At 40.9% G+C, this 123,995-nt stretch overlaps 1 protein-coding gene across 2 annotated transcripts; it reads left to right on the top strand.

The window, feature by feature from the left end:
• Window positions 1–5,057: 5,057 nt before the first annotated feature.
• Window positions 5,058–94,546, top strand: CDK15 (cyclin dependent kinase 15). Of its 2 annotated transcripts, none has more exons than XM_068543825.1 (13): window positions 5,058–5,180; window positions 5,906–6,055; window positions 6,261–6,355; window positions 12,400–12,479; window positions 28,281–28,375; window positions 29,130–29,192; window positions 40,751–40,874; window positions 42,476–42,596; window positions 55,591–55,684; window positions 62,776–62,839; window positions 77,807–77,855; window positions 84,464–84,603; window positions 94,455–94,546. In XM_068543825.1, exons 1-13 carry the CDS (start codon window positions 5,058–5,060, stop codon window positions 94,544–94,546), a joined length of 1,290 nt encoding a protein of 429 aa, XP_068399926.1. The 2 variants fall into 2 exon arrangements, with proteins under 2 accessions (XP_068399926.1, XP_068399925.1); XM_068543824.1 differs by having other exon boundaries at window positions 94,437–94,546.
• Window positions 94,547–123,995: the final 29,449 nt, after the last annotated feature.

Here is a 123,995-nt window from a genome sequence, read left to right as displayed (position 1 = left end):
CTCAAACCTCCCCCTCCAAGCCCACCCATCTAGGTCATCACAGAGCACCAAGCTGAGCTCCCTGTGCTATACAGCAGGTTCCCACTAGCTATCTATTTTACATATGGTAGTGTATATATGTCAGTCCTAATCTCCCAATTCGTCCCACCCTCCCCTTCCCCCCCCATGTCCACACATCCGTTCTCTACGTCTGCGTCTCTATTCCTGTCCTGCACATACGTTCACCTGTACCTTTTTTCTAGATTCCACATATCTGTGTTAATATACGATATTTGTTTTTCTCTTTCTGACTTATTTCACTCTGTATGACAGACTCTAGGTCCATCCACATCTCTACAAATGACCTAATTTCGTTCCTTTTTATGACTGAGTAATATTCCATAGTATATTTACACCACATCTTCTTTATCCATTCCTCTATCAACATGTAGTTTGCTTCCATGTCCTGGCTATTGTAAACAGAGCTGCAATGAACACTGGGGTACATGACTCTTCTTGAATTATGGTTTCCTCAGGGTGTATGCCCAATAGGGGGATTGCTGGGTCATATGGTAGTTCTATTTTTAGTTTTTTAATGAACGACCATACTGTTCTCCTTAGTGGCTGTATCAATTTACAGTCCCACGAACAGAGCAAGAGGTTTCCCTTTTCTTCACACCCTCTCCAGCATTTATTGTTTGTAGATTTTTTGATGATGGCCATTCTGACTGGTGTGAGGTAATACCTCATTGCAGTTTTGATTTGCATTTCTCTAATAATTAGTGACATTAAGCATCTTTTCATGTGCCTCTTGGCCATCTGTATGTCTTCTTTGGTGAAATGTCTATTTAGGTCTTCTGCCCATTTTTGGATTGGGTTGTTTGTTTTTTGATATTGAGCTCCATGAGCTGTTTGTTTATTTTGGAGATTAATCCTTTTTCAGTTGCTTCATTTGCAAATATTTTCTCCCATTCTGAGGGTTGTCCTTTCATCTTGTTTATGGTTTCCTTTGCTGTGCAAAGGCTTTTAAGTTTCATTAGGTCCCATTTGTTTATTTTTGTTTTTATTTTCATTACTCTAGGAGGTGGGTCAAAAAGATCTTGCTGTGATTTGTGTCAGAGTGTTTTTCCTATGTTGTCCTCTAAGAGTTTTGCAGTGTCCGGTCATACATTTAGCTCTTTAATCCATTTTGAGTTTATTTTTGTGTATGGTGTTAGGGAGAGTTCTAATTTCATTCTTTTACATGTAGTTGCCCAGTTTTCCCAACACCACTTATTGAAGAGACTGTCTTTTCCCCATTGTATATTCTTGCCTCCTTTATCATAGATTAGGTGACCACATGTGCATGGATTTATCTCTGGGCTTTCTATCCTGTACCATTGATCTATATTTCTGTTTTTGTGCCAGTATCATACTGTCTTGAGTACAGCTTTGTAGTATAGTCTGAAGTCGGGGAGCCTGATTTCTCCAACTCTGTTTTTCTTTCTCAAAATTGCTTTTGCTATTCGGGGTCTTTTATGTTTCCATACAAATTGTGAAATTTTTTGTTCTAATTCTGAGAAAAATGCCATTGGTAATTTGATAGGGATTGCATTGAATCTGTGGATTGCTTTGGGTAGTATAGTCATTTTCACAATATTGATTCTTCCAATCCAAGACCATGGTATATCTCTCCATCTGTTTGTATCATCTTTGATTTCTTTCATCAATGTCTTATAGTTTTCTGAGTACAGGTCTTTTACCTCCTTAGGTAGGTTTATTCCTAGGTATTTTATTCTTTTTCTTGCAATGGTGAATGGGATTGTTTCCTTAATTTCTCTTTCTGATCTTTCAATGTTAATGTATATGAATGCAAGGGATTTCTGTGCATTAATTTTGTATTCTGCCACTTTACCAAATTCATTGATTAGCTCTAATAGTTTTCTGGTGGCATCTTTAGGATTTTCTATGTATAGTATCATATCATCTGCAAATAGTGACAGTTTTACTTCTTCTTTTCCAGTTTGTGTTCCTTTTATTTCTTTTTCTTCTCTGATTGCCATGGCTAGGATTTCCAAAACTATGTTGATTAAGAGTGGCAAGAGTGGACATCCTTGTCTTGTTCCTGATCTTAGAGGAAATGCTTTCAGTTTTTCACCATTGAGAATGATGTTTTCTGTGGGTTTGTCATATATGGCCTTTATTATGTTGAGGTAGGTTCCCTCTGTGCCCACTTTCTGGAGAGTTTTTTTTATCATAAATGGGTGTTGAATTTTGTCAAAAGCTTTTTCTGCATCTATTGAGATGATCATATTGTTTTATTCTTCAATTTGTTAATATGGTGTATCACATTGATCAATTTGTGTATGTTGAAGAATCTTTGCATTCCTGGGATAAATCCCACTTGATCATGGTGTATGATCCTTTTAATGTGTTGTTGGATTCTGTTTGCTAGAATTTTATTGAGGATTTCTGCGTCTATGTTCATCAGTGGTATTAGTCTGTAATTTTCTTTTTTTGTGACATCTTTGTCTGTTTTTCACTTAAAAGTATATTTTGATGATCACTGCATGTCATTATATAGAGTTTATTTTTTTTACAGCTGCACTCCATTGGATGTATGTGGATTATTTTTAATGTTTCTGACACAGACTTCACATTATTTCTCATGTTAATATCTGTTGAATGTTTATGATAATCTACATATTCTAGAAAGGTTATAATTAGACCAAAATTCCTAATAATCTGGCTAAACCAAATAAAGACAGAATGCAAGATTAGAGAAAGTGCAAACTCTCAACTAAACATAGCTGTTTGAATACACACCAATTGAGAAAGGAAAAAAGACTCCATAATTGTAGGGTGGGAGAATCTAGCCTGAAATTATTAATAACCTATAATTTTACTGCTAATTAAAAAAAAATGGCTCTCATTTGTCAACACAGATTCCCTGGAAACAGAACCTCAAGCAAAAGCTTACATGCAAACACTTCATTTTGAGGGGGAGGGGTCATTGCAATCCCAGGGAAGTAGAAGTGAGAGGGAAAGGGAAGTAACGGAGGGAAGAAAGGAGGGCATAAATGGAGCATGTTTCTGAGCTGGCTTCAGCTCCACAGCAAACATCGCTGGTTTCATAGTGGAAGTCCTTCCATGGGACTTCCTGCATTCCTCGATTGTGTCACCTGGCCCTTGCAGGTAGTTGCTAGAGAAGCCAGAGCCTCTGTTGGTCCATTCAGACTGGTGGCCAGACACAGGGGTCTCTTCTTGTCAGCTTCTGGTGTGAGGGATCTTTGGTCTATGAGTAAGAGTGGCCATGCTTCAAGACAGCATAGTGGGTTTCTCCCACTAAGAAGCCAACCAGGCCCTGAAGTAGGTCCGGCCAACCTGGAGTGGCACATGAACTGGGTCCGATTCACAGTTCAAAATGAAATCATCGAAGTCTTCTGTCCTTATTCAGAAATCTTTGGTAACAAAAATTGTTTATCACATAGAGCTAGAAAATATCTTGTCATCTAATATTTTTCCTTGACTTTAAACAAGACCATAAATTATTTTATTTTTGAAAATTCTTAAGGGTATTTCACAATTTCCCTCAGTAGCCCATTCTAGTATCTAAACATACCGTTTTAAACTTTAAAAAAATCAAATTATTCTATTTTAGCAACTTGAGACTTAGGTCAATTACCCCTAGGCTAATAAAAATGCTAATCTTTTAAAAATTCTGAAACTTACAATAATTAGAGGGTGATAAAGAATAACTGTCTCAAACCTGGTCTGAGATATAACTTTTGTATAACAAAATTCACAATCTTTTAGGAAGAAATCAGCATTTCTGATAAAATGTATTATAATCAAATTATGTTCAATTCTAATGGAATTAAACATTTTGAGAAACTAGCTTCTCTCTCTCTGTTGATTATCAGGCAAAAGTTTAATCGTTTAACAAAAAATTCTTTTTCTGTATTAGTGTAACTAGTCTGTTTGTTGTTGCTGTTGCATTTACTAAATGTCTCTAATTGGAATGAATCTTTGAATTGACTTGTTTTAGGTCTCTTGTGGCAATTTTGAAATGAAACTTCATATACGCTCATAATTAAATTATCTGAAAGGCTTTTCTTGTAAGGTTCAGATATCAAATATATATAAATATTGTTGTGATAATAGACGTGACTTATTTTTTCCTTAATGATTGTGTGTGTGTGTGTTTATGTGTCTTATTTTCCGTCTCACTCTAATTAGCACATTATAGTGACAGTGACCTTAGGAGTCTATGAGAGAGAAAAGTTCTGTTCAAAGACTGCAAACTAGCTTGAGGTAGTTCCTTGACATGTCATGGTATTAATATAGTAAACGTTAATTACATTTATGTGGAAGGAAGGAGGCAGGGAGAGGGGAGGAGAGAGGGAGAGAAGGAGCTATTTCATGCAAACTTCTCTCCACCATTGTGTAACATTGTTACCTGTTAAGAACAACACAGGTGCTCACTAGATAGTTTTTGAATTGGTCAATGAATGAGTACCCCTTGGGACTCTTAGTTACACTATTGCTCAAAGGCAAAGAGATGGAGTAGATATCTTCAGCTTTCTTCCTGTTTTAGGGTTCTGTGGTTTCTTTGACTACTAAAAGTTGGCTAGGTTGCAAATTTATTTTGAAGTCTTAAAAACAAAATACTTTCAGATGAAGGGCAGGGAGAAAATACTCCTCAACATATCCGCTTTAGCACCAGGAAAGCCTAATAAATATTATCAATAATATGGATAAGCAATGTAAATTCATAAAAACTGTGTATACCAGTAGCACTAACTTGTGACTGGAATAAGAACTTTAATTGTGCCAAATTTTATTCTTTCCAATACTAGCTGTCCTGGTTTCAGTTGTGCACATATGAATGCAGGCGGCCGCCTCTCTGATGTGTAGTTTCTTGCACTGATGAAGAAAAAACTGCTGAAGTCATGAGGCTGCTCCAAGCAGAGCCCTCATGTGAGTCATATGAAGGCTCCAGCATTGCTGACCTCTGGCAAAAAGGGAGTGAACAAGGACAGGAGAGGCAGAGGGAGAGAGGTTCAAGTGCCGGGCTTTCTCCTTGAACCTGGAAGATTATGGGTCAAGAGCTGTGTGCAAAGACTCTGCAGCCTGGATGCAGCTGCCGTTGCTGTTGGGAGGGAGGCGATGCACACAGCCATCAGAGGAGCGCTCCGGTGATGATGGAGGCTGCGATCAAGGTACTTGTGTTCCGGGAACAGCATCCGCCTCCATCCATAAACCGAGGAGTTCAGAGGCTCCCTTTCTGTAGCAGGGCCTGGTTTTCCTGCGCTAGGTCTAAAGCAATAAAAAGAAAATTCTATTAAAGTCACAGAGAATTTGTGACTGTTGTTATCAAATTTGGAGCTTTTCTTTTAAGCCAAAAGGGAAAAATAATCCTATGCTTTGGGCTGCATGAAACTCACTTGACTTGAAGTCGAGAAAGTTGTTCTCTTGAAATAGCTGAAGTACTAAATTAGAGAGCTGAACCTCAAAAAGCAAGCTGCAGTATCGGTACCCTACGGATTAAAAATTTCAGTAATTAGTTCATGTTTATTAGCAATGTTATACTAGAAAATTTTTCCCCTAAGAAGAGAAATTAAGGGGACATGGAAAAAAAAAAAAAAAGTCTAGGTTTAACAGAGAAAAATTTGAAACCATCAAAGAAATTTAGGTTAACCTAAGTGTTTAAAGATATATTTTTAGGTGAAGAGAAAATGCTGTGTTTCAGCAGTTGATATCATTATTTTATTTATTTATTTTTTTTAAGGAACTGATGTTCAGGAAAGGTGCCTTTTGGGCGTGTAGGACGCTTGGAAAACATTTGAAGAGTTAACATCAGGCAAATAAAGAAAAAGTGGTTTATGCTAGCCGTTGAGTCTTGACTTTGCATAAATTTTATTCCTGCACTTTCCTTTTTCTCTAGCTAACAGACCTAAAAGAAGCATCATGTTCCATGACTTCATTTCACCCCAGGGGACTTCAGGCTGTCCGTGCCCGGAAGTTCAAGAGTAAAAGGCCACGGAGTAACAGCGATTCTTTTCAGGAAGAGGATCTGAGTCAGGGTTTTCAGTGGGTGAGTGAGCAGCTGATGTTGATCAAGAATTTCACGTGTGCTTGTCTAGAGAGGCTGGGCCTTATTTCCAGGGCAATTACTGAGCAGACCTTCCCAAGTACATTCTGCAATGCTGTCTAATTTCTCTGGGGGAAAAAAAAGGCAACACTAAAAAAATGCTCTTTTCTTTCCCCCCCTCTCACTCCTCCTCATTCCCCTTATGCAGAGGGAGAGCCTCCCCTTTGGGGCAGCCTCATCTTACTTGAACTTGGAGAAGCTGGGTGAAGGTTCTTACGCTACAGTTTACAAGGGGATTAGCCGGTGAGTGACTCATTAGCTGGGAGAGACTAGAGATGAGGATCTCACCCCCAGGATTTGACATTATGAAGCCAGCTGACACAGGACAGAAGTTCAGGACCTATGCAAGACCCCACAGTCAATAGGGAAAGACATGATTATTGAAGTAGGCTTGAAAGAAAACAAACTTCCCCTGCCCCAGTTAAAATCAGCCCACTAATTTATCAGCTTTTCCTTTTTTTGATTCAATTCAAATTAAACTTTCTCAACTAGTGACCCAAAGAACAATTACTGCTCTTCACCTGGTGGGAAGTACAGTTGATAAGGTGTCTCTACAGATATTTTCATATCCCCCGCCATTCAGCCCAAAACACAATGACAGAGGTTTGCAATGGCGGCCTTGAGTTTTCTCCTTCCTTCTTCCACTTGGCCTTTGTAGAAGAAACTGAAGTTGGTTTCTACAAAGTATGACATAGTACGCAAAGAATGATTAATCCTGGGTATTCTACACTTGCAAACTACACAAAATGGCTGGAGAATAAAAAGATTGTTAATCCAGAAAGCAAGTGCCCATTTTGGCTAATAAAAACTTTGTTAAACGTATTTGAAAGATTCACGAACTCCACAGCTTTTAGTCAAGGTGGGATAGTCAGAAGGTCTGATTTCTTTAATTTATGGTGCTCCAATGGAGAAAAATAATGGCTCAAAGTAGTTAAATGTTAATTTTAAAAATTTAATATAAATACTACAAGACTATTATTTATCTTAGGACTTGTGTTATAATTTTTACTTGTTAAGGAGGATTTTGGAGGAGATACCATTTTAAATATATTATGTAGAAACAGGATTTAATTCACTTCCATAAACTATCTTAGGTACTAAGAATATAAAAGATTTCCTTCAAGGGATTCAGCCTAGTAATAGAATGAAAAATACATTACAAATATATACCCTGTCCAAGTGCACAGAGATATATGTAACAGTGTATTAATTGCAGCAAGATTTATAATAGAAAAAGTAAAAACCTGGTTACAAATATCCGTTAATGGAGGACTGGCTAAATTATCACTATATAATGAAATAGTATGCAACCATCTAGAGTATAAGATGTATGAAAAGATGCCCAATATTTTATGAGAAACAAGCAAGATACAGAACAATATATGATCTCATTTAGAAAAAAAGCACTGTTCAGGTATAAATTTGTATGTTCCTAGAGGAATCTGGAAAAATATACAAGGGATTATTAAAAGCAGCTACTTATAGTGGTTGAAACTGGAATGGAGAAAGGTCACTCAAACTTTTCACTTTATTCCTTACCACAAAAGCATTACATTTATAATTTTAAAACATATAGAGATAGATGTCAAAAAGGCATTTGATAAATTCAACATCAATTTCTAGTTTTTAAAACTCTGAGCAAAATAGGATTAGAATGATAATTACTCATTATGTTGTAGAATAATTTCAAATCAATAGCCTACATACTTTTTCTTTGTTAAATACTAGAGACATCACCATTAAGTTAGAGGTAGGGCAAGACTGCCCACTATTCTCTATTGTTAAAGATTATCATAAGCATTCTAGCCAATGCAACGAGGAGAAAAAGACTGAAAATAATTTTTGTGGATTATAGAATTGTCTACCTAAAAAAACCCAAGAGAATCATCTAAGAAACTATTAGAAGTAGTGAGATAGAACAATAAGGTGATCAGTTACAAAATCAAAATATACTTATCAAAAGTTGTCTTATGTATTAGCAATAACCATTTAATAGAAAATATTGTAGGGGAAATTATTCTCAAAAAGCAACAACAAAAAAATCATTACAGTCAAAAATGGGCAGGATTGGGACTTCCCTGGTGGCGCAGTAGTTGGGAATCCACCTGCCAATGCAGGAGACACGGGTTCGATCCCTGGTCCGGGAAGATCCCACATGCCGTGGAGCAAGTAAGTTTGTGTGCCACAGCTGCTGAGCCTGCGCTCTGGAGCACGCGAACCACGGCCACTGAGCCCGTGTGCCACAACTACTGAAGCACACGCGCCTAGAGCCCGTGCTCCGCAACAAGAGAAGCCATCGCAATGAGAAGCCCATGCACTGCAGCTAAGAGTGGCCCCCGCTCAACGCAACTGGAGAAAGCCCACGCGCAGCAGCGAAGACCCAACGCAGCCAAAAACTTAAAAAAAAAAAAAAAAAGGGCAGGATTTATATAAAGATTTAGTAAGGGACATAAAAGACTTGAAGAAAAAGCCAGCCAGAAAGGCATTCATTCATTCTACTCATATTTATGAAGCACCTATTCTGTGCCAGGCACTATTTTAGCCAATAGGGACTCATTGGAAAACAAAAGAGACAAAAATCCCTGCTCTTATGGAGTGTATGTTCTAGTGGGGGTGAGAGAGGCAATAAACAAATGAACTCTTTGACTGAGTTTGTCAAAGAGTAAAAACGCTTTGGAAAAGAATAAAACAGGGAAGAGGAATAGGGACTGCCAGAGTGGGGTGGTGAATTACTATTTTAAATAGTGAGAGAGGAGGCCTCACTGAGAAAGAAACACTTGAACAGAGACTGACAAAGGTGAGGCGTGAGCTGTGTGAGTGTATAGTGGAAGAGAGCTTCAGGCAGAGGGAACAGCAAGTAGCAAATCCCTGAGGCAGGAGCAGGCCTGGCACTGGACTGGGAGAATGGAAGGATGTGAGGACAGGGAGGAGGTGCAGATGCAGTAGGGCCTTATATAGGGTCTCGTAGATCATTTCAGGGACCCTTGTAAGGATATTTGGATTAGAATATCTAGTAGTACAAAGATGTCAATGATTCTGTAATTTAGAGTTTTAATGTATTCTAAATATGTTCAAAAGCTACAATAATTAAAATAGTGTAGCACAAGCATAAGACAGATTGAAGAAATATGATTTGTAAAAGTCTAGAACAGTCACAAATCCAAGTATTAGTAACATCTAATATACAATCATGGTGGCATGTCGAATCAGCAGGGAAAATAATTAAATAAATAAGCAGTCCAATAAATGGAGTTGGGACGATTGTTAGCAATTTGGAAAAGGTAAATATACAATATAAATTCCCAGTGGATTAAAGAGTTAAATGAAAAAGGAAACATACAAGAGCTAGAAGAATAAACAGGGGAAGTCTATGTAACTTTTGGACTGGAAAGGTCTGTCTATATGTAACACTTAAGTCAGAACCTGTAAGGGAAGATTGGACATGTCCGTGGTGCCCCATCTATCCAAGTACATTCTAGGGACCCCCCCCAATTCTGAGACACCTTAATAGAAGTTTCACTGAAACCATTACCATTGTCCATTTGACACGGGTAACCCTAGGACAAAATAAAATGTGATCCTTTATTATAGGTGCTCTCAGCATCTTTAAAATGTTGATGTATACCATGACTCTCTAAAAAAGATGAAGAAAAATTTTAAAGTATAAAGCATTTTCTAAACATATTTGAACAGAAAAATTTAGGGTAGGGGATAGGGAGAATTTCACAGAGCTATGTTCTGGGTAAAACATTTTGGAAAATACTGAGCATCATAAAAATTTTTAAGTTTAAAATTTCAAAGACATGATAAGGCAAACAAAAGAAATTGGTGAAAAGTATATGCAAAATATTTCAATAAAAAATGGGCAAACAGGTAAACCAAAAAAGAACAGAAAAGACCAATAACCTTATGAAAATTCAGTTCCACAGTTATTTAAAGGAATAGAAATTAAAATGTGATAATCCTTTTTACCTATTAAATAGGCCAAAAAATGAAGATAAAAACATGCCCGCCAAAAAGAAGCCCCACATTTATGGGGATATGTCAAAGATACCTAGGAGCCAACTGAAAAAGCTCCCAAAGAGCAAAGGTGGAAAAATTTGAGCAACAAAATAAATAAAATAGTATTTATTGGGTTGTAACCCAAAGTATAAAGTGACTATGAGTCCATAGCGCTGTAAATAAGTGGTTCAGTTAATAAATGGGAGAGAAGAGACAAATTTCCAGAAAATTTATGCAGATAACCCACCCTCAAGGTGGTGGAGTGTAACTTTCCAGTGCTTAAGTGTGGGCTACTCATAGTGACGTTCTCCCAAAGTTCAGTATGGAAAGGGGTGGGGGGAGAATAACTTTACAGTGAAGAAACCTGACAAGTATTACCTGAGCCAGGTGATTAAGACCACATCAAAAGCCATAAATTTTGATGACAGTATGTACCTTTAATATGATGTGATGAAACCAAAACCCATAACTGTGGTCTAATCATAAGAAAAACATCCGAAAAATTGCAATAGAGAGGTATCCTACAAAATACTTGACCAGTACTCCTCGGAACCTTTAATGTCATCAAAAACAAGGAATGTCTGGGAAACTGTCACAGCCAAGAGGAGCCTAAAGAGACATGACAACTAAATGCAATGTGGTGTCCTAGAAGAGATCCTGGAATAGAAAAGGGACATCAGGTAAAAACTAAAGAAATCCTGGTAATCATATTGCAATATGTAAATGTATCAAATCAGTTTTTTCTCTAATGTTGAATATTTCAGCTATTTCTATTTTTTTCTATTGTAACTAACACAGTGAATGATATCTTTCATGCATTTGGAATTATTAAAATCTTTGCTAAGTAACTATTGAGAAAAATTCCTGAGTGTGGTAGTTTTATGGTTTTTCACACATATGATCATGTTGCATTCCCCCAAATTTTACCAATTTACAATGCAACCCACAACAAGCAATACAATTTTACTGCAAAAAAAAAAAAAAAACCTAAGGAATTCCTAATAAACTAAGGGCTTTGGCTAATAATAATGTATCAATGTTGGCTCATTAATTTTAACAAATGTATCATACTGATATAAGATGTTAACAACAGAGGAAACTGGATGTGAGGTATATGAGAATTTTCCGTACTATCTTCTCAACTTTTCTGTAAATCTAAAACTGTTCTAAAATATGAAATCTTACAGCAACAACAACAACGAAAAACAAACAATGCTGCCCGCTGTTGGCGAGGGGGTGCTAGAATGGCCAGGCTCATGACCAGTTAGTGGTGTGATCACTCTGCGGCACAATTTGGGAACATGTGTTCAAAACAATAAAAATTTGTACACTGCATACTCTTTGATTTAGCAATTCCACCACGACCCTAAGAAAATAACAGAGGCTGTATGAAAAGATTTATCTACAAATATGAACAAATGTGATCATCCAGGTATTTTTATAATAGCCAAAAGTTAGAAACAATGTTAAAATATTTGGAATTGGCAAAATACATTGTACATATTTATATGATGAAATGTTACTATTAAATGTCAAATAATACAAGAATGACTAACAGAAAAAGTTAAATGGAGGAAAAACAGGTTCCTAATAATACGATGTGAATCCCACTGTATTAAAAACAATATAGTTATACTTACATTAAAATCTTCTCTGTTCTCTGGCATTTAGCTTACATCAGCAAACAGAACAATGAATAAGGGGAGAGTAAGAGATGAAGAGAGAGAGAATGGTGGGACTGGGCAGGTCAGGTAGCACCTAGGAGGCAATTGTAAGAATCTGGCTTTTATTCAGAATGAAATGTGGAGATGACGGTGGGTTTTGAGCACAGAAGTGACTTGTTTTGACTTTCACTTTAAAAAAGATGCCCTGGGCTACTGTTGGAAGTAGAGGGTAGGGGTACAAACATATAAGCAGAAAGACTGTTAGGAGGTGATTACAATAATTCAGATGAAAAATAAGAATGGCTCAAATAAGTGCACAAAGGGAAATAAAAGAAACAATATATATCAAAATATGAAGATGGCTTTGTTGGGTTATTTTTTTCTGTGCTTTCCCATAGTCTCCATATTTTCTGTAATAAATATATATCACTTGGGTAAAGAGAAAACGATGGCTTGATATATACATATGACTTTTAAAACTTTTTTATTCTGAGAAAATTGTACATTTCATATACTGGAATAAATTTTGAAGGAAAGCTACTTTTGTTAAACCATCCTTAGTATAAATTGCTGCTATGGGCCAGGTCAACAAATGTGTGCCCTTTCCCCCGACTCTTCTAGGATAAATGGACAACTAGTGGCTTTAAAAGTCATCAGCATGAATGCAGAGGAAGGAGTCCCATTTACAGCCATCCGGGAAGGTAAGAACAGTAGAGTGGACCCAAGAGATATTTTAAGTTTTTGATTTGATAAAAATGCATTGAGCCTATCCATTTAGCATCTAGCTTTTTATATTTATAGAAGTAATGTTATAATTGCAATTTTATTCTTCACACCGGTTTTCCAAATCATTTTATTACTTATTCCTGAGGAAATTAGAATTCAAAACTATTATATTAGTTGATCCAAACTATGAACTCAGTGAGTATTTACTAAATATCTTCTGCGAGTTTGGTCCCATGCTAAGTGCTAAGGCTGTATCTATATAACCCTAGAAAAAGCCATACAAAAGAGAAAGTAAATAATATATTCACACAAATTCTCAGTAAACAGTTTGCCTGAAAATAAGTTGTTGAGATAGCATTTGAAAAACTCCTTGGGAAAACGTGTGTTTTTAGTGTTATGCCTGTATTTTCTCTGAACCCTGGACAGTAGAGCAAGTGGGTGAGAAGTCTGGTGGCATCAGATAGACTTGAGCTTGAATCTTAGATATACCAATTACTAGTGGTGTGACTGTGGGTAGATTACTTTTCCTATTTAAGACTCAGTTTATTGCAGAAAGAGGATAATAGTACCTATTTCATTGAGTTGTTATGAGGCTTAAATGAGAATATACATATAAAACACTAGTCACAGAGTTTATCTTCAGAGTTCAAGAAATGTTGGCTATTATTATTATTCCATTTTTGTTACTTTCCCTTAGTGATGTCTTGTTCACTATCAAGATAACTAACAATTTATAATTTAAAAATCAAGAAGCCAGTATAGTGAAAATAAATCATTAAAATGCAATTTATTAACCTTTAGACATAAGCCATTTGAAATAAAATGATGACAGGATTGCTATTCATTTCATCAAAAACCCAGAGAAATGGCTTCTCCCTGGTCTTTCTTTCTTCCCTTTTAACTACTTCATCTTCCCTTCTTTATGGAGCACATCCTATATGCAAAGCATGCTGCTGGGTGTTGTGAAGAATGAGAAGAAAAAGCCTGATCTTTGCTCTCTATCTTTTCAGTTGTAACAGAGCAGATGATTCAAGTTGCAACCAGTGTTATGATGGAGGTAACAAAGACCTTGTAAACTGAGATGAGAACAACTCAGTCTCAATGTGGCTAATAGAGTCAATAGATTTTGAACTGAGCTTGGAGGATGGGTCATGCAAATAGGCATGGAAAAAGGAATTCAGAAAATGAGTTTATAACTGAATTTGATGCCATTTTCAAAAGTCTTCCAGAGCCCCTGGGAAATACATCATTTTGAATTTCAGCAGAAGGGCCAAATGGCTATCAGGTTAGGCGGGGATTCAGCCTGGTAGGATCAGGTGCATTCTGGAGGAAAGTGTGGCCTTAAGTGTTTAATATAATGGAAGCTGTACTTACTGATGTATGTATTAGTGGTCCCCCTGAAAGGATGATCAGATTTAGAAAGAGATGTGTGGATAGGCTAAAGAGTATTTCTGAGCATAATAGACATCCCCAGGTCACCAGCATAAGGGGAGGGTCTCTAGGCCCAGGTTCACCCTGTTCTCATGGTGTTTCCTTTGTGAGCTGAGCTTGCCCGTTGCTTCAGGCCTGCCTCGCTCAGATTTTGCCCACAGCCAACTTTTTCGGGATGACATTTGACTTTAACAGTGAAAACGTTTGCCGGTTTTGCTAACAGATGGTTCTTAGCATGGTTCAGAAAAGCTGGATGTGTATTGCTCTGTGTGCGAAATGTTTCTTTTATTGCATATTTACCGAGGAATTGCCTCTCCATCACAGGTGTTTGCAATTACATTTAGTATTCAACTGTGGACTTTCTTGGTTTGTTTTATGGACTTACCTTACTGAATGCTTTGCTTGTTTAATATGAAAAACCACAAAAGGATTTTTTTGACACATTGGAGGTTGTTAGGCATCCAGTTTCCAACAATGGATGTTTCTTTTTCCACCAGTGTAAAAGCTGGGAGCCCTTCATAGAGGAGCCCTCTCCCCTCAAGAAGACATGAGGCCTCATTTGAAAACTTTGGCACTGTCCCATTTTTCCTGTAAGAACTTTAAGGATGTGAGACCAGGGAGACAGGAGGTTAAATGAGAAGGGCTGAAAGGCAAAATAAGAACAGCTGGAGTTCATTAGTTAAAATCCAGGGTCACTAGCTAAAAAGGCAACTGAAAGCCATGTGCAGAAAAACTAAATGAGCAATACAGACTTCTCTAAAAAACCTTGAAGTAGGAAATACTTTTCCTGAACAGTTTAGCTGCTCTAATGGTATATCAGCCAAGGATTTATTGAGTAGGATTTTACTACACGTACAGTCTCTCTACATATAGGTAGAAAACATGCAGCAGTTTATTAATCTGGTCATTTGGAATACTATTTGACTGTAACATGTAATGTTATGAAATTGGCAAAAGTATGAACAGCACTAAGGATATTTTTCATGTGTTACCTCTTTCAATCTTCTTAATAACCTTTGGAGACAGAGATTATTACGATTCCAGTACAGAGCTATGATTCAAACCAAATCTCTCTGATTCAAAAATCCATACAATCTCTTAGCATTCATTCCATGAGTATTTATTGAGCACCTATTTTGGCCAGGTACTCTGATGGCTGCTAGATACACAGCAGCAGACACAATAGGCGTGTTCCCTACCCTTATTCCTCTGCTAATTAAAAAGATTAGCCACCTTCATAGCAACTTAGAGAATCTTTCATAACTAGCTCTATAATTATATATATTTTTTCAAGTTTGCAAACATTTTCTTTTTTTTCTTTTTTTTTTTATACATCTTTATTGGAGTATAATTGCTTCACAATGCTGTGTTAGTTTCTGTTGTACAACAAAGTGAATCAGCCATATACATACATATACCCCCATATTCCCTCCCTCTTGAGCCTCCCTCCCACCCTCCCTATCCCACCCCTCTAGGTGGTCACAAAGCACAGAGCTGATCTCCCTGTGTTATGCGACTGCTTCCCACTAGCTACCTATTTTACATTTGGTAGTGTATATATGTCAGATGCTACTCTCACTTCGCCCCAGCTTCCACCTCCCACCAACACCCCACATGTCCTCAAGTCCATTCTCTATGTTTACATCTTTATTCCTGCCTTGCCACTAGGTTTATCAGTACCATTTTTTTTAGATTCCATATATGTGTGTTAGCATACAGTATTTGTTTCTCTCTTTCTGACTTACTTCACTCTGTATGACAGACTCTAGGTCCACCCACCTCACTATAAATAACTCAATTTCGTTTCTTTTTATGGCTAATATTCCATTGTATATATGTGCTACATCACATATACCGAAACGTTTCGATGGCCATTTAGGTTGCTTCCACGTCCTGGCTATTGTAAATAGTGCTGCAATGAACACTGTGGTACATGTCTCTTTTTGAATTATGGTTTTCTCAGGGTATATGTCCAGCAGCGGGATTGCTGGGTCATATGGTAGTTCTATTTTTAGTTTTTTAATGAACGACCATACTGTTCTCCCTACTGACTGAATAAATTTACATTCCCACCAACAGTGCAAGAGGGTTCCCTTTCCACCAAACCCTCTCCAGCATTTTTTGTTTGTAGATTTTTTGATGATGGCCATTCTGACCGGTGTCAGGTGATACCTCATTGCAATTTTGATTTGCATTTCTCTAATAATTAGTGACATTGAGCATCTTTTCATGTGCCTCTTGGCCATCTGTATGTCTTCTTTGGTGAAATGTCTATTTAGGTCTTCTGCCCATTTTTTAATTGGGTTGTTTGTTTTTTTGATATTGAGCTCCATGAGCTGTTTGTATATTTTGGAGATTAATCCTTTGTCAGTTGCTTCATTTGCAAGTATTTTCTCCCATTCTGAGGGTTGTCCTTTCATCTTGTTTATGGTATCCTTTGCTGTGCAAAAGCTTTTAAGCTTCATTAGGTCCCATTTGTTTATTTTTGGTTTTATTTTCATTAGTCTAGGAGGTGGGTCAAAGAAGATCTTGCTGTGGTTTATGTCAAAGAGTGTTTTTCATATGTTTTCCTCTAAGAGTTTTATAGTGTCCGGTCTTACATTTAGGTCTTTAATCCATTTTGAGTTTATTTTTGTGTATGGTGTTAGGGAGTGTTCTAATTTCATTCTTTTACATGTAACTGTCCAGTTTTCCCAGCACCACTTACTGAAGAGGCTGTCTTTTCTCCATTGTCTGTTCTTGCCTCCTTTGTCTTAAATTAAGTGACCGTATGTGCGTGGGTTTATCTCTGGGCTTTCTCTCCTGTACCATTGATCTATATTTCTGTCTTTGTGCCAGTACCATAGTATCTTGATTACTGTAGCTTTGTAGTATAATTTGAAGTTGGTGAGCCTGATTCCTCCAGCTCCGTTTTTTTTTTCTCTCAAGATTGCTTTTGCTATTTGCAGTCTTTTGTGCTTCCATACAAATTGTAAAATTTTTTGTTCTAATTCTGTGACGAATGCCATTGGTAGTTTGATAGGGATTGCATTGAATCTGTAGATTGCTTTGGGTAGTATAGTCATTTTCACAATATTGATTCTTCCAATCCAAGAACACTGTATATTTCTCCAACTGTTTATATCATCTTTGATAGTTTTCTGAGTACAAGTCTTTCGCCCCTTAGTTAGTGTTTTATAGTTTTCTGAGTACAAGTCTTTCGCCTCCTTAGTTAGGTTTATTCCTAGGTATTTTATTCTTTTTGTTGTGATGGTAAATGGGATTGTTTCCTTAATTTCTCTTTCTGATTTTTCGTTGTTAGTGTATAGGAATGCCAGAGATTTCTGTGCATTAATTTTGTATCCTGCAATGTTACCAAATTCATTGATTAGTTCTAGTAGTTTTCTGGTGGCATCTTTAGGATTTTCTATGTATAGTTTCATGTCATCTGCAAACAGTGACAGTTTTACTTCTTCTTTTCCAATTTGCATTCCTTTTATTTCTTTTTCTTCTCTGATTGCCATGGCTAGGACTTCCAAAACTATGTTGAATAATAGTGGCGAGAGTGGACATTCTTGTCTTGTTCCTGATCTTAGGGGAAATGCTTTCAGTTTTTCACCATTGAGAATGATGTTTTCTGTGGGTTTGTCATATATGGCCTTTGTTATGTTGAGGTAGTTTCCCTCTATGCCCACTTTCTGGAGAGTTTTTATCATAAATTGGTGTAGAATTTTGTCAAAAGCTTTTTCTGCATCTATTGAGATGATCATATGGTTTTTATTCCTTAATTTGCTAATATGGTGTATCACATTGATTTGCGTATATTGAAGAATCCTTGCATTCCTGGGATAAATCCCACTTGATCATGGTGTATGATCATTTTAATATGTTGTTGGATTCTGTTTGCTAGTATTTTGTTGAGGATTTTTGCATCTATGTTCATCAGTGATATTGGTCTATAATTTTCTTTTTTTGTGTGATATCTTTTTCTGGTTTTGGTATCAGGGTGATGGTGGCTTCATAGAACGAATTTGGGAGTGTTCCTCCATCTGCAATTTTTTGGAAGAGTTTGAGAAGGATCGGTGTTAGCTCTTCTCTAAATGTCTGATAGAATTTGCCTGTGAAGCCATCTGGTCCTGGACTTTTGTTTGTTGGAAGATTTTTAATTACAGTTTCAATTTCATTATTTGCGATAGGTCTGTTTATATTTTATAATTCTTCCTGGTTCAGTCTTGGAAAATTGTACCTTTCCAAGAATTTGTCCATTTCTTTGTGGTTGTCCATTTTATTGGCATATAGTTGTTTGTAGTAGTCTCTTATAATCCTTTGTATTTCTGTGGTGTCAGTTGTGATTTCTCCTGTTTCATTTCTAATTTTATTGATATGCGTCATCTCCCGTTTATTCTTGATTAGTCTGGCTAAGGGTTTATCAATTTTGTTTGTCTTCTCAACCAACTTTTAGTTTTATTGATCTTTGCTATTGTTTTCTTTGTTTCTATTTCATTTATTTCTGCTCTGATATTTATGATTTCTTTCCTTCTACTGACTTTGGGTTTTCTTTGTTCTTCTTTCTTTAGTTGCTTTAGGTGTAGGGTTAGATTGTTTATTTGAGATTTTTCTTGTTTCTAAGGTAGGATTGAATTGCTATAAACTTCCCTCTTAGAACTGCTTTTACTGTGTCCCATAGGTTTTGGGTCGTTGTGTTTTCGTTGTCATTTGTTTCTATGTATTTTTTAATTTCTTCTTTTATTTCCTCAGTGATCTCTGGTTATTTAGTAGTGCACTGTTTAGCCTCCATGTATTTGTGTTTTTTACAGTTTTTTTTCCTGTAATTGATTTCCAACCTCATAGCATTGTGGTCAGAAAAGGTGCTTGATATGATTTCAGTTTTCTTAAATTTTCCATGGCTTGATTTGTGACCCAAGATGTGATCTCTCCTGGAAAATATTCCATGTGCACTTGAGAAGAAAGTGTGTTCTGCCACTTTCAGGTGGAATGTTCTATAAATATCAATTAAATCTATCTGGTCTATTGTGTCATTTGAAGCTTGTGTTTCCTTATTTATTTTCTGGTTTGATGACCTGTCCACTGGTGTAAGTGGGGTGTTAAAGTCCCCTACTATTATTGTGTTTCCCCTTTCATGGTTGTTAGCATTTGCCTTATTTATTGAGGTGCTCCTATGTTGGGTGAATAAACATTTATATTTATTATATTTTCTTCTTGGATTGATCCCTTGATTGTTATGTAGAGTCCTTCCTTATCTCTTGTAACAGTCTTTATTTTAAAGTCTATTTTATCTGATATGAGTATTGCTGCTCCAGCTTTCTTTTGATTTCCATTTGCATGGAATATATTTTTCCGTCCCTTCACTTTCAGTCTGTATGTGTCCCTAGGTCTGAAGTGGGTCTCTTGTAGACAGCGTATATATGGGTCTTGTTTTTGTATCCATTCAGCCAGCCTGTGTCTTTTGGTTGGGGCATTTAATCCATTTACATTCAACGTCATTTTTGATATGTGCGTTCCTATTGCCATTTTCTTAATTGTTTTGGGTTTGTTTTTGTGGGTCTTTTTCTTCTCTTGTGTTTCCCCCCTAGAGAAGTTCCTTTAGCATTTGTTGTAAAGCTGGTTTGGTGGTGCTGAATTCTCTGAGCTTTTGCTTGTCTGAAAAGCTTTTGATTTCTCCTTCGAATCTGAATGAGATCCTTGCTGGGTAGAGTAATCTTGATTGTTCATTTTTCTCTTTCATCACTTTAAGTATATCCTGCCACGCCCTTCTGGCCTGCAGAGTTTCTGCTGAAAAATCAGCTGATAACCTTATGGGGATTCCTTTGTATGTTATTTGTTGTTTTACCCTTGCTTCTTTTAATATTTTTTTGTTGAATTTAATTTTTGATAGTTTGATTAATATGTGTCTTGGTGTGTTTCTCCTAGGGTTTATCCTGTATGGGACTCTCTGTGCTTCCTGGACTTGGGTGACTATTTCCTTTCCCATGTTAGGGAACTTTTCCATAATCTCTTCAAATATTTTCTCAGATCCTTTATTTTTCTCTGGGACCCCTATAATTTGAATGTTGGTGCATTTAGTGTTTTCCCAGAGGTCTCTGGGATTGTCTTCAATTCCTTTCATTCTTTTTTCTTTATCCTGCTCCTCGGCAGTTGTTTCCACCATTCTGTCTTCCAGCTCACTTATTCGTTCTTCTGCCTCAGTTATTCTGTTATTGATTCCTTCTAGTGTATTTTTCATTTCAGTTATTGTATTGTTCGTCTCTGTTTGTTTGTTCTTTAGTTCTTCTAGATCTTTGTTAAACATTTCTTGTATTTTCTCAATCTGTGACTCCATTCTATTCCCAAGATTCTGGATCATCTTTACTATCATTACTCTGGATTCTTTTTCAGGTAGATTGCCTATTTCCTCTTCATTTATTTGGTCTTGTAGGTTTTTACCTTGCTCCTTCACCTGTGACGTATTTTTTTTCTGTCTTTTTGTTGTTGTTGTTGTTGGGTGGGATTGTGTTCCTGTCTTACTGGTTGTTTGGCCTGAGGCTTCCAACACTGGAGTTTGTAGGCTGTTGGGTAGAGCTGGGTCTTGGTGCTGAGATGAGGACCTCCGGGAGACCTCACTCCGATGAATATTCCCTGGGGTCTGAGGTTCTCTGTTAGTCCAGTAGTTTGGACTCGGAGCTCCTCGGAGCTCTGCAGGAGCTTTGGCCTGACTGAAGCTTGTGAACCAAGACCCCGCAAGCCGCATGGGGTGACAAAAAAAAAAAAGAAAAAAGAAAAGAAAAAACAGAAAAAAGGAGAACAATAACAAAGAGTAAAGAATAAACTTAGACTAGGAAACTAACAGATATGTTAGAAAGAATATAAAAATAAAAATATAGATGAAGGTAAAACAGAACCACAATTGTAAAAAAGAGGAGTAGGAAAAAAGAAAAAAAAAAAGGTGGAAAAGGCCTTGGCTGTGGAGGACGAGGCCTAGGCAGGGGCGGGGTTTGGGCAGTGGGCAGGGCCTATGCTTAGGACCCAAAGGGCTGGAAAAGGCCCTGCGGGGCGGGGGCAGAGGTGAGGCTTAGGCTCAACAGAAGGGGCCCAGGCGTGCCTCTGGTCTCAGAGTGTGGGGGACCCGGCCTGGGAGCCCAGCAGGCTTCCTGGGCCCGAGTGGATGGGGCAAGCACCCTCTGCTCCTCTCCTGCTCCTCTGGTCCTGGAGGGCCCCTCCCACCTGCCTCTCCTGTTCTCCCCTGCCCTCCCTCCTATGCCCCCAGGACCACTGTGGCCTGGAGGGGGCCTCTGAGAGCATAGGACCTGGCCTGAGAGCCAGGCAGGCTCCCAGGCCTTTTGGGCAGGGGAAATGCTCATCACACTCCCCACCCTGATCCAAGATCCCGAGGGTCCCTCCAGGCGTGGGAACCCCTCCCCGCTTCCAGCCACCCGTCAGGGGCGCCAGTCCTGTCTGGCCCCCACTTCTCCTCCCTTCTCGGTTCCCCCATGTCCTACCAGTTTGCTTGAGGGTTCCTCCCATCTCCTTGGGCATCGAGGTCCCCCACCAGCATCTGGCAGGCTCCCTAGTTGTGGGGAGACACGAACTCCATGTCTTCCCATGCTGCCATCCTGACTCTGCCCCCCATAATTATATTTTAAATGTTTATTTTTGCAACTAGGAGATAACACTTTCATTTGAACAGACAAATATTAAAAGTTTTTATATAAGAACAAGTTCCCTAGTTTTATTAACTTATGTATAAATGTCTTAATAATGTGCATTATTTTAAATATGTTTCTATAAAAATAGAAACTTGGTTTAAAAAGAACTTCCAGGACTTTCAGCCTGTTAGCAGCATTAGTGAGGAAGCAATCATAGAACTAATCTTTTCTGAAGGCTAGGCACATGACATAATCTTCCCCCCAACTCAATCTTTTTTTGAAACTTTACATCAACTCTAGTTGGTAAAGTGTTATTTTTGTCATAGTGATGAAGGAATATGAACTTCAGAGAGGTTAGGTAACACATCTGAGGTCACAGAGCTAGTAATCAGAGTCATTACTTATTCAAATCCATTCTATTATATTCAAAATATCCTTTCTACTTTATTATGATAAATTTAGAAATCCTTAACTCAAGCATTTTTCCTTTTGCAACAGTTAAAATAGAAATAGAAATCTATTTTTATGATACATTTTGTATAAGTGTTAAGCAAAATACAGGAGGGACATTTTAAAGAAAATAACATACAATATTGTATATTTGTCAATTCTGATTCTTTCATCCACTCTACAGCACTGTAATTACAAGTCTTTAAGTTAGAAAACTGTTTCAGCTGAGAATCTTTTAAGATCATTCTCTAGTAGAAAACATTACAAAGTAATTATTCCCAGTCCATATATGAGAAAACTGAGCCAAAAATAGAAAGAGGCACCTCTGTGAGGTCATACAGTGAGGTCGAGGATAGCAATTACAAGCACTGAGTTGCTGGTTACCACATATAGATTACGATAGGCCTGTTTGTCAAGAAGTCCTCCGTTAAATGCAATCAAATCACGTCAGGGACATAACACATTTATATGTGCATAGTTGTATTTTTTTTTTTTTTTGGCTGTGTTGGGTCTTCGTTTCTGTGCGAGGGCTCTCTCCAGCTGTGGCAAGCGGGGGCCACTCTTCATCGCGGTGCGCAGGCCTCTCACCATCGCGGCCTCTCCTGTTGCGAAGCACAGGCTCCAGACGCGCAGGCTCAGCAATTGTGGCTCACGGGCCTAGCCGCTCCGCGGCACGTGGGATCCTCCCAGACCAGGGCTCAAACCCGCGCCCCCTGCACCGGCAGGCAGACTCTCAACCACTGCACCACCAGGGAAGCCCCCATAGTTGTATTTTTATAAAACAAAATAATGCCGTGTGATTGGGATAACAATTCCAAAGAAGTCAGATGATAACTATTGTCTAACATTCGTCTTCATATTTTTCTAAATTTATGTAGGTGATTTCTTGGAATGCATGATTCAGCTCATTGACTTGATGTGTGACACTCAGGCCAGAGAAAACATGGCATCAGGAACTACAAATTCTTTTCAATTCAATGCCCAGTGTGGGTTGGGCCTGAGAATTGGCTCCATTATTGACTCCTACATAAACTCATGACAACTGTCCGGTCTTCATTAATTCACAAGCACTTACTGAGCACCACAAGCCAGGCGTATGCTAGGTGCTCAAGGAGTTCAGAGCCTAGGAGGGCTTTGACTACCAGGCACTCACTCTATATAGCTGTGCCCCAGGACTTTGAGAATCAGCCTTGTTCTTTGTCATTGTCATCTTTACATTTTCTTCTAAAGTAGAACAGAGAGTAACATCAAACATCCTGACCCATTTCACTTGCAAAGCTTCAATTTTTCTAAAACTTCACTAAACCACAAACCCCAGTGAAATTAACAAAACAAAGAAATTAAATATTCTTATATCATTGCAAGATGAAAATGATAATTTTTTTCTAAATTATTTCTCTCTTACATATGTGAGAATCAGGTTAAATTTCATTAGCTGGAATTTCATTGGTATTTAGTTGGTCATATTAAACACCTTTTGGGACACTTAAAGAAAGAAATACTTTACATTTTTTAAATGAGCTGACTAACGTTTCATCATGGGTCATTTTTTCTGATTTTGGGATTATGTTGTTTTCTTCAGGTTTTCTCTTTGGCTTTCTTTTTTTTTTTTTAAGGAATTCCTTTATTTTTATTATTTATTTATTTATTTATTTATTTTTGGCTGTGTTGGGTCTTCATTTCTGTGCAAGGGCTTTCTCTAGTTTTGGCAAGCGGGGGCCACTCTTCATCGCGGTGCGCGGGCCTCTCACTGTCGCGGCCTCTCTTGTTGCGGAGCACAAGCTCCGGATGCACAGGCTCAGTAGTTGTGGCTCACGGGCCTAGTTGCTCCGTGGCATGTGGGATCTTCCCAGACCAGGGCTCGAACCCATGTCCCCTGCATTGGCAGGCAGATTCTCAACCACTGCGCCACCAGGGAAGCCCCTCTTTGGCTTTCTGAGTGTTCTCATGATCATACCAAGTTAGTATATGTAAAATTCTTAGACCAGTGCCTGGCATGTGGTAAATGCTCAATGAGTGTTAGCCATCATCACCATTATAAAATTATTTTAGAAGCACTTAAAGTAATTCTATTGTGATTCCATTTTTCTGGAGCTTTAAAGACTCCCTTGTTTATCTTTGTGTCTTTACTTTGAAGAAGAACAAAAATAAGTATATCTAGACTATGTGAATTATAAAAACAATAATTTTACAGGAATCAGAATGCTCTGATTTTAGTATTTTTCCTCTTCTCAGTTGGCTTTTGCATCCCTCAGCTAATTATCCTGTAGAACACACCATATTCTGCTGTGAAGTTTACGAGGTAGCCTTGAAATTAGAAGAAAAGACCTTTCCTTCCTGGGTTTAAGACCCACACATCTGAGGTGGTAGGCATCTTATATATCTCTGGTGGATGGACCAAACAATATACCCATATCATGAGAAAACTGCTTTAAACATCATCTACTCTTTCACGTAAATTCCCTATTATTACTCATCAAAAGTCACAGTTTCTGTATAAGTATTTCAGTGGTTCTGGGGTGTTAAAAAAAAAAAAGCAGTAGTAGACATGCCATAACACACACGACATTTATAACTAAAATAAACATGGAATAAAAGCATCTTCAACAGAAACACTCTATGCCAATCAATAGTATGTATAGAAATATTAGGTAATTAGTGACCACTAATTCAATAGCAAATATTTACCGAGTGCTTATAATATCCCAGACGTTGTTGTAGCCACTGCCAATACAGCAATAAGCAAAATAGACAAAAGTGCCTGCTCTCATTGGAGTTTATATTCTGAAAGGTGGAGACAGACAACAAACATATTTGACATATTTGTCAGGGGTGATAAGTGCTCTGGAGAAGGATACAGCAGGGCACAGGGATAGAGGATACCTGAGGGTGGGTCAGGGGCGGGGGCTCGGACTTATATATATAATATGAGCGGAGACCTGAAGGAAGCGAGGAAAGAAGCATGCTGAGCTGAGACAAGAAGGTTACTGGCAGGTACAAGGGCAAGTGTAAGACCTGGGGTGTAAATGTGTTTGGAAGCATCCAAGGAACAGCCTTGGATGTCCACAGTGGCCAGAGCCAAGTGAATGAGGATGGAGTGAGGAGAGGAGGGCAGGGCAGTACCGAGGGTGGACAGACGTTGTATGTCCCTTCCATCTCACTCTGAGTGAGATGAGACACCACGGGAGGGTTTGGAGCCAGGAGGACATGTCCTGACTTCCATTTGAGAAGGGTCACAGTGGCTGGGTTCTGTGGAGAAGAGACTGTCAGAAGGAAGGGAGGAAGCAGGGAGACTAGTTAGGAGACATTTGCAGTAATTCAGGCACCATATGATGGTGGCCTGGCCCTGGATGGGAGCAGAGGAGATGGTAAGAAGGGAGGAACTCTGGACATGTTTTGAAGGTATTGCCAGAAGATTTGCTGATGTTTTGGATGAGGGTGTGAGAAAGTGTTGAGAGGAGTACTTACTAGAGTGGGGAATCCTCATCATGTGGATTAATGGCTTCAAAAGATTTCTGAAAAATTGTGAAGATAAGACTAATAATGCAAATGTAAGAGAACAACAGAGAAATGGCAAAAGTGACACTTTTCCTACTCCTATAAAACAAATGATCGAGAAAACTATATGAAGTAAAGATTTATACCCAATGTTGTCATTAGCAGTGAGCCTCATCCTAAGTAGATATTGTTCCTTGAGCTTTTTACCAAATGACAGTGTGAGGCCATTGTGATTAACAAAACATACCATCATGGTTAAAAATAAGCATCAGGAGTTTTAATAATATCATATTTAAGCAAGACTAAAATTGTATTAAAATAAAATTAAAATGTCAATAATATTCTTAGCAATTTCAGCTTTACCATATCCTTTTAAAATCTAATTTTGTTATATGCTTTGTAGTGTGTGTGTGTGTGTGTGTGTGTGTGTGTGTGTGGAGAGAGATGAGAGAGAGGGAGGGAGGGAGGGGGAGAGAGAGAAAGAAAGAGAGAGAGAAGTTCATGAACATAATTTATAAATAAAAATATACATAAAATACAAGCATTCTCAACTGATTGTCCGAAGTCAGTGTTGTAGATATGGATGGTGTTGAAAACTCTAGCAGAAACATGACATAAGCAAAATTTTAAGATGTTAATCTGGGAGTGGAGGTTTAGAGGGGTTCAAAGTGATAGGGAGGCTTAGAAGCTGATGGCTGGGATATTCTAATTTGCAGCAGGGGTGATGCTTTATATTAATGCATGGGATCTGATTCCATCCACATGTCAACCCTGTGAAGTCAGGTCAGGAAATGCATTATCTCCTTTTCACAAGGAGTGAATGGAGACTTGGGTTGGGATTCTTTCCTGAGCTCGCTCGGGTAGAAAGTGACAAGGCCAGGATTCGCATTAGGCCTGTGGCTCTACAGTCAGTTCTCCATTAAGACACCCAGTAAATATATTTGAAAAAATCAAGTGCTTACTCTTGGCTGAGCATTGTACCAGGTAATGTGGCAGCACCCGAAAGAGAGGGAAAGTTGTTCCATTTCCTTGTAGTCTTTGGTCTGGGACTAGGGACAGTAAACAGATGCCTGTGAAACAATTTACTACGTTTACAAAGCAATGTACTTGTAAAAGTGAAATAATAAATTTAGCACATAAGAATTCAGGGGGGAAAAACTATAAGTTAGAACATTAGTCATTCAAGCAGAGTAGGGTTAGCAGGTGCAGTAGGGCTCCTATGATGGTAAGGTTCCCAGCTCAAACTGAGGTAAAGAAGGAAATTCACTGGCTCACAGATCTGATAACTACAGGCTTGCCGGGTGCAAAGGACGTCACCAGGAATCTGTCCATCACCCAACACTGTTTTTCTCTGCCTTAGGTTTAGTCCCAGGCGTTGGTAATCTGGCCACAGCAGCTCCCAGTTAAATCCTACAAACTCAGCCCTTACAGTGGAAAAGAAAGCATGTCTTTCCTAATGGCACAAGCAAAGTTAGAGCTCTCTTGAGGCTTGGATTTTGTGCCTGTCTCTGAACCAATCCCTGTGGCTGGGGGATGTTGTGCTCTGATTGGCCAGACCTAGGTCACATGCCCAATCTTAGGTAAGGGTGGTATCAGCCCCATCAGAATAGCATGGGCTGAGTAAGGAGAGGGTTGGTTCCCCAGAGTAAAATAGAGGTGTCCCCACTAGAAAGGAGAATGGCTGCCAGGACGTAAAACAACAGGATCATTACAACAGGATAAGATTCCTGAAGGAAGTAATTGTAAAAATTTGAGTATTTGAGTTAGTTTGTTTTTAATCTTATGGAATTCTGGGAGAGAGTAGGCGGAAGAGATTCATGATATGCAGGCAGACCCTGCAGAACATTGATTTGAGTTTTTACACTTCACTTTTCCTTTCCTTTAAGTCTTAAAGACACCATTTCTTCATGCAGGGATCCCTGAGCTGAGACTCACCATCTCCTTATTGTGCCTTTTCTGGTCTCCACCCTCCTGAAGGTCTTCCTATCTCTGGAGCCCCCAGAGTCATCCTTTCAAACCCTCTCCCAGCCACTCACTGGCCTTTTATGGTGACTTCTCCCCTTTAGAGCTGCCTTTAGTGACCTAATAATAACCTGTTATTGAAGATGCAAGAGACAGTCCTCAGCCCTTCCCACTCATCCAGGCTCCCCAAGTTTGGCCCTCTCCTCTTTTTAAGTGTGAATTTCCTCCTTTCCACAGGTTTTCAATTCTCCTGTTAAGAAATCCCATCCACTCTCTATATTATGATTCAGCAATCCTTCATCCCATGTTCTTATCCCTGCCTTCCATCAGTCATATCTACAGGCCCTGCTGACCCCCTGTGGGACTTTGAATTTTAGAGGATGGTCACATGTTGCAAAGTCCTGCTCTAGAAGGCACAGCACTCCTTTTCCTGCTCCTCCAATGGCCTTTATCTCTCCAGGCTTCCTCTCCTGTAGCTCTGAAGCAGAGATGATAAGCTTCCCAGAGGAAGGCATTTGCAAAGTGCTCTGAGTGCTTTGATGAAATTGATTGGGTAAATGGAAACATATTTTTTGCAACTGCTTTAGCCTGTAAGAAAAATAAGTTATGTAAATGCAATGATTCACCATTTAATAAATAATGAAGATTGTTTTATAGCTTTAAATATTATTTCACAACAAGAGATTTTTTTCCCAACATTAAAAAACCAGAATGGTTGATTTGAAATGTTTAAAAAATAAATAGTGCTTGACATTTTTAAAGCAGTACTTTCATGATCAGTGATTGAATTAAAATTTTGTTTAATTTTTCTAGCTTCTCTCCTGAAGGGTTTGAAACATGCCAATATTGTGCTGCTCCATGACATTATCCACACCAAAGAGACACTGACATTCGTTTTTGAATACATGGTGAGTTGCCCCAGCATTTTATAAAGCATAAGGAAAAAGCCTGGTGCTTGTATAATGAATCTGTTAATATTTTATGGCATGATAAAACTTTCATTACAATGTGGAAAGTGTCATGGAAATTTTCATTATTGTGATTAGTGGAGCCTATTGTTCTTATGCTCATTCTTTAGTCCTGCTCCTTTACCCGCTGTATTTGCTGCCTTTTTCCCCCCTCACCAGCAATAATAAACACTTTGAGTCTGCCTCCTAAATAAAACTTTTGCACTTATTTTTTTAATCTATTTTTAATCACTATCTGAGCAGAACCCAACATTTTTTCATTGACAATAAAGACATAAACCACAAGGTTTTAAAAAATTGTATACAAGCTTACTAAAGAATATATCATTTTGTATTTCTGAAAGAAAAAACTCTTCAAATATTAGCAGAAAGGAATCATAAGGCATGTGTACCTGACTTGCCTCCAAGGACACTGAAGAGTACAAAATCCCCATGTCATCGTGTTCAGGGGCAGTCATTTAAAATGAGCCTCTCTTGTGCCGAGAAACAGGCTTCCTTCTAAGAGCAGCCAAGTTGGGAAGGCACACTGTGTTTGACTTTAACAGTGGTGTCTCAGAAAACCTGGTTGTGTACCTTTTGCACCTTATTCTCAAAAATTCTGAACTTTGTAATACCTTTGAGAGTCAAGTCTGTGGTCTGCTTTGTGAGACTGACCAAGCACTGCTAATGTCACTCTCTCCACCATTTTGTGTAGCACACAGACCTGGCTCAGTATATGTCTCAGCATCCAGGAGGGCTTCATCCTCACAATGTCAGGGTGAGTACTTTGAGGGTCGGGACTCTCCTCTGGCTTGCCCACAGCAGAGGAATCTTGAAACAGACTGCCATCACAAACTGAAGTTCCATGATACTAATAAGAAGATGGATATCATTGCTATTCTAGGGGAACGTAAAAAAAAAGATTTGCCTCAAGATATGGAGCAATGTCTGGCTATTTTCTGGGCAGCCTAACCCTGTCAGTCATTGTCATCATGCAAATGTGTCTTTAGAAGTACGAACCAATGAAAAAGAATTGCATTACAAGAAAAAAGGTGAAGTTAGGCCATCATAAAATAAATACTTTCTTCATAGCAGACTACTGTGGTCTGTGATAAAGTTTGTGTTGTACCTATAGTTCCCCACTACAACTAGCAAACAAACTACCTTTGTTGGATCTTTATCAGTTATCCTTTTGCCTGTTCTATCAGATCCGATTATATGTGGGACCAACTTCCATTTTTCCAGTCCTTGGAATAGAAATGATAATAAACTCTTAACTAGCTGTAATTCTACATCTGTTATAAATTTTAGAAAGCATTTGTATTTCATACTTTTCATTCCCTAAGGTTTTATTGGCATTAATTAATTGATTGGCCCTTAACATAACCATATGCGATTTGTATATGATGTACTCATTCATTTAACTAATATTTATGTGTTTATTAATTCATTCATTCAGGAAATATTTATTGACTACTTAGTGCCATGTTAAATCCTGAGGTTTCAATAATGAATAAGTTGTGTTTCTTATTTTCAATGAGCTAAAGCCCAGTAGGATATATGGACTTAAATAGGTAGTGAGAAGCAAAGTTATAAGGGCTATGACCATGTTAACTAGGAATACTATGAGGACTCACAGTAAGGGAACCTAATCCCGTCGTGGAGGCAAGGGGGAAAGGAAGGTTTGAAGACAGGGGTTTGAAAAGAGTGAAAACCTTTTAAAATAGTTAGAGGAAAATGAAATAGAAAACTAACTCGGGAAACCAAGAAGGAATGTCTAGTAGTGTGTTAAAGACTCTGGTGAGGATGAAATCCATTAAATTATCTGCATGATCATGAGATTTCTTTCTTTCTTTCTTTCTTTCTTTCTTTCTTTCTTTCTTTCTTTCTTTCTTTCTTTCTTTCTTTCTTTCTACTTTCTTTCTTTCTGGCAGTGCTTAGAAGTTCAAATAGAGGAGCAGAGAAAGTAGATAGTTGGACTGATTGAGAATTGGGGATTTGCCAGACATGTGAGAGGAAAAGGCAAGTGGGCAAGATATTTGGCAATGTCAAGAGAGAGGTTAAAGGGATGGTCAGAGGCTTCTAAACTGAGTCCAATCTGAGGGAAGGAAGTGAAGATAGGCAGGTTGCTGATAGCTAGGGAGAGGGCAGAAGAGTCAAGGAACTAGAGGTTTGATTAAATAGAAGAACAGTTGGAGAAAGAGTAACGGTGAGAAAGATAGAACATTTTCAGGCTTGAGTGACTCTCATTCCAAGCACTGTGCTAAGTGCTTAGCAAAATAGAAAGACATAGAAAACATAATTCCTCAAGGGACATAGAGCCAAAAACAGGAGATAAGACATACACACCAATACTATTACAGGACATTTGTGAATAACACCAAGTAAGAAATAAGACCTAACGTTGTAGACATGCAGAGAAGTAAAAGATATCTTCTCATTTTAAGAGGTTTTAATAAGCCAGACCTTTAAAGTTGCAATCCATTTCAAGAGGCTGGAATAGGGGAAGACGTTAGAGGAAGAAGGAATGTTTTCAGCAAAGGTACAGAGCAGGGAAGTAGAGGGTGCGTTCAAGTAAGAGGAGCCCAGACCCACAGGCTGTTAGTGTTGAAGGGACCACAGTGTTTTTCACTCTTCAGGTTCTGACCCACTAGAGGGCTGTGAAATCAGTTGGTGATTAGCAACCAGCATTTAAAAAAATGAAATGGAATGGATGAGAAAAGAATAGAAAATATTACAGTATATTACATTTAGTAAGAATAAGTATTATTTTGTGCAACTTTTTTTCCATTTGAAGCTGTGCGTCTATCTATGTATAAGTGTGAAAACGGGAAATATACATATTTCTTACTGGGGGATGCAATAAAAAAAAAAAAAGCCCTTGCTGAATGGATACAAAAACAAGACCCATATATATGCTGTCTACAAGAGACCCACTTCAGACCTAGGGACACATACAGACTGAAAGTGAGGGGATGGAAAAAGATATTCCATGCAAATGGAAATCAAAAGAAAGCTGGAGTAGCTATACTCATATCAGATAAAATAGACTTTAAAATAAAGAATGTTACAAGAGACAAGGAAGGACACTGAATAATGATCAAGGGATCAATGCAAGAAGAAGATATAACAATTATAAATATATATGCACCCAACATAGGAGCACCTCAATACATAAGGCAACTGCTAACAGCTATAAAAGAGGAAATCGACAGTAACACAATAATAGTGGGGGACTTTAACACCTCACTTACACCAATGGACAGATCATCCAAACAGAAAATAAATAAGGAAACAGAAGCTTTAAATGACACAATAGACCAGATAGATTTGATTGATATTTATAGGACATTCCGTCCAAAAACAGCAGATTACATGTTCTTCTCAAGTGCGCACAGAACATTCTCCAGGATAGATCACATCTTGGGTCACAAATCAAGCCTCAGTAAATTTAAGAAAATTGAAATCATATCAAGCATCTTTTCTGACCACAACGCTATGAGATTAGAAATGAATTACGGGAAAAAAACGTGAAAAGCACAAACACATGGAGGCTAAACAATACGTTACTAAATAACCAAGAGAACACTGAAGAAATCAAAGAGGAAATAAAAAATACCTAGAGACAAATGACAATGAAAACACGACGATCCAAAACCTATGGGATGCAGCAAAAGCAGTTCTAAGAGGGAAGTTTATAGCTATACAAGCCTACCTCAAGAAACAAGAAAAATCTCAAGTAAACAATCTAACATTGCACCTAAAGGAACTAGAGAAAGAAGAACAAACGAAACCCAAAGTTAGCAGAAGGAAAGAAATCATAAAGATCAGAGCAGAAATAAATGAAATAGAAACAAAGAAAACAATAGCAAAGATCAATAAAACTAAAATCTGGTTCTTTGAGAAGATAAACAAAATTGAAAAACCATTAGCCAGACTCATCAAGAAAAAGAGGGAGAGGACTCAAATCAATAAAATCAGAAATGAAAAAGGAGAAGTTACAACAGACACTGCAGAAATACAAAACATCCTAAGAGACTACTGTAAGCAACTCTGCCAATAAAATGGGCAACCTGGAAGAAATGGACAAATTCTTAGGAAGGTATAACCTTCCAAGACAGAACCAGGAAGAAACAGAAAATATGAACAGACCAATCACAAGTAATGAAATGGAAACTGTGATTAAAAATCTTCCAACAAACAAAAATCCAGGACCAGATGGCTTCACAGGTGAATTCTATCAAACATTTAGAGAAGAGCTAACACCCATCCTTCTCAAACTCTTCCAAAAAATTGCAGAGGAAGGAACACTCCCAAACTCATTGTATGAGGCCACCATCACCCTGATACCAAAAGCAGACAAAGATACTACAAAAAAAGAAAATTACAGACCAATATCACTGATGAATATAGACGCAAAAATCCCCAACAAAATACTAGCAAACAGAATCCAACAACACATTAAACGGATCATACACGACGATCAAGTGGGATTTATCCCAGGGATGCAAGGATTCTTCAATATACGCAAATCAATCAATGTGATACACCATATTAACAAATTGAAGAAGAAAAACCATATGATCATCTCAATAGATGCAGAAAAAGCTTTTGACAAAATTCAACACCCATTTATGATAAAAACTCTCCAGAAAGTGGGCATAGGAGGAACCTACCTCAGCATAATAAAGGCCATATATGACAAACCCACAGCAAACATCACTGTCAACAGTGAAAAACTGAAAGCATTTCCTCTAAGATCAGGAACAAGACAAGGATGTCCACTCTCACCGCTATTATTCAACATAGTTTTGGAAGTCCTAGCCACGGCAATCAGAGAAGAAAAAGAAATAAAAGGAATACAAATTGGAAAAGAAGAAGTAAAACTGTCACTGTTTGCAGATGACATGATACTATACATAGAGAATCCTAAAAATGCCACCAGAAAACTACTAGAGCTGATCAATGAATTTGGTAAAGTTTCAGGATCCAAAATTAATGTACAGAAATCTCTTGCATTCCTATACACTAATGATGAAAAATCTGAAAGAGAAATTATGGAAACACTCCCATTTACCATTGCAACAAAAAGAGTAAAATACCTAGGAATAAACCTACCTAGGGAGACAAAAGACCTGTATGCAGAAAACTATAAGACACTGATGAAAGAAATTAAAGATGACACCAACAGATGGAGAGATATACCATGTTCTTGGATTGGAAGAGTCAATATTGTGAAAATGACTATACTACCCAAAGCAACCTACAGATTCAATGCAATCCCTATCAAATTACCAATGGCATTTTTTACGGAACTAGAACAAATCATCTTAAAATTTGTATGGAGACACAAAAGACCCCGAATAGCAAAAGCAGTCTTGAGGGAAAAAAACGGAGCTGGAGGAATCAGACTCCCTGACTTCAGACTATACTACAAAGCTACAGTAATCAAGACAATATGATACTGGCACAAGAACAGAAACATAGATCAATGGAACAAGATAGAAAGCCCAGAGATAAACCCACGCACCTATGGTCAACTAATCTATGACAAAGGAGGCAAAGATATACAATGGAGAAAAGACAGTCTCTTCAATAAGTGGTACTGGGAAAACTGGACAGCTACATGTAAAAGAATGAGATTAGAACACTCCCTAACACCATACACAAAAATAAACTCAAAATGGATTCGAGACCTAAATGTAAGACCGGACACTGTAAAACTCTTAGAGGAAAACATAGGCAGAACACTCTTTGACATAAATCACAGCAAGATCTTTTTTGATCCACCTCCTAGAGTAATGGAAATAAAAACAAAAATAAACAAATGGGACCTAATGAAACTTCAAAGCTTTTGCACAGCAAAGGAAACCATAAACAAGATGAAAAGACAACCCTCAGGATGGGAGAGAATATTCGCAAATGAATCAACGGACAAAGGATTAATCTCCAAAATATATAAACAGCTCATGCAGCTCAATATTAAAGAAACAAACAACCCAATCCAAAACTGGGCAGAAGACCTAAATAGACATTTCTCCAAAGAAGACATACAGATGGCCAAGAAGCACATGAAAAGATGCTCAACATCACTAATTATTAGAGAAACGCAAATCAAAACTACAATGAGGTATCACCTCACACCAGTGAGAATGGGCATCATCAGAAAATCTACAAACAACAAATGCTGGAGAGGCTGTGGAGAAAAGGGAACCCTCTTGCACTGTTGGTGGGAATGTAAATTGATACAGCCACTATGGAGAACAATATGGAGGTTCCTTAAAAAACTAAAAATAGAATTACCATATGATCCAGCAATCCCACTACTGGGCATATACCCAGAGAAAACCGTAATTCAAAAAGACACATGCACCCCAATGTTCATTGCAGCACTGTTTACAATAGCCAGGTCATGGAAGCAACCTAAATGCCCATCGACAGACGAATGGATAAAGAAGTTGTGGTACATATATACAATGAAATATTACTCAGCCATAAAAAGGAACGAAATTGGGTCATTTGTTGAGACGTGGATGGATCTAGAGACTGTCATACAGAGTGAAGTAAGTCAGAAAGAGGAAAACAAATATCGTATATTAACGCATGTATGTGGAACCTAGAAAAATGGTACAGATGAACCGGTTTGCAGGGCAGAAGTTGAGACACAGATGTAGAGAAGAAACATATGGACACCAAGTGGGGAAAACCGTGGTGGGGTGGGGATGGTGGTGTGCTGAATTGAGAGATTGGGATTGACATGTATACAATGATGTGTATAAAATTGATGACTGATTATAAAAAAAAAAGAAAAGAAAAGAAGAAAAAAAAGCCTTAGAAACACTGGGTTGGTCTAACTTTCTTTTTCTGCAGAATTAGAATCCAAGGTTTGAAAGGACAAATGTTTTGCCTGAAGTTATAGAACCAGCTTTTGCCATTGCTAAAAAGGATTATTGGTTAAGATTCTTTTCTACCAGTGCCATACTGCATCTCTGGTCCTGTTGGCCTGAAATAGAGACTATCTTAGTGAAATGGAGTATATTAGTCCGGGGAAATAGATTGGGTAGGTGGCTGAGAGCCTTAGTTTCTAAGATGTGGACTTTATTCCTTAGACAGTAGAGTCATTACACGGGTTTGATTGAAAAAGAATGACACGATCAGAAGGAAATTTATGTAATTGTGGTCTGTGGGATGGATTAAAGAGAGGAGACTGGAGTCAGGGATTCCAGTTAGGAGTTTATTGATGTGGGCCAGCTTAGTGCTTCTCAAGCTTCAGCGAGCAGGTGAATGACCTGGGGATCTGATGCAGTTAGTCTAGGGTGAAGCCTGAGCTTTGCGTTTCTAGCATACTCCAAGGTGATACAGATGCTGCTGGCTGAGGACCAAACTCTGAGTAGCAAGTTTCTAGGTAAGAAGTGATAAACTATGATAGTGAAGGTACAAATAGAAAGGAATGTGAAAAACAAAAACAAGAGTTCAGCCAGGACATAGTGACTAACTGGGCTTGTGGAGGGAAAGGATGAGGTCAAACATGACTGATTTGGGGTGTGATTGACCTGGAGAATTACAGCTCTATTAACAGAAATAAAAGAAGTCAACTTAGAGAGAAGGCAGAAGAGTCCTATTTTAGACATGATGAGCTTCTCGTTGAGGTGGGATAGCCAAAGGAAATGAGCGGCAGGCAGCTGAAGAGGAGATTGGTTCTCAGGAGGAAGGTGTATGCTCGAGATGTAGATTTGAGGGTAATTGATACATGGAGTTTGTAGTTAAAGACGAGAGAGTGGATAATCAAAAGAGCAAACACAAAGAGGAAAGAACTGATGATAGAACTTTTGCTTTTAGGGGGTGAGAAGAGGAACAGGACAGCAAGGGGCAGAGGGAAGCAGCTTTTAGGAATATAGAAGATCCAGAAAAATGCATTTTTGTGGAAGTCAAGGCAAGAGACAGTTTCAAGGAGGGCATGGTTGAGAGTGTCACAAAGTTGAAAATCATATTTGATAGCAAGGACTTTGTGGGTTTGTGAGGGATACACTAATAAATAGAGGAATTTATTAGGGGTATATGGAAGCACAAAGGAAGAAGTTATCCAATCAAAGCAGATAGGACTAGGGATGAGTTCCCCACAGTAGAGGCAGCAGTGAAAATGCTGGGATGCCAGGGAGGGTATGGTATATTCCAAGAACTGAAGATAACTCAGGAGTTAAGGCTGGATTAGAATGAACAGAGTTGAGGTTGGTTAGAGCTGAGACTTGAAAGGTAAGTAGGAGCCAGAGCATGAAGGGCCCAGCTATGCCATGCTATTCCATATGAGGAGCCATTAAATCATTTTAATAGGAGGTGATAAATTCAGATTTCCTTTTTGTAGAGCTCACTCTGATGACACTGTGGTGAATAGATTGGAAGGTGAGCAATACTTTTTTTTTTGAAATGTTATAGTCCCCTGACCTCACTCTTCCCTTGTTTTTTCTCTACTCCCACCCCATACTCTCATTTCCTCCAGTCATTCTCTAAATGCTTGTGTCCATTAGGGTTCCAACCTTGACAGTGAGGCTAATGAGGACAACGGTGGTTCAGATGTGAATTGATGGTGGAGGAAACTGGATATATGTGCAATTAATTACTTAGCCAGAATTAATGGGAGATGGAAGAGTCAGCAATGCTTTTTCTAACTTTTATACTTAAAAGTATAAATGATAGTGATGATAGTGCCATTCACTGAAACAGAGAAATGGGAAAATAGATTTTAGAGGGATATAGTGAGTTAAGTTTTGGCATACTGAGCTTGAGGTGATTATGGGATGTCCAGGTGAACTTCAGACTATATGGGTCTAACAGTTCAGGAAAGAGATCTGAGGTGGAGCTAAAGACTTTTAAATAATCAGAATACAGTTGTTAATTGAAGCAATGTTAGTGGATAAGATGGCTAAGGGAGCATGTAAGGTGATAATAGAAGGTCAAGGATGGAACCCTAAGGAATATCAATATATTAGACATCAGTAGAGAAAGTGGAACCTATAAAAAGAACAGTCAGAGAAGTAGGAGAAAAATTAAGAGATTGTGGTACCAAAGTGGGGAGAGAGCTTCAGGAAGGAAGACGGTCAACAAAGCCAGATGCTGCAAAGAGAAGAAGTGAAAGGTATCCATTGGATTTTCATAGCAAAAGACATTGGTGACCACAGTAAAAACATTATGAATTAAGTGATCCTAGCAGAAGCCATTTTGTAGGGGGATGAATTTCACATTTCACAGGAAAAACAATTCCATATGATGGCAAGGCCCAGTGTGTGACCATGGAGAGTGAGGGGCTAAAGTGGGTCGGAGAAGCAGATCGTTGGAGTGTGGAGGGTGGCTGGACATGTTCACATGGGCACTGATGTTAGGGAAGCAACATCTGGGATCCGGGTGCCCAAGTCTTGAGTGAATGATGGAGAATGGTGGGGAGTCATGTGGATGACAGTGAGAAGAGGGATAGAGGAAGATGTGGCTCAATGGCATGAAAGTCCAAACAACAAGGGCTTTTCCTTGAGGGTGGAGAAGCAATGGTTTTGAAGGAGTATTGGGAAGTCACCCAGTACCCCACCTCGCAGTGATCAAAGGTATGAGCAAGTTGTAGAAGAACTAGCATCCACTTGAGAATGCTGTAGGGAAGCAGTGAACTCAAGGTCTAATTTAAGCCAAAGGAGACAGAAGGAAATTCATCAGAGGGTGGGTTTTAGGAAGTTTTAAAACCAGGATTGAGGAGTGAAAAGTGAACAATGAAAAGGTTTGGGGGAGAGAGGGACGATGGATGCTGGGTTAAATGAGAGGAAGCAGAGAGCAGTATGGAGATGAGCTTTAGGGAGGAAAAAGGAATAGTCAGAGAGGCTTATATTTTTAGTGACCACAGAAGACAGGATGGGAATCATAGTGAGATTAGCCTGTGTCAGATTTCTAATAGAACAAATCCCAGGAATTCCCTCGTGAGCGGAAGGACTCGGGCTTCCCTGGAAGAGTTGGCTGACTGATCTGATTGTGTTTTTGTGGGACTCCTAGCCCAGATGGTACTAGCCCAATGGAATTATTTTGTTCCCAAGAGCCTCATTGTGTTGGAAACAGGACTCACCCCTGGGCTATGGGAAACCCCTCTGGAAAGAGTCACGATCTGGATGGTGACTGAGAAAACACCATCAGATTGGGTCGTATTACTGGTGAAGTTTTGGCAGTGGGAAAGGAGGAATACAGGTTGTAAGGGATTAAAGAGTAAGTGGGTGGTGAGGTTTCTCAGCACACACTGCAGTTTTGACAAGTGTGGCTATGAAATCCCATACCTTAAGACTGCAGTGTTTTGCCATTTACAAATGCTTGTAGACATGCGGAGCCAGGGAGGAAAGGAGCTACAGAGCAAGAAGGTGAGTGGCGGGTGGGTGTGACTAATCAGTGAGAACAGTCTATGCTTGGGACATGAAAGGGATTTCAGGCTGGCCCACTATGAAGCTCTGTCTCTGACCCAGCTAGCCAACTCTCTCCGACTCAGCTAGCCAACTCTCTCCTTCCCTGTCAGGTTTTAATTTTCTAACTTTTCTCTGGTTTCTCAGGATAGTGTCATGGTGTCAGGCAGGTCTGAATTTGAGACCTGGCCCTGACTCTTTCTAGACATGTTTCTAATGTTTCCTTGAGCCCTGTTTTTCTCATCTATAAATCGAGGACGAGCATATCTTCCTCACAGGGTTGTTTTGAGGATTACAAAAGGTCCTGGGTATTCAGTACATGTTCCTTTCCCTCCCTTCCTTCTGTCTCTGTCCCTTGCTGGTCACCATCTCTCTGTCTTCTGTCACTCACCTGTCTTCATCTCCCTCTTTCCTTACTACTATCACATTGAAAAACATATTTTTAAGCACCTACTATGGCATCTTATCTTTTACCTGGAATTTAAGTTTGTCCTTTATATTGTCTTTTCCATGAATATTTATGTTTATAACCGATCGGAGGGTTGAAATGTTGTTATGGGACTTTTGTGCTTTGGCAGCTGAGTGATGGGATGAATGGTAAAATGAATAATACAGTGTGTGTGTTTGAAGCACCAGGAAGAGAAAGAATTGGGATGAGAAAGACTCATTGAACCAGCGAACATTTGAAGTAGGAGCCTCAAGAAAATGTTAACATTCTTAAACGGTTTGGGGACCCTGATGTGGGAACTGCATGGAGCCCATACAGCCACAGCTGTGCAGTGGGAGGTAAACTCCCCAGGATCCTGCTTTGGTCAGACCATGGCACTCATCAACTTGATTCCAATGTGTCCAAGTCATTGTTAGGTCATTGCAGGTTCGAGCATCTCTGAAGTTCCTAGTTTCCAAGATGTGATGGAAAAAGTGGATTTATCCGCATGGCTCTGCATCTACTATTTTGCTCGTGTCCCAGGAATGCTGGGGCTGGCCTTTTCTTTTCAAAACTGCCAGCACATGTTCTCAGTTGGCATAGGTCTTTGTAAACACTAATGTTGGTGTTTGAATTCTCAGTTGCCAGTGGCACTGGAAAATAGCAAAAGACACTTGGAATACTAGCATTCTTTTTTTTTTTTTCCTTAAGCTTGTGTTTTGGTGGGAACCTAATAATGTCTTTGGTTTCTGTGCCTTGTAACCACAAGCAACATTTTAAAATTTAGGCCTAGAATGTATTTTTCCTTTTGTTTCCCCCGCCCCCTTTTTTTCTTCTCTATACTATTTATTCCTTATTCTCTTTTGATTTTTTTTTTTTTGGTCTAATTTATTTTGGTATCTTTTCCCTCTGAATCTATACTGTATATTTCCCTTGTTTTCACTTTGAACTTAATACTTTTAAAATTCGTTTAAAAAGATAATGGTTCCTTTATTTCCTAATACCATCTAAGGATATATTTCCCAGTCTGGTCTCCCTGTGTTCTGTTTTTAAAAGGGTTTTATATCAGAGAGCCTGGAAAACTTAAGCAGTTGTAAATGTTAGAATATCATTTCCAGGTCAACTTTGATCTTATATGCCAAGTTCATCAGTGGGAAAAAAATTAAATCTTTCACATCTAAATCAGTAACTAGTGTTCCAAAGGAAACTTCAAAGTTTCACTTTAGATTTTTAAAGAAGGGTAATTCCTTCAGTATCAAAGAAATGAGATGTCAGGAAAAGCCAGAATCCCTTTGTTTAGGACATGGTCTACTTACTTGACTTTCCTTGTCCTTTTTTTCCTGTTCGAATGCAAAATCTTCATTTTTTTTTCGTCTCTCAAGAGACCCTTTTACTATATTCTTTCAGATGACTGTTTTTGATTTAGAGGAGAAATCAACACATAGTGGCTCAAATCTGCTTAGATAAGGTGTTCATTCCTTCCAGCTTTTCATGTTTCAACTTTTGCGGGGCCTGGCATACATCCACCACCAACACGTTCTCCACAGGGACCTGAAACCTCAGAACTTACTCATCAGTCACCTGGGAGAGCTCAAACTGGCTGATTTTGGTAAGTCGCCCCCCCGAGTCTCTTCCTGGGCTATGAACAAGGATGCTTTTGTGTGCACATGTTTAAAGCATCAACTAGGGCTGGCTTTTGAAAAGTGGGAACCGGGGAACACGATGCTTTGTCAGGATTTCAAACAACCATATAGGAAGATTGAGGCAAGAAATAGGGCGAGACTGGTAACTTCTTAGGGTTCCATCAAGCCTCAGTCTAATCAGATCCTAAAACTTGGTTACCCCTACTACCTCACTGCCATTTTTGATGTAAAGACTTTTGTAGAGTGAACGTACTTGGTAGGTTTCCCTAAATCTAGGTAGATGTACAAATTCCATCAGACTAGATCAAAGTTATCCCAGGGTGACAGGATAAAGAGGTTAAGCCCAGGTTGTAGGATGGACTCCTGCTGGAATGGAGGCTCCAGGACACCTGTTTCTGCTCACCTATGTATCTATATAGGTGGGACTGTATGGGTACCTGAGGCTTTTATTCTCATCAAAGTGATTCAGATTTCCTCTGAGTATCACTGTGTCTTTCCACTTTAGCACGTATCACAGTTTATAATTATATATATATACTTCTGCGATGATTTTGTCTCTTCCACTAAACTATAAGCATTATGAGGGCAGCCTGGATCCGTTTTTGCTTATCATTATATCCCTAGTGCCTGGCACCATAGCAGGTGCTCAATAAATTTTTGTTGAAAAACTGGTTCTGTATAAGCTGAGGAACCACTCTTCTCCGTTTGGTAGATGTCAAATGATGCTACTATAGCGGCAGTAAGACTTTAACAGACATTCATTTATCAAATTCCCCACAACAGTGGACTCATCTATTCAGGTTTTTTTCTAGCTATAGATCATGTGATCCAGTGAGATAAATAGCTAACTGATGAAAGTACTCTCATTTTGTAGAGGAGCACTTGAGAATGATCCAGCTAAGGTCCTGCCAAATAACTAATGTGTATCAACAGCCCTCACCCTGTATCTACTAAACTGGGGATTGCTGGACTGCAGAAATGGAGGGTTGCCCTTTTAGTCGTGAATCGATTTTCCATTGCTGTTACAGAGAACCCAAATTACAGAGGTGTGTACATGCTCAAAGCTTCACGTTCTCTCATGTAACAGTCTGACCTAAGCAGTCAGAGCTCTGTGGTGGCCCCATGGTGTATTGGTCCACTCTTCTTCTGTCATGAGGCCCCACCACCCCTAGGCATTGCCCCACGGCCTATTTCAAGATGGCAGCCACTTCCGCCTCACTACAGCCTGGAGGAAGGAGAAAAGAGACCAACACTTAACCCCTCCATGAAGTTCACACATCACTTCTATTCATATCAAATAGGCAAAAATTTAGTTGCCTTGCTACACTTAGCTGCCAGGAAGCCCACATCTAGCTGCAAAGTAGGCCAAATTTTGAGAAATTCACTTGATGAAGAGGTACGCAAGAATCAAGATAGTTGAGTAGCTCTATTAAAAGCACCAAAGTTTGTGTATTATTTTTTAAATGTTGTTTACTCTGCCAATTATACTCTCCTTGGCAGACTGTATCACTGTGGCTCTCCAGAAAGTCTCAGGACAGTGAGTTCTGTGCTTTCCCCCTTCGGTCAGGTCTTGCTCGGGCCAAGTCCATTCCCAGCCAGACATACTCTTCAGAAGTTGTGACTCTCTGGTACCGCCCTCCTGATGCCTTGCTGGGAGCCACTGAATATTCCTCTGAACTGGACATATGGTAAGAGCTAGTGCCAAGAAAATGTGAGTCATCCTACCCGTGAAGGTTGTTTTATTACCTGTATTACATTTTAGATAATCATTCTAATAATGACAATCACATTTGTATACAGAAATATAAAGTACTTTCAAATACATATCTCATTTGATTTTTACAATGCCCCTCCTTCTAGCTCTTCTCTTCAATCCTTTGTCTTCTCCCTTGTCCTCAGGGAAACATACATACACTCCCAAACCACAGATACACACACACAACTGTCTGCACATGCCCAAACACCATTCAGAACCTGGTGAAAAAAACATAAATACCAGGACTCTGTAGACCTGATTTTCATGCCAATATTTCTAATCAGTTACTCTGGATTACGTTATCTTCAAAAAAGCCATGTATCCTCTTTGTGTCTATGCTTCTTTGTTTTTAAAATAAGGGTAATAAACTCTCCGCATGAGGGGTTAAGGGGGACTGTAGTGCAAATGTAAGAACCAGATAGATACTATCAAGTAGAGCCACACTGTTGGAGAGGCTGTTGGATTAACTGGGTGCAGTGGTGAGAATGGGCTCTCAGCCACTCATCGTCCTAGAGCAGTGGTGTTATGTAATCTAGCTCTGATCCCTGGAAATATCCCAGTCATTTGTGTGGTAAATTTGCAGTCACGGCCACCTCCTCAAAGGTAACAAAATGTATGGGCTTCCTTCAACTCCTTAGATGGTCTTATATAAACAGAAGGCCCTGTTTAAAAAAGAAAAACACTAAAAGGCTAAACTAAGCTTTTGAATTTCCCAAAGAATTGAGAAAAGTTGAAGAGAATTTCCTCCAGTGTATCTGGAGTCACTGATTTCCTGATACCCAGTCTCACTTCTGGAAATATCACCTGCTAGTCAAAACCCCCCTGAAACTGTCAGCTCTCACTGCTCTGCACTGTCACTTCAAAGGCCTTCAGCAGGCTCTGGCTTTCTCAGCTCTTAATGATCACTTCCTAGTTGTGCTTCGCAGACAGTGAAGCTTCTTCTCATCACTTTTAAACTTTGTTTTATTATGGAACATTTAAAACATTCAAAATATATAAATATGTACATCAGTGATTCTTAACCAGGATCAATTTTGCTTCCCAGGGACCCTTGCAGTGTTTGGAGACATTTATTGTCACAGCTGGGTGGTGGTGGGGTGCTCCTGGCATCTAGTGGGTAGAGGCCAAGGATGCTACTAAATATCTTATAATGCACAGGACAGCCCCCTACGACAAAGATGTATCCAGCCCAGAATGTCAATTGTGTCAAGATTGAGAAAACTGATGTAGATTAAAAGCATAGTAAAGTGAACTCCATGAGCCCACTACCCGATGTAACAACCAGAAACATCATCAGTACTGTCACATCCACTCGTGTCCCCTTCCCATCAGCCTGCCCCTCCACCAGAGGAGCTTCTACACTGAATTTTTTTTTCTTGTCATCATTCCCTTACCCTTTTTAAAAATAATATTTCTACATTTTTATGTATTTTTAAAATATTATTTATTTTACTTGCTTTTGAGTTTTTATAAAAATGATATTCCATTGTTTTTAGTCTTCTGTGACTTGGTTTTTTTTAACTCAGTGTGTTTCTAAGATTCATCCATGTTGATCTATGTGGCTACACTTTATTTTCTGTTGATGAACATTTCAGTTATTTAGTTTGCCTTTTGTTTTATTTCTTTTTGCTATTTTGAATATACTTGGTACTTATATTTAAGGATATGCCTAGAGTACTTACTTAAGAGTAGATTTGCTGTGTCACAGGGTATATGAATGTTCACCTTCATGAAATAGTGTCAAATTGTTCTCCAAGTGGTTGTAACAATTTATGCACCAGCAGTGTATCATAGTCCCTTATCCACATCCACACTAACTTCATAAAATCAGATTTCTTAATTTTTGCTAAGTTAGTGGGTAGAATGGTAGCATGTTGTGATAAAATTTGCATTTCCCTAATTACTAATGAGGTTGGATGTCTTTTCATGGATTATTTGACATCTGTGTTTTTTCTCCTATGAAATACCTCTGTGTGTCTTTTGTTTTCTTTTGGTCTCTATGTTTCTGTCTCTCCTTTTCTCTCCCTTCCTCCCTTTCTTTCTTTATTGATTTATAGGAGTTCTTATACTCTGGATACTAATCTTTTATCAGTTATGAGTGCTACAAGCAGGCTCCCCAGTTCATGGCTTATGTTTTCATATCTTTATGTTGTCTTTTTAAACAAAAGTTCTTAATTTTAATACTGCTGACTTTATCAGTCTTTTCCTTTATGGTTAGCCCTTTTATTTCTTGTTTAAAAAAATCCTTCCCTCCTTGAGGTCAAAATGATATCCAATACATTCTTTTAAAAGTTGTAAAATTTTTCCTTTCACTTTAAATCCTTAATACATTGGAAATTGACTTTTTCTATGCTAACCCAGTGGTCTCACCCTAATTTCTTCAGCAATCTGCATGCCAAATCTCTCATATATCAGGTTTCTATAAATGCATAGGTCTGTTTTGAACTCTCTACTCTGTTCTACTGGGGTCAGTTTATCTGTCCCTGTACCAACATCCTACTGTATTAATTTCTATAGCATTATAATAATACTTGATATCTGCTAGGACAAGTCGCACCACTTACTTCATCTTCTTCCTCAGCAGTATCTTGCCTATTTTTCCTCTTTGATTCTCCATATAAATTTTACACTCAGTCTTTCAAGTTTCATGAAAAACCCTAGTGGAATTTGCATTGGAATTGTATTGAAATTATAGAACACTTTGAGGATAATTAACACCTTTGTAATATCGTCCTCCAATTTTTAAACACGGTATAATTCTCCATCTGTTTAGCTCATTTTTAATGCCGTTTAGTAAAGTTTTATAATTTCCTCTCTAAGCTCTTACATATCTAGAGCAACGGTCCTTCCTTGTAAGTCTGTTTCTGTTGTTTATTGTTTCTTTTGGTTCTTGCATATGGTATCTTTTTTCCATGCGTGTTTTGTTGTTTTTGACAATGATATGCTAATTATCCTTGGAATTTTGTTTGTGGGATTTTTTTTTTTTTGAGGGCTCGGATGAAGTGTGGTCTCTCAGAGAGGATTTGCATTTGATTCTGCTAGGTACATTTTTTAAAAAGAAATATATTATTGTATTTTACATAAGTGTTGGTCTGCTACTCAGATATTGCTTTCTTAATACCATTCCCTACTGAAAAGAACTAGGCCTTTTTGGAGAAGTAGCCAATACTGAGGCTGGGTCAGGGAAAGTATAAGATGAGCTGGGAACATCTTGTTAAGCCAGAACATTTTTTAACAAAGTGATCAAAAAATGATGGGAATATGTAAAAAGATGTGGGAAGCAGCTTGAAGAGACTCCCACTGGCCAAAGCTGGTACCTTCTGAGCACCCTAATAGTGAGAGTAATGTAATGTATTATACCACTGAATAACATAAGAATACATAAGTCCAGGGCTTCCCTGGTGGCGCAGTGGTTGAGAGTCTGCCTGCTGATGCAGGGGACACGGGTTCGAGCCCTGGTCCGGGAAGATCCCACATGCCGTGGAGCAGCTAAGCCCGTGCGCCACAACTACTGAGCCTGTGCGTCTGGAGCCGTGCTCCGCAACGAGAGGCCGTGACAGTGAGAGGCCCGCACACCGTGATGAAGAGTGGCCGCCGCTCGCCACAGCTGGAGAAAGCCCTCGCACAGAAACGAAGACCCAACACAGCCAAAAATAAATAAATAAATAAATAAATTTATTAAAAAAATAAAAAGAATACATAAGTCCATACTGAAGGTAGATAGATAGCTGGATGGATGGATGGATGGATGGATCAATAGATAGATAGGAAGGGAAGCTCCTTTATACAGTAGAATGCCAACTAATAACTGGAAAAAAAATGATGGAATTAGAAAATCACTATTTTGCAATATAGTAGTAATTGGTTCAAACAAGAAGCATCTCAGGAAGCTTAATAAACGTACTTTTTTGTCAAATATACCTCAATAAAGCTGGAAAATAATAGACTGATTTAAAAAAAAAGCATCATAGCTAAACTAGAGGGGAAGGTTTTATGAGGAATAAAATATTTATTTACATAGTTTCAAAGTACCTCTCTACAAATTACTCATTAATTACAAAAGAAAAATACAGTAACTATAGTAGAGAGGCTTGGCAGACATCACCTTAATCAAGTGATTAGAGTTAGTATTGTTGGTAACGGCACTGACTGACATCGTGTGCCCCCTAATAGGACACACTGGAGAGACAGTATCATATACGTGGTTTTCCTGCAGAAAAAGAACATAAACCGAGTCACATCATGAGGCAGCATCAGATCAACTCAGTCTGAGGAACATTCTACGACGTAACTAGACTGTACGCTTTAGAAGCGTTGTAGGGAAAGAAGAAGTTTCCTTGTCCTCTGAGGTTCAATGGATGGGTCTGTGAAATAAACCGACAAAAGACAGATTAACAGGAGAAAAGCACACACATTTTATTTTATGTTAAGAGTTTTATGTGACACAGGGGAAGTGACTTCATGGAAAGAAGAGAAAATCCCCAGAGAAACAGCTAGCCTTGGAGGCTTTTATACCATTCTTACAAAGGACGATACACTTGTAGAGAAGTAACAAGACAGAGGAAAGGGGTTTCTTTTATTATTATTATTATTCTATTTATTTGGCTGCGTCAGGTCTTAGTTGCAGCACACAGGATCTTCATTGCGGCGTGAGGGCTCTTCGTTGCGGTGCACGGGCTTCTCTCTAGTTGCAGCGCACGGGCTCCAGAGCGCATGGGCTCAGTAGTTGTGGTGTGCGGGCTCTCTAGTTGTGGCGCGTGGGCTCTAGAGTGTGTGGGCTCAGTAGTTGCAGTGTGCGGGCTTAGTTGCCCCCTGGCATGTGGGATCTTAATTTCCTGACCAGGGCTCGAACCCATGTCCTCTGCTTTGGAAGGCAGATTCTTAACCACTGGACCACCAGGGAAGTCCCGGAAAGGGGTTTCTGGACTCTTTAGGGGTGATAATTGTGGAAGGTGAATATGTATATGGGGCACCCTGGTGGTAGATAAGGGTTACTTAGCAAGGTTTGTTTACATAGATTCTTCTTGGTGCCATCTCTACATATGGTGATAAGGTTGTTCTCCCCTCCTGGGATGGGAATGGGGGACATCTTCATAAGGGGATTTTATGCCCTCCTTTCAGGCAGCTAGGGAGAGGCAAAGAGCTCATCCGGTGTTTGCTTTTTCTCAGTTTCCTTCAGCTCATAACAATTCTTATGGGAGGGTGGCATATTTTAGGGTGACATTTTCCGTTCCCCTACAGAGTCAAGGTTTTAAAAGCCAAAGAAAAGCTGAGGAAATGTTCCAGATTAAAAGAGACTAAAAAGAGATATGCCAACTAAGCACAATGCATGGTCCTAGATAGGATGCTGGGGGAGATGGAGCTAAAGAACACTACTGGGACAATCAGTGGGATTTAAATATGGACTGTAGATTAGATAGTACTATTGGGATTGATGTTAAATTTCCTGATTTTGATAATTGCACTGTTGTTATGTAAGAGAATGCTTTTGTACTTAGAAAATACATGTGGAAGTATTTAAGGGTGAAGAGTCATTGTATCTGCAATTTACTCTCCACTGCTTCAGAAAAAATAGATGATAAAAAAATTAGATGATAGATAGATAGATAAAATGATAAAACCAAAGAGGCAAAATGTTGGCAATTGGTGAATCTGTTTGAAGGATATAAAAGAGTTCTTTCTACTGTTCTTGCAACTTTAAATTTTAAATTATTTCAAAATTAAAGGTTAGCAAAAAATTGAGAAAAACCTGGTGTTTCACCAAAGATAGTGAAGTAGCACTGGCTTCGTTAGAAGCACTGGCCCAGTACGTGATCAGTGTTTTCAATTATTTCCTGTGTGTTCGAGAAGGGTGTGTATTCCTGAATTGTTGGGTACAGGTTTTTACATATGTTCAAAACTTCAAGGTTGTTAATTGTGTTATTCACATTGTCTTTATATAATTTTTGTCTGCTTAAGCTATCAGGGAAAGATGTATTGAAGTTGTTTGATATATTGTTGATTTGTCAACAATGAACAATTCTATTCATTTTTGCTTTATATACTTTGAAGCTATTTTCATTAAGTGCAAATAAATTTAAAACTGTTCATCATTCCTTCATGCACTTTGTCTTACTTTTGGAATAATTTTCCTTTCTTTTGCTATAAATCTTTTAGAACTTTCTGTAGTGTCGGCCTGTTGGTGGCAAACTCTGCTTTTGTTTCTTAAGGTAAACTGTCATTGTTGAAAGGTAGTCATGCTAAGGTTTTAATTGTAGACTGACAGTTATTTTCTCTCAGAACTTTGGAGATACCATTTCCCCAGCTTTGTCTTCCATTGCTGCTCTTGTGAAGATTGCTCTCAGCCTAATTGTAGAGAAGTTTACTTTTGGCCTTATTGTCTTTCCCTTTTTTCAGGTGCTCTCCCATTTTCTCTGGATGTTTTAAAGAATTTTTTCTTTGCCTTTGTTACTATGCAGTTGTCACTATAAGGTGTCTAGCGTGGATTTTTTTTTTACTTACCCTGCTTGTTGCATATTGTGCTTCTTCCAATTATGAATTCATGTTTTTCACCAGCCATTTTCTTTTTGAGTGCTGCCTCTATTCCATTCTCTCTTTCTGGAGCTCCAATGAAAGATTATTAGACTATGTCTTTCTGTCATCCATGGTTCTTATCCTCTCTTTCATATTTTCAGTCTCCTTGACTTTCTGTGCTACATTTGGATAATTTCTTCAGCTCATGTACCAATTCTTTAAATCTCTTTTAAACTATGTATCCCTTACTTTTTACTACATATACAAAAACGTATGTTATTCCATTGATGAATAATGATGACACTTACAGAATAAAAATACAGTTGTAAGTTAAAGTTATTGTCATTACACTTTTTGATTTCATTATTGTTGTTTGTCCAGTAAAACTCAAAAAGTAATGTAGAGATAGAATAATAGGCATTTTCCACTGTTTACTATATTTGTTCACTCTCTATGTAACTGTTAGATATTGGGTGTTTACCCTGGGATTCCTCTTCCCCGTTTTTTTTTTTTCTTTTCAGAGTGATAAGAGGGAAATGGGCAGGGAAAAGATTACAACAGAAGAAAAGGGAAAAAAATCCTATTTTGCCAGGCATGCAACCCTGTAGGGTACAAACTGAATGCCTTTGTAGGAGGCAGGTGACAGTGGGTGAGCATTAGAGCCTTTGTCTCAATGAAGCTAATTATAACATGTAGTGCAAGAGCCTCTCATTCACAGTAAACCCTGGGGAACAGCAGAGTCCGTGGGAAGCCCAGAGCAAACAGTTAGATTATGGAAAATATACAAGTAAGACATATTGGCTATTCCCAACACTTACAACCAGCATCCTCTAATCTCCCAACATCTTTTCTTCTTTTTCTGCTACTTTTTCAGACCTTAAAAGATTGCATTAGCAACTTCAGTGAAGAGAAAAACTCAGTGTTTTAGGATGACTACACTGTTTTTGGTTTTGTTTTTACTTTTTTGTATTGTGTTAAAATATATATACCATAAAAATTACTATTTCAACTATTTTCAAATGTACATTTCAGTGGCATCGAGTACAGCCATCACCACTATCCATCTCCAGAACTTTTCATCATCCCAAAATGAATCCTGTACCCATTAAACAATCACTCCCTGTTACTCCCTCCCCTCAGTCCCTAGCAACCACTATTCTACTTCCTGTCTCTATGAATTTGACCACGCTAGAACCTCACATAAGTGGAATCATACAATATTTATCCTTCCATGTCTGGCTTATTTCACTTAGCATAATGTTTTCAAGGTTCATCCATGTTGTAGTAAACTGGGTTGTTTTTTTTTTAACATCTTTATTGGAGTATAATTGCTTTACAATGGTGTGTTAGTTTCTGCTTTATAACAAAGTGAAGCAGCTATACATATACATATATCCCAAAATCTCCTCCCTCTTGCGTCTCCTTCCCACCCTCCCTATCCCACCCCTCTAGGTGGTCACAAAGCACAGAGCTGATCTCCCTGTGGTATGCGGCTGCTTCCCACTAGCTACCTATTTTACATTTGGTAGTATATATAAGTCCATGCCACTCTCTCACTTCATCCCAGTTTACCCTTCCCCCTCCCCATGTCCTCAAGTCCATTCTCTACGTCTGCGTCTTTATTCCTGTCCTGCCCCTAGGTTCTTCAGAACCATGTAAACTGGGTTTTAAAGAAGGATTTATTTTGGTAGACAAGTCCTCTATCCAAAACTAACTGCAGGCAGCTGCTGGATTTAGGACTATGGAAAGTTGTCACTGCCTGAGAGATTCTTTATGGTCAGATTTCTTGCTGCAAACTTCCAAATATAAAGAGTGGCCCAGGGAAAGCAAATGGAAATATCGTGTCACTGCCATATGTCATGCTGTTCTGAATTAATGTCAATAGTGAAAAATGAAATACTGATTCACTTCTCCCAACAATGTTCTTATGTACTCCTTGCACCTCCCAAAACCTAAAACTCCTGAGATGGTTTATTTCTCCAGAGATTGCCTAAGGAATTTGAGGAATCTTTTTCTTTCTTATGGAAGAATTTGTTCATGCTCAGAATAGAGAAAAGACTAGGAAGAGAGCCAGAAAAAGCAGGAAATATGTAAGCTGTCTCGTCTAACTTGACTGAAGAACCACAGTTGGAGCAATAAAATGACCCATTGCATCTCTCCCTTCTGGAAGGATTCACTCTTTGATATCACCAGGTCTTTTTTTCTCCTGCATGTGAAGTTCCGCTTCATCTACATGAGCTGCCCCAAGGGTATCTCCACAGAGCAGAAATCCTCTGAGAAGCCTAAAGATATGTAGGGTAAGAGGAGCCACAGGAAGGAAGATTTAAGAACAAAACAGAGGAATAAAAGGAAATAGGAGCTGGTTCCCTATCTAGACCTGAATGTTCAGATTATTTAAAATGTTTGCTTTAAGGCTAGTCTGGGGTGGGCAAAATAGATGATGGCCACACAACTTGTTTAAGAAGCAAATAAAAAATATGAAAGCCATACTACTTGTTTACAAAGCAAATGAAAAAAACAGTTCTGAAGAATAAATGAAAAAAATAGGAAGATGAATCATATAGTTTTTAAAGAACAGTGCTTACCTGAAAAATATCTTTCCTTTTCAAACTTAAGGTGTACAGCCTTATTTTCTTACCAGTGCACTGATATTTATGATACGGGTATTCTAGGTCCTGAAATACAATTGATTTAGGAATTTTGTTTGTCTTGTAAGTGTTCTAAGTGCATTGCACATGTGCACACACACACACACTATATATATATATATATATATATATATATATAAAACCTTAGACTCCAGATTGTTAGGTGAGAAAGGTTTTAACCTGCCCCTAAGTGAAGCTTAAAAAGAAAGACTCAAGAGAATGCCTATATGGCACCAACCATACAAATGCACATACAAATGGGAATTTCAACCAAATATTAGCATTTTATTTCTTTGTGCAAATATCTTGTGTTAGACTGCAGTACTTGCATAATGGCCTTAAAGTCCAGCTTTCTCCAATATGTTTACACAATTGTGTACACTGTCCTAGTGGTGCAGAAGATAAAGGGCACTAAGAAACTGTGTAACGAAAAGGGCTTCCTTCTTGGCTCCCCACAGCCACCAGTATGAAAGGACATGAAAAGGCAACAAGCTTTTTCTAAGCCATGAAAGCCTTTTGAGGTGAGGGAAAAAAGTGGACTACAGGTTTAAACCTAGCAAAGACTATGGTTTGAACCTTGTTTAAAATGCCCGCAGGCCTTCTGGTGATTTGTGAGCCCCTGGGTTTCTGGAAGGTGGTAGGGTACTGGATGGAGGGTTGGTTCAAGTCTTCAAAAGCTGTTACATTTCCATTTCTATTTTGTGTCAGTTAATAAACAATTACATGTGTTCTATACATACAGATACATAAATATATGTGTGTGTGTGTGTGTTTTTTACTTCAAAATGAAATGATTTGAGACCTTTCAAGTATGCAAAGACAAGGCATGAGGGGAGGTGGATGGAGACCATTTGATGGTATTCACCACCTCAGTTTTTCAGCTGGCTTATCTCACTGTTGACCATTACTAGCAACCAGGATGTTTTTTAACCATTTGGCAGTTTCCTATTACTTTTATTATTCTCCATGTATTGTTTAATTTTTACCTTTTATATCTGTTGCTTTAAAGGCAAGAAGCAAAAAGACCATGGATATTTAAAAACAAGCTAGTAAGCAATCTTAAAATGATAATAATTCTAAAAATTCACCTCAAGATACTGTGCACCAGATTCTTAAGCTATATTTGCCTGATCAAAATTCTTTTCTTTTTTTGGCCGTGCTGCGTGGCTTATGGGATCTTAGTTCCCCCACCAGGGTTGAAGCCGGGCCCCAGCAGTGGAAGCGCCGAGTCCTAACCACTGGACCGCCAGGGAATTCCCAAAATTCTTGTGTCACATATCAAGATGTCTCTTGTACATGAAAAATCAGTAAAAAGAAAATATGGTGGCCATTTAATCTAAATTAGCTTTTTAACAACTAGGGATAAAGACAACCTGTTGTTTGAGGAAAAAAAACAAAAAACTACCTGCAAAACTTAGTCTGATACCTCTTATTTATAAGTATACAAAATTCTAAGAATAAGCTAATTGATTATTTTACATGCAAACCAAATATTAGGTCATGAAAATAGTTTTTGTGTCTTTTGAGGTGATAAGATACAGTTAAATGTCAGTCTTTCTTTTAATATATATTCTCTCCCCAAACTAGACACAAGATCAAAATTATTCTTAAACTTGTTTATCAAGAAATCTGCTTTCTCCTACACAAAGTAAGTTAAATAGCATGTGTTTACAGTCAGATTGAAAAAGTAAAAATTTATCATATGTAATAAATACGTATGAATAATATAAAAGACCATTTTAAAATAAACTTCATAATAAATCTTTAATAATATGATGATCTATAATAAAATGTTTTACTGAAATTTTCTTCTTTATCATGCCACAGCAAAACTTCTAGACAATTAAGGGAGTTTGCAAGATTATGTGTTATGGTGAAAGGGATTTGGCATCAAAACTGGGGAAGTATTAGACCATGGGGATAATCTCTGTAATCAGTCACCTGAACCATTCTCAAAAGATTTGTAAGAGTTGGGACTTCCCTGGTGGCGCAGTGGTTAAGAATCTGCCTGCCAATGCAGGGGACAGGGGTTCGAGACCTGGTCCGGAAAGATCCCACATGCCGTGGAGCAACTAAGCTCATGCGTCACAGCTACTGAGCTGCGCTCTAGAGCCCACGAGCCACAACTACTGAGCCCATGTGCCACAACTACTGAAGCCCCCATGCCTAGAGCCCGTGCTCCGAAACAAAAGAAGCCACCGCAGTGAGAAGCATGTGTACCGCAACGAAGAGTAGCCACCGCTCGCCACAACTAGAGAAAGCCCGCGTGCAGCAACGAAGACCCAACGCAGCCATAAATAAATAAATAAATAAAGATTTGTAAGAGTAAAAATGTGTTGGGCTTCCCTGGTGGCGCAGTGGTTGAGAGTCTGCCTGCCGATGCAGGGGACACGGGTTCGAGCCCTGGTCTGGGAAGATCCCACATGCCGCGGAGCAGCTGGGCCCGTGAGCCACAATTACTGAGCCTGCGCGTCCGGAGCCTGTGCTCCGCAACAAGAGAGGCCGCGATGGTGAGAGGCCCGCGCACCGCGATGAGGAGTGGCCCCCGCTTGCCACAACTAGAGAAAGCCCTCTCACAGAAACGAAGACACAACACAGCCAAAAATAAATAAATAAATAAATAAAAATTTTAAAAAAGAGTAAAAATGTGCATTATTAGCAAAACAAATCTTACTTCTTACTGTTCCTGAGGAATTATTCTCCAGTTTGACTAAGTAGGAAAGAAAATTTATATTTCTCCCTATTTAATCTATTTTAAGATGCACATTCTCTGTTAAATCAGGATGCGTCTTAAAATCAGTAGCATCTTACAGTAGCCGTCAGCCATACTTCAGTTATGACTGTAGTTACCATTGTACACGTGTGGACATCCAACATGGCAGCATCAAAACTTGCAGAATGGGTGTCAGTAACTTGGAAGACAGGAGACCTCTTTTTTTTTTTTTTTCTTCTTAACCCCTAGGAACCAAATGGTTGTGGAGAAGGCGTGAATCAGACATGTTTAGCAACATTCTTTAAGCTGGAGTCAAAAGTGGGCTAACACGTAACTGCAAGGTCAGCTTAGGAGCCCCAGCACCAATGACTCTTGGTTGTTTTATGGATTATTTTACGAAATGCTGTATCATCAAACTCCTGACGATACCGTCAAAGGACGATACCATGGATAAACACAGACATCAAAGAGCCCGAGTCAAATGCTGAATGTCAAAAAGTTTGATGAGTAGCTAAACCAAATTCTTCCACTTAATATTCCATTTTTTTTTTGGATGTACAAGTATGATATATGGTGAAATAATCTGTCTAATTAAATTTGTAACAGCCCTTTCAATGAATATGAAAGAAACATTCTGATCATCACAGTTTAACTTGTGGGGGTTTTTTTTGTTTGTTTCTTAAAAGTACATACAATAATGATGCTTCTTACAATGATAGCATCTTAGTTTCAGTGAAAGAGGGTATTCAGTTTGGAGATTCAGTACTTTCCCCTCCTCTCATAAAATAGATTGTTAATGAGCTTGAATGAACTCAAATGTTTGCTTTCTATACTGTGTTCCTAAATGCCCATTGTGTCCCATTTTAACAAAAAGCTGCAGGCTGTTTTTATTTTTGTTTAACATAGGGACTTTTTCTGCCAAGACTTTTCATAGTATGTGGCCCCTATCTAATTGTCCTCAAAGTATTTCTTGGGAGGTGAAATGCTAGTAGTTCAGTTTTTCATGTATGGGTTCCTTGAAAGTATTGGGTTGACTCTTATTTCTTTGTTAGGGGTGCAGGCTGCATCTTTATTGAAATGTTCCAGGGTCAACCCTTGTTTCCTGGGGTTTCCAACATCCTTGAACAGCTGGAGAAGATCTGGAAGGTAAGAGAAGAATTCCTCTTAGGAAGAAAAAAATATATGCATTACAAACTTTGAACCAAATTTTCCTTAGAGACAAACGAAGCAGTCCATCTGCTTTGAGAGAGTGAGCCGTATTTTAAGGGTTGTGGAAACTGTGGTATTTGCCAGGGGCATAAGCACCTTGGGAACGAGTGGTCAGGAACTCCCCGTTGTCCCGTGGCAGCCCATGAATCCACTTGCTCCCGGTGATTATTGTCTCAAACTCCCAGGGCAATTTCTGCCATTACTAATTAAACACAACCCTGCCCTGCCACTCCCAGCTCTAAGTCTACCATATATTTGGCCCCGGATCTTTGTCAACTGAAGACAAGGCACTGAATTTTCATAGAACCCTGATAAAACAAAGGCTTCCCGTGTTAGTGTGAGAGAAGTATGCTGTGTATCATGCTTCTCCAAAACCAGATTCCTAAGGTAACAGGGTGCTTTTGTGTGTGGGCTTCCATTTATTTATTCATTATTTATCCCTCCCTCATTTGCACCATTATGTACTTCATTTTTATGTCCCTGGTAGCTTATATGCCATGTACTATAGTCATTTATATATTGCTGTCTTTTTTTTGATGATTTTTAAATTGTGGTTAAATATATATAGCATAAAATTTACCATTCTAACCATTTTTAAGAGTACAGTTCATAGCATTAAATGCATCCACATTGCCGTGCAACCATCACCACCATCCATTTCCAAAACTTTTTCATCATCCCAAACAGAAGCTCTGTATCCACTCAACCAGCTCCCCATTTTCCCTGCCCCCAGCCCCTGGTAACCTCTCATTGACCTTCTGTCTCCATGAATTTGCCCATTCTAGGTTTTCATATAAGTAGAATCTTTTTTTTTTTTTTAATTTATTTATTTATTTATTTATTTTTGGCTGTGTTGGGTCTTTGTTTCTGTGCGAGGGCTTTCTCTAGTTGCGGCAAGCGGGGGCCACTCTTCATCGCGGTGCGCGGGCCTCTCACTATCGCGACCTCTCTTGTTGCGGAGCACAGGCTCCAGTCGCGCAGGCTCAGTAGTTGTGGCTCACGGGTCTAGTTGCTCCGCGGCATGTGGGATCTTCCCAGACCAGGGCTCGAACCCGTGTCCCCTGCATTGGCCGGCAGATTCTCAACCACTGCGCCACCAGGGAAGCCCTATAAGTAGAATCTTAACAGGATTTGTTCTTTGTGTTTGGCTTATTTCACTTAGTGTAATGTTTTCAAGATCCATCCATATTGTAGCATGTGTCAAGTGCTTTAAACTGGGGTGGGGGGAGGGTATCGCTTGGATCCTGGATTCTGCTCCCTTTCAAGTTTGCTTGCTTCAAGCAGGCATCTAGAGCATACTTGCTAACAGCTTCCCAATCAGGTATCTTGGGAAATATTGCAGAGTGGGATTTTTGTGTGCAGGTGAGGAAACTTGGCTTTTCTCAAACTTCTTTATGATTTTGATTCAGTGGCCCCAAATATTTTGCCTTTCCAGGAATGGTATAAAAGCCTCATTTTCGAATTGTGTCTCCACTGTGGAGTCCTTCATTTATTTAAAAAAGAAAGCTGAGTTTATCTTTAATACACACATGAAGGTGAGGAAAATCCTCAGGGAACATTTAGGAAAAGGGAAGAGTTAGTTGCTAGTGTCTGGAGGGTCAATGGCTCACCTTTATGAAGATATTCTGTGCAAACCAGTCTAGTGCTACAGATTCATGACCCAGAAAACATTGTGCTTTGTGAATGTCAAAATAAAATAAAATGTCCTTTGTGAAATTAAGACATTTTATAGAGATTAATCACTGCCATTAAGCTTTCTTTTGGAAACATTGGGGATATTATGGAGGAACATAGGAAAAACTGGGACGCATTCACAAACTAAAAATAAAAACATTTTTCGGGCTTCTCTGGTGGCGCAGTGGTTGAGAGTCTGCCCGCCAGTGCGGGGGACACGGGTTCGGGCCCTGGTCTGGGAGGATCCCGCGTGCCGCGGAGCAACTGGGCCCGTGAGCCACAACTGCTGAGCCTATGCTCCGCAACAAGAGAGGCCGCGATAGTGAGAGGCCCGCGCATCGCGGTGAGGAGTGGCCCCCGCTTGCTGCGGCTGGGGAGAGCCCTCGCACAGAAGCGAGGACCCAACACAGCCAAAAATAAATATAAAAAATAAAAAATAAAAAAACATTTTTCAAGCCAAAAGTTTTTTTTTTCTCAAAACTCCCCTGCAAGACCAAGAACTGCTACCTTCAAAAAGTATCACTGGATGATATCATCGTCTAAACTGGAGGCAGCCTAATGTAATTAATGGCTTTAGAGTCGAAGACCAGCATTTGAATTCTAGCCACTTTTTAGCGAGACGAACGTGTGCAAATTATGTAGTCCCTCTGAACTTCAGTCTCCTCATTTGTTAAATGGGGCTAGCGATAATGACTTTCTAACCTTGCTGTGAGAATTTCATAAGATCAAATGCATAACAAGCCCCATGTGCCATAAGTGCTCGATAAATGTTTGCTGTCTTTCTCTCTCATAGAAATTATTTTCATAGAGATGTTTCAATGACCAAACTGTTAACAGGCATTTCCTAATAGTTCACCTAATTGTTCTGTTCTCCCACTTAATATTACTTCTTGTCCACATTAGAGGAAGCTCAGCTAGCACCGCCTAGACCAGACCCTGCAGTGATCTTTTACACATTTGAAAAGTTTTTCCTAGCCATTAAATCAGGACACAATATTTATTGGACGCTCATTATCTTATAAGATGTTACAAGGCATGGAAAAATGGAAAGAATAGGAAAAATGCATGATCTATGCTTTCACCTGTTGTTCAGTCTAGGTGGGGTGATGGGTATAATATAAGTAAATATATGTAAAACAAACATAAACTATGTATAGATGCAAAAAGATGTATGTATATATAGATAGTTAATAAAAATTATAATACTGAGATAAGGTATGCTGTTAGGATATTTGAAGAGTTATATATAAACTGATTTTTTTACATTACTTCCTATTTTTAAATGATCGTGTTCTTAAAAGCAATCATTTTACAGTTCTTTGCATTTAGCATAGCACTTAGAAATCATAGGACAGAAAGAATGAGTTAGACGTTTCCCAGGACCTGATGGCTCTCTAGTTACTGGTTCAAGTTTCCGGGACTGGTCTTAGTGGCTGACACTGGCCATCTGAAGATGTTTTAGGTAATTCAGTAAGTGAAAATTTTGGACTTGTATCTGGACGTAAAGTACCAAAGCATGAGTGATGCAGCCAAAACAAATGTGTCTTAACAAATGAGTCCAACAGGTCCTGCCCAGGAAGCCATGTTCACGTCTACCATTATTCTTATCACACTGCAATAAATCAGAAGGACTTTATTTTGACATTTATGACAACTCATTACAAATATAAAACAAGTAAACACACTAGAAATAACACTGGCTTGGTGTTAGTAGACATGAGTTCTGAACCCAGCCCTAGCTTCAAGTTAGGTGGTAACGCAAGTCTCATAATTTATCTCCCTGGGTCTCTAGCATCTTAAAGTATATTTGATTTTCTGACTCCATGAACTTGTGACCTCTTTGAACAAAGTGTTAAGAGAATATTGTAGCTTCTATCATTTTTAATCATAATATTCTTCTCTGTTTATTGTCCCCTCCCCACAAGCCCCGTGGTTATTTCTCAGGTTTATTGACTTGTATAGCTCATTGTTGATTTTCAATCATCTGTGCTGATCAGGAGATAGTTCCATATTGCTTAGTTCTCCTTTATGGGCACCAAGAGGTCAGATTCATTACATCTCTTTTCCCGCCTGGTTCTGTCCAAGCAGGTAGAGGCCACAGTTTTGTTACCACATCTGTAGTTCCGTGCTCTGAGGACAAAGAGAGAACCACATTCAGCGGTGTGTTATCTCTTACACTACTACATCCCAAGCAGCTTGGAAATTCAAACATTACAAATGGCTCCTGAGTTGTGTTTTACTAAAGGTGGTCTATTTCGGGTTCTATGACACTTGATGTAGGAATTGCTTCTTTGAAAACAATGGTCTAGTCTACATCTCCCAACCTCTAATCACAACTTTTCTTTACATTTATTCTGAGATCTCACACTTAGGAATAAAGGCATAATAATAAGTCCTGAATTTTTATTTTACCATCTTTCTGAAATGCCTCCGTGTGTGTGTGTGTGTTTACATCTGAATGGCTGTCATCGATTTTTAATCAATTTTTTAGAAATCTAATTCTTTCAATAAGTATTTTTAGCAAATAATACCAGATGTGGTTCTAAAATCAGAATAAAATAAACGATGCAGACTTTAAAGCCATTAATCAAAATGCCTTCAGTTTCCATTCCAACAAAGGCAGAAAACAGCCCTTGCAGCCCACTGTGGTTTCAAACACAGCACTCACTAGCTGCCTTTTAAGAGCCTTCAGGGAGGGAGTAAATCAACAATTTTTGGTTTTCAGTTTCCCAGTCAGTGAAGCGGAGATTAAGTAATTTTCTCAAGTGAAAATGAATTCAGTAACTTTCAAATAAAAACTGAGCATCAAATTTCCAAATAAAGGATATTGAATTTTTGTTTAAACTTTTAAAATCTCAGGCTTAAAGCTTTTGGCACAATATTCCAAAATTGTTGGTACCCATTTTGCTGGCTTTAATTACACAATAATACAAGGTAACCAACAATTCTGGTAACTTTCACCTTAGTGAAAATATGGATATGGTCGTTATTTATTTCCTTTATCGCTTTCTCTTCATTATCTTTACTTTCTTTCATTGTGCTTTGCCAGGCAACAGAAGACGTAGGGGTACATGTGAATCATCCCACCCACTTGTTTACATGCACATCTGTGCAAATACATAAGATGGTAGGTTAACAAAGAAGAATTAGCTTCCCATCCTCTGGCCCTCTCCCACAAAAGAAGAATTAGTCCAGTTGGTTTTTCAAAATGGATTCCAGGATTCTTAGTGTTTCCTCCGGCTCAGGGTGGCTGCTAGGAAAAGCCTGTAATCCTCTCAGTAGCTTTTCAGTTTGTTTAGGGAATAGATCAAAGAAAGAAGCTTCTACTGGGTGGCTTAATTTTTTTATTATGTGAGGGAAAATGGCGCTTCAGTGTCTTTTGTTTGAGGACAAGCTTAACAGACACCACAAAGTGTACTTCTCGGCTAGAGTCCTAGTCAGCAAGCTGGTAAATATTAAGAGCCTTCTGGATTCCTCATTGATTATTATCAGCCATTGTTGGGCAATTGACTTCCTGCCATAACAATTGGGCCAGCATCTGTATCCAGCATTTTACAAATGGATTCACTAGGCTTTTTCTATGAGAGATGCTTCTATAAAGACTTGTACTGAGATATGCTTCTAAGAAGAGTTATATTGTAGTGGTGTATGAAAACTACTAGTGTTTTATTAATATTTCACAAAAACAATATTATTCTGGCTCCTAGATATAACTGACATTGGGCTTTTATGATTATCTTAAAAGAATGGTAAGATTTTGCCTACAAGGGAACTCACAGTAACAGCACCATCTAAAATCTGAAGTGTTTGTCTTTATACTCCAAAAGACTTTTCATAGTAATTAAAAACTAAAGCTTCAATTTGGTAATCCAAAGCACAAGTGAGCTCTTTTTCAAGTGATGTTGTTAATATTACTATCCACCAGTTAAAAACCAAATACCATATTCCAAGCTGCTGGGCCACAGGGAAAACAAGCAGATGAGATGAATTTGGTAGAAAAGACTAGAGTTAGGTTTGGGATCATTTTTAGCCAACATTCCACCGCTTAAAGGTCAGCAATCTGAATCCTTTTTAATTTGAGCACATCGGGGAACAGCTGAATGCCCATGCTGAGGCATAATTTAAACTGTCAAGTGTCTCCTGTTGAGACATATATATATAAATACAGTCATCTGATGTAAGGCAAAGGGACACTTTACCACTCCTGTCTTCTTATATTCCTAACTCCCAATGCAGCTTCCTAATGTATGGTGATCATGCAGTACAGCAGACATACCTCATTTTATTGTGCTTCACTTTATAGCACTTTGCAGACATTGCTTTTTTTTTTTTTTTTTTAACAAATTGAAGGTTTGTGGCAACCCTGCGCTGTCAGATGATGGTTAGCACTTTTTAGTGAGGAAACATTTTAAAATTAAGGTATGTACATTGTTTTTTTTAAATTAAGGTATGTGCATTGCTCTGTTACACACTTAATAGACCATAGTATAGTGTAAACATAACTTTTATATGCACCAGGAAACCAAAAATTTGTGTGACTCACTCTACTACAATATTAGCTTTATTGTAGTACCAAACCCATAATATCTCTGAGGTATGTCTGTAGATATTTTGGGATGAGAATATGACTTTAAGCAAGGTTATATGATCTGTATTAGTCAGAGTTCTCCAGAGAAACAGAACCAATAGGAGATATGTATGTATTTGTGTGTGTGTGTGTGTGTGTGTATATCTCTTGTGATTTATTATGGGAATTGGCTCATGTGATTTCATGGAGGCTGAGATATGTCCTCTGCAAACTGGAGAACCAGGAAAGCTGGTGGTATAATTCAGTCTAAGGGGACCACTGGTTTAAGTCCCAGAATCTGAAGGCGAGAGAACTAGGAGCTCCAATGTCCAAAGGCAGGAGAAGACGATGTCCCAGCTCAAGAAGAAAGAGAGAAAATTTGCCCTTCCTCCACCTTTTTGTTCTATTCAGGTCCTCTACCAATTGGATGATGCCACCCAGATTGGTGAGGGCCAATCTCTTTATTCAGTCTACTGATTCAAATACTAATCTCTTCCAGAAACACCCTCACAGACACCCCAGACATAATGTTTTACCGGCTATCTCAGTCATCCTTTAGCCCAGTCATGTTGACACATAGGACCGTAGAAATACACTGCAGTTTTGCCCGTGAAATTGCAAATGTTGGAAACACTGAAGTTTCTTTCATTTACACATCAGCTGGCATAATGTGACATACATTCATTTCTTCCCTCTTCCTCCCTGATGTGTCCTTCATGTCTCCATACCTGCTCCATCTACCTCATCTCCCCCTCATCTTTCTTTGTCTTTCTTTGGCTTTCTATAGGTGCTGGGAGTCCCTACGGAGGATAACTGGCCTGGAGTTTCCAAGCTACCTAACTACAATCCAGGTAACATTGACTTGAGCTTCTGAAAGCTCTGAGAATTAGCAGTGTGAGAGCACTGGCTACACAAACAGGGTGTCCTTCTTTAATTGTTAACAGTGTAGATAGCTCTAGACAGATTTTTAGACTCATATTCCCTGACTAATCTTTTTACGAGGAGGACATCATTGAAATAGTAGTTGAGGTTAGATCAGTTCTCCAACTCTGTAAAACACAAGTAACAAGCTGAATAACAATCTGGAATGACTGTTACTGTGGATTCCACAACCATTTCCAAATACCCAATGGCTTAAAAGGACAACTCAAAAGATGGTCTCATTTTTGAGCCCAGTGACTATCATTGAGTTTATTTGCTAGGTTATTGTATCGCATAAAGTATAAAAAGAAAGCTAATACAATAGTGGGGAAGTAGAGGCTCACTGGGCCTAGGACAGGCCAGGTAACATGTCTCTAGATTGTATCAGAGTTCATCCATTGTCTCCAAACCTAACACTTGGTCATTTTCTGTCACACATTTTGTCCTCCAATACTGGCTCCTGGGGGTAGAAGTGTTGCCATGGGGGATGTCTTTGAGGAATGGTCCCAAGGACATGCCAGAGAGGTCAGATTACCCAGTTGTCACATTAAGGATGTTGAGACAGAAGAGAGGAGACAAGCAATGAGCTATAAGATGAAGGACCATATCAGAGGCTGAGAAGCAAGTAATGGCCATACCAGAGCTGGACTCTTGCAGGAAGGATTAAAGGGGAGGTAAATATGTACAAATTAGGGAGAATGTGGCCCAAGTGTGATTTTCCAGTCTCTATATTATTCCATTGTCCCGTAACTAAAAATGGAATTTCCCCAAATTGTTGTCATTACTAACTTTGGTATGAGGTTATCCTGGAAGGGTTTTATGAGAGCAAGAAATTGTAAGGAGATTTCAAAGACAATTTAAATGGAAAACAAAAGACATAGGAGGATGGGAATTTTTTAATTTTTTCTCCAGCATCTAATAGTTTTGCTCAAACAGCTCTACATAGGGTTCAGGCATCTTGAACTGACCAGGATTGTGGAAAACCTACACCAGCTAAAGACCAACTGTAAAGTCATTTCAGCTGCTTTGTGAATGACCTGTATGCATTGCTAAATGGTGTTCGGATCATTTCCAAATAGTTTATCATTTCTATGATTTTGCTTGAGTTTACTACTTGAGAAAAATGCCACCCTCTCGCCGCAGGGCTTGGAATAACGCCGTTTCCCTTTCACTCCCTGAGTGAAATGGGACCCCTCAGCTTCCTAACATGGATGCAAGCAGAAGTTTAGGGTCACAGATGGGTTGTAGAAAACAATTTGAATGATCTCAATACAAAGCTGCCATGGTGAGCATATGCTGTTCCCCCAAACTTGAAATGTTTGGGTTTCAGGTTGATTCAGGCAATAAACAGTGATCCTTGATGAGAACAATAATGATAGAAACTTGTCCAAAATGCTTCCCTGCCAGATTCTGTACTAAATAAGATAACTGGGTTCCAATAAAACATCGAGAAATATGTTGCATTTTTTATTTTGCTGTCATTTCAAAGTAATATGCAATTTTTTATTTATGAAGAGAATTCTCCAGCCCCAACATCAATAGCGTTCATACTTTGCATTGTTTTTCTAGTAAGGATTCAATTTAATTCAAATAAGTCAAAAATTTCTGAGCACCTACTATCTGCCAGGCACTGTGTAATGTGCTGGGTCTGCATAGATGAATTCAGCACATTCATGGATCTCTAAGAGGTTGGGTTTGTATTCATTCATCCACACTCTTTCACCAGCTCTCCTTATGGGGGGGGGGGAGGTGTGCTCATTTGTGAGCCCCACTTCCACCGGCTTGGGCAGTGTATAGCTGTGGGCCAGGCTAGGCTTACGAAGGGAAGGGCGTTGTAAACTTAGTCACAGCCAAGATGTCTCAACTTTTACTTGTAAATCTTAAAAGTCCAGCATATCTTGGGCATGGGGTCAGTACTATTGATAACTCAATCGCAAGGACTATGTTTTAAAACAGCCACCCACATCCGTGTTCCAGGAACATCCCCTTATATGAATTAAGAAGTCCCTTCGAGCCGCCTCCCACCCACCCCCATCCCTGAGCTATTGCTGTTGCTTCCAGGGACTTGAGCTCCAGTGATTAAGGGACCAGAAGAGGGGACGGGAGCCAGTAAAATGTCACAGAGGAGAACTGTTAACACCATTATTGATGAGATTTTCATTCCTCTCCTTTTCACTCTTAGAGCCCCCAAACTTTGAATTCAGCTGCACAACAACTTTGAGGGAGCTGGAGAGCTCAGAACTTAGGGAACCATCCAGTGGCCATCTGTGCCCACGCTGCCCTTACCAGGTCTTGTCTCGACTATGTATGAACAACACAGTTTCTGCTTGTACAGGTTTTAAAAAAACACCTGGTGCTGACCCCGCTGGACAGGTTCCTCTGACCAGTTACCTGTTTTCTTGGGGCGCTGATGAGCAGGGCTGTAAGTTTTCTCGCCATCAATTCAGACTCTTGTGCCTGATTAAATCTGGGTGAAGGAAGAAAGGTATATAATTTTAGACACTGGTCTTTCTTTCTTTCCTTCCTTCCTTCCTTCCTTCCTTCCTTCCTTCCTTCCTTCCTTCCTTCCTTCCTTCCTTCTTCCTTCCTTCCTTCCTTCCTTTCTTTCTTTCTTTCTTTCTTTCTTTCTTTCTTTCTTTCTTTCTTTCTTTCTTTCTTTCTTTCTTTCCTTCCTTCCTTCCTTCCTTCCTTCTTTCCTTCCTTCCTTATCTCCCCCAGCCCCACCCCCTGCTTTAAGCAAGCTGGCTGAGAACTCTTGTGTCTTCCACTTCAAAGGGCCAGTTGTCTTATTTTGATGTGGGCAGATTGAGAAGTAGGCTTTGAAAAGTAGGCTTTTTTTTGTTTAATCTTTTCTCCTGGGATAGCTTTCAGAGCAATATATCCAAGTGTCAGTGAGGGGGTTCTGACGAGCACGGACTCCCACACTCTCAGCAGGATCATTCTCTAACAGAAATATAAAAGTGAAATATTAAAAACCCTGGAACGTGAGCTCCATCTGTAGAGTAGCCAGTGTCTTGCCTTGCTTGCACCATGGGAAAAAAAGATCTCCTTGAAAAAAGAGGGAAGAGAAAAAAAGTGCTTTGAGTAAGAGGTTTACAGGTTTAGTAGAGCATAGTAACATCCCCTCAAAGAAGTGGGTGTTGCTCTGTGACCCCCCAAAACGCTCCTCCTTTGACTCAGCCGCCAGAACACTCACCCTCCCCGGCAACACACCCCCTTTTCACATGCTAACTGAGGCGCCTGTGATTGGCTGAACAATAAACTGGTCACACTTGCTAAAGGCCTGCCATCTTGCACACAATTAGCCAAGACACATTCATCAAACTGGCGGAACAGGGTCTGTGCTGGCCTCCTGCAGCGGGGGAGGGGAGCAGTTCGGTGATCCTTAGTGAGAGTCCACAAGAAGCAATAATAAAGAAGGCATGCTGGAGGGGATTCTACTATCGGAAAGTCTAAAAAGGTTAAAGCCCCAACTGATGCCATATCTGGGGTGCACTGTGTCTGTGACACAGAGGATCCCAGAAGCTTACAGCAAACTGGATATTGGTCTTGACTGAAATCTGCCGATACATGACAGTAGTGTGAATTTAAAGGGTGGACCCCATAGACATTTTTACAAAGCTCTCTCAGCCCTCTTGGCTTCCCCTCCCGCTCCCAAGAAAATGCGCTCAGGAGTCCCTCCCCTTTTTAGCCTCAAGCGCTTCGGGCCCAACTGGAACCAATAAGAATAAAGTGTATGTAAGAAGTAGAGAACCATTTAGGATGAATTAAGAGAAAGTATTGACTGGCAAGGTATTGGTCCTAAACTAAATATTTGGAGGACATTAAAAAGAGTTAATTTTGAGAGGGGGGGAAAAAAAAGTTAACATTTGCACCTTCAGTGGTAATATCTTCTGACTTTTCCAAATTCCCTTTAAATAGCTCTCCCAATGGCAATATAGACCCCATAAGATCATACCTTAAAGACCAGTTTGCTACAGACTGGTGTAAGGCTTTTAAGAGAACCAACTAAATATTTAGACATTTCTCAGCTAAAGTAAACAGAGGCCTTACCCCTCTGGAGGTTGTCCAGGCACCATGTCATTAGATGCAAAGATCCTGTGATAAAGAAAAACTTTTTTTTCCTGCCCACATGATTGCAGCCCAGTTGTGGTTTTTTAATGTGTCATTGATTGTTTCATCCAACTCCTTTTGCTCCACTGAAAGGGTCTGTCGTGGCTCTGTTTGCTTCCTTAAACACGGTTTTTGAAAGCACTCATGCTGTGTGAGCTCAAATCCTAGCATTAATGTACTGCTGGGTTCATTTCACCACACTCAAAAGCGCCTAGTTTAAATCCCTCTCAATTCCATTTGAGGCACCAGAAGACTTTATCCTTCTCCACTAATGGTCCCAAGTTTACATCTAGATACTGGGGGTCAAGGACAGGAGAGGATTTAGAAATAACAGTGCATGACATTAGTCAATGCATTTGCCAAATTGGCAATTAGTTCCTGATGTGAGTGCAAAGCATTTTATTCCCGTCTCTTTGATGCCTGTTCCCGTTGAGAAGGGAATAGAGTCCACCGAGGCCTTCAAACTTTTAAAGAAATATCTGCTGAAAATCATGCCTGATGTGTGACATGAGCTCAGCTGCAGGGAAGCATCCGGGATTATCCTGGTCCTTTCAGCCCCAGGACAGAACACTGCACATGGAAAGATTTTCCACTGGAGGAACTTGGTAGAAATCAAAAGGCAGGAAAGCAGTACTAAAAGCCCTGCAGCGACCCAGATTCAGATGTCCTATAAACGATAGGCAAATGGATCCTGCTGACACCTAGTTATTTTCAGTACGCCTGCTTTTTCAACTTTTGACCACCAGGTGGAAGCAAGAAATAATGGGGGCGGAATACTGGCATCATACAGGCTCACAATACAGCAATCTAGCCTTACCCTGGGAACGTTTTATTTTGACCTGAAATCCAGTGTGAGAGCTTCGCTTCATCTGTCATCATTATAGGACAGATGATAATTAAAAATCTAAAATGATCCTTGTCTATGTTGGGATTACATAGAGCTACCACGCTTTGGGCTCAAAGAGTTCTGAGTGTGTCTTTGTGTGCCTGCTGTGAACACAATCTAAGCATCCACTCAATAGAATGAGCTATTAGCCAAGTGAGTTACTCAGTGCGCTGAACTAAGGGAAAGGATACTGATAAGAGAGGTTTTAATTATTGGCATCAATTCATGGAGCTGCAGATCCACACTCCACCTTGTACTCTCTGGGGGTACTTGAGGAAGTTATTTCTTTCCCAGCTCCCTAATCTGCAAAATGGGAGCAATCCTATCATTTAAAAAGTGTCCCCTGTGTGCCAGGCACAGGACATACATAGCTAATCCTTATACTGTCTGCTAGGGTCCATGCTGGTTGGAGTAGCACAGTTTTACACCTGAGGAAACAGAGGCTTTCTCCCAGTTCCACACAGAGGCATTTCCTAGGTTGGAGATGGGTCAGTCTACAGCAAACCTTGTTCTCCTTCTGTTAACCATGTTATGTCCCTCTGTCTCATTTTGCAGACAACAGAATGATTTGATATATGTATATATTATAAAACGATAGTTAACATCCACAGTGCCTAACTTTTAGGCAATGCCCAATAAAAGTTAGTCCCCATCCTTTTTTTTTTATGCAGGGTGGAAGTTCATTCAGCTGCTCAGTGACTCACCAGGGTTCAGACTCAATGGTAGTTGTGTGAGAGCTGATGCAATGTCTGTTTCTTTCTGTTTAGCTCCCTTAGAATTCTTGGCTTCCTTATAGATGTCAGGCACACCTCCTAGGCCAGAACTGACTTTGGTTTTTCCTTGCTTGGGCCTAAACACTGCCTGAATTCACATACCCTAAGAGCTGATCTGCAGTTTTCAAACACCTACCTGAGTCAGTTTGAGAGCCTGTTAAAGCTGTCCCTTCTGGTGAAGGCTCCTTTCTGCTGCCCATCCTAAACTGCTGTGAGATGCCTGCCCACGCTGTGGCCACAGGGCTCTTCCCCGGGAGAACCCTTATTATCTACATAATGGTGTCCAGTAAGGGCCACTAAATCACAGACAGTATTCATGTTGTCATTGTTGGTTTCACCCAAAGCATGGTACAGTGGAAAGAGTGCTGAGGTTTTCTACAAAGCAAACCTGACCACTTCCAGTGTTTCTAGTATTTTACACCTGCCCCCATAACTGGCACGTAATAGTAAATAGATATTTGTTAGATGAAATCAACGGCCACCTGGGTTCTAGTTCCAGGTTCTAGCACCTTCTGGACTAATAATCCTTGTTCTGCCTGCTTTGCCAAGAAAGTACATGTAAGTTATTATTCACCTTATTGCCGGGTAAAATAACGGTCGTTTATTGAGCACTAACTATGAATTAGGCACTTTTCATACATCATACTACTTGGACTCACAACAGCTCTATCCAACAGGGGCAACGTTATCATTCCTACTTTATAGGCGAGAGAGCTAAGGCTTGGGGAGGTATGTGTCTTGCCCAGGGTCACCTGGCCAGGAAGGGGGTGACCCAGAATATCCAGCCTGTTGAACCCCAAGTTGGTGCTCATAGGTAATTCCACAGTACCTTCCAAGGGCAAATATAATTTGGTAATAAAACAATGCCCTAGGCTGGCATCAGCCAATAACACTTTTCCAAGTTCATTCCCAAATGATTATGTCCTTTAACCCAGACTTGCTTTTAGAATCTGTGAGCTTGGTGACATGTTTCTGAAGTGTAATGTGAGTGGAGCTCCCGCCCTGGGACTCCAGCAGGCAACCCCACCTGCTTCAGGTAATGAAGTCAAGATGTTCACCGAATCTATGAACCACCATCAGGTGCATTGCCGTCCCACTTCTGGAGCACGGCAACAGCTCCTGGGAGTTACTATTAACATCTTTATTAACCCATCCCCCAAATCAAGCAGTGAAATTCATTTAGATACATGGCCCACTTTGATCTTCATTCATAGTTTCTACATTTATTTTTAGTTTTCTCATCTTTAATTTATTTGGTGGCAATTATTAGTTTTTATTGAGGGGGACTGGATAATCTTAAAGTAGTTAAGATTAGGAAAAATTACAAATGAAGGAAAGCAGGTTAAAAGAAATTTTTTTCAAGTAAACCCTGCCATGTTTCTTCCCAGTTCAGGAAAAAGGCCTTAAGGTCGCAAACATCATGGATCTGGTTCAAATCAGAAACTTCTTCCACACCTTCGTGGCCTGTGCCTGGCATCATCGATCTCTGTAAGATATAGGGTGGGAATCACAAGTGGTCTCTCTTGAGTCACTTTTACCTCTTAAGAATAAGGTTTAGTAAATTTCATTTAAAATTTTTCACCTAAGCATCAATTTTTCATTCATTCAACAAATATTTGTTGAATGCTAGGTGCTGAGACTAAGATTCAAAAATAAATAATACATTGATACCTGCCTTCAAGGCATACAATCTAGAGGGAGAAACAAATAAATACTGCAGTGTGGAAAGTATTATTATAGCAGGATCCCCTAGGGACCTCTAGGAACACTTGGAAAAAGGCCTTGGTTTGTCTGGGGAATTTAGGGACTGTTTGGGAGAAAGAGACATGAGCTGGGTTTCAGGCATGATGAAGTGGGCTTTCTCCAGGTGAGCAAGAGGGGGAAGGACATTCCAGACAAAGGAACTTGACACAGAGGAGTAGGAAAGCGGGTGTACCTGGTAATATACAAGCAGGTGAATAGCTCAGGGAAGCTAGAATGTTGGCTTTGTGGCAGACCATTGTCGGAGATTAACCTGGAAGGACAGTTGGGGAACAGATTGGAAAGTGATTTGTAATCATCCTAAGGATTTGGACTCGACTAATAAGCAAAGAGAAGGCATCGGATGATTGTTAGCAGGGAAGTGATATGGCAGGATTTAAATTTTAGAAAAAATTGCTTGGAAGACCATATGTAGAATTAAATTGGTGGTAGTCAGTGTGGCAATGCTCTAGATTCTAGAAGATAAATAAGAAGTGTCAACTAGAACAGTAGCAATGGATGAAGAATGTTGGGGCAAATCTAAAAAGCATGAAGGAGGTAGAGTCAAGGGGAGGTTGTAACTGATTGGATTTGACTTGTGAAGGAGAAACCTAAACCCAGTGGGTGAGAGAATGATAGTACCATTTACTGGCACAGGAAATAAAAGGGGGAAGGAACAGATTTGTGGGGAATGTAATGAGTATAAGGTTTGAACATTTCAAGATGAATATATCTGTGAGACCACCAAATGGAGATATCTAAAAAGCAACTAGAAATACAAGCCTGTGGGGAATTCCCTGGCAGTCCAGTGGTTAGGGCTCTGCTCGCTCACTGCCGAGGGCCTGGGTTCAATCCCTGGTCAGGGAACTAAGATCCCACAAGCTATGCAGTGCAGCAAAAACAAGAAAAGAAATACAAGCCTGTGATTATAGGGGTCTAATCTTGAAATACAAAATTGGAAGTCATCTGCTTAAAGTGGTATTTAAAGCTCCAGGTGTGAGTTCAATCACACAAGGGAGACCGTGTGGAGAAAGAAGACTATGATGGCACCCAGGGGGACCAGTGCTGAAGGATCCAGTAGAGGGAAAGGGTTCTTTGGAAGCTGAGAAGGAAGAGTCAGAGAGGCTGGAAAAGACCAAAAGATGATGATAATTACCATCATCGTCGTCATCATCATCCCATGGAAAACATACGGCTGTAAACTTGGGGGGAGCACCAAGTACCATGTCTGTGCATTTCCAGTGCTGAGCACAACACCTACACGTGTGGCCCTTAAACATTTGTAGAGGCTACAGGGGAGTGATAAATGTTGTCAAATGATGCGTCGTTAAATACCATAAACACCGAATGGTATGATCAGGCTATAGCTCAAACATCGTCTGTCGGGGTGGACAGACATTAAACACTGCCCCCAGGAGAGGGGAGACTCCTGACTGTGCCCATCACCTCCACCTTCTCCATCCACGCACCAGGAGCCAGGCCTGGCTTCCCCTTCCTCTACAGAGACCATTACCTTAGGAACAGGCTTCCGAGGATAGATATTTTCTTAGAATCCACAAGAAGTTTTGATGCAGGGTTAGAAAAGTGACAAGCCCCCAGTGAGAGTTGAAGTGCCAGGCCCAAATGCCAAGGAGCGCCCTCCGTGAGAGCACTGGCTTTTGGTGTCCCGATGACACTCAAACAGGAATGCCAAGTTCAGACTCCTTGAGCAAAAGACTAAGCCAGCTACCTGAGGAAGAGGGAGGCGAGCAGCTGTGAGGGCTTGAGTGTTTATATCTGGGGTGAGGCTGAGGGTGAGGTAGAAGAGCTACAGATTTTTGCAAAGCCGCTTTAAAGTTCCTGCTTGAGATAGCGCAGTAAGGCTAACAGCATTATCGACTATCTAAATATATGGTATCTCAAGAATGCATTGTGTTCGGGAAATTCCAGAGGTGTAGCTCAGTAGACCGCACTATAAGATAACCTTAGGGTGATTGTGGTAAAGACTATAGTAACTAGAAAATGTTTCACTTTGAGCTAAGGCTCAAAATGGTCCTGGTGATATTTTATCAACCAACCAACAAATCTCTATTGACTTGAATCAGTTGTGAAATGAGCTTTCTTAAAGGTTTATGAAAAAATGCATTATTTTTCTATGGTAGCAACAGTTTGGCCCTCATTTTACTTTTACTCTGTTCAGTTGGGAAATTAAAGTGTTCAGCTTTTGGGCTTCCCTGGTGGCGCAGTGGTTGAGAGTCTGCCTGCCAATGCAGGGGACACGGGTTCGAGCCCTGGTCTGGGAGGATTCCACATGCCGCGGAGCAACTGGGCCCGTGAGCCACAATTACTGAGCCTGCGCGTCTGGAGCCTGTACTCCGCAACAAGAGAGGCCGCGATAGTGCGAGGCACGCGCACCGCGATGAAGAGTGGCCCCCCGCTTGCCGCAACTAGAGAGAGCCCTCGCACAGAAACGAAGACCCAACGCAGCCATAAATAAATAAATTAAAAAAAAAAAATGTTCAGCTTTTAAACTTGGCTTTTACAAAAGCAAAGTTTACTTTGCTCTTCCTGCCTCAAATTCCAACTGAACTCAAACGGGAACTCCTTTAAAGAGAACTGCAGAAGGAGGAGATGGAGAGGAATCTGGTCTAATGATTAACCATCATCTTTGGAAGGAGAAGGGAAATAAGCTACCTACAGACCTACGATTTGAGAGGCTACTGAAGCCAGAGAAACAGACTTCTCTTGAAATGGCGCCGGGTAAAATGCCTGTTTGTGGATCATTCTCTCATTGATCGCTTGCGGTTTAACTACTGGGAAAAATCAATGGAACGAGGCAAGGTCACCCAGCATCAGGTTATCTGCATAAGAGCAGAGGGCTGGCCACAAATGGGCGCTGGGCTTTGGCACTGCTTCATAACCAGCAACCTGGCTGACCCTGGACACCTCAATCCTCTATCTGGGCTAACGTAGCTACAAAATAGATGTGGGAAGAGAGTCAGGCACAGTCTACGCAAGACATGGAACCTCAAGTTCAATGTTGTCACATTGCCTCCTGGGGCCAACTCTTACAAGTCATCCTCTACTGGTAGAATTTACGAGAACTGATTTTTTTCCTTCATCATGCTTCCTCTTTCACATCCTTGAAAAACATGTGAAGTATGCGTCAGACACGGCGTTCTGCGATTTTTACGTACATTGATTAACTGAATTTTCACAAGCCTACTTGAGGAAATGAGCCCCAGAGAAGTGCGTGGGAGTCGCTGGTGAGTGGTCGACCCTGCCCTCCTTGATAGACCAGTGTCCTCTGCCTCATTTAGTGCCACTCTAGAAACATCTGGAGACCATTAAACATAATAACAACAACACAACAACCGACCAGTGCTGCGCCCTCCCCAGGCTCGTTGAATCAGACTCTGTGGGGTGGAGCCAGTGCCTCCTTTTGGTTCAAAAACTCTCCCAGGTGAGGCTAGTGTACTGCTTGGCTTGAGGACCACTTGTGTGAGGCCAGGTTGCTTCTCCAAAATAAGGGGTAGAAACAAGAAGAAGAAAAAGAAAAAGGAATAAGACGAACATTGATTGAGCCCCTACTACAGGCCAAGTGCTTAATCTTATCTAATCCTCCCAGGCAACTGGAAAAGCGTTCCCACTTTACAGATTGAGAAACTTCTGAGTTACTTAACCAGAGAGGTGAAGTAATTTCCCCCAAAGCCCAGAGCTCATAAGTGGCAGAAAGGAGATTTACACCTGGGCTTGTGCTCATGTTACCACACCACAGAGCTAAGGCACACTCCTCTGGCCCACACTGAAAACTCAAAAGAAATTAAACTCGGCTTGTTAAGAACTCAAGCTTGGAACACGTTAGAATTTCAGTAGAATGAAACAGCAGATTATGGGTTTCCAAGGAGAACAATAAGGCAGAAACCTTATTGAAACCTGAGAGGAGAAATACATGGTACATCAAACAAGAGAAAGAGGCAGAAAGAAAAAAGGCAAAGGATGAGGAAATACTTATACTTCACTCACTGCTCTAATTCTCACAACAACCCTGTGCAGTAGGAGCTATAATTATCTCGCTCCTGCAGATGGGAAAACTGAGGCCCGATGAGGTTAAGCAACACCCTCAAGTCATACAGCTGGTTAAGTGGCATAGTGTGTATTCAAAACCCAAGTCCAGGTCCCAACTACACATAGTTTGCATTGCCCATCACTTTTCAAAGGAAGAGAAAGAAGGAGAAGGTAATAGGATTTATTTTGTTTAATGCTCTGAGGCCAGCACGTTACATTCGTTATCTCACTGCATCAGCAAATTCAACAAATCACTTAGTCCTTGTGAGGCGACTATGACCTCCAACTTGAGTTATGGAAACAGGCTGGCCAGGGCGAAAGTATCCTGTTTAAGGTCACAGTGAACTTGAAGCAGTGGTTTCAAACCCTGGGTTCAGTGTTCAAACCCTAATTCAGCTAATTCCAAACCCATGTTCCACAAGAACAACACTAAAGCTAGCAATTATATTAAAATACTAAAGGCCAAAACCCCCAGCACATAAAAATAAAACATGGGAGAGCATTGAAATGGATTTCACTATATCAATTGGAAATTGGGATATGACTGAATGAGGAAATATTCTAATTTTGTTTAGCCAGGGAAAACTGTCAGTAGGCAGCAGAAAGTGGTCTGGAAATAAACATTCTGAACAAATGCCAGGTATTCTTATCTTTACTGGTTATTTGAATTTAGGCACAATCACCTGAAGAGAGACTAAATAACCAGTATAGGCAAGTGCTTCCCTTAGTGCCCTCCTGGGACTATAAAACGCCAGCAGAGGGCTTTCCTGGTGGCGCAGTGGTTAAGAATCCGCCTGCCAATGCAGGGGACACGGGTTCAAGCCCTAGTCCAGGAAGATCCCACATGCCGCGGAGCAACTAAGCCCCTGTGCCACAACTACTGAGCCTGCGCTCTAGAGCCCACGAGCCACAACTACTGAAGCCCGCGCGCCTAGAGCCCGTGCTCCCCAACAAGAGAAGCCACCACAATGAGAAGCCCTGGCTCGGACGAAGAGTAGCCCCCGCTCGCAGCAACTAGAGAAGGCCCCCACGCAGCAACGAAGACCCAACACAGCCAAAAATAAATAAATAAATAAATTTATTTTTTTAAAAAACCGCCAGCAGAGTAGTTCACATTTGATTGCATCTGACCTTGAAAACTCAGCTTAAATCATGTTCTTTGATCACAGCTTTCATTCTACAACTCTTAACACCATAATGTCCATCTTTAATTGAACATATTTTTGAAGTTACACAGTAATATGTGCTTTTTATTTAAAAAAAAATAAATTTAAGAAAATTAGCATAGAAGTGAGAAGGGTAAGCCCTAGTGACCATTATCAATTATCACGATCAGGTGAGTGGTCTTCCAGGGCTTTTTCTATACACATACAGACATGAATAGGTCAGTATTATCAAAACCATTTTTTGCCCAACTATGATTAAATTCTTTGTTGGATAAACAGTCTTGCTGTTTTCCATTCCTATAGGAGCTGGAAGAAGAGAGCTTTTAATACCAAGAGAATTACATTTCAGGCCCAAGGAAAATATAAAGCAAAAACATCCTTTTATATGAGAGTTGAAATACTCTTTTCTGAATTTGGAGTGGGAAATAGAAGGATTTGATAAGCAGCATAAGCTTACATCCTTGCAGCCCCTTTTAGCACCCTTACATAGAGTAAGCATTTAATTAGTATTTCTTGAATGAATAAGAAACTGTCTCCTTTTTTTTTTTAAGAAATTCACGTTCTTTTATTTGTTTATTTATTTATTTATGACTGTGTTGAGTCTTCGTTTCTGTGCGAGGGCTTTCTCTAGTTGCGGCAAGTGGGGACCACTCTTCATCGCGGTGCGCGGGCCTCTCACCATCGCGGCCTCTCTTGTTGCGGAGCACAGGCTCCAGACGCGCAGGCTCAGTAATTGTGGCTCACGGGCCCAGTTGCTCCGTGGCATGTGGGATCTTCCCAGACCAGGGCTTGAACCCGTGTCCCCTGCATTGGCAGGCAGATTCTCAACCACTGCGCCACCAGGGAAGCCCGAAATTGTCTCCTTTTATAGTGGTTTTATTTTGGGTTAAATACTGTCAATATCAAAAAAAAAAAAAAATAGAAACACATGTATCCACATGTAAATGTTGTAAAGAGTGCTCCAAAGAAAATTACAAATCTTATTATCATCCATTTTGGATTATTCAAGCCAGGATTCACTTCCACCTTTACTGTAAGTGACATGTAAAATTAGTCCCGTTATTTTTTAACCACTTCTGAGTTTTTAAGACTTTGCCCCCTCATTTGTCACATGAGTTTTCTTGGAGGGGGGCGGGGCACGCATGTTTTGTTCTCTCAAATGAATTGTAAGCTCTGTAAGAGTGGGGAAGCTTCTCGTGATTACTTTTGTATTCTCCCAGCACTCGGCACATGTTCTGCACACAGCAGACATTAAATATTGTGACTGTATTATTTTAGTTTGCTAGGGATGCTGTAACAAAGTACCAGAAACTGGGTGGCTTAAGTCACGGAAATTTATCGTCTCACGCTTCTGGAGGCTAGATCTGAACTTGAGGTGTTGGCAGGATTGGTTCCTTCTGAGGGCTCTGAGGGAAGGATTTGTTCAGGCCTCTCTCCTTGGCTTGTAGATGGCTGTCTTCTCCTTCTGTCTCTTCACATCATCTTTGTCTTCCCCTATACATGTCCGTCTCTATGTCCAAAATTTCCTTTTTTATTCGGACCCTGGTCATATTAAATTAAGGTCCACCCTAATGACCTCATCTTAACTAATTATATCTGCAACGACCCTGTGTCCAAATAAGGTCAAATTCTGAGGTACTTGGGCCTAGGACTTTGACATATGAATTCGGGAGAAGGACACAATTCAACCCAGAATAGTGACCTTCCATTTAAACTTAAACTCATTTAGTTTGCCTACCTGATAACTGAATTCCCTGTTACCCCAAGCCAAGAAGAGCATTTAGAATTTTTTTTTTTTTAAATAAATTTATTTATTTATTTATTTATTTTTGGGTGTGTTGGGTCTTCGTTTCTGTGCGAGGGCTTTCTCTAGTTGCGGCGAGCGGGGGCCACTCTTCATCGCGGTGCGCGGGCCTCTCACTATCGCGGCCTCTCTTGTTGCGGAGCACAGGCTCCAGACGCGCAGGCTCAGTAGTTGTGGCTCACGGGCCTAGTTGCTCCGCGGCATGTGGGATCTTCCCAGACCAGGGCTCGAACCCGTGTCCCCTGCATCGGCAGGCAGATTCTCAACCACTGCGCCAGCAGGGAAGTCCCTAGAATTTTAATAATATTTTTAACAACAGGATTTTAGGGTTGTTTTTGTCTTTTAACGTGTCTGTGTATGCTTTCCAGAATGGTTCCCACTGCCTAAGCCTCAGAGCCTTCAGAATGTCTGCAACTGGTGAGTACCGCCTTGGAAAGCTTATCTCTCAGCAGGGTTGAAGGGACATTTCCCTGGGCCTCAACCTGATGAACACCCAGCCCCTGAGCGCCTCGATCTGGGGGCCCTCAGCCCCAGGAAGACGCCTCTCAGACAGGCAGCCACCTGTGAGTCTGTTAGTTTTTCTCTGTGAACCATTTTACTTCCCGTGAGTTTGGTCATTAAAATTGTTTTGTGCCCCTCAACCCTGCCCGAGGCCCTGAGAACGAGGGAGCGTTGGCCTGTAAGAAGACCTAGTGGGTTTATTATTCTCCGACACAGAGAAACCAAATGACGTCACTGAGCAGCTGTTGGGGGGCAACGTGATTCATGGAGGCCACGCTTTCCCAGGCCCTCTCTACGCAGCCTCGGCTCGGACCAGGGCAGACTTTTATTACCAGCTTTCAACAAGTCCCCGGTTTCTTTTGCAAAGTAAAACAGATAATAGAGACATTCCCGGAATAGTTAGCTAACTAAGCCGTGCCAGGCAACCTCAGAGCTAAGAACTCAGTGTTTTCGGACAATGACCAATTACAATAACCAGTATTATTTGATCTGAGAGTAATTAGCCGAGGCTCTGTTCTTTTTGCTTCAGTGAGGAGGCAAACAGGGCAGTGAGGAAAACATCAGAGACAGGGGAAAGGGGCTCAAATGTCAAAGAAAAACACCCTCCTGCAGGTGGGGAGAAGAGAAGGAGACCCTCAGTGAACGTTTGAACGTTGTTCTTCCCTGAAAATGCGGTAGGGTTTAACCCAACCAACGTTTGTTTGATTTTTTTCCCATACTTACTGTTCATGTACTTTAAAAAGCCTCCACGGAGAGTGGATATCAGAGCACAAAGAGTGAAATAGGTCGGAACACAGAACTATGGACTAGCAAAGGATCTTTTTTTGGGAGGGACGATTCTCCCCAGGGCGTCCGCACGCTGCACTCTTATTTTCAAACGCACTGTATCACCTGAAACTCCCCGTTGTTTTGGAGACAGGTTCCAGGGAACTGCTGTTTTATCATTTCATGCAAGACGTGCAAACTTCCTGTTGCCCGCGTAGTCAGGCTCCCTAACCCCTAACTAGAGGGATTTGGATTTTCATGCTGCCCTGTGGCTTTCTTCCATTTCACCACTGGCTTCCAAAATAAACGGCGACTCCAAACCTGCAGACCGCCTTACTACCCTGCACTGCCGCTGTTGTCACTGTCGCACGGCAGGAGAAAGCGCCTGCAGCCGCCCAGCCAGCCCTTCCTTCTAGGCTGAGCAGGACGTGGAGTTGCTGAATATCCCGCTGGCTTTTCCGACCATAGGCAACACCCCGGCCCACTGCCTCGTTCCCAGCAATACCTCTGCCTTAGCTCAGACTCCTGGCTTCTCTTTGCTCAGATTCTCAAAGCAAGGAGTAATGTCTAGAGATGTGCTGTCTCATACCATAGCCGCTAACTACATGTGACTATTTCAATTTACATTATTTAAAATTAAATTTGAAATTCAGTTACTCCAAGGATTTACTGTATAGCACAGGGAATTATATCCAATATCTTGTAATAACCTATAATGGAATATAATCTGCAAAAGAAAACCCCCAACACTGAATCACTACGCTGTACACCTGAAACAAACACAATATTGTAAATCAACTATACTTCAATTAAAAAAAATTTAGTTGCTCAGTTGCAGTAGCCACATTTGAAGGGCTCAATAGCCACATGTGAGTAGTGGCTACCATATGGGACGGGGCAGAAATAGGATATTTCCATCAGCACGGAAAGTTCTATTAGACAGCACTGGCCTAAGTTATCACATGAGAAAACTCTTGGCTCTGAGAAGGGCTTTGTCATTAAAAGGGGACTAAGGTTAGGTGGGATGCTTGCTGTGTGCCTAGTAGGGGGCTGCACGTGTTATTTCACTTATGCCTCACAAATCTCATTCCCATTTCAAAGAGAAGGAAATTGAAGCTCAAAGAAGTTCAGTAACTTGGCCAAAGTCATCAGGCTAAGTGAGCGGTAGGACTGGGCTTCATCTGGTACCCAGGTCTCTGTGGCTTTGTCAGTTGAGTCAAGTTGCAAGTGTGATGAATAAAGAGCAGCCTTGTTGTCACTGGCTTTTTTACAATATTTCTGCCAAGAGCAGAGGAGCTGTGAGCGGACTGGAAATGCACCTCGAGCCCTTGTCTGGGGTTTGATGGGATTGCGATTAACATGGGCCTAGTTAAGTGCACACTCACTCGTTAGACTGATTAGGAAATTATAGGACAGCTTCTCTGATGCTGTTTCTCTCTAGTGTTGGAGATACTTCTTATTGGGGGTATCTGCTTTACCACATCCTAAACTGACAGCACTAAAAAAGTACCCACTCTCCTGAAACAACAACAACAAAAAGGTCACCATCGAAAAACCCCAATATTTGATATTTGAATAAAGTCTGCAGTTAATAATATTGTGCCTATTAATTACTTAGTTTTGATAATTTTACTATGATTATCTAAAATGTTAACATTAGGGGAAGCTAGTGAAACATGTAACTATTACTCCTGAAACTCTTCTGTAAACTTAAAATCACTTCAAAATAAAAACAAATTGAAAAATTGGAAAAAAGAAAGTGACCGCTCTATCCCTGCCCTTTTTCTCTTTCTATGGATCTAGGGGAAAACAACAAAGAACCCAGCTGAACTCACCGTGACCAGCCTTGTGCTGCAAACAGATAAAGCCCTTCCCCCATCAACCTGCTGGCAGCAATGGCAGTGGGAGAGTTTTATACTCAGAGCCAGGCTGTGCAGAAAAATCAAGGCCGTTGCCTTAGGCCCCTGACAGCCACCAGATTCCAGATATGTTGAGTGACTTTTTCTTATTGTTCATGTTTCTATTCTGGACTTCTAAAATTAAATGTGGATGTCCTCGCACCCAGCACATCTTTCAGGATTGATTTACAATTATAATCCTTTTTACCACTTCCATGAGCAGTGGGGCCCGTGGCAATTCAGGTTGGCTGGAATGAATTTGTTTTCTTTGCACACACGGACAGGAGCTCTCCCAGACTGCTGGTGGAAATGGAAATTGGGACAACTAGCTGATAATCAAAAAATTTAACATGTTGTATAGTATCCTTCAACCTGGGAATTTCAATTTCCAGAATTTATACTAAGGACATTATTGCACAAGTACACAAAGATTTCTCTTTGAGGATATTTGTCACAGCATGATTTTAATAATAGCCCCTTACACCCCAACAAGAAAGGAAACAACTTCAATAAGCGTTTGGCTATGTGGACTATGGTATAGCTACATAGTGAAATGCTCTGCGGTCATTAAAACTATGTCCCAGAAGGCTATTCAAAGTCCTGGGAAGATGATCAAGACAGTCAAGTGCAAAAAGTAGGTTGAACAGCATGTAGAGTATGATCCCATTTTTTTGTAAAACAAAAAATATATCTGTATAAAAATAAAGGACTAAAGAATAAACACTAAAGCAATGGTGATTATCTTTGAGTGAAAAGGGTTATCTCAGAGTGATGAGATAGCTTCAGTTTTCTCTCTCTGCATTTTCTAAGTGTTCTACAACAAACGTATTATTTTGGCAATGGAACACTTCTCACTTCTGGAAATGTTGCTAGTAGGAGAGGTTCACCAGAGAATTCTTTGCCTTTGTTAACAGACTCTCATTAATTGGGTGGTAGGTTCTCTTAACTTTGCAAGGTACTCCTGGCATGTTCCATAGCTAATATCACAAGCCTAACAAATAATATCTATTCACATTTAGCCTATATGGAAATGTGCTAGTAGGCAAATTAATTTTGTGATGTTCGCTTTTCATGTCAACTTTCATTTCCGAAGCAGGGGTTGTAACCAGTGAAGAATTGTTCGGGTAGGAGTTAGAGGAGGTGGAAAATTGTAGAAATGTGCCAATAAAGGCAATGGATAGTAAACAAGACTATAGATGGCAGAAAGAAGCAGAATTATACAAACGTGGAGGTAAATTAACATCTGTGCCCAAAGAAGCAACATCTGTATCCCTAGGGCTCTTTTCTCAGCTCCCAAATAAGAGATCATAGCAAGGTGGAGATTCTTAGGATGCTTGTCCAGATCAGGTGGTCCTACTATAAGCCTTTAACTATGCTACTAGTAAAGGCTTGTAGTCAGGAGGGCACATATTTGGTTTACACAGGGAAGACCAACGTGAAATTGTCTCACCCGAGGAAAAGCCTTCATGTGTGTACTCCGCCTCTGGCAGCTGAGGAGCAGAAAGAAGTAGGTGGTGGCGGTCACAGTTTGGAGGCCATGAGATTGAAATAAGTCCCAACGCCACTAAAAGCCTTGACACAACCTCGTGGGAAGGGCGGGGGGTGGGGTGGGGTCAGGGGAAGGTTGGTTAGTTGAAGAGGAAAGTCCTCAAGAAGAAGTCCCCGTATTACTGACCGGTTCCTACCCTCCTTTCTTTCATTTGTCCGCCAGAAGTGGCCTGCTCTGCTTCTATGTGTCCCCACAAGCCCCGTAAGCTCCATCAGCCTCTCCTGACTTCGGCGCCACCCCACCTAGATACAGTCTAAATAAAAGCAGTATGTACGCCCGAGCTAACACGGGTTCGGAACAAGTCCCCTAGTCTTCCTTGCCCAATCAGATCGCAGCTCCTAAGCCCCTTCTCCAGAGCAGTTCTGTAACAATTCAGTTGTTATGAGCAAGCTGGGTGGGAGTGTGCAGAGGAAACACATCTCTGACTGGGGTGCAGTGTGGAGGTGGATGCATCGCTCCCCTCCCCTCCGCTCCCCTCCCCCCCCCATAACCACCTGTCCGCCCGCCCACCCCCGGAAGTTCAGAGAGGTTTCAGGCCCTGATTTCGGCCCGCGTCCCACTCCACCACCAGATAGTGAAAACGGACTGGCTAAAATCTTTTTCACGAGATTTTCCCTGAGCCTCCTTCCAGACTGGTCCTGGGTTCTGCTGATTTGAACCAGCTTCCGCACTCTGGACTCCTATTTCATTGGCCCTGAAAATCTGCGCCTGGGCAGGGCACCCTAGATGGAGAAAAGACCCGCCAGCACTTCAGGCCACAAACTACTAAGCAGGCCTCCACCCCTGGTTCCCTTCTCTTCCAGCTGGCCTGGAAATTTGCAAGGACCGGGGATTTGCAGATTTCTTCTCTATCTTAAGTCTGTGAAGCATTTACTCTTGAGTTTGAGGGTAGAGTTAGTTATCTGTTTGCAGAAACAGTTTTATGTCATGGGAATCAGATACCTGAAAGTTTTTTATGCAAATCTTATGCAAAAATTAGGGAAATTCCAAGTCTGGGCCAGGGCTTCCTGCATCACTGCATCATGGCACCTGGGGAGGGAAAGGGTATCTGTTTGTCGCTTCAGGTTGGTATGTACATTCAACATTAAGGAAGCCCACCTGTTTTTGCTTAATTGGGGAGTTGCATGGCCAGGCAACTGAATTCTGAATGTCAGGCATCAGTCCGGCAGTTAACTGTCTCTCGGGATCAGCACAGTTTTCTGTCTTGTGCTTTCCACTTGTAAACCTATCTGTGGGCTCTAGAGATGGATGTACTTAAATGACTGGCACTAGATTAACAAAGACTTTCAGCCACTGTAAGTAAATAGGAAGCATGGAAGACCCACAGGGCCTGCAGGGTCAGCCCCTTGCCACCCTCCCTGGCTTCATATCAGGCCCCTCTCCTCTTTGTCCCAGGCCAGCAAACTGGCCTTTCTTCCTTTCTTTAAAATCACTCTTCTCCCTCCCACCCTGGGGGTCTGCAACGCCTGCCCCTCCCCTGCCCCAGGTCTTCAGCTCTCAGCTCAAATGCTGCTTCCTCAGGAAAGTTCTCCCTGACCACCTCCCAAGTCTGGACCTTTTTCTTCCCAGTTGTGCTTATGCATCTGTATGACCATTTGATTAGTGTCTGACTCCTCTGCGAGATTAAGCTGCCAGAAGACAGCTTCCCTGCATCTCCCAGATCCAACCGCCTACATAATAGTTGCTCAGCTAATGGATTTGCTCAACTCCAAATTTATAATTCAACATAAGGTCAACTTGAGGATTTGTCCTTACTGTAATCTGGGTATTTAATTATCTTTCTTGCCTATGCTCTATCTCAGGGGAAACCAATAGAGCTTCTTAGAGACAAACCTTGGGAGCTGAGCTTCAGAAACACTGTAAATAAGGGTTTTTTCCACCCAAGTTTCACCCTCCAAATTCTGCTCTTTCCCTCTTCCCCTCCCAGGATTCTGTGCTTGCCACCCTTGGAACATATTTCCATCTGGGCTTTTCTGCTTGCTAGAGGCCGCTGTGTCCCTCAAAGAAGAATCCTTAATTATATATTTCTGTTTCTATTATTACAATTCCAGGTCCTTTATGTACACCTGGTACCCAGAGCCACAGTGGAGGGGGCGGGGGTGGGGGCTGAATGGTGGCAATGCTGAAAATTTCCCTTCATCTTAGTAACAGGACAGGTAAGAGTTTCAACTTGCCATCAACTTTACTAGTCCCAGGAAAATTCTATTTGAAACTCTTCTAGCCATCTCCTTTTCTTTACTTTTCTTCTTTCCCCCTTGATTTTTCAGAAGTGAGGTCTCTGGAGAAACTCTTTTTTTCTCTTACTTTTCCAGGTTAGGCAGGGCTCCGGAAGCTGAAGACCTGGCCTCCCAAATGCTGAAAGGCTTTCCAAGAGACCGTGTCTCCGCCCAGGAAGCACTGGTTCACAATTATTTCAGGGCCCTGCCTGCTCAACTGCACCAACTTCCTGATGGTGAGCAAGGGAGTGTGTGTGTGTGGTGTGTACATGTACACATATAAGTCTCGGTGTCTAAGTATTTTCTCAGTGCACTGGAGAATTATAGAATTTGCAACCAGAAGTGAGCTTAGAGCTGGGAGAAGCAAGATGGGTTCAAATCTTGCCTGAGTTTTTTTTGCGATTTTCTAAAACTCAGAAGTTGAGGGTTGAGGTGACACAGACCTCCTTGTAATGATCCAAACATTTCCCATGTACTCACGTACTCTTAGAAACTGGATGAGATGAAAGTTGCCTCTGAGTTTGCTTTCACTAGCATCTGCCAGGAGAAGCAAAAGCAAAGTTTCTAACAACCCCCTTTTCTCTTTCCGTAGAGTAAGATGATAGGTGACATGGATATATCAGGAGAGGAGAGCCGGGCCTGTCTTGATTGGTAATCTGATGCTGCCCAAGGAAGTACGGGCTGGGGCATGGGGAGAGGGGAGCGTCCTCCCAGGCTGGATGCCCACGGGAAGCACAAGTTACCCTGAAATCAGCTTTGCTGCCTGGGCCTGAAGTCATCCTCCAAATCTGAAAACTGCTGAGAGATCATGTGGCTGGAGTGCTCCTCATGTTTCTCAGAAAGTGGCCAGGAAAGGCCGTGCAGAAGTTGTGGGCAGTGCAGTCATGGCCCCGGCTGTTTGCGGGGGACTATCCTTAGGTGGAGTTTCTTTGAAAACATCCAGCATTCAACTGAAAACAGTCTTTAGAGGTCCTAAGCCAGAGAGAAGGAAGCTAATAAGGAAGGTCTAGGGGCTCAGACTGGGGGAAGGGTACTGGGCTGGGGGGTGTGATGGGGCGAGGATGGGCATGGGGTGGGGAGCTACTGTTCAGTAGGCTTAGGCATGTGGTCTGGCCAAAGTCTCCAGGGTTTGCGAACGCAGCTCCACTGTAACTGGGACATTGTCCTGCATCAGCCCAAAGCTCTTAGTTTGGGATTTCTTGAGGTATTTTATTATTAAAGTGAGTCATTTAGTATCTCCAAAAATAACCATAATCATACAACTGGGGTTAATGTCTTACTTAACCCTGTAGGAAGAGTCGGTCATCAGTATTTATTAAGTTGCCATTAAGTGTCAAGAACATATTAAGTACTATAAAATTTGAGGGGAAAAAGAGGCTTGTCCTTGACCTCAAGGATCCTATGAAGTGGGAGGAAAAGAGAGTGAGGAAGAGGAAACAGGACACCCTCATACACATATTAGCACAAATCATATCTAAACAGCTAAAGTCTGTGCATAATCAGCTGCAGATGTTCAGAGAATATGTGTGCGCTAAAGGCAATTCTTTGGAGGAACTAGAATAACTCAAGTAAGATGGATGAGACTGGAGGTGACTCTGGAGTAGAATTTGGAAGGAGGGGAGGGACGTGGCTTGGCATATGGGTAGAATAAAGGACATTCCACCAGACCTACAATTCTTACTCCCTTCCTGGTACCTCACCCCAAGCTTTATCCCCATCCGCTCCCCCACTCCCATCTCAATCCCCTCTTCCCAGTCTGAACCCCTAGATCCCCCCTTCTTAGCTTTCTCCTCTTGGGCTTGGGGCTTCCAGCTACCACTTCACGCAAGTATACACACTGGGGGTGTACACACACACACACACACACATTCACGCTCCCTCTCTCCATTTAAAGAAACTTCTCCCATGGGCCCTCCTCCAGGATTTATTATTCTGTGTACTGAGAACCACTGGGGATCTTCAAAGTTTTCTGGGCACCAGCTTTTCCTTGATGAAGAGTAATTAGGAGAAAATCACTGTGCAAACTGATGTGTTGTTAGAAACCTGGGTTTTGATTCATCCTGGTCATCTGAAGCAAAGCCACCAACAGAGGGACTCTGTTGTGTGTGTGTGCGCATGTGTGTGTGCGTGCACGTGTGTGCATGCACATGCAGGTGCAGGAGAGGGACCAATCTGTATGCCTTCTCTGTTGTTTGTGTGTGCGCATGTGTGTGTGCGTGCACGTGTGTGCATGCACATGCAGGTGCAGGAGAGGGACCAATCTGTATGCCTTCTCTGTTCACCCAGCCACAGAGCCCAAATCTACTTTGACACTTTTAGAAAAATGAAAAGATGGAATCTTGCAGGAGCCTGCCTGTGCTGGCGGGGAGACAAGGAGTGCTCACGGCAGGAGGGAAGTTGACTTTTCTTTATACATATAGGGGTTTTTCCATGCAGAGTTTAAATTATGCCTGATAAAAGGAGTTTCGTGGATGTTTCAGTTCTTTCAAATTCTCCTGGCTTCCTCCCAATTAAATGAGGTTTGTCAAAGCCACAGGGCTCTGCTGCTGTTGCCTCGGCCGACAAGCACTTCCTGCAGCGACATCTCGAATCCCCGAGGGAGAAGATGAAAGGGCCAGCGCCAACAGACAGGGGAAGGGGGGCAGATGGGGGTGTGTGTGTGTGTGTGTGCGCGTGTGCATGTGGGGGGGGGGGTGCAGAAATAGGTTTAGAGACAGATCGACAGATAGGACGTGGACAAGAAGACAGGGAAAGCAAAGGTACCAGGAAAATTGGAAAGAAAAATGGAGTAAGAGAGAGCAGCCACTGGGGCCAGTTTGTGCACCTTGAGAACAGTGGCCCTCACCAAGGGCATGTCTTCTAAGGGTGCACTCCCTTGGCCGGGCAGTGCCAGCCTACTTTCTCATTGTCCATGGCAATGAGCCTTTATTAAGAGCCTCCTTTGCAGACAGGAAGAACCGGCCGGTTATCACAGTTCCCGACCCTCAGGGACACAGAGTCTCCATCCAAGGGGTGGGCTGCCCCAGGCATAAGAACTGTGCAAAAATAAGACATGCTCTTGTGAGCGGTGTGTAAAGAGAGTTTCCCTGCCATAATTATGCAAGAAATTTTGCTCTCTGGTGGCAGTATGGAATCACTTATGGGGTAATATTTGTATTATTTTATTATTCTGGTTTTATTCCGGTTGCAGGGTAACAAAGTTGTCACTTTAAAATATATTGTTTCCCCTTTGATCTGGGAGATGCCAGCTCTTATTGTCTGCCCTCTGACGAAGACAATTTAAGCATGAAACCTGAGGCTGGGAACCGTGTGAAGAGTGGAAAGACAGCCTAAATCCCAATGGAAGCAGGGCACAGAAATTCCCCACAAAATGCAAGGGTTGCTCTCATCCATCCATGTGTGTTTTCACGAAGCCGAGAGATCCCAAACAACACTGTCCCTAGTTTGTGGCAGTAAGCTTATGGCCAGAGGAAATCGGAGGGGGGGGTGGGTCACTTGCCACGAAAATCCAGGAATTCTGGGCTTAGTTCCCTTTCGGAGCACATTCTTAAGTGGAGAAGCATGAATACTAGAATGGCAAGCATGTGGGAATTTCTGCCAAGCGCTGACATTTTCCCTTATTGACTCTTGAACACCTGAAGAAACATTAGTTGAAGGAGAAATAATTGGTAGTCTCTCTCAAAACACACCCAACAGCAAGCTAATTGCTTTTGCAGATGGCCTGGGAGACACTCTACCCACTCAAGTCATCGGCTTACGGCCACACTTGTGGCCTCATGGCTGAGCCAGCAGTGCAGGACATCAGCTGGGGCAGCTAGGACCTAAAATTAGGCCCTTGGCAACTCTCTAATCTTAGCTGCAGGTTCAGCTCCTTCCTTTAATTCCCTTTGCCCTCAGCATGAACTTGGGCTCTGGGAAAGGAACGCTGCTTAACGACTTGAGAGTGAGGGGAGTAGAAAATCATTAAGCTGCCCCTTCTAGAAACTGGCTCCACTCCGTTCTTGCAAGGAGCCTTCCAAATGTTACCCTTGGAAAGTTAAGACTGATTTTGGAACCTAGCCATTTTGAGCCACAGACACTGATCCCCAAAAGTATTTTTTATCTCGGGCAGTAAATGCCACGTGATTTAAGAGTCTGGTCCTTAAGCCATGGTCCTTGATCGTCAGGACATCAAAGGCTGTCTCTCTCTGTGGGTTGGTCCCATTTTGCTTTCTAAATCCCAGACGTGAGTCTCTCCCATTCCTTCCTGGTCTAAATCCCCCTTCTCCTTTAAAACAGGTTTCAGCATCTTAAAACAAAAAACAAAAGAAAAAAACCCCTACAACTTAAAAGCTTGCAATTGATTTTGTAATTTTGTAAAAATAATTTACCAGAGTCCTTCTTGTCATCATATACTTTGGTACCTATAGGGATGGAAGAAGGCATGGCACTTACCTCTACCCTTCATCACATCACCCTAGTATCTATACTCTGGTAGTTCTTCAGCAGGCCTTATTCATATTGCTCCATTAAAATCTGAGTAATTTTTTCTTTTGCTCCAATAAAAGAAGTTCAGGCCTTCTTTTAATAATATCTCTTTAATATATTTGAAGATCCCTTGACATCACTTTCTAAAGCTCACTTCTCTAGGCTGACTTCCTTTGACCTCCCTCCACCAAACATACCCAATATAGATTGTTTGTTTTACCTTTTTTAACTATTTTGCTTCATTATTCTATTCTGAACCTATTCCAGTTATTTTGCTTATCTCTGAGACTATGGACCCACCCTAGACTCAGGTTTCTAACATACTGGGAGAGTTATTTTCCAGTTCATTCATGGAAGATTTACTGAGGGTCTATTAGATATGAGATTGAGGGATACAAAAATGAATTAGTTATGGACTCTGTCCTCAAAGAGCTTACAGTCCTTAAGGAAATGAAACAAGTATATAAATGGCCGTAGACCAAGTGTGAAGTGCTCTGGCAGTTCAAAGGAGGTGAGATTAAACTCCAGCTGTAGGGGTCCAGGATGGCTTTGTGAGTGGGTCTTGAAAGATGATGGGGTCTGGATGGTTGGGGAGGAAGGATATCCAGGGAGAGGAATGTCATCCTCCTCTGAATGCCATCTAATATTATCCGAAGGTATCTTCTCTTTAATAATAGTACAATCCTGACTCATATTCCATCCTAGGTTTTACTCCTCATCATTGTATGCCTTCTTGCAACAATTTAAACATTCTTTAACATGTACCAGCAAAGCTTAGTTTAGCTCTTTTTGTGCTAATGATTTCAAATCTACTGTTTATTGCTTTTATTGTCTAGTCTATTCAAAGTTTAACCAGAATATATTGTCATTCCACAGGCCAGGTTTCGGAGGTTGGGTTTCGTAGGGAAGAGGGAAGGGAGATTCTGAGCCAGGTCTCTCAATCCTATTCTGATTCTAGGAGTTTCTAACCTAACTCAGACCACTCTACCTTTTAAATCCTCCATTAATCAGTACTTAAGAAGCAAGTTAGGAAGTGTCCTCCATAACACACGTCTTCACCTTCTACTCAGTGCTGTCCTCAACCCACTCTAATACATTAGAATACAAGATGTTGGGTTGAGACATGGCTTAAGGTGTTGCGTAGAGTTACATTGGTAGGAAAAGTCTGGGTAAACCAAGTCCCTCAGCTCTACCAAGCCCCTAATTTGGTTAAATTTGTTAGCATCATATACTGAAAGAATCTCCAAATAAAGATAAATGCTTCAGGAAAGAGTTAGAGACCCTTTGACAAGAAAAGGATCTTGGGACTCATTATTCCATGTCTTCGTTATATAGATGAGTCCCTAACCCCCAGAGAAGAAGAATAGTGGCTGCCATTTATTGGGTGTCTATGTGTTTTACATAAATTCTCATTCAATCTAGATACTAACTGTCAGATCTGGAGTTATTATCCTCATATTACATATTAGAAAACTGGGGCTGAGAGAGGCTAATTGCTCAAAGTCATACAGCTAGTAAGTGGGAGAGGCAAAATTTGACTGTAAGTCAGACTCCCAAGCCACTGTCTTCCACTTCTCATCACTGCTTGCTAAAGATCACATGGAAATTTAGTACTGTAACACAACCAGGATTAGAACCAAGATCTTGACTCCCAGCCCTGCGACCTTTCCATTCTCTCATCGTGCTCTATGTTTATTTTAAAGGAAATGTCACATGTTCCCAGGTAACATGTTCCCAGGAAAGATGTCACATGTTCCCAGGTAACATGTTCAATATCTCACAATTAAGAGGGCTCAATTTTATGTTGAATAAAGACTCAAGCCCCTGACCTCTTCCTTAATCCTTAATGTCATCTGGTTTTAGTTTGTTCTTTCTTTTTCTTTTTTTTTTTTTTTTTGTAACACAGTCACCCTTGGGTTTTAAGATTTCTTAATCAGTGCTGGTTATTATTTTTTCCTTACTATTACTTATTCAATTTTGTAAGAAAAATATCAGGATCCAATGGAAAATTGGGTAAAGGCACAAAATAGCAATTTACACAAAGGAAATGAAAAAAACATACCAACACATGGGATAAATAGGCAGTCTAACTAGTGATTAAATAAATACAAATAACTGTTAAAGTAGTTATTTTTTCCCCTCAACTTAATGACTCCTAACTCCCAGTGCTGGAAAGATTGTGGTAAAATGATTCTCTGCAGATGGTGGTGTAAGTTGGGGCAACCTTTGCAAAGCATTTTGCCATACCTATCAGGAGCTATAAAAATGCTAGCAACATTCATCCCTATACTTTGGTTCCTGGAAATTATCCAAAGGAACAATTGAACAGAAAAGAAAAAAAAACAAAACAAACCCTAGATGCATAAAAATGTTCATTGCGGTGTTGTCTATAATTTTTTTAAATTCTAGAAGATAAAAGAAACTCTAAATATTCAACACAAGAGAACTGATTGGATAAATATTGTTATATTGACTCAGCATATAGTACTATGACCATTTAAAATGATAATTCACAGAAGTGTGGGGTAGTATGGAAATGTTTGCGTTATGACACAAGCTAAAAGAAAGTAGGATACAAAATTGCATATTATAATGCACCTGTGAAAATGTATTATGCATAGCAACAAAACTGGAAGGTAGAGTACAAAAAATAAAAATGCTCTTCTAGTTGAGGGGAATTGTGGGTAATTTTTTTCCTTTTTTCAAAGTTTTCTTTCATGTTGATGTTATATTGCCTTTATTGTTTAAAGGAATAAAGTAAGACAAATGGTACAGGGACTTCAAGCTCTGGATTGAGAGTTAAAAAACTTGAGTTTTCTTCTTTTTTCCCCCAGCGTCACATGCATTATTGGCCCTCATAAACCTCAATTTCTCAATCTGCACAATGGGTTAACACTAGTTTCCTGCACCCCAGATTGACAGAATGTTTATTTTATAAAGCTTTTAACTCACTGATTTCAAGGGTTCACATAAATGCCGTCCTGGGAGAATGAGAGGAGGGAGGGAGAGGAAAAGATAAATAGGCACTAATTAATTTTAAACGGAAAGATCATCTGCTTTAATCGGAAATGCATGTGTGCTGTGCCCCTAGTCAGAGTTTTAAGTGCACTCCATGTTAGTTAGCAACTTCAATTTAAAGTACTGTGTGATCCTTTGGGCTTTGAAGATATGAAGCCTATATACATACACATGAGCTAAAATTACCGCTCAGTCACGGAGGCTGTGTGCACTATGAATAATTAAATGCACTAAGCAACTCCAGCTGATGGATTGATGATGTGCAAGAGTAGCGCGAAAACCACGTGACAAGGAAAATTACAAGACATTTTGAAATGATGGTTTAATTTCCAAGCTTTCTTTTCAACTTGTGCTTTCTCTTTCAGCCATTACAGGCAAGTAGAAGAGATTTGATTATCTTGTTTCCTGTGAAAGGTTATTTAGCTCCTCAATCCCATTAAGTCACTTTCAGCACTCCAGTGCATTGAGACTTCACCAGGTTATCAGCCCAGGAAGAGTAAATGGAGACACCAGGATCAGATTTCTAAAGGAAGGAAAGTTAAAGCAAAGTTTGAAAGCGGTGACAGCCAACAGCCAGGAGCTTAGGAACTCAATTAGACTGAAAGACAACTATCTCATTATCTCATTCCGAAATGATCTAAATACATAAGAATCTCAAAGTTTTAAATAAACTTGTCCTACTGACTGTCTAGATGACTGAATTTCCCTTCTCAAAAAGTTTTTAAACACCCACTTTTGTATTTGTTTATTCTAAGCGCAAAGCAGCTGCAATAATTATGCTGTCAGATTCAGAAAGCTAATGAGGAGTCAGCAAATGGAGGGTTTTGCATTTGTGAGATTGCTGCAGGAGAACCACTCGGCTGCTTTTTTCCTTCTTTCTTTCTTTTTTTTTTTCTCCTCTTGTTTTCTTTTTCTTTTTCTGTGAGTTGGGAAGGAGAGTCGGGCAGTCCATGGCCAAATTGAAATCCCTTTGATTAACTGGTTGCTTTCCCAGCACTGTTCTGCCACATGTTTCTCTCTCTCTCTCTCTCTCACATCCTCCCACCCCCCCATCTCTCTTTTTCTTCCTCTCTCTCTCTCTCCCTCTCTCTGTCTTTGTCTCTTTCTCTCCCTCCCTCTCTCTTTTTTGCTCTCTCCCTCTCTCTCTCCGCCTCCCTGCCCCGCCTCCCTCATTGCTGTTGAGCTATTGCTTTTGAGGGACATCTTCATGCCACTGTCCCCAAGGTAAGAAGACACTTCTCCTTGAGGGACGTTCCCAAAATGGTTTGGACTTGAGTCGATTTGAGAGTAATCTGTAAAGTTTAATATGCACTGTTTATTTGAACTGTTTGACTGTTTACACTATGACCCGAGATAAAAGAAAGTAGACTACAAAATTGCGCGTTATAACGTACCTGGGAAAATACATTATGCATATCAACAAGACTTGAGGTCTCGCCTTTCCAGTCTAGCAAATATGTAACTCCAAACCAAAGGAGTCAGGGCCACAGCTTACCCAAGGTAGCCAAGACAGAGTAAGCATTGCAGGTTTATTTCTTCCCTTTGGGTGTGAATAGCTTCCAGCAAACAATATTATTACGGCATTTTATGCTTTCGGTGCACCAAAGCTAGAGCTTCTCTTTTTTTGTGAAACTGTGTGGTATTCAGAGCGACCCAGTTTGTGCAGCTTGTGAGCCTTGGAAAAGCAGTGCCCAAGTGGAAGGATGTCTTGAGCAGGTTTTGTGGATGTGCTTTGTTAACAATGTGGCTGTTGCCCCCGATGTTTTTCTCAGATGGTATCTGTGCTAATGCTTGTAACAATGGCTACTGGTTATTAAAGATACATGGTGTATCAGAGCAACCCAAGACGTTTGGCACGTATTATCTTCTCTAAGCTGAGAGCAATCTGCCTGCAAGTTTTCTTATCCCCATTTTGCAGATGAGCCCCTTAAAATGTTAACTTTTAGAGGACGTGGCCCATACGTTTAGCATAGTAAAGCACCCAGGGACAACCCACATTTAACAAACACAGGCATTTATAAAAATGCAAACTGTCAGCATTCTGAGCTAACCAAATACATGAGTCTGAGGGCATAGGTAATATACATATATTTCAAAAACATTTTTTAATCTACAAAAGTTGCACCGTAGAGTCTATTTAAATGGATTGCCAAATATATCTAATGTCACAGAAATTTGAAACTTTCCAAAACATTATCTAGCCCAGCACCATGCTCACTGCCTGTCATCACTGGGACTCGTGTCCAGACTCCTTGGCTTGATTTTGGCCCTTGTTGTTAGTGTGTGTGTGGCTCCCAGTTCTTCTCCTATTTTGACCACCTTCAGCACCAAGGTGCCTTACCCAAGTGTTTATTTGGTAAATATGCATTGAAGTGAATTGAATTGAAGTGAATTGAATAGGAGGCACTTGACAGCTATTCAGTAATGTGAGTTATCCATGAGTCAGTATAAATTATTGGTGTATGAGTCTGGTTCACGTTTTGATGTCTCTTCAGGTGACAAATATTACAACAGACATAAAAAATACACCGTGAAAAATCCCAGGAAATAATATGTTGGTGCTTTTCTCTTTTCTTCCCTACAGTGGAGTCTTTATTTACAGTTTCAGGAGTGAGGCTAAAGCCAGAAATGTGTGACCTTTTGGCCTCCTACCGGAAAGGTCACCACCTAGCCAGGTTTAGCAAATGCTGGTGAAAAGAAAGGGCGAGATCACCAAGATTTTCCAGGTAAGTGGTTCCAGCTGTGTGGCTCCTTATGGATGGAACTGAAAATCAACCACTGTCCAGTGAAGACCTGGTTCATGGGTTCAGAGCACCTCTGTTCTGTGCCTGGCTCTTCATTCCCACTCTGGGCACAGAGACCTAGGCCTCACAGGCTGTGAAAGGAGGATGGCAGTGTGCATCAGCTCCCGCTGCCAGGGGACTGGTAAGACCCCTGAGACAACCCTTACACGTCACTGTAAGGCCTTGAGCTGACACACTGGAATACAGGACTCCACTGGCATGTTAAATTCCCTTAACTACGTAGTTCTCGCTGTCAGCTGATAGGACAAAATCAGCAGTCAGGGTGACCAACTGTCCCATTTGCTCGAGACCAAGGGGTGTCCCGGGATGTGGGATGTTCGGTGCCAAAATTGACACAGTCCCAGTTAAACCAGGATGGTTGGTCACCATAGTGCTGCAATTTACCACCTAGCCTGCCCCCAGGTGCCAGAGCAGACCTGGTTCAGAGTCCAGCCCCACCCAGGAGGTGGTTTCGGAGGCCTGTGAGTGTCCAGTCATCACTGCTGCAGGCTTCTTAGGCTACACCTTTTTGCACCATTGGTTACAGGGAGTCCTCTCCAGGGTGAGCTCTGGGAACCATGAGGACCTGATAGGGAGGGAGGAGCCATCCTCGAATGTCACAGACTCAGCTGCTCTCAGGAGTCTCCTCCATCAGCCCAGGGCAACCCAACCTTCCAAGGTAATCTTGAAGAGGAAGGGGCGCTGTAGAGGATTTCCCCAAAGCTACCACATCCTAAAGAGTTCTGCTGGTAGGCACAGGAAGCCAGATGGGACAACTCCAAAAGCCACCATAGTATAGACATCCCTAGACCTTACAAGAGCACTCATCCTGGGCCTTCCATGGTGGGTAGAGGGGACAGCGATCTAGATAGAGGAATCAAGGTGAGACCCATGCACACAGCCAGCCAGCCAGCCCTGTAAGTGACCCTGGCTATATCCCAGACCACAGTCATTAACCTATGATTTGGCCATGCCTCTGGCAACCACAGCTTGCTGTGCTTCCTAGCAGAACTTTTGGGGCCTAGATGGTAATGACTGGCATACTCCCTGCACCACCCCTGCCCCAATGTCATTCACATGGCAGGATTCAGCTCTTTGCCAGTTTCTCTGTTAAAGGCATATACGCATCAAGAATGTCTGCCTTTTGGATCTTCTAAGATCATTGTATTTAGAAATTTGGAAAGATCAGGGAAGTTTAGAATTATAGCTCTTCGTCAGAGCATTTTATGAAATACTGAAGTTTATATTTTGACGATATAAAATTGGAATTACAATAGGCAATACAATAATAACATGGTATTTCCCAAGTAAAATATTTTCTAGAGCAGAAATTTTACTGTGTAATTATGCCATTTTAAACCCACCAGTTATGAGAATCGGGTATACTTTAGGATTTGCCCTTCATAAAATTATCAAAGACATTGATGGAAATGGTCTCATATGGCGGCGCCCCATAAGAAATAACAATTATTTCTATTGTTATTTTGTTTTACTAACCTGCCAGAAGGTAGGGAGCTTACCCTGCCTCTCTGAACTACAGTCAGTTTCTGCAAAGAATCATTCATTACCTGTAGATGTAAATTGGTCACAATAGAAAATCAATTAAAAGCAGCGTGACAAACTTGGCGTCTGTGCCAGCCATTGAGGAAGGGAGGGGGCAGGTGGAATGTGCACTGGAGTAATCTCCCGATGTCCCTGGGCCCTTGGTACTAATGTAAGGAGATAAAACCCACAGGAGAGGAACCACAACAGGGAGAAGCTGGAGCAATTAAACTGTTTAATAAACGGCTTGGGATCAGCAAAATCTGGGAGTGCTGGAGTTAGGGACTAAAAGTGGTAATCACATGGACACTTGGGGCCTGTAAATCTTTTCCACTAAATTGAATTTATGTTAAAATATTCACTTTTCAGGAGATTCAAAATGTAAATTGGGATATTAGGACTTATAACTAGCAGCAATGCCTGAAAATTAAGACTCTTAAAAGATCCTCAAAATGTCAGTTTCAGGTATGGAAAAACTGTATGCTAATGTCTACAATAGAGAAATGGAACTAAAATTTACTGGGTATATACCATGTGCCAGGCACTTTACACATATTATTTCAAAGCCTGGTGTGTTTTGAATAGTTAGGGTGTGGTGAGGTATAACGATAGTTTGTACATTTGGAGATAGATTTTGATTACCAGGGGTAAGATGCTGCCTCTGTTCAAATTTATTATCACCTTTTCTATCTATCTATCCGTCTATATTTATATATAATTCCATCAATAACTTTGCAATAATATTTAACGGGTTTCCTTACTCAATCTGTTATTCATGATTCTGATTTTTTTATTCTTCATTCACTTCCAGGGCTACTGTATTGCTGTTTCCGTTTTAATTTGCTTCCACTTACTAAGAAGCTTCAAATCTAACTCCACACTGGACCAAGGATTTTATACCATCACCTGTGATGTGGAATATTTTAAATATGATGTTCAAGGCAACAGTGCATAGTACTTGAGGAAAAAGCAATGAAAGGTTATTGCTGCTGTCATTTGCCTAGAATTTAACAGTGATTGGCTCAAAAATTAGACATAGATTGAAATCATCTGAGAAGAGAACTTCTGAATAATTTCATTCATTTCGTTATTTGATAGAATGATCCCTGGGCCAGAAGGAGAACAGGACAGACGGGAGACAACAATTGAAAGACTTTGGAGACAGAGCTGGTGCTTACAGAGGCCTGTCACTCCTGTGGTCACTTACAATTTCCCGCAACAAAAGGACTTCTGTGGCAAGGAGAGGATTAGTCTAAAGTTTAGAAAAGTCTCCAGGGAAGGTGGTTTCTTGGGTAAAGTTGTCAACAAAAGGAGTCTTGCTTAAGACTCTTTGTTATGATTTCTTGGGGGCGCTTCTTCCTTCACTAACTGGATTGTCAAAACACATTACCACCCCATCCCAGCCAGATTTTGGGAGTTTGGATTGAGCTGCTGGTTAGAATTAAATTTCAGGCTGTCTCCTTCTACTGAATCCTAATTGTCTGTGATGACAGCAAAAGTGATGAGTAATCTCAGCTCTGATTTGATGGCAGAGATACTGAATAGATAGATAAGAGCAAAGAGTTCCAAAGCTGTAGTTCAAGTCCTGTTGCACCATGAGATACACATGCTTGTGTGCACACACATAAGCCTCAAATAAACTGAGAGATCTGTCTCGGCTAACATGTGTTTCATTTTCTACAATGGGTCCTTCTAAAAGAAGCCGGGGAAACTCAAATTACTTCATCTGGGGATGATCTACTCAGGAAATGTAGTAGCCTAGAAACCAGAGACCGCTATATAGCCTTTAGAAGAACAAGGAGGAACTAATTAAGAGAGAATTTAAAAATAGTACCTATGCACTCAGAGTCTGAGATGGAAGGAGGAAAAATGTACACAGATAGTCCAAAGAAATCTACCTTACTGAGTATTTGATTTTAGTAAGGCATTTGACAAAGCCTGTCCAGATATACCTGAAAGATGAAACTGTGTGGGCTGGATGATGAGGCAGATATATGTGCCCAAAGAACAGTGGCCTTACTGGAGAAAGGCCAGCAGTGGTGTGGTACAAGTTTCAGCCCTAAGTCCTATTCTGGTCAAATGTTTTTATTATTAATCACTTGAATAAAACTAGAGAAGGCACACAATTTATTCATATAACTCATTAAAGTAAGTACTGTTATTACTCATTTATTACTTCCATTTTACAAAAGAGGAAACTGAGGCTCAGAGAAGTTAACTAACTCCTTTGTGGTAGTACAGCAGAGGTAAGGTACACACCTGAGGTCTGGCAGTCTCCAATGTCTATGATCTTTCCAGTAATCACGTACCTATCAAATCTGTAGAATGCACAACTCTTGAAGAGGCAGCTGACATTTAACACTGGATCATGATTCAAAAGCCTGAGATCTTGCTAAAAGCTAATGTGTAGCATTACACACCTATTAGAATGATCAAATTCCAGAACACTGACAGCACCAAATGCTGCCAGGGATGTGGAGCAACAGGAACTCTCATTGTTGGTGGAAGTGCAAAACGGTACAGCCACTTTAGAAGACTGTTTGGCAGTTTCTTACAAAACTAAGCATACTCTTACCATAGATCCAGCAATCATGCTCCTTTGTATTTACCCAAAGGAGTTGAAAAGTTATGTCTACACAAAAACCTGCACACAGATGTTAATAGCAGCTTTATTCATAATCGCCAAAACTTTAAAACAACCAAGATGTCCTTCTGTAGATAAGTGGGTAAATAGACTGTGGTACATCCAGACAATAGAATATTATTCAACACTAAAAAGAAATGGAGCTATCAAGCCATGAAAAGACGTGGAGGAACCCTAACTGAATATTACTAAGTGAAAGAAGCCGATCTGAAAGTCACGTACTACATCATTACAACTATTTGACATTCTGGAAAAGGCAAAACTATAGAGACAGTAAAAAGATCCGTGGTTGCTAGGGGAGGGAGGGAAAGTTGAATAGATGGTGCACAGAGGATTTTTAGGACAGGGTAACTATGTATGATACTATAAATGGTGGATACAGATATACGTCATTCATCAAAAATTTGTCCAAACCCATAGAATATACAACACCAAGAATGAATCCTAATGTAAAACGGACTTTGGATGATAATGATGAGTCAATGTAGGTTCATACAGTGTAACAACCGTAGCACTCTGTGGAGGGCGTCGGTAATGGGGCAGGCTGTGCATGTGGGGGGGAGGGGTGTATGGGAGCTCTCTGTACCTTCTGCTGAATATTGCTGTGAACCTAAAATTGCTCTGAAAAATAAAGTCTATTAAAACCAAACCAAAAAAAAAAAAAAAAAAAAAAAACCCTAGAAAATAAAAAAAGCTGATGAGCAACAGCCAATACATTCCTATCAAATTTCATCTGGTTTAATTTCTTACACTTTAGGCTTAAAATGTCAACAAGTTAAGTAAGGCTTAGTGGAAGTTGGCACTTTTAAGTATAATATGAATTAATAGTATGTCTGGCTGCCCACAAAAGATAATGCTAATACTTGTGGGTGATATAAATGAAGGAATAAGAGGGTGTCCCAGAGAAGGGAATTAGTCAGATCACATCTTAATTATTGTTAAATTTCACTCTACCCATCACACTTTAAAAGAAACATCATATTGAAGTAAATATTTATTGTGCATCTATTAGTTTACAGATTTAATCCTGTTTAATCCTCTTAACAAGTAAGAGGTAGGTGTAATTATTCTCCGCCTTGCAGAGAAGAACACAGAACTGAATTTAAGCATCTAGGATTTGATGCTCAGACTCTGTCCCCAAAGTCTGGGCTGCACGCTCCAAGGAGGGCTGCTAGGAGAACAGAGGGTACAGAGAGCAGGGCACAAGAAGGAATACTCCAAAAAGGGAAAACGCAGGGGCAGAGAAATTCCCTTCAAGGAATTGAGGGTTCTCATGGAGCAAAGGGGCTGGCTCTCTGCTGGGTGGCTGTAGAGCCGGGACAAATACGTACATTGAAAGCTCAGAGATGATATTTTTGATACAGCAGGAAGAGTTCTCCAAAAATTTCACCTGTCCACCAATGAAATGAGCTCCCACAGCAGTAGTAGACTTCCTTTGTGCCCCAAAAGAGATAGAAAGCTGTAGGAGGGATTCCCATATTGGAAATTAGAATAGCTGACCCCTAAGGTCCCATCTAATTCAAAGATGTCTAATAAGGGCTTTTGAAGAGCTGTGGACAGACTATACTTGGAATTATAGTAAGATCCTATTGTTGTAAGAACAGGTAGGCTCGTTTTTGGGTTTTTTTAAAGGATTTTTTAAAAAGTAAAAATTGACAAAATTATTCTCTTTAATTATAATGGAAGATAAATCATGCTTGTGTTTCCTTCTTTTTCTCCTTTAATGAATGGATTTGCCTATTCAAGAGCTTAGTAAAAATTATATATGAAACACCAAAACATTATTCTAATCTTCGTTTCTTCCTTGATTCTGTCAAAGGAGCATTCCTGGTGTTTGTGCATATTTTTTTCCTCCCATGTTTTTGTTGACTCCTTTGTATAGGCATATACCTGACTTTAAAAAACATGAGCTATTTTTGTTCAGTTAGATGTATTAGTTATTTAATAATGCTTACTATTTCAGTCACTAGTGCTACTCACCTAGTATTTCTGTCTCCCAGACTCCATAATTGGATGGCACTTCCTGGCTCTCTGGTGGATGAATAGGGCTGTATGATTAGTGCTGGCCAATGAATTGTGAGTGGAAGTGATAGGTATCACTTCTGAATCAAGCATTTATTTGATTGCCAGTGCAAGACCCTCCAGATCTCTCTTTATTTTTCCCTCTGTTACAGTGACCAGCAGCATTCAAGATGGTCCCAGAATGAAAGGATGTAGAACGGAGTCCCCAGATGATGTATAATGAATATATAGTGAGAAAGAGAAATAAAACTTTGTTTCAATCCATTAATATTTGGAGATTATTTGTTACTGCAGTATCACCTAGCCTATCCTGACTATTCTAGGTCACATAAAACATGTTGGTCTCTGTCCAACATGGCAGTTACTACCTACATGTGACTATTTATGTTTAAATTTAATCAAGATCAAATTTAGTTCCTCAGTCACACTAACCACATTTCAAGGCCTCCATAGCCACATGTGGCTAGTGGCTACCATAATGCACAATGCAGATATAGAACATTTCCATTATTGCAGAAAGTTTTGCTGAACAGTGCCGACATAGAGTGATAGGATTTTTATGAGAGTTGGTAACGTTGTCTTCTAACATTTCTTGATATTTTAAGTGCACATCCAATACCACCTTGGGGTTATTCTCAAAAAATTTTGCCTTTTTATAATGAAATCTCTGGGAACATTCAACGGAAGTTAACTTCTGGAGAAAAAATAAATTACTCTGAGCAGTTACATTTCTTAGAACCAAAGTGCTCAGACTTCCCTGAAGGTTACATTGACTGACATCTTTTTGTTACTCTCAATGCCTTTCATAAATGATTTCCCAGAGGAGTTTTATTTTAGTCCATCCTCTCTGAATCTATTCACATTTTCTACTTCTAACTCCTCTCCATCCCTAAGTAGGTTAATAGGCACCTGGTATAAGATCTGAGGTGCTGGGTAATGAATTCATCCAAGTTTATTGGCATTCTTGTAAACAATTGTTTCTTTTGTAAGAACTGTCATTGGATATTACAAGAAAAATCTTGCGGGAGCCCAAAACTGAACCGAGATATAAAATAATCCTTCCCATCTATTCATTAATTTAGTCCACAGACATCTGGACAGTAGAAATATAAAAACATTCCCCCAAGGATCTTGTAGTCAACTGGGGCATTAGGTGGAAATAAATACAAGATCCAATGACATTTCCGTCCTCCCTGTCATAGAGGAGATGACAATTAATCTTTGTCTTCAAGCGAGAGTTTTCCAGGCAGGCAATTGGTGGGGGCGTGGCGAGGAGGGTGAAAAGAAGATAGCCCTGTGTGGGGGAAGTAAAGAAAGGACAGGATGTTTTTTGGCTGTAAGGAATTGAAAACCCCCATTCAGTGGCTTAATCCATGAAGATATTAGGTCACATAAGAAATCCAGAAGTACCTGGTTCCCGGATTGATTAACTGATGGGTCAAAGACATCATCAACAACCCAGGTTCCTTCCATCTTTCTTCACTGCATCTTCGGTGTCCCTCATTGCCTTAATTCTCAGGCTGCTTCCTATCATGGTCACAAGATGCTGCCACAGCCCCAGGCATCACACACAGGTATGACAATGTCCGGTAGAGGGAGAGGATGTCTATTCCTGTGTGCTTATTTTTCAAAGAAAGCATAGTTCTCTTCACATCTTACTGAACAGACGGTCACATGTCCACTCCTAAACTGCCAGCAAGAGAAATTAGACGACTGCTTTAGAATGGTCAGGATTTGCTACTGATCTGAAGCGGGGATCACTTTCCTGAGGGGCAAGTTCCTGAATAATCAGTTTTCTCTTAACTGGGGAAGAAGTGAGGAATGACTGTTGAACAGTCGACCAAAGAATCTGCCACGGCAACTGTCTGTGGGGTGTAGTGGTGCAGGGAGTGGTGGGAGATGAAGAATGGCTGTAAGGTTTTCCGTCTGTGGGCCTGGACGACTTGTTATATCATTTTTAGTCAAGCAATTAGTTCAGGAGAGGAGGCTATGTGTTCATTTCTGGACATCTTCAGTTGGAGGTGTGCATCAGACGATTGGAACTGCTGACCTGGGACTAGGAAATGAAGACTGGCTCTATGTGGGCATCACCTACATACATGTCACTGAAGTCCCAAAGATGTGATTCCCCAAGAGAACATATACAAAGAGAAGAAGCACAAGGGTGGAAGAAAGAAGAATTCGCAAAGGAAACAAAGTATTAATGGCTAGAAATTGGAGGGGTGGGGCAGAAAACTGGAATCATTCTGGGTGATAAAAGTCAAGAAGAGTGTTCCAAGACTGAGGGGCCCACAGAGAAAATGTCAGAGGGGTGTAAACCAAGGCAGGCCATGGATTTTGGTGGCTACTGGTCATGGGTGACCTCTAAGGGAGCAGCTTTTGCGAAATGGTGGTCATAGAAAGATACAACGGATCAAAGAGAGAGTGAATGGTAAGAAAGTAGAAGCAGGACATATCTTTCAGAAACTAGCACAAAAGGATGAAAAAGATGGAGTACTAGCTAGAATGTGGAAGCAGTAAGAGGGTGCCTTTTCTTTACTTTTTTTTTTTTTTTTTTTTTTTTTTTAGCACAGGAGAGAACTATGCATTTTATGGAGTGAAGGAAAAAGAAAGAAAGAAGTTGGGAGAATCAGTGGACAGTCTAAATACACTGGGCATGCTCCCTCCTTGGGCTTCTGCCTGGCTCTTTCTTCTGCCTGGAACGTTTTCCCCCAAATATCCACACAGCCAACTCCCTTGCCAACTTCAAGACTTGCTCCAATGTCATCTATCCGCGAAGCCTACACCCGCCACCCTATTCAACACCCAAGCCTCCTGCACACAAATCCCCCTTACCCTGGTGGCTTTTTCTAAAGCCTGTTATTGCTGGCTTTCATGCTGTATAATTTATGGTTTACTGATTTACGATGTTTATTGTTTTTCTCACCCCTACTAAAATGTAAGCTCCTTGAGGATAGGAAACTTTGTTTTATTCACTGATGTATTTCAAGCACCTTGAATAGTCCCTTGTACATCGTAGGACCTTGATAAAGATCTTTTGAGTGAATGAACTCCTCTGCCATTTGTTTCATTGCAACCCCACACTCCTTATTTACTCCCTTGACCTGATCTGGGTTTTTTGTTTTTTTGGTTTTTTTCATATATGACATACTGATGTTTTATATTTATTGTTTACAATTGACCCTTGAAAAACTCAGGGATTAGGGGCACTGACCCTCTGCACAGTCAAAAATTTGAAAATAACTTACAGTCGGTACTCTATTGGTGGTTCCTCCACATCCACGGATTCAACCAACCGCAGATCTTGTAGTACTGTAGTATTTACTACTGAAAAAAAATCTGCATATAAGTGGACCCATGTTCAAACTCATGTTGTTCAAGGGTCAAGTGTATTTGCTCTCTCCCCCTCCTAGAAAGTAAATCCCACAGGAGCAAATTTTAATGTTTTGTTCACTGATATATCACAAGCATCTAGAATTGTGCATGACACATAATCGGTGTTTAATAACCATTTGTGGAATACATAAATGAATGAATCAGTGAAGAATCAGAGATTGAAGGAAATGAGGTTAAGAGTTTACGTTTGCCTGGAAGAGGATAAGAGACACATATCCTCTGTGATCGGAAAAAAGAAAAGCATGTGGGTCAAGATTTAGAAAAGTTCTGAAGATTGCTCAGCATTGAGCAGGATCAAGATCCAGACTGCTTTTGGATCTGGCTCTGCACTAACTAGCTGTGTGACCTTGGGCAAGTTACTTCACTTCTCTGTGCTCTCATTTCTTCCTTTGTAAAATGAGGATGATGATCATATCTGTGTCACAGAGTTGCTTGCGAGGATCAAATGATTTAACACATTTAAAATATTTTGAATAGTGCCTGGAAGGTAGTAAGCACCATGAAAATCAGCTAACTTGTGGTGGTGGGTGATGTGTATGGAGGTGGTGGTCATGACGGGTGTCGGTAGCTGTCATAGGAGAGCGGAAGATAAATAGACCAGGAAAATGAAAGGTTCAGTGCCATGGGGTTCTAGCTAGCAAGGGGAGGCAGGAGGCCAGGAGGAAAATAAGAAACAAAGCAAAGGAGTAAAAGGGTTAGATTGGGGTTTAGAATGAAGTTGGGGAAGGAAAAGCCACAACACCTGGTGCTGGTTGTTTGTGGTTCTCCCTGGTGAGCGTGGCTAGTTAAAATTGCAGACATTTTTATAATGAAGTGTACTTGGGTTTTATCAACCACCTGCTCTAATAAACATTCGGACATGAATATTAGTGCTTTAAAATTTGTTTCTCTCCAAATTCCAATTCCTGCAAACTTGCATGAAATATAATAATGGCACTGAATTTTTTGGTCCTTTCTGAGATTTTTTTTTGGTCTTATTTTAGTTGTGCAGGTGTTTTTTACTTTATTATGTTTAAACAATGTTTGAGGAGAGATGCAGGGGATTTGAGGCAGGAAATGCAAAGGGCCAGGCTAATGGCACTAACAGAACCCACTACAATGGCCACCACAGGCCACACATCTCTGGAAAAGACAATTCCCCACAAGGGTGCCTGGGGAAGGCAGATAAAAGACCAAAGTTGGGTCATGTGACAGGTGTCACTTGAGTAACAGAACTGAGGCCAGAGATAAAAGCCCACTCCTTTGGGTCACATGACACAGCTTCATTACGCTCCCAGCAGGGGGTTAGAGAGTCTGGATGCCATTTTTACTTATTTATTTATTTGTGGTTTTTTCCCCCTTATTCTGTGATAATGAGAAAATGTTTAAACTCCCATCTCTGTGTTTAAACATTTCTCCCTGCTGACAGCAGCGGGATACCCCTTGATCAACTGTCAGATAGGAAAGTGCAATTTTTCTGGAAAGTAAACAGCATGTTAGCTGGTTGGAAATAATTTTCTGTTTATTGGTAGCTGTTCGTGCAGGAGTGATGGAGCTCTGTGACAGCACTTGTCAAATGAGGAATAAGAAACAAGTTTGGAAATACCTTTAAGGACAGAGCTCTGACAATAGGGCCTTACTATTTTTTTGATAGAAATGTACTCTAAGAAAGTTAAATTCAAATGGGCAAAAAAAAAAAAAAACTTTTCCAGTGTTACCAGCTCCTGAAGATCCTTCTGGCAAATCTGACACCAAGTCAAAGGCAAACTCATGGAACGCTGGAGTTGGAAGGGTCCTTGGCAGTTACTAAATCCAGCCCACTGGGGAAACTGGGGCTCAGCAAAATGCCTTGGATTCTTCTCACAAATAAGCGGAAAACATAATAATTACCAATATAATAGAGAAATAGAGGTTATTTTTGCTTTTCAAATTCATGTGTGAAGATAAATGGGAAAACCTGGGGGAGGCAGTTTTAACTTTTGACCTATGTATACTTAACGACCAGGTTTAATGGCTTATGTATCATGTGGATCTCTTTTTTTTTTTTTTCAGACCGGCTACAAAGACATCACCACCATGTTTTATTGATTAAACATACCAGAAAAAAATGGCAGCAATAGAAGTAATATATTGATATATTCTCAAGCTATATACAGTCAACAGTTCATGTCTATCTTGAGTTAGGCTAAATCCGAGGTCCTGATTTGCTCCAGAATTTGCCTCACTTCTTCCAGATAGCTAGAGAAGTATCCCCAGCTGCAGACTAGGTGCCTTCACTTAGATCTTTCCAACAAATACGTCTAGTCCTACATGTCCGAAATCTTCTCCCTCCATATCATAAACAGAGCAAAAAGGTCTTCTCCGTTCCCATTTTGATTAATTGCATTGCATTGTCATTCACCCCGTTGCCAGATCCCCCTCTCCCTGCCTCCAAAATACCTCCCAGTCCATTTTCTCCTCTCCATCCCACTGCCTGGCCTCAGACCTGTGGTTCTCAAAGTGAGGTCCCTGCAACAGCAGTATCAGCACCACCTGGGAAACGGTGAGAAATGCACATTCTCCGGCCCCACCCCAGACCTCCCGAATGAGAAGCTGGGTGCTGGGGCCCAGCAAGTTAACAAGCCTTCCAGGTGATCCTGATGCACTGAAGTTCAAGAACCACTGCCCTGGAGGAGTTCTCCAGGCCTCCAGTAGTCCCCTAACTGGCCTCCCCGTCACCAACTTCTTTCTTCCCTGGAGTTTTCTCCACACCAGTTGTTCTCAACCTTGGCTGCACATCGGAATCACCTGGAGCGTTTTTTTTAAATACCAAATGCCTGAGTCCTGCTCCCAGGAATTCTTATTTAATTGATCTGGTGTGCAGCATTAGGCATCAGGATTTTTTAAAGCTCCCCATGTTATTCTGATGTGTAGCCAGGACTGCTAATCACTGCTCTGCACTGAAGCAAATCAGATGATGTCACCATCCCCCCTAGAAAAGACTTCATCAGTCAAAAGATAAATTCTGAACAGGACCCTTCAACGTGGCCCCACTCGACCTCTCCATCTGGCTCCTCCATCCTCAAGGCTCGTTCACTCCCTCTACCCTCAGCCACACAGAATTGCTCATCATTCCCCAAATGCGGTGTTCTGTTCGTATCACTAGGCTTTTGTACTTTCTGTTCCCTCTGCTAGGAGCACCCTTCTTCCTTTTGCCTGATGAATTCCTATCTATCCTTCAAAACTCAGCTCAAAGGTCACCCTCCCTGACTGCTCCAGCCCTGAGTTAGCTGCTCTCTCCTCTGGGATCCCAGAACACTCTGTTGCTTTTACATCAGAGTACTGGTCCCATTTTGGTATAATCATTAGCTGACACTTCTTTTTCTCCTTTGCTAAAACTGTCTGCACCAGGAGCAGGTCAGAAGAATACTTAGCTTTTAAATTTTACTGACACTGAGAAGGTGCTCAGTAAACGTTGTTTAAGTGAATAAATTGAAAATAAAATCAACCACACTTGCTGCCTTTCACTGAGATGGAATCATGGTGTCCTTTGGCTTTTCTTTCCAGAAACAGTAAAGCTCATGTAGCTCCTATTACAATGTGGACAAGGAGTTAACCAGACCTAAGTATTTGACCTTTGTTTTCTAATCTTTAAAATAGCATCAATAATACATACTTTGTAGAGTGAGTGTGAGAACTCATTGTACAACACCCAGCAGAGTGCTTGACGCAGAGCAGGCATGAAATAAATTAAAGTTGTTATTATCATAATAGGTAAAACTAACTGAAAACAAAGAAAGTCGAACTGAGCAGCACATCTGTTTACACATCTGTCTCCCCCTTCAGAGCGTGAGCTCTTGACGGGCAGAAGCTGTCTTATTTATCTGCGTGTTCCCTGGGGCTGGGAACCCAGTAGGCATTCATTAATTAATTCAGCCCCTCACTCAACAGCATTTATTAAGCTAATGAATGAAATAAATAGTATTTGGGTTCGAATGATGGCTTGCTGTGTGGCGGCATAGAAGGACTCACACATTTGCCCATCTTACAAGACAGAATCACAATCTTGGCAGCTGGAAGGTATCTTAGAGATCACCTTAAAGCTCCTTAGTTACAGATGAAGAAATGGAAATAACCCCACAGGAAAGCCATTTTAATTTCAATATTTAACAAAGACTTTCTGAGTTACAAATTGATGCTGACCAAGTAGGAATACAAGTCCATGTTTGTAAAAGTTGGCCCCATCAGCGACTTGTTGAGTAAGCACTATAAGTAGGACAGCACCTGACTTTCCATGAGGTGAGAAGCTGGCAGGTGGAAAAGAATTTCAGGGAAAAAAAAATCATGGGTGGCACCTTTGAGCATTTTCAGTTCCAGATCATATAGTTCCTCCCTTGGAAAATAAAGCACATTTACCCAATACGCATTTAAATTTGTTACTCTGTCCTTTCAAAAGGCAGGTAGAAGGCACAATTTGGGTCATTTAACAAGTTCTTATTCAAGCAACAACAGATAAAAGTGGTTAGCAGATAGGATTGCATAAATAAGCCTCTTTAACAACAACAACAACAAAAAATCACTTCAATAGAGTGTCCTCCTGGTCTGAATCACTCCCAAGAGGTCTGAAAACCACTTTCAGCTTTCAGGGCAGTCTAGTGTGGAGTTTCCCTGGTGACCCGGAGTGACTGGCTTAGAAGTCAGGAAGGCTGCTCAGGCGGTGCAAAGGGGACAGCCAGGGGCACTGGCCACAGATGTGGGGATGGAAAATCCAGGAGGCTCTTTGTGCCAAACATCCAGCACCACTAGGCCTTTGGTGCCCTGATCTCCAGGAAGCATCTCACTGCAGGGCTCTCCTGGCAGGCATCCGCCCTGACCCTTGTGTGCAAGGCTGAAAGTGAAGTTTAGGCCTTGTATCAGTTTGCTTGGGCTGCCATAACAAAGTATCACCGACTGGGTGGCATAAACAAAGAAATTTATTTTCTCACAGTTCCAAGATCAAGGCATCTGCAATGTTGGTTTCTTCTGAGGCTTCTCCTTGGCTTCCAGAAGACACCTTCTCACTGTATCCTCACAAGGTCCCTCAGTCTGTTATCTGTGTCCTAATACCCTTTTCTTATAAGGACACCGGTCATATTGGATTAGGGCCTTCCTATATGACTTCATTTTACATTAATTACCTCTTTAAAGGTCTTATCTCCAAATACAGTCACATTCTGAGTCACAACATATGAATTTGTGGGGAACACAATTCAGTCCATAATAGGCCTCTTAGCTGCAAGACTGGCTGCCGACTTCTCTCCTGCGGAAGATGAATGAATGAATGAATGAATGAGTGCTCTAGACCAGCTGGACACTAAGCTGCAACTGATGCTATGTTTCCTCTGGCCACTCAGGATTTTTCTTAAGTCACGGTGTGAGAAGGAACTACACGGGCGGGGGGCAGTCCCAGGGAGGAGTCGGGGTGGACAGCCAGCCCCGGCCCCAGATAACAAGCTGCTCTCCAGGAACACGTGTTAGGAAAAGTGCTTGATCAGAGTGTCAGCTTGTGGGCCGAGGAGGAGCACTAAGTGGTTTTGTCTGTCACCTCTTCCACCCCGCCTGGAATTCGGCCACAGTCTGATGGAAACACTTTGCCCACTTTCAGGAGAATTTCCCCCTATCAGTGAGGCTGTGTGTCGTACTTAGGCTATCACCAGAGGCTTTCAGAGCAGCGATACTGCTCTCCCCCTGGCAGGCGTGTGGATCTCAAGGGTTGGGGTATGGCACCAAAAGCTACTCTGGGCAGAATGTTCTGTTAATTGGGGGTTTCATTCACACTTCATTCCCTGCACAGACTGTGCTACACGCTACTCCTGCAGCCTCTCTTCATTCGCCCCACGTTATAGTTGAGAAAACTGGGAGGGGCCACATGACAGATAAGGGAGTGAGCTGGGATTCAAGCTTAAATCCAGCCCATGTGGTTCCAAAGCCCATGCTTGGACCCCTACTCACGCTGTCCTCATGTCACTGTGAAGAGGACCAACAGGCCTTCGTAAACAGCTGTGTGAGAAAGGGTTAAAGGTGCTAGTTTGGAAGTTTGAGTACCTGGGTTCCAATCCTGACTCCACAGCTTTGTAGCTGAATTCTTTGGGGCAAGTTACTTAACTCATTAGGCCTCAAATTTCCATATCTGTTAAAATGGGTCCAATAATAGTACCTACCTCTAAAGGGGTTATAGTGAGGCTTGAAAGGGTTTTACCCACCAGGGGTGTTTAATAAATGATAGTTACTAGTACTATCACGTCACAAAATACAATCAATATTATGAATTTGCTCCCACCTGTTTGTGTGTACCCAGTGTGTTGATGAAGAAAAACAATAGCCCCTACTTACTGAGCACCTACTGTGTGTCATGCTGTAGACTGGGTGTTTTATATATATGACCTTGTGTTCTATGTATATGACCTTATTTATTCCTTGCAGGCATCCTCTGAGATAGTTTATAGGATAAGCCTCCTATTCAGATGAAGAAAACAAAGCTCAGAGAGGGTAAGTGACTTGCTTGAGGTCACACAGCTGAAAAAATATAGAGCTGAACTTTGGTTCCAGGACTGACTTCAGAACTTATGCTTTGAATCACTAAGATACGATGTCTCTCTGAAGTAATAAACCTCAAGAAAAATTCCAGAAGTTACTACCCTCAGCTGTGCATAATCTTTTAAAGAAATCACTTTGAAAGGTGCCAACTAATCCCATCAATGAGTCCATTGTTCTTACTCTTTGGCCCTCAGAACCATCTACAACCCTCAGGAGAAAACTAGTCTCATTCAATTATATCAGACTCATCTTTTAATCTAAAATAGTATCACTTAATTTGATTATTCATCTTATTTCCCAGACTTTGATACAAATGAATTTTGGCTGTTGGTAAAAATCAAATCCACCTTTAGAGGATAAATATTTGCTCCCATCAAGATACTCCAAAGTATGCATTTAAGTGTCTAAAAAGAAACGATCCAGATTGTTTTTAACAGTATCTTTGGAATAAGTGATTCATCTTCCAAGGGGACTGCTTTAAAGGGGAGACTCATGTGGGATGCATATGCTCTGGTATGTTTACTTAAAACATACCTTAAATTTCCTTATATATATTCACAAGTAACTTGCCTGGAAGCCCCAGACACTCAACTCTGCTGAGGCAGAGGAAACTGATGAGGTCACTGAGTCCTTTTCAATTGTGTCTTGCCTGGACTCTTAAACTCTTATTCAGTGGATTACAAACATGAGCAAAAGGGTTCATTGAGGAAAGGGACATCCCCACACTTGCACCTTGAACCAGCTCTCTGTCCTGCAATGCTGAGCCCTAAGACAGAAATGGCAGTTAGTAGCTTGAGAGAGTTTCGGGCTCTAAAGAGACAAATGAGAGTACTGGGTACAGCTTTTTTGATAGGAAGTCAGCAGTTCTCTCATTCATGGAGCTACCCTGAACTTAAACGCCTCCCAGTTGCTGGAAACCTGGTGTTGCTTCTGATCCCAGACAGTGCTGGTTAAATTTAGACAAAATTTCTTCATATGATTTTTATGTGGCCAGCCATATGACAATCAGTTTCATGTCAGACACATGGGACCACCCTTCCACAGCCTTTCTCGGTCTCCAGCACTTGATAAGCCAGGGTGGCTAACACAGCCCAAAGGCATTCTAACTGGGTTTAGTCATTACATCAGACCCTACTTACATCCCTCCTTTCAAATGTACTCAGAACACAGCCTTTCTACTTTTTGCATTGCAGAAGTTAGGTTTCTTCAAGCTCTTGTCACTTTTAGTTTTGCCTACACTGCCGCCCAGTTCCTCCCAAAGCTCCCCCTCTCACCAGACTGTGCTTCCCAGATGTTCGCAACCCTGAAACATCCCAGATGATAAAATGTATACACATTGTAATTGTCCATGTAAGTCCATCTTCACTTACTTTGCTCTGGTTCCCATTTGTCTTATCAAGTTAAATAGTAAAACTTTAATTGGTGTGGTAGGCAGAATAATGGCCCCCTAAAGATGTCCACATCCTAATCCAGGAAACTGTGAATATGTTACATTACATGGCAAAGGGGAATTAAAGTTGCAGATGGAATTAAGGTTGCTAATCAGCTGACCTTAAAACAGGGAGGTAATCCTGGATTAACCAGGTAGAACTAATGTTATCCCAAGGTCCTTAGAAGTGTAAGGCAGGCAGAAGAGGAGGTCAGAGTGATGTAATATTTAAATGGACCCATTATTGCTGGCCCTGAAGATGGAGGAAGAAGGCCAAGAGCCAAAGAGCTTGGGCAGCTTCTAGAAGCTGGAAAGAGCAAGGAGACAGATTCTCTCCTCGAGCCTCCGAAAGGGAACATAATCCTGCTGAGACCTTGATTTTAGCCCAGTGAGACCCATTTCAGACTTATGAACTATAGAATTTAAGATAATAAATTTGTGTTGTCTTAAGCCACTAAATTGATGATTAGATGATTTGTTACAGTAGCAATAGGAAACGTATACAGTTACCTGGGACCTAAATAACCAGAAAATACAATTCACTGATATTTTTTCTGCTTATCACTTTCAAGAGAAATATACAGGGCTTCCTTGGTGGCGCAGTGGTTAAGAATCCGCCCGCCAATGCAGGGGACACGGGTTTGAGCCCTGGTCCGGGAAGATCCCACATGCCGTGGAGCAACTAAGCTCGTGCGCCACAACTACTGAGCCTGCGCTCTAGAGCCTGCAAGCCACAACTACTGAGCCCATATGCCACAACTACTGAAGCCCACGCACCTAGAGCCCATGCTCTGCAACAAGAGAATCCACTGCAATGAGAAGCCCGTGCACCACAACGAAGAGTAGCCCCCGCTCGCCGTAACTAGAGAAAGCCCACGGGCAGCGATGAAGACCCAACACGAAAGAAAGAAAGAGAGAGAGAGAAAGAAAGAAGGAAAGAAGGAAGGAAGGAAAGGAAGAAAGAAAGAAAGAAAGAAAGAAATCTCAAGAAAAGTTTAAATCAACTATTTTAAGCAAGCTCTTAGATTGAGACAGACTCTCACATGGAAAGTTGGGGGCCACAGGTTTCCTGGGGAGAGCTCTCAGGAGATGCACCTGTAAGGGGTGAGGACCCAGCAGAGGGAGACACTGGCCTGCAACGCAGCTGCATCTGAGGGTTTAGCTGACCCAACAGGCAACTCTGGAGCTGGGGCAGCCCTTCAGGATTGTCCCAAATTGAGGCAATGGGGCTGAATTTTGTCTACACATCATCCAGCCTGGGAGGGAGTATAACCTTGGGCCGGGCAGTGCCTGATGGCTACGGGCCATGCCCAGCTAGGAACACAACTGTGAGTCATCAGAGCTGCTAGAGGACAGGTGGGTGGGCCTTGAGGAGGAGATCTGGGCAGGCATAATAGTATTCACCACCAGCAATCGATATTTCTAGGGTATATGAGATCTATCTGAGCTCTATCTACATTCCATCTTGACTTGATACAACGGATAAGAAGAACTCTTATTTGCCTGGTGCTTCTTATGTAGCAGATACTATGCTTAAGGACTCTACACTCATCTCTAATCCTAGCCAAGTAACTACCATGAGTTCCATTTCACAGATGAGAATACTAAGGCTCAGAAGCTCAGGCTGGTGGCGCAACTTGTCCCAAGCCACCCAGCTCGTTAAGTGGTGGAGCCAGGTTTTGACATCAAAGCCGGCCCCCTTAATCCCCAGTCGGCCATGGAGCTCATGGAGCGAATGAACGTTTACAAACATCTGACACCACAAGATCCTTGACCATCAAAGAAAGATAAGATTATATTCGGTAAACTCTGCTTCCTACATAGGAATAGGGGCCTGAGACCAATTGATAAGATATTAAACAAGGATTGAAATAAGTAAGGACTTCTGGTGGCCCAAAAATGTTGAGTAGATCAAGGTCTGTACTACATGCTATAAATCAAAGTTAACTACATTTTTGCTCCTCACTGTACGTGGTGAATTGGGTCATAATTTTTACGTATGCCTCAGTGTTCACTTTCCAAATGGAAGCTCCTAAGGGAAAAGCCTCAAGACAGTCTACCTTTCCTCATATGGCCCCTAGCACCGCATCAACACAGGACCACACATCATAAATACCATTTGATGATTTTCTTCCCTCGCAGCCTTGGCCCAGACCCCATCTTACAGCCTATAATGCAATAGCACTCCCTGTAGCACTCTCCCTGTGGGTTGGGTCTAAAAAATATGGTGCTCTGGAAAACGCTGTAAAAGCTCTCTTCTTTAATAAGGATCCTGGTGTCCCGTGATGGATGCTATAAAATCGTGGACCGGCTGGTGTGTTCATAGCCGTGTGGGCCCATTAACGGCGTCTGGTTCTGCGGTAACATACTTCATATCCTGGGCAGGGAAAGGTGGTCACCAGAGAGCAAAAGCGAAAGCATTTATTATAAATAACACTAGGTGACCCTGGAGTAAACACAGCTGTGCCCTCACGGTGTCTTGTCAGTGCTGCTCCCTCAGTAGATTAAAGAAATCCATGTTTTATGGGGCCATCATTTATTCTGTATATACACCACAGAAGGCGGCTTTTCCATCAAACCTTGCTCATTGCATATAAGGTTTCAAGCCCTGGAATTGTATGAAGCAGAGATGCTTCATGAAAACACTTATTCTCGCATGTTCTAATATTTTCAAAGGGGGACGAGGATCAGTTCCTATTTGTTCCTAAATGATTTACACGGCATTTCTGGCTCTGCACAACTTGTAGCTGCCCTTCTGCTTTCTTACAGACTCTTCCCATACACCCCCTGGCGCCCTCCCCTGCAGCCAGGGTGAGCAGGAGACTTTATCTAGGAGGGGTTGGGAGCTGGCTCTGTCATCTCCCAGCTGTGGGGCTTGGGCAATTCCTTCAATTCACTGAGCCTTATTTTTCTCATCCTTAAGTGGGGAGAATGAGCTCTGCTTCCTGGAATTGCGCTGAGTTAGGTCGGTTGTCTCTGAATTGGAGCGCAGAGTGGGACGGGAGTAGTAACATAGAGAAAGGCTCTTTAAACTGTTGGGGAGAAATAGAGGCACAGATTTAAAAAACAAACATGTATAACCGATTCACTTCGCTGTACCGCAGAAACTAACACAACGTTGTAAATCAACTATACTCCAATAACCTGTTGGGGAAAAATTAGAATATACAAGAATGTTATTAAATTTATATAACATTATTATATGATTATATGCATGTTAATAAATATAAATATTTATTAAATAATAAATCTAAAATCACACAAGGGCTATGTAGCTATTGTGTGTACATATGTATATGAGTGCGTGTCTGTATAAAACCTTTGTGTGATCTCACATGTATGCAATTAGCACAGCAATGCATGCATAACTTACAGCTACACATGTGCTGGGGAGAGCCGCCGGGGCCACCACACAGCAAAGACGTGGCAGCAGGCTTACGCTGCCAACAGAGGTGGTGAGTCAATGGCCACCTGGGGGTTTTCTCTCAAGGTTCCATCACTTCTCCAACCACTTCCTCCTCATTGGTCAGAATGAGACTCAGAGAAACTGGACCTTTCATTGTCTTCTCTACCCTCCACAAACTGAGTCAAAAGAAGGAGACATCCTTAATTAGGTGGGTGGTGTGTCTGTAATTCCACACAATCGGATTTTTGCAGAGAAAGCTATCAGCCATCACTGGAGTGAAAACAAACTCTTAAAGGTTCTGTTTATACAAGAATTTGGTCGCCTCACCTCCATTCCAAAAGCAAAAAAAACACAGCGTATCATCTACTCAAATAATGCAGCTTTACTGTCACAAGCTCAGGGCCACTGAGAGTTATCTATTCATTTGTGTTCCGAGGGCCCACTCCTTGTCAGGCATGCTGCTAAGCCCTGGGATTTCATAAGTCTCCACGACATCACCCCTGCCCTTGATGGGGGGAGATGGACAAGTCCACAAAGCATGTGTCAGTGATGAGCTCTGTACAGAGTTATGGGCACAAGTCAGTTGCCTGGGGATCCAGAGAAGACTTCAGTTTTCTAAGGAGTGGGTTGCATTTTGCCAGATAAGGAAGAGCAGAGCGGACGGAGCAAGGTGTAAGGGACAGAGGGAACCCCATCTCTGAAGGCACAGAGGCGTGGAGTTGCTCAGGAGGACTGCATGGCAGGGGTGTGCCATTCTGAATGACAAGAGAACAGAGGGTGTTAGGGAAAGTGTCAGGAGAAGACCTAGTACATTAAGTAAGGGCAGCTTGTTAGAGTTATATATATTCTGACTTTATATTACAAGCAGGGGAGTGGGATTGAAGGCTTATACGGAGGAGACAAGCATGATGGTACAGGGGGGTCCACTACTGAGGATTAAACATATATTTTCCCTTTTTTCATCAGCAAGTTAAAGGTATTGGAGATGGACTGGGACACATTAGTCAACCCTTAAAAAATCAGATCAGTACTTAGTCATGTTAATTACCAGATCATTTTGTAGGATGCTATTCTATCATCACTGTTAGGGCACACATTCACATAAACACACAAACACAACCTTTAACTTGCCACATGAAGATTTCCTCAAAACTGGAACTTACCCATTTTATTTATCTATTTTTAGTTTAATTTAATTTATTTATTTTTTTATACAGCAGGTTCTTATTAGTTATCCGTTTTATACATATTAGTGTATACATGTCAATGCCAATCTCTCAATTCATCACACCACCACCCTCACCGCCCCCCCGCCGCCGCTTCCCCCCCTTGGTGTCCATACGTTTGTTCTCTACATCTGTGTCTCTATTGCTGCCTTGCAAACCAGTTCATCTGTACCATTTTTCTAGGTTCCACATATATGCGTTAATATACAATATTTGTTTTTCTCTTTCTGACTTACTTCACTCTGTATGACAGTCTCCAAGTCCATCCACATGTCTCAACACATGACCCAGTTTCGAAGGAACCTACTCAGTTTATTTAAAAAAATTTTTTTTAATCTAACAGCTTTGCTTTTTAACAGCTTTCTTGAGATATAATTCACATACCATACAATTCACTCATTTAAAACATACAATTCAATGGCTTTTGGTACATTCACAGAGCTGCACATCCAACACCACAGTCAATTTTCACCACCCCAAAAACCTTGCCGCCCTTAGTCATCACCCCTGAACCCTCCAGCTCCCTCAACCCTAGGCAACCACTAATCTTTCTGTCTTTGTAGATTTGTCTATTCTGGCTATTTCATATAAATGAAGTCATACAATTTGTGGTCTTTTGTGACTGGCTTCTTTCACTTAGTATAAGATTTTCAAGGTTCATACATGCATCAGTATGAAGTATGCATCAGTACTTCATTCCTTTTTACGGCTGAATAATATTCCATTATATGGATATAGCACATTTTATATTTATCCATTCATCAGTTGATGGACATTTTGGCTGTTTCTACTTTTTAGCTATTATCAACAATGCTACTGTGAACATTCAGGTACAAATTTTCATGTGGGCATATGTGTTTATTTCTCCTGGGTATATACCTAGGAGTAGAATTGCTGGGTCATGTGGTAACTCTATATTTAACATTTTGAGGAACTGCCAGACTGTTTTCCAAAGCAGTAGCACCATTTCACATTCCCACCAGCAGTGAGTGAGAGGAACCTATTCATTTTAACGCCAAATTCTCGTTAACTCCTGTAGGAATTCCCCTTTAGATAGAAGGACTGGCTCCCGGCCCTCAGTGCTGAAGGAAGAAGTATTTGCCATGGCTGCCTTAGCTTTCAGCCCTGCTTGGAACTTATTTTAGAGTATCTAGGCCACCCCCTTGGTTTCAGGCAGACTCAACCTCTGGGACGGTTGGAATGGAATGCTTATTTTCCTGTTTCTCAGGAGTATTTTGAGGAGGGAAATTCTTTGTGATCCTTGGCATGGAATGGCACGATTTTATGGAGTCTGTTGGTGGTGGTTGCCACAACGAATGGAATAGCTGTAATACTTAACATTGCTGAATGTTAGCCTTGGAAGGAACAGTGAAGAGACCATTTAGTCCAGGCATGGTAAATAAGCTGCAGCAGTCTGATCAGCTGTAGGCACGTGGGATTATGGAAGTCTGTCCAGGCTCAGGAAAAGGGCTGGGATTGATTAACAATGTCTGCCCTGGTGACAGGAGGGCATCAGTGGTGGCGCATATGCTACCTATTTGCTTTCCCTGATTGAAGCCAGCCACAGTACAGCTGAGGCTGCAGCCAAGGTCACACAGCTGGTTAATGACAGAGTTGGAGCAAGAATCAGTTCAATGCTTTTTTTTTTTTCCTCTGCGCTATACTGCCCCCAGTTCTGAAAAGTGCCTCATAAAGGGACCTGTTTAGGGACAGGACTACGGTTACCAAGTCAGCAGATCAGTTTCCATCTTGCTATGTTCCAACAGTTCTCATCAATGCCTATTAGAATGAGTCCATCAGTATGAAAAAATTATATATATAACTGAGTCACTTTGCTGTACAGCAGAAATTAACACAACATTGTAAATCAACTATACTTCAATAAAATTTTTTAAAAAAAAGAACTACTCCATCAGGGTAACTAGTTAATGATTATAAAGGCTTAGTAAATGCTAACTAATAAAGAGGGGCCATTCCCACCTCCTGAACCCCCATATCTCCAGAACTCATGTGGAATGCCCTTTGAAGTCCGCAAACTTGATGCATTTGCACACAGGGAGTGTTGAGGGGGATGGGTTTGGACCAAAAAAAAAAAAAAAGAAGAAGAAGTTAAGCCTCTTCTGATTTGAAAGGGAATGACTGTGTGTGTGTTCTTTCCATTTGAACAAAGAGAAAGAAGCTCCATATTCAGCCCTTAGGTCAATCAAACCCTTTTCCTGAAACAGTAAGGGTCAAGGTCATTCTAGGGGAGAACAACGATTTTTCTATAGGGGAGAAATGAATATTGTCTATAAAAGATAACCCTTTTTTAAATCCTCAAATCTGTTTGTTTCATTAGAATGTAAAATATGCCTTTCTCCTTTTCCACTTTATTTTTTTATTTTTTATTTTTTTTAAAGGAACTCCTTTATTTATTTTTGGCTGTGCTGGGTCTTCGTTTCTGTGCGAGGGCTCTCTGTAGTTGCGGCAAGTGGGGGCCACTCTTCATCGCGGTGCGCGGGCCTCTCACTGTCGCCGGCCTCTCTTGTTGCGGAGCACAGGCTCCAGACGCGCAGGCTCAGCAGCTGTGGCCCACGGGCCTAGTTGCTCCGCGGCACGTGGGATCCTCCCAGACCAGGGCTAGAACCCGTGTCCCCTGCATTGGCAGGCAGACTCTCAACCACTACGCCACCAGGGAAGCCCTCCACTTTATTAATGAATTAAATTAGAGACCAACAAAAAATTACATAGAACCCAGAGAACTTCTGTACCTAATTCCTTTTCTTTTTAAATGTTATTACATAAAAATAGAAATAATACAAAAATGATCTTCCTTTTCCTTCTATCCCTCTACCTCCTTTTTTTTTTTTTTTCCTTCCTATCATCACTTGAGCACCTACCACACATCCTGCATACCACCAGGATTCAGGTGAGTGAGCCACAGTCCCTGCACCTGAGGAGCTCAATCCCACGAGGCCTGTGCTTCTTCCCCGCCCAGGAGGAAGCAGAGACCAACTGCTTCCAGGGAGAGGCTCTGGAAGACCAGTAGGTGGTCCGTGGGCAGAGAAGCAGGAGAAGAGCATTCCATGATCAGGATGCACAAAGGCATGGAAGGCTTCCGGAAATGCAAAAAGCTGAAGATGCTGAAGCAGAAGATGAATGTGGAGGAGGGAATTTAGAGGAGCTGCAGGAGGTGACGCTGGGAAAGGGACCTCTCTTCTCAGGCTCCTGGGGTGAACCTGGCTCCAAACCCCTTGTGTGGAGAAGAAGACTGGTTTTTTCATTAAACTGTTGAAACCAAATCCTGAATGCAGGCAGGGGTGTGTGTGTGTGCGTGCATGCGTGTGTGCGTGCATGTGTATGTGTGTGTGAGAGAGAGACCACATTTTATTTATTCATTCATTCTTTGATGGGCATTTGGGTTGTTTTCACTTTTTGGCTATTATGAATAAACTTGCACATGAAAAGTTCATGTGCAAGTTTTCATGTGGCCCTGTGTTTTCATTTCTTTAAGTTGTAGATGGAGGAGTAGAAATGCTGGGCGATTTGGAACTGTTTGACATTTTGAGAAATTGCCAAATTGTTTTCCCAGATATCTTTTAAATCTGAATTTAAAAGGTAATTTAAAACCTTCAAATATATAACTTTCCTTTAACAGTTATACACAGCAACACATGCTCCTCAAGGATTATGTGCATATTATTGTCAAATGACATAACTAAAACAGTTTAGTAATGAGTCTGATGTCCTTTGTTCAAAGGAAAACAATCCGTGTCTTGGGGGAATATAGTGCTCTTTCCAAGGGATTTTGGTCAAGAGTGATGTTTACAGTATGTAGAGGCAACAAGGGGCAACTTGGAAATAGGGCATGATTGGCTAGGAGGTTGGGGATTTCCTTACAAGGCTACAGGTCCTATTTTCTAGAGGAAGGTGAGCTAGCTGAAGCTGAGTTGGGGGATTGTGGTTGGTGTTAGTTTTCCGTGACAGAGAGGTGTTTCCTGTAAGTGCAGGCTGACTTAGGTTTAGATTTGTGACTTGAGATGGGCCCTGGGGCAGCCTCCATTTTGTGGGTCCAGATTTATGAATTAACTTTATCATTATATAAGCAGGACATCTCTTATGCCTGCAGTTCAGGACTAGAGCATCTGAGACTCAGGGAGGCTATGTCTAAAGAGATCTCCTTCCTCCCAGGAAATCCCAGGTTAGTGCCTCAGACTCATGGAGGAGTAGTTTCCTTCCTGCCTGGCCTAAAATCTTTTCTTGGTTTTATATAAAGATATTGGCTTTGATCAATGCTCACATCTCTTAGTTCCTCCCTCCACCTATAATTGACCAATGTCTATGGGATCAATTAGGTTGAAGGCAAAGGCCTAGATAGTTCTGTGGTTTCTGAATTCCCACAGCAATACGGGAAAGGAAACACCAAGTGAAACCCCCATCATGAGCAGAAGACCTAGGCAACACTCCCTTGACTGGTTGGGTCCCAGTAGCCCAAATTGGGGTGGGCGATGGGATGAAGAAAGGGGTCATTAAGCTAGACAACAAGACTGGGGTGGGGAAGGGCCTAACCCAAAAACCTGACTGCCCACCTACTCTGTGTCAGGTGTTCTGGGTCCAGCTCCTTATTTATCCCCATTTTTATAGAGGAGGAAACCGAGAGCTCACAGATAGGAAACCAAGAACTTGGATGCCCCAGAGCAGTAAAAGGCAAAACAGAAATGAAGACAGAGTAGGTCTGCATCCCCAGATTGGCCTCCCAACTGGGCCACCATCCCTGTGATCTCAAGCATAGAGGTTGGAAGAGGAGCGAGGGCCTGGCATCCACCCCACATCGTTCAGTGGCCTTCAAGCACCAGCACCTGGTCCTGCCCAGCAGAGCGGCTGTCACTGCTGTTTTGGAGACAATCATATATTTTTAATGACCTGCAAAATCTCCCTGTGAGAAGGGAGGGAGAGTTGAAATTACAGCCAAGTAATTTGCATTGCGAATCAAGTTATTCTCCCTCCTGCTCTCCAAGAATATGCAGAAATAAATGCCTCCTAATGAACCCTGGGGGGCTGAGGCTTTGATATGAATTCTGCTGCAGGGGTAAAGAGTTCTAGCCAGACTGAAACCCAGCGTGAGGTTGGAGCGGGAGGGCCGGGGCAGTCCCCTTCAGAGCGAGGGAGAAAGGAAATTGGATTATCTTGCTAGCAGTTGGTGTTTTTCTATCTCTTAGAACCGCAGGTTAGAGCTCCCCTCCTTCAGATGGGGGGAATTTGATTTAGTCCTATTTAACCAGCCGGCTGCTTGTCCAACTCCGACCCTTCCACCCTGGCCTCACTCACTAACCCTCAAGCTCCTTCCAGACTCTCTGGACCGACAGAGACCAGGAGCTCGAAAGCCTTTGCCTTTTCCAGAACTAAAGAAGACCTGTTAAAAATAGATAGATAGATAGATAGATAGATAGATAGATAGATAGATAGATAGATGATAGATAGATGATAGATGATAGATAGATGATAGATGATGGATAGACAGACAGATAGATAATAGATAGATGATAGAGAGATGATAGATAGATAGATGATAGATAGATATAGATAGATGATAGATGATAGATGATAGATAGATAGATAGATGATAGATGATAGATGATAGATAGATAGATAGATGATAGATAGATAGATAGATGATAGATAGATGATAGATGATAGATAGATGATAGATGATGGATAGACAGACAGATAGATAATAGATAGATGATAGACAGATAGATGATAGATAGATAGATGATAGATAGATGATAGATGATAGACAGATAGATAATAGATAGATGATAGACAGAGAGATGATAGATAGATAGATAGATGATAGATAGATAGATGATAGATAGATGATAGATGATAGATAGATAGATAGATAGATAGATAGATAGATAGATAGATAGACAACCTTTCTATCTGAAGTCAGGTAGCGTTTAGTTCTGGCTACCATCGGGAAAACACCAAACCTCACCACCCCCACCACCCCCCGCCAGCGCCTCCAGGGTCTGTGTTTATTCTGCACAGTGAGGTGTGTGTGTAGGCAAGTATGTGCTTGCAGGCCTGAGCCATGTGAGGGCTGGCCTGTGAGCTGAGTGGTGTGGGTCTAAGGGCATGTGGATGTGGTATTTGCGTGGGCTTGAGAGATGTGGTAATGATGGTTTGTGTGGACCTGTGAAAGAGAGGAGGTGGAGAGGCCTGTTCACAGCCTCCATCGGGGAATTGGTGGGGATGGGCACAAACCCAGCTCGGACAAAGGGAATCCACAGAAGATCCGGAGCTCCATGCCAGCTGTGCCTCTCTGCCGCCTCCTTGCCCTCACCTTTCCCCAGAACTGCAAACACACCCTAGAGATCAAGATTCTCACTTCTCCCCGCTGGCCCTGCCTGAGAGGAGCCTGGAAACCCAGCAAAGCTCCTGGTGGGAAATAAGACCTTGTACCCAGAGGCAGGGCCCCTCAGTGGTTAAGAAGTGGGTGCATCCTTCAGACAACTTGATTTCAAAGCCCACATCCACTGATCAGAAAGAGTAGAACAGATTCTTCTATCACTCTACTTCCTCGCCTGGGAAAATAGAGATGGTAGAGGACCGATCCTGACGGGTAGTGTTAAATGTTTACGTGCTAATAAATATGAGTTATTGGAGTGAATGGGTTGGTAACTGCTCAGCACTTTAGGATCCCATTATTGCAATCAGTATTGGTCTAAGATGATTTAGCCTTCTTTTTTTATTGAATGAAAGATTCTTTAAATTCTATAGTGCTTTGCAGTTTTCAAAAGTTTCACACATGTGATTTCATATAATCCCATAACCCCTTTTTTTACGCTTACCCCTATATTGCCCCTCCCCCTTCCCTTTCCCGACTGGTAACCACTAGTTTGTTCTCTATATCTGTGAGTCTGCTTCTTTTTTGTTATATTCACTAGTTTGTTGTATTTTTTAGATTCCGCATATAAGTGATATCATACAGTATTTGTCTTTCTCTGTCTGACATTTCACTTAGCATAATGCCCTCCAAGTCCATCCATGTTGCTGCAAAGGGCAAAATTTTGTTCCTTTTTATGGCTGCGTAGTTTTCCATTGTATATACCACATCTTCTTTATTCATTCATCTGTTGATGGACACTTAGGTTGCAATTGTAAATAATGCTGCTATGA

Source organism: Eschrichtius robustus, chromosome 5 (assembly GCF_028021215.1).
Source record: "Eschrichtius robustus isolate mEscRob2 chromosome 5, mEscRob2.pri, whole genome shotgun sequence".
Lineage (NCBI taxonomy): Eukaryota > Metazoa > Chordata > Mammalia > Artiodactyla > Eschrichtiidae > Eschrichtius > Eschrichtius robustus.
This window is presented reverse-complemented; position numbering and strand designations above follow the sequence as displayed.

Coding starts and splice junctions, on each gene's coding strand:
- CDK15 (XM_068543824.1), top strand. CDS start 5,058: ATGGGTCAAGAGCTGTGTGCAAAGACTCTGCAGCCTGGATGCAGCTGC. Junction 6,356..12,399: donor GTTTACAAGGGGATTAGCCG/GTGAGTGACTCA, acceptor CGACTCTTCTAG/GATAAATGGACAACTAGTGG. Junction 84,604..94,436: donor ACTGCACCAACTTCCTGATG/GTGAGCAAGGGA, acceptor TCTTCCCTACAG/TGGAGTCTTTATTTACAGTT.